The sequence below is a fragment of the Neovison vison genome, chromosome X (assembly GCF_020171115.1).
Source record: "Neovison vison isolate M4711 chromosome X, ASM_NN_V1, whole genome shotgun sequence".
Classification (NCBI taxonomy): Eukaryota; Metazoa; Chordata; class Mammalia; order Carnivora; family Mustelidae; genus Neogale; species Neogale vison.
The window spans coordinates 1,686,144-1,794,914 of record NC_058105.1 but is presented as its reverse complement, the minus strand read 5'-3'; the positions used below and the strand labels follow the sequence as shown (position 1 = coordinate 1,794,914).

At 56.6% G+C, this 108,771-nt stretch overlaps 5 protein-coding genes across 10 annotated transcripts in view; 3 read left to right on the top strand and 2 right to left on the bottom strand.

The window, feature by feature from the left end:
• DUSP9 (dual specificity phosphatase 9) overlaps positions 1-694 on the top strand; it is a 7,760-nt gene extending 7,066 nt beyond the window's left edge. For all 3 annotated transcript variants that reach the window (XM_044234363.1, XM_044234360.1, XM_044234362.1), the window contains exon 4: positions 287-694. In XM_044234363.1, the coding sequence (XP_044090298.1) occupies positions 287-612 (326 nt within the window). In that variant the 3' untranslated portion in view covers positions 613-694. The remainder of the gene's footprint in view (positions 1-286) is intronic.
• Positions 695-16,775: 16,081 nt separating this feature from the next.
• On the bottom strand, positions 16,776-20,620 carry PNCK (pregnancy up-regulated nonubiquitous CaM kinase). 2 transcript variants are annotated; one of them, XM_044234581.1, is made up of 12 exons: positions 20,568-20,620; positions 19,797-19,866; positions 19,488-19,619; positions 19,114-19,188; positions 18,882-19,020; positions 18,626-18,749; positions 18,372-18,447; positions 18,164-18,276; positions 17,998-18,076; positions 17,814-17,901; positions 17,515-17,659; positions 16,776-17,152 (listed from the first exon to the last, which is right to left on the bottom strand). In XM_044234581.1, exons 2-11 carry the CDS (start codon positions 19,862-19,864, stop codon positions 17,522-17,524), a joined length of 1,032 nt encoding a protein of 343 aa, XP_044090516.1. In that variant the 5' UTR covers positions 19,865-19,866; positions 20,568-20,620; the 3' UTR covers positions 16,776-17,152; positions 17,515-17,521. The 2 variants fall into 2 exon arrangements, with proteins under 2 accessions (XP_044090516.1, XP_044090517.1); XM_044234582.1 differs by lacking the exon at positions 20,568-20,620 and adding an exon at positions 20,277-20,291.
• A 7,335-nt stretch (positions 20,621-27,955) lies between these two features.
• SLC6A8 (solute carrier family 6 member 8) lies at positions 27,956-36,237 on the top strand. The gene is made up of 13 exons (XM_044234675.1): positions 27,956-28,270; positions 29,892-30,023; positions 30,957-31,206; positions 31,734-31,866; positions 32,852-32,986; positions 33,074-33,177; positions 33,256-33,380; positions 33,963-34,075; positions 34,185-34,322; positions 34,425-34,527; positions 34,624-34,724; positions 34,812-34,982; positions 35,404-36,237. The coding sequence occupies exons 1-13, from the start codon at positions 28,009-28,011 to the stop codon at positions 35,542-35,544; spliced, it is 1,908 nt and encodes a 635-aa protein (XP_044090610.1). The 5' UTR covers positions 27,956-28,008; the 3' UTR covers positions 35,545-36,237.
• A 4,293-nt stretch (positions 36,238-40,530) lies between these two features.
• On the bottom strand, positions 40,531-70,698 carry BCAP31 (B cell receptor associated protein 31). Of its 2 annotated transcripts, none has more exons than XM_044235868.1 (8): positions 70,675-70,698; positions 66,927-67,062; positions 64,854-64,954; positions 59,718-59,865; positions 43,842-43,977; positions 42,906-43,029; positions 42,040-42,140; positions 40,531-40,917 (listed from the first exon to the last, which is right to left on the bottom strand). In XM_044235868.1, the coding sequence occupies exons 2-8, from the start codon at positions 67,016-67,018 to the stop codon at positions 40,879-40,881; spliced, it is 741 nt and encodes a 246-aa protein (XP_044091803.1). In that variant the 5' UTR covers positions 67,019-67,062; positions 70,675-70,698; the 3' UTR covers positions 40,531-40,878. The 2 variants fall into 2 exon arrangements, with proteins under 2 accessions (XP_044091803.1, XP_044091804.1); XM_044235869.1 differs by lacking the exon at positions 70,675-70,698 and adding an exon at positions 68,069-68,138.
• On the top strand, positions 68,542-85,779 carry ABCD1 (ATP binding cassette subfamily D member 1). Of its 2 annotated transcripts, none has more exons than XM_044235867.1 (10): positions 68,542-69,862; positions 72,531-72,711; positions 77,711-77,853; positions 77,949-78,117; positions 78,491-78,585; positions 81,304-81,449; positions 81,852-81,997; positions 84,027-84,111; positions 84,330-84,455; positions 84,603-85,779. In XM_044235867.1, exons 1-10 carry the CDS (start codon positions 68,963-68,965, stop codon positions 84,811-84,813), a joined length of 2,202 nt encoding a protein of 733 aa, XP_044091802.1. In that variant the 5' UTR covers positions 68,542-68,962; the 3' UTR covers positions 84,814-85,779. The 2 variants fall into 2 exon arrangements, with proteins under 2 accessions (XP_044091802.1, XP_044091801.1); XM_044235866.1 differs by having other exon boundaries at positions 77,684-77,853.
• Positions 85,780-108,771: the final 22,992 nt, after the last annotated feature.

The following is a 108,771-nucleotide window of genomic DNA, read 5'->3' as shown; positions in this document are numbered from 1 at the left end:
TCCTCCCTCCCTGCCCCCCACCCCAGGCCTGGTTCTGGGGCCTCTGTCCTTCCTTCAGGACGGCTCCTCCTGGCCTTAGCCCCCATCCCCAGAGCCCAAGCCTGGACCAGCACTGCTGGGGTCTGGGCGGTGCTGGAACCAGCTCCCAGAGGCCACCATCGAGAGCCGAAGGGCTCCTCAGGCAGGACAGGGCTCCCAGGCCAAAGGTGGCCAGAGCCACCTGGTTCCATGAGCGGGGCTGGGCCAGGCCCGCCTGTCACCCCACCTCCCCCTCTGCCCCACCTAGATGAGGCCTTGTCCCAGAACTGCGGGGTGCTCGTTCACTGCCTGGCAGGCGTCAGCCGCTCTGTCACCGTCACCGTGGCCTACCTCATGCAGAAGCGCCACCTCTCCCTCAACGATGCCTACGACCTGGTCAAGCGGAAGAAGTCCAACATCTCCCCCAACTTCAACTTCATGGGGCAGCTGCTGGACTTCGAGCGGAGCCTTCGGCTGGAGGAGCGGCGCGCCCGGGAGCGCAGCAGCGGGGGGCACAAGGCCTCGGCCTCCGACCCGCCCTCCTTCTTCACCACCCCTACCAGCGATGGTGTCTTCGAGCTGGACCCCACATAGGGGCCCGCTCCACCCCCCAGTGGGTGCCCCTGACCACCCGCGGGCTGGGGCGGAGGTGGGAGGGGGCTCAGCCGGAAGCAAGGCGGGGGTGGGGGGGAGCGCAATACCTCAGGGGAGGGCTGTTGGGAAGAGGCCAGAGCCAGGAGCCCCTCCAGAGTGGCTGCGGGGGAGACCTGTCCTACCCACTTGAAACATCCACGGGAATCCTATTAAATGTGCCTATAAGCTGGGCCAGGGCCACGGGCCTGACCCGCGCCGCTTTCGGGCGGAACCACGCTCCAGAACCTGCCTCTTCTGCGACTGTTACTTTTTTGTTTAAGGGGGTGGGGGTGGGGGGAATTCCCATTCCAAGGGACAGATCCAGGTGGCTGCCCATTCCTGGGCCTCGAGCCTCCCTGGAGCTGTTCCCTGCAGAAGGGTGTGTGCCTGCTCTGGGGACCCGCTCACAGTCCCACCCCTGTCCCCAAATGGCCGCTTCTGGGGAGGGGCTCACCACCAGCTGGTCACCTCCCTGCTTTTCTGCCAAGGCCTTAGGCCCCTTTGGGCTGAGGGCCTCCCCGTGGACATGGGCTCGGAGGTGACCTGGCTGCAGGGCATCCACACGAGGCCCCTCTCCCGGCCCGCAGCTCCTTGCAGGGCAGCGCTGCAGGGGCGGGTGTGGCCCGGGGAGCAGCCGAGCCGTTCCAGGCCACACATCTGGCGCCCTGTTTATCCACTTGACGTTTGAAAAGATGCTTTTTTTTCCTCTTCCCCCAGATGTCTTAACAGGGATCACTGGGGCTCTTTGTGACCAAGGGCAGCCACACTGCCGCCAGAGGAGATGGGGGTCTCAGGGCAAGAGCTGGGGGTGGGGAAGGGGAAGGAGGAGGCCTGGGTTTGGCTGCTGCTGGTCCCGCAGAGCCACGGTTGGTTGATCTGGGGGGCGGGGAAGGGGCCAAGCTGCATACACAGAGTCATTCACTGCAGGGCACACCCCTGGTGGGTGGTGTGCATGCACACGTGTGTGCATGAGTCTGCGCTCACACACCCAGCCCAGGGCCCCCAGTCCTTGCTGCGGGACCATCTCACACTTGGGAATCCACACCATGGTTGCTTTCTTGAATTGTTCCTGAATAAACTCTTTCTGTAAGATAGCGAACGAACAGGAACCTGTTTCCGGAGCACCCTGGGGGACTCGGGGGAAGGTGGAGAGGGAGGCCTCCTGAGAGAGGCGGGGTGCGCAGAGCCGCCTGCCATGGGGCTGGTAGGGGACTCCCGCACTACCGGCCCTCACCATGGTTTCCCATCTGGGCCCCACGCAGCCTGCCAGCCCAGCCTCCCACAGAGCCGGGCATCGGCTCTTGAGCCATGGGCCCCTACCCTGGGCCACACAGCGAACAACAGACCCCAAGGATGCTGAGTGTCTGGTGCTGTGGAGACGTCATGGGAGCGGGGACCCAGCACTGACCCCAGGGTTTGGCAGCCGAGCCCCAAGACTTGGCCTGGCATCAGAGCCAAGCCTCAGGGTGGGCTGATGGGAGCCACAGGAGGACGGGAGCTGGGGAGAGAGAGGGGCAGACTTGCACGTCCAAGCTCATGGCTCTCCAGCTGACGGCGGCATGGAATTTGGTCCTTGGACTGCAAAGTGACAAATGAGGCTCCTCCTGGTAGTCGGTGAAGTGTCCAGCTCTTGGTTTCGGCGCCGCTCGAGATCTCAGGGTCCCGCCTGTGCCGGACTCCATGCTCAGCGGGGGTCTGCTTCCCCTCCCCCTCTGCCCCTCCACCCACTGGTGCGCGCACACTCTCTCTCAATTCTTTAAAACCATGATTTCCAACCACAGAGACGCGGCAAGAGGTGGAAGGGAAGCCGGAGGGTGGGTGGGAACAAGTGCTCTGCACTCATAGTGAGGGTCCTTGAGGCCAGAGGAGACGGCCCCTGGGCTAGCGTCTGTCCAGGGGGCATCCACACCTGGGAACCAGGAGCCCAGGCCACCCCTCCTCCTTGAACTCCTCCTTCCTACAGCTGTCCAGATGCCCCCATGGGAGCTGGGCGATGTTGCCTGGGCCCCCACATGAGGCCAGCATTCTTGACGGGCAATGCCCTCGATGGGCATGGTTGGCAGAATATCAGCCCCCCAGAGATGGCCACATCCTAAATCTTGGCCCTTGTGAACATGTTACCTTAAGTGGCAAAAAGCACACCACAGACATGATTAAGTCAAGGGTCTTGAGATGGGGAGACTGTCCTGGATTACCTGGGTGGGCCAGAACATCATCCCAGGCATCTTTACAAGGGAAAGGGGGATGCAGGAGAGAGAGAGGAGGAGACGTGGCAATGGAAACAAAGGTTCATTGCCAGAGAGAGATGGGAAGAGGCAGTAAGGAATGCAGGCGGCCGCTAGAAGCTGGGAAGGGCAGAACTACAGACTCGTCCATCGAGCCTCCTGGAGGAACACAGCCCTGCTGACCCCGGGAGTTCAGTGACACCTATGTTGGATTTCTGACCTCCAGAACTGTAAGAGAATCAACTGCTGCTGGGTTTTTTTTTTAAGATTGTATTTAGGGGCGCCTGGGTGGCTCAGTGGGTTAAAGCCTCTGCCTTCAGCTCAGGTCATGATCTCAGGGTTTTGGGATGGAGCCCCGCATCTGGCTCTCTGCTCAGCAGGGAGCCTGCTTCCTCCTCTCTCTCTGCCTGCCTCTCTGCCTACTTGTGATCTCTGTCAAATAAATAAATACAATCTTAAAAAAAAATAAAGATTGTATTTATTTATCTGAGACAGAGAAGAGAGCATGAGAAGGTCAGAGAAAGAAGCAGCCTCCCCATGGAGCCAGGAGCCCCATGCAGGACTCGATGCCAGGACTCCAGGATCATGACCTGGGCCGAAGGCAGTCGCGCAACCAACTGAGCCCTCCTGGAGGCCTATGCTGTTGCTGTTTTAAACCACTGACATTGTGGCAGCAGCAGCAAAAAACCAGTACAACTGGTGACCTAGAAAAAAAATGGCCCACCAAAAGAGGGGGGATACTTGCTTATTTTGATCTTGGATCTGGATAGAAGTGGGGGGGAGGGAAATTTGGCCCTCAAGAATTTATAGCCACAAGGTGAAATTTTTAATTGAAAAGATAAAGACATCGAGCCCTGGATGCTCCAGGATTTTCTTCTTGGAGGAACTAAGGGACAATGGTCCGACTGGGAGCACAGCTCCGGGATTTGTCTAGAAGCTTCCTTTGCTTAGCTTGCACACAGATTTTACTAGATTGGAACAGCCCAATAAAAATAGCAAAGTTTTTAAAATACGTTTTTTAAAAGTTTTAAATGAAGTGGTCCAGAGGGAGGATTGCCCAAGAGTGTGGCAGAAGCATGAATTCCCTGTGCAGACGTGTCCTTTCAATACAGGCCTGTAAGGTGGGCTAGGAAGACTAGAAGGGGCTATACCTGGGTATTTGCCCTCTGCTGGACTCTGATAAAACCCCAGTAGTTCAGGATCTGCTGCACTAACTTGCCCTGAGGGCAGGCCTTGTAAGACCAGACCGCTCTGGTGTATTTCAAAATGTCTACTTTCCCCCTCCCGCCACCGGAAGCGTGAGACCTTTCTCCAATCTTCACTGTGCAAACCTGGGAGGGCTCCTGGAGATAAAATTCTTAAAAATGTTGGGGCCTCCCTGAGATCAGCGCCACCCCTCCCCGGATTTTTTTTTTTTTTTTGAAATGCCAGACGTGTCCACCCTGAACTACAAGTAAAGTTCAGGTTTTCCCAACCCAGCTCTGTTCTGCTAAGCTGTGATTCTCCAACTCTGCCTGTCCAGTGTTTGGAGCAGGGGTTTGCCCTGTCACCTCACTTCTCTGATGGATCTAAGATTGTTGCCTGTTGATGGCGGCTGACCAGAAGCCGGAACTCGCCTGGGTCTGTTTTCATAGGCTGATTGTTTGGTTATCATTACGAGTTATGTTTTACGTTTCTTCTACTTGAGTCAGGAAGCCTGGATGGTGAAGCTTCACTTAATTTGTTCCAGGGTCTTCAGGGACTACCGTCCCCATCTGAAAATAATTGATTCATATATTTTGCCAAGTTTTCGAGTGATGTAGGGCATGAAGGTTAATTCTGGACCCTGCTACTCCCTCATGGCCGTTATCAGTATTGAATAGTTTTAAGCTTTGTTAAGATAAATATGCATGCTAAATTTTCTAGAGTGAATATCATAGAGTGTACTACTTCCAAAGAAGTACAGGAAAAATCCCAAATATTGAGGAAATATCTCAGTCCAAAAGAGGTCAAGGAGGAAAATAAAGAAACGAATATTGGAATAAGTAGAAAGTATAAAATAAGAGTTTAGAAATGAATCCAAACACCACTTAAGCAAAATAAATAGACTAAATTCTCTAGTTAAAGACGGGGTTTTTTGAAAATCCAGCTATAAGGCATTTATAAGAGACACACCTAAATAATAGGACCTCACCCCACCCCCAAAAAGTAGATTGAAAGGGCAGGACTTCCAGCTATGGCCAAGTGAGGATATAATAAATAATCCCCCAACAACAACAACAGCAAAAACAGCTACAAGGGGGCGCCTGACTGGCTCACTTGGTAGAGCATGCACTTTGTAATCTTGGGGTCATGAGTTTGAGGCCCACATTGGGAGTACAGTTTACTTAAGAAAAAATACTATAAAGTTGTACAAAATTGACAAAAACAATCTTGAAGATCTGGAAATCAACCAAAGGTATATAAATAAACCAAGAAGCAAAACGTCAGGAATCTGTGGCATCCTGGCTTAAGTTTGTTCCCATCCTTCCGGCTTGTTTCGGCATGGGCCAGGGCAAGGCAGGCCACGGAGACCAGCACCTTCTCCGCCTAGGTTTGAGGAAAGCTAACTCAGTTTGGAGTGGTGGATAATACCTACATCCAGCGACATTCTCAGTGGAAGTGACGTCGCAGAGGCAAACCAGCCAGGGAGCGCCAACAATGCAACTCTACTAGACTGACACTCGGAACGTGGTCAGGGCAAGCATATTCCTGGCTAACCGGAAAATGGAGAGGTTTCAAACTAGTCATGCTCTCCTGGACTATCTTGAGGCTACACGCCGTATATAGGAGACTCAAAAGGACCCAATGGAAACAAAAGATGTATATTGTAATGTAAATACAAGGCAGACCTGCAAATAGCCTGAGCACTCAAAGAGCTCCCTACCTGGGCACACGTCCATCGGCAGTGCACACGAGTCTTACTAGCTGGGTGGCCCAGTTGGTTAAGCATCTGACTTGATCTCAGCTCAGATCTTGATCTCAGGGTAGCTAAGTTCAAGCTCCATGTTAGGCTCCACACTGGTCATGGAGCCTACATAAAAAGGCAGTGGGGGTGGTGCCTGGGTAGCTCAGTCGGACAAGTCTCCGACTCTTGATTTCAACTCAAGTTAACAATCTCAGGGTCATGAGATCAAGCCCCACCTTGGCTCTGTGCTCAACCAGGAGTCTGCTTCTCTCCCTCTCCTTTGCCCTCTCCCTCTGCCCCTCCCTCTGCTCATGCTCGCTCTTTCTCTCTCTCTCTCAAATAAATAAATAAATACATAGTGACTGCACACTAGAGGGGACATATTCCACACAACAAAGAAGCAGACAAGTGACAATACACACACACACACACACACTCACACACAGAGCAAAGACAACCTCAGGAGGAAAAGGGAATATCAGAATTCAGCATTGTTGGAAAACATCATCCCAAATGCTCAGTTTTCAACAGAAAAATTTACAGACATGTGAAGAAATGGCAAAGTATGATCCACATTCAGGAAAACAGTCAGGCAATAGAAACTACCTATGAGTGTTCCCAGATGTTAGAACTAGCACATAAAAACTTCAAAGCAGGGGATCCTGGGTGGCTCAGTGGGCTAAAGCCTCTGCCTTCAGCTCAGGTCATGATCTCAGGGTCCTGGGATCGAGCCCACATCCATCTCTCTGCTCAGCAGGGAACCTGCTTCCCCCCCCTCCGCCTGAAAATCTTTAAAAAAAAACATTCAAAGCAGTTAATACAAATATATTCAAAGTACTAAAGAAAACCATTGTTTAAATAGTTAGAGGAAAGTAGGACAACAAAGAATCAACAAAAGACAATCTTGATTAGATTATAGAAATTAGTTTTTTAAATAACTAAATGGAGGGGTGTCTGGGTGGCTCAGTTGGTTAAGTGTCTGACTCTTGGTTTCAGCTCAGGTCATGATCTCAGCGTCATGGGATGGAGCCCTGCATTGGGCTCCATGCTCAGTGGAGAGTCTGCTTCAGGGTTCTCTCTCTCCCTCTGCCTCTGCTCTTCCCCCTGTTTGTGTGTATGCTCTCTCTCTTTCTCTAAAATAAATAAATCTTTTTTTTTAATTTAAATAAAGGGTCACCTGAGTGATTATTTGGTTAAGCGTCTCAGGGCCCTGGGATCCAGACCCACACTGGGATCCCTGCTCAGTAAGGAGTCTGCTTCTCTCTCTGCCACTCCCCCCTGCTTGTGCTCTCTCTCTCTCTCTCTCTCAAATAAAAAAAAAACTTTAAGGTGATAAAAAGTAATAATAAAAATACCTTAATGGAAATCATGGAGTTGAAGAGTATAATAACTGAAATGAAAACTTCTCTAAAGGTATTCAAGAGTAGGTTCAAGATGTTGGAAAAAAGAATTAGTGAACTTAAAAACAGATCAACATAAATTATCCTGGGCACCTGGGTGGTTCAGTTGGTTAGATGACCACCTTCAGCTCAGGTCATGATCCTGGAGTCCCAGGATTGAGTCCCGCATTGGGCTCCCTGTTTGGCAGGGAGTCTGCTTCTCCCTCTGACCCTCCCTCTTCTCATGCTCTCTCTCTTTCTCTCATTCTCTCTCTCAAATAAATACATAAAATCTTAATAAATAAATAATCCAATCTGAAAACCAGAGAGAAAAATGATTAAGCCTCAGAGACACATAGAACAACAATAAGCATGCTATAATGAGTGAGATGAGATGCTTTGAAGAAAAGAAGAGAAAGGGGCAGAATAAGCATTTGAAGAAATAATGACAGAAACGCCCAAAATTTTATGAGAAACATTAATCAGACCCAAGAAGTGCCAAGAATCCCAATATAAATGCAAATAGAGCTAGTCATAGACACTTCATAGTCAAAGGTACAAGCCAAAGATAATCTGTTTTGAAAGCAATAAGAAAAAAATGACTCATGCAGAAGGGAACCACAACAAAATTAGCAGTTAATTTCTGATCAGAAACAGTGGAGGCCAAAATATAGTGGAATGACATTACCAAAGAACTGGGGAAAAAACACTGTCAGTCAAAAATTCTATATCCAGCAAAACTGTCCTTTAAAAGTTGATGGTTAAATGGCGTGTCTGGCTGGCTCAGTCAGTAGAGCATACGACTCTTAACCTCAGAGTTGTGAGTTCAAGCCCCACTGGGTATAGAGATTGCTTCTGCCTACTTGTGATCTCTCTCTGTCAAATAAATAAATATGTAAAATCTTTAAAAAAATAATAAAAAAAATAAAGTCTTTTTTAAAAAAATTAAAAGTTGTGGTGACTGGGTGGCTCAGTCATTAAGCACCTGCCTTCGGCTCAGGTCGTGATCCCAAGGTCCTGGGATCAAGGCCCACACCAGGCTCCCTGCTCAGCAGGAAGCCTGTTTCTCCCTCTCTCACTTCCCTGGCTTGTGTTCCCTCTCTCACTGTCTCTGTCAAATAAATAAATAAATAATCTTTTAAAAAATTAAGAGTTGAAGATTTAAGAAAGAGAGAGAGAGAGATTCCCAGATAAAGACTGAGAAGACTCACTGCTAGTACAATTCTTTACAGGAAATGCTAAAAGAAATCTTAGGCTGACACCAGTTTGTAACTTGAATTCAAAGGAAGAAATGAAGAGCAGAAAAAAATGATTAATATGTGTGCTAATATAAAAGTCTCAATATATTTTTCCTCATTTCTTCTCTTATCTTCTTTAAAGGATATAAGATTGTATAAAGAAAGCAATAATTACAACAATGTACTGCCTCTCTACCTACTTGTGATCTCTGTCTGTCAAATAAATAAATAAAATCTTTTAAAAAAATCAGAGATTCGAAAAAGCAAGAGTCAAGTAACTATATATTGTTTCAAAAAGACAAATCTGGGGCACCTGGATGTCTCAGTAGGTTAAAGCCTCTGCCTTTGGCTCAGGTCATGATCCCAGGGTCCTGGGATCGAGCCCCGAATTGGGCTTTCTACTCAGCATGGAGGCTGCTTCTCCCTCTCTCTCTGCCTCCCTCTCTGCCTGCTTGTGATCTCTCTCTCTCTGTCAAATAAATAAATTAAATCTTTTAAAAAAAGAAGAAGAAGACAAATCTCAGATTCACAGACAAAAATAGATTTAAATTAAAAGGATAGAAAAAATATATCATGCAAACAGTAAGCATAAGAGAGCTGGAGTGGCTATATTAATATCAGATAAAGTGGACTTTCAGACCAAAGCTATTGTTAAAGACAAAAGGGACATTTCATAATAACAAAAAGTTCAGTTCATCAGGAAGACATAGATGATATAACAGTTACAAGCATATACATATCTAACAACACATAAAGTAAAAATGGACAGAAAGGAGAAAGAGACAATTCAACTATGACCGTTGGAGATTTCAAAACCCCCACTTTTCTATAGTTGATAAAACTAGAAAGAACATCAGCAAAATGTAGAAAACTTTTTATTTATTTATTTATTTAGAGAGAGAGCGAGCACAGGCAGACAGAGTGGCAGGCAGAGGCAGAGGGAGAAGCAGGCTCCCTGCTGAGCAAGGAGCCCGATGTGGGACTCGATCCCAGGACGCTGGGATCATGACCTGAGCCGAAGGCAGCTGCTTAACCAACTGAGCCACCCAGGCGTCCCTATAGAAAACTTTTTTAAAGATTTATTTATTTGTGCTCACCTCGGCAGCACATATACTAAAAAAAGATTTATTTATTTGAGAGAGAGAGAGAGAAACACAAGTAGGGAGGAGGGACAGAGGAAGAAGGAGAAGCAGATCCCCCACTGAGTGGGGATTCCCAGTGTGGGGTTTGATCCCGGGACCCTGGGACCATGACCTCAGCCAAAAGAAGATACTTAACCAACCGAGTCACCCAGGCACTCCATGATACAGAAATTTTAAACAACATTATCAACAAACCTGACCTAACTAAAATCTATGGAACATTCCACTCAACAAATGCATAGTACTCTTTTCAAATATGTATGGAACATTCTCTAGGACAGACTATAACTTAGACCATAAAACAAGTTTCAATACATATAAAAGGACTGAAATAATACAAAATATGTTCTCTGACCACAACAGAATTAAATTAGAAATTAAAAACAGAAAGACAACTAAGAAATTCAAAAATATTTGGAAATTGAACAAAACACTTCTAAATAACCCACAAGTCAAAGGAAAAAATTACAAGGGAAATTATAAAATATTTTGAACAGAATGAAAATGAAAATTCAACACATCAAAATTATGGGATGCAGCTAAAGCAGTATTTATGAGGAAATTTAAAGCTTTAAATGCCTCAACCAGCAAAAAAAGGAAGGTTCTCAAGTCAACAGCCTAGTAATCTACCTTAATAACCTAAAAAAAGAAAAGCAAACTAAATCTAAGCAAGCCAACATAAGATTGCTGTAGAAATGATTGACATAGAGAACAGAAGAAAAATAGAGAAAACTGATGAAAACAAAGTTTTTTTCTTTGAAAAGATCAACTAGGGGCGCCTGGGTGGCTCAGTGGGTTAAAGCCTCTGCCTTCGGCTCAGGTCATGATCCCAGGGTGCTGGGATCGAGCCCCGCATCAGGCTCTCTGCTCCTCGGGGAGCCTGCTTCCTCCTCTCTCTGCCTGCCTCTCTGCTTACTTGTGATTTCTCTCTGCCAAATAAATAAATAAAATCTTTAAAAAAAAAAAAAGAAAGAAAAGATCAACTAAACTGATCTTACCTAACTGATCAAGAAAAAAGATTACCAATATCAAGAATGAAAAGGGGGACATCACTACTGACTTACAGAAATTTGGAGAATTCTAAGGCAATGTTTTGAACAACTTTATGGCAACAAATTAGACAATTCAGATGAAATGGACAACTCTTATAAAGAAACAAATAACCAAAATTGACTTTAAAAGAAATAAAAATTCTGAATAGGCTTATAATAAGCAAATAAATTGAATTAGGAATTTAAATTGTTCCACAGCAGAAGAAATGAATAAACATTTCTCCAAAGAAGGCATCCAGATGGCCATTAGACACATAAAAAGATGCTCAACATTGCTAATCATCAGGGAAGTGCAAATCAAAACTACAATGAGATATCATCTCACACGTGTCAGAATGGCTAAAATCAACAATACAAGAAACAAGTGTTGGTGAGGATAAGGAGATAAAGGAACCCTCTTGCACTGTTGGTGGGAACGCAAGCTGGTGCAGCCACTGTGGAAAACAGCATGGAGGTCCCTCAAAAAGTCAAAAATAGAGCTACCCTGGGACCCAGCAATCATACTACTGGGTATTTACCCCAAAATACAAAAACACTAATTCAAAGGAGTACATACACCCCTATGTTTATAGCAGCATTATTTACAATAGCCAACTAATGGAAATGGTCAATATATGAATAGACAAAGAAAATGTGGTATATAGACAATGGAATATTACTCAGCCACGAAAAAGAATGAAATCTTGCCATTTGCAACCAGATGGATGGAGCTAGAGGGTATAGTGCTGAGTGAAATAAGTCAGAGAAAGACAAATACCCTATGATTTCACTCATACATGGAATTTAAGAAACAAAAACAAAACAAAATAGACAAACCAGGAAACAGACTTTTAGCTCTATCAACAAACTGACAGTTACCCGAGGGGAGGTGGGGGGGATTAAGAAGTGCACTTGTGATGAGCACTGGGTGGCCTACGGAACTGTTGAATCGCTATATTGTCCACCTGAAACTAATGTAACACTGTTAACTAAACTGGGATTAAAATAATAGGAACACCTGGGTGGCTCAATAGGCTAAGCACCTACCTTCAGCTCAGGTCATGATCCCGGAGTCCCCGGATTGAGCCCCGCCTCGGGTTCCTTGCTCAGTGTGGAGCCTTCTCCCTCACCCTCTACTCCTCCCCCACTGTTGCTCACTCTCTCTCTCTCTCTCTCAAATAAATAAATAAAATCTTTTTAAAGATAAAATAACAGGGGCGCCTGGGTGGCTCAGTGGGTTAAAGCCTCTGCTTTCGGCTCAGGTCATGATCCCAGGGTCCTGGGACTGAGCCCCACATCGGGCTCTCTGCTCAGCGGGGAGCCTGCTTCCTCCTCTCTCTGCCTGCCTCTGTGCCTGCTTGTGATCTCTGTCTGTCAAATAAATAAATAAAATCTTTTTAAAAAGATAAAATAACAAATTAATTAATTAATGTTCCCACAAAAAATTTCCAAGCCCAGAAGTCTTCACAGATGAATTCTACTAAATAACATAACTGAAAATATATGTCCATAGAAAAACCTGCATCAAAGTGATCATGGCAGCATCAGTCACAGTAGCCGAAAGGTGGAGACAACACAAATGTCCGTCATTGGACACATGGATTAACAGAATGTGGTCTACGCACACAGTGGAACATACTTCAGTCATAAAAAGGAAACGAAGTACTCTTACACGCTGTAACACAGATGACCTCAAAAACACTATGCTAGACCTAGGAAGCCAAACACAAAGGGTCACATGTTGTATGACTGCATTTATGTGAAAGACCAGACTAGCGAATCCATGGAGACAGAATGTAGATCAGTGGTGGCCAGGGCCTTGGAGGAGTAGGGGTGTTGGGGAAAATGGGGAGTGGCCACTAATGATTACAGGGTTTTGGGGGGTGGTGATGAAAATGTTTTTGAATTAGATCGCAGTGACGTATGCACACTTTTGTAAATATACTAAAAACCAATACATTGTACATTTTAAAGGATGAATTTTACAACATGTGAATTATATTTCCATAAAATAAAGCAAATTCTAAATCTGAAAGGAAAAGGATTAAACAATATATGCCAGAAAAAAATATTAACCAAAAGAGAGTTATCAGGCAAAGTAGACCGTAAGGCAAAAGCATTACAGTATTACTAATGCGTGCCGCCACATTTTGATCAAATATTCCACTTCCTGAAATATGTAGCAACTCCAAACTCATCTGTACTTAATAACCCAACTTAAAAATACATAAAGCCATCGTTAAAGGAACTATAAATTGAGAAAGAGCCATCAGGCCTCTTCTTGGGGCATGATGTGTGGCAGGCTTGGCTTCCTGGCACTGACAGAAACTATCAACAAGTCCATGGGGCCTAGGGGTGCCCGGGTGGCTCCGCCGGTTGAGCATCCAATTCTTGGTTTGGGCTTGGGTCATGATCCGGAGGTCGTGGGATCGAGCCCCGCATCAGTTCCCGAGCTGACGGTGTACCCTGCTGGCATTCTCTCCCTCTCCCTTTGCCCCTTCCCCCCAACCGTGCACGCAAGCAGGTGTACACTCTGTGTCTCCCTCTAAAAAAAAATTATTTTAAATCTCCATGGGGCCTGGAGATGAGATCTGGAGATGAGGTTTTTATATTTATCACAAAAGGCCAGATAGTGTTGAAAAATCCTGGAAACCTCTCAGGAAAAATCTAATCCTGTCATCACCCTCCAATGGCTCCCCAGCGCCCTCTTGAGAAAGTTCCCTTTACAGGCCAAGCTCTAGCCCCTGGTCACAACAGCCCCCCATCAACCAAAGTGGGTCGTTTGTTATTTCCCAAACACTTCACCCTTCATGGCTTGCGCACCTGAGGAGACAGGGATGGAGGCCGGGCTGCCTGGACTAAGCTGGAGGGTAGAGAACATGGTTGCCGTGGCCACGTGCCACCGAGTGGGGGGCAGGAAGGGCTGAGTCCTGTCTGGTCCGTCATCTCGTGAATGAACCCATTTCACTCCTGGGTTTGACTCCTTCCCACCTTCGCCCTCCGTTTAGCCCATGACAAGTGATCTCCACCTCCCCAGTCCCCCTTCAGCTCCCTGGGCACAGGCCCTCTCCCCTCCATGTGGCCCTCCCCAGACCTGTGTCCCTGCCACCAGCCCCTCCCCATCTGTCACACCAAACTCCAGAGAGGTCTTTCTAGGGCTCAGACCGCACGCTGCAGCTCTGGCCCTGCGGAAGACCTCCGGGTTCCCATTTCCCAGAGAATGTAAGGAAATGGAACCAAGGCCTGGGGCTCCCCCTTCTTCCTCACACTGACCGCAGGCACTTGCCCAGAGAAGGGTGAAGAACCCCCCGTCTTTTCCTCACGTCCCCACACACCCTCATGTTCCCAGTGAGCGCTCCTCATTTGTACAGAAGTAGTCAAGAAGGAGAAGGCTGGGGGCGCCTGGGTGGCTCAGTGGGTTAAGCCCCTGCCTTCGGCTCAGGTCATGGTCTCAGGGTCCTGGGATCGAGTCCCGCATCGGGCTCTCTGCTCAGCGGGGGGCCTGCTTCCTCCTCTCTCTCTGCCTGCCTCTCTGCCTGCTTGTGATCTCTCTCTGTCAAATAAATAAATAAAATCTTTAAAAAAAGAAATTTCGTTGAATTCTGAATCACTTTGGAGACTAACCCTCTAAAATAAAAGAAGGCTGTGGGGCCATTTGACTTCTTTGTGCCTTAGATTCCGCACATATAAAACGGAGAAGACAAGGAGAGGCTCGAGTTTACACATCCGATGCTCTGTGAAACAGGGTCTGGCACCCGGCACCCGGCAAGGCTCAACAGGAAGTTCGCTCCACGTCTGCAGAGAAGGTTCAGAAACAGTCTCTTTTGCTCTGTTTTGGTGCCCCTTCAGGCATCTCAAACTCCGCAACCCCCCAAACCGCCCTCATCTCTTTCCCAAACCCACCCCACTGAATCCTTCTTGGTAAATGGACCCAAACCCACCTCCTTGGTTGCCTGCCCCGCTCACCACGGGCTCCCGAAGAGCTCCCAGGACCTTCCCCGCAGCCCCTCTCAGGATCCCTGTCCCCATGTCCAGAAACCCTGCCACCCACAGCTTCGCTCCAAGACAGAGTATGGGACCCACCCTGCGCGGTCCCCAACCAGGGCACTCGCTTCCCGCTTCTTTTCGCTTCCGGACTGGTCCCTGGCAGCCGGGAAGAGGCCACTGGATCCCGCTCCCCACGCGCAGTGCCCAACTCTTCCAGCCGTCCAGGCTCAGCGCCAGCTACTGGCCAGTGGCTCACCGCGGCCCACAGACTCAAGTCCGGCTCTCACCCTTCTGGGCCTCTCACCCGCGGTCCCCTAAACCCGAAAAGCTCTCACAGAGCCCGCACTCCCCTACCAACAAGCTCCCTCGACATCCCCCCACGCTCTCCCCCTCTGAGGAGTGGAAGAAGGATGCCGCCCCTGCCTGCCCCGGCGGTCCCCCTATCTCCGGACTTTCAGACGGGAAGGGAAGGGCTTATGCCCCAAGCGAGGACTTCACCAGGGCCCGATTTCGGGGGGGGGGGGGGCAGTGAGGAGGAGGGCAGCGGGGGGCGGGGAGAGGAATGGTTTTGAGAAGCTGCCACAAGTAGTGAAGAACCGGGAGGCTTGACGGATGTTTGTAGATGTGATCGTGGCGCCGCCTTCTGGTCGGAGGCCAAATTGCACCCCAGTTGGGTCTGGCGAAGCTACGGTCTAGCGGTCTCGGACCCAGCGCGACTCCTGGGTCCTGAGTCGCTCTGGCGCTCGGGCTCGGGGCTCCCTGAGCAGCCCGCACACTACCTTCCCCTCGCAGGTCACTCCTATCATCCGAGTAAGCTCACCGCCTCCATTCCAGGGCCTCCTGCCCGAGGGCAGGCACCTGGCATGCTGGGCCCAGCAGCTGGCACAAAGCAGAGGCCCAGGTGTCCAGTGCGAAGACACTACGTGTTGGGACAGGAGATGACAAGGGGCCCATGGGAGCCATGCACAGGGCAGTAGAGCGCGGGAAGGGGGCAGGAAGAAGCTAGGAGAAGGAAGCTACAGACGGGTGTGCGTGCCTGGGAGGGAGCTGGCGTACCCACCCCAGGCTGTGTGCATTCCCCGCTCCCCGCAGGCATGCCGTGCCCCGGCTGTTCTTCTCAGTGGAAGCCAGGCCCCCTGGGTCCAACCCCAAACACTGCCTCAGCCCACCCCAGCCAGCCCTGCTTGGGCCTCACGGGCCTGAGTTCCCAAAGATCGACAAGGATCCGTCCCCCCTGCAGCAGGGGCTGACAGGGGGCAGTGGGGAAGAAGGGGAGGCGAGCATGCCCAGCACTCTGCTCTGGTCAGGACTACACAGTGGCCCTAGGGGTCTTCCCCAATAAGGGAGGAGGAAGGCCTGGCAGGGCCAGGAGAGGCTCAGGGTCCCAGAAGGCAGGACTCTGGAGCCCGGCCCAGCCAGAATGGGGTTCCCAGGCGCAAAGGCCATGCAGACCAGAGGACTAGCCACTGCTATTCCCACCAGAAGCCATCACCAACCCAGCCTGGGTGTCTGCGGCAGTGTCCCGTCCCAGGAGCATCGTGCCCTCCCCTCCCCCAACCTGGAGCACATGGGCTCCAAGCCACAGGACAGGACAGGTGTTGAGCCCTCGCTGGGGCCTTCCCCTGGCCACAGAGCTCACACTCCACCTTCTGGCGCCGGGGTGCCTTCCGCACAGGAGCTGCCAGCTGGAAATGCTCTCTGTTGGGCCAGGGCCATGGAAAGGTACGGGAAGGAAGGGAGAGTTTGGAGGAGACAGCCCAGGGCTCTGGTCACCCTCCAGGCTCCACTGGGCCTCCACTTCCCCGTGAGCCCTTCCCAGCCCGGCCCTGCAGCCCATTCCCAGGGGACCGGAGATGGCACTCCTCAGATCCCGGTTTGGCCGCCCACAAGGCTTGAGCCGCCTCCATTTTCTCCCAAGGAGCCAGAGCCGCATGGCGGGCTGACTGCTAGGGTGGCTGGCCGGCCAGGCCGCCTCCTGCTGGCACTTTGGAAAATCTTGAACCCCTGGGAGGTTGCATGCCATGGTGGAAGGGACCCGACACTCAGGTGGCTGTGGGTGAGGTCACGTGCTGGGGTCCTGTGGGCAGTGGGCCTGCCTCCTTGGCTTCCTTCCCAGAGGTGACATCACCCCCTCCACAAGCATCCCCCGTCCCTGTCCCTTACCCCTCCCTCCAGCTCACTACTGGCCCATTGCTCTGTCTGTCTTTATTGATTCGGGGGAAACTGGAGGGGGCTGGAGGGCCATGACACAAAGCGGGACCACCACAGTCAGCAAAGCACAGAGCGGCGTGCGGGAGGAACTGCCCCTGGAAGCCGCCTTGGCTCCTAGAGGGGGTGTGGTGGTGACAGTGGAGGGCATCCCCGTGTGTCCCCGTGCACGCAACCCATCAGCCCCTAGGCACAGAGGGCAGAGGGGAGTTCCACTCCTGCCCCAGTGCTGTGCACCACACCCACACATCTCGAACTTTCCAGCAGAGGCCAGCCCGGGGTCCTGGGGGTGAGGAAAGCGGTCTGGAAGGGGCCACCCATAGGAAGGGGATCCAGAAGTCAACGCACTTGGCCACAGCGTCTGCCTGGGGGGGGAGAGGGACAGAGAAGCACGGGGAAGAAGATGGTCAGGAGGGGTCCCCAGCCTGCCCCACACCTCCTGCTTCCAGGCAAGGCTCTTAGCAGCAGTGCCCACTGGGTCTCAGCAGCGAGCACCTCATAGGTCCTCACGGTCCCCTCGGTCCCCAGCCCCCACTGGCCTCTATCATCTGCTTCTCCTCCTTCATCTCCTTCCTATTGGCTCCTTCCCCTCTGCCTCCACCATCTGCACTGGCCCCTCTGCTCTGTGGGGTCTGCCCTGCTTGGTTCTTGGGCACACGGGGCCCACCCGCTTCCAAGTTCACTCAGGAGTCAGCTCCTAGCAGGTACAGGGCCCACACTCGCACACCTGGGCATCACCACTTGGGGGGCTGGCCAGACTGGAGGCCAGGGTGGCTGTGGCGGGCCACCCTCCGCTCCGACGCCTCCTCGCCCTCAGGGCTCTGGCCCAGCTTGCGGATGTGGCGCAGGAAGGAGGTGGCGTTGAACGCTCGCTGTGGGGACAGAGGGGTGTCAGGCCACGCCCCGGCCCTGGCCCCAAGAATTTGAGGACCACACGCGGCCATTGGCAGCCCAGGCTAGCCCCCTGAGGGGCGGGGATGGGGAGGCAGCCTCGAGCCGGGTCCACAGACCCGTCCCCACACTGACCTTCCAGTGGGTCCGGGCAAAATTCTTCTGGATCTGCTCACTGACTGAGCCCAGGATGTCCTTGTCAAAGGCCGCATCCCCGGAGATCCTAGGGCGAGGCCAAGGGTCAGCAGGGGGCGGGTGGGGGAGGCTCTGAGGGTGTGGTCCCTCTGGCCCGGGGACAGGTCGGCAGGGTCCCACTCACCAAAGATGCTGTAAAGCCTGCTGGCAGGTGAACCTCTTCTGGGGATCTCGCTCCAGAAGGTGCCGAATGAAGTCTTTGGCTGTAGTGGGGAGGTCGGATCAGCCCGGCCCGTCCGCACTCCCTCCGCCACCCCCACCCCTGAGCTCAGGGCCAGCTTCAAGTTCACCTGATTCTGAGATGTCATCCCAAAAGGGAGAGTCAAACTCGTAGCTGGCCCTCAGGATCTGGCTGAAGAGTTCAGGGTCGCTCTCGTCGTAGAAGGGGGGGTACCCACACAGCCTGGCGCCCACACATGGATCACCCGGCTGCCCAGCACCCCCCCAACCCAGCAGAGAGCAGGCAGGCAGAAGAGGAGCCTTCCCAGGGTCACTCACAGGATGTAGGAAATGACACCCAGGGCCCACACATCCACAGCCTTCCCGTAGGGTTTCTGCTCCAAGAGCTCCGGGGCTGGGGGTCAGAGACAGAGGGACGCGTGCCCGCACGCCCACACGCCATGCCTTCAGTGCTGCCGGGCTCGACCTGCCTAACCCTGGGAATGACCCAACACCGCCCCTGGGCCCGGTACGTGGCTCCCCGCGGTGACCCCTACCGCCCCCAGTAGCCTCAGAGTGCCCCGCTCACTGACCCACATATCCCGGGGTCCCACAGGCAGTGCCCAGCATGTTGCCAGCCTGGATTTTGGAGAGGCCGAAGTCGGAGACCATGATTTTGGAGTCCTCAAAGGGCGTGGCATAGAGGAGGTTTTCAGGCTGTGACATGCCAGAGAAAGTACCAGGTCAGCCCTGGCGCGGTCCCTGGTGCGGGGCACCGTCCAGTCCCCCAGACCCTTGGTGCACAGGGAGGCTGGGCAAGGCCCCGGCCGGCAGCCAGAGGGCAGGCACCTTGAGGTCTCGATGCACGATGCCCAGGCTGTGCAGGTAGGAGACGGCCCCGAGGACCTGGCCCACCAAGTGGCTGGCATCTTTCTCCGTGTAGGAGCCACGCTCCATGATGCGGTCAAACAGCTCACCCCCTGTCACCCTAGGGGGAGTGCGGGCTCAACGATTCCTGACCCATCGGGCCCCCACTCCCCACCCAGCCCCGGCCACCCCAGCCAGCCCCTGCCCTCCTCACAGCTCCATGGCCAGGTAGAGGTGGGAAGGGCTCTCGTGGACGTCCTCCAGAGCCACGATGTTGGGGTGGCTGACCCTGCAAGGGCAAGAGACAGGCCCTGATGGGCCCCGACGGCCCCCACTGGGCCCCTCAAGGTCCAGGAGGGCTTTGTCCTGCCCCTAGCCCCCTCTCTCTTCTCTTCCTCCCTCCTCTGCCCCCCTTCCCTACCACAGGCGACCCCTGTCCAGCAAGGCAGAGCCCCAGGCCAGGTGTTCCTGGGGCCGCAGAAAAGGCAGGGCGCTCTCCCCAGCCCGCCGGCCCCACCCGCACCCGCACCCGCAACCCTGGACGCTGGCCTTGAGCCACTGGCAACCTGGCCAGGTTCTGGCTCACACCTGCGGAGCACTGCGATCTCGTTCTCCACCAGGGCCTCCTTGCCTCGAAGGGCCTTCTTGGGGATGCACTTGAGGGCAACAAGGTGTGAAGAGCCCCGCTCCTGGGCCAGCATCACCTCAGAGAAGGCGCCCCTGAGGCGGAGAGGGGGAGGGGGGAGGCAAAGAGGAGGAAAGGAGGGGGAGGGGTGGGGAAGGTCCTTCCAGTCCCACGCCACACATCCGGCCCCCACTCAGTCACTGACACACACACAGCACATCCATTGACACACATTCGCTGACACACACACACACACACACACACACACTCACGAGCCGAGCTTCTCCCGGATCTCATAGACGCTGCTGATGTCTTCCGTCTGTTTCTTGAGCAGCAGCATGTCTGCGGGGGGTCGGGGAGAGATGGAGGGAGGCCCCCTGGGCGAAGCCACTCTCAGCTACCCGCTGAGAAACACGGAAACCACCCCCAGCCCGGATACATCTTTCCCCTCCCCCACCGCCCAGGTCCGCACTCCCAGGTGGGCGACTCCCAGCGAGGCCACCGCATACACTCCTCCCCTCCCAGACACGAGGCCGCCATCCGGTGCCCCCCACCCTGGCACCCCGACGGCGATCAGCACCCAGACACCCCCTCTGCCTCCGCACAAGCGAGTAGCCGCGATCGGCCTCCTTCCAGAAGGCTCCGAACACCCCCACCCCATTCCCTCCAGGCCCACCACCACCCACAGCGCCCACAGACACCTCCCGCCATACCCCCAGGCCTAGACCTGCCACCCACGGCCCGGGGCTCACAGGCACGCGCCACTCAGGCCACCAACCCTCCTGAGATGCACCTGCGACCCCCGTGCCCAGCCGCCTGCCACCGCCACGGCCACCCACGCGGCTGCCCAAGCGCAGCCTGGCCCTGGGCGCCTCGGGGCGGGAGGGATTCGGCAGCCTCGGCCTCCCACGTCCCGAGCTGCGTGGGCCGCGCCGGGCTTGACAGGTGTGCGCGGGGACGCGCGGGGGCTGCGGCGACCGTGTCCCGGAATCCCACGCACCCCCGCCCGCGCGCGTCCGTGCCGAGGAGCGCCGGGTGCGGACCTGGAGCCGAAACCGCAGCGTCGCCTCGCGCAGTGGCCGCCGCGCTGAGCCCCCCGCCCGCGCCCCGCCGGACCCGCCCCCTCCGCGCGCGCCCCCGCCGGCCGCCGGCGACCGAGCAGGCGATGGCCGAGCGCGGCCTCGGCGCTGCAGGGCGCCTTGTAAGGCAATCCGCCAGTGTGGGCGGGCACCGCCTCCCCTCCAACTCATTCATGCCAGTTCCTGCCGGCTCCGTTCCCTAGGGGGCCTGACTGGGTCGGCCCCAGGGCCTTTGCACCACCGGGGTGCTCCACCCGGATGTCTCTTCACCCACCTGTTGACTCGGCTCTCTGCCTGCCTTGAGGTCTCTTCCCTAGCTCCAACCCCGCTACTGGCATTTCCATCACCCTGGCCTGAGCTCCCCCATCAGCACTCAAATGGAGGACAGCAACAGCCTCCCCACTAGGCTCCTTCTGCCTCTAACCCCATCCTTCCCCACTCCTACCCACAGTCTCTTCCCCCTGAGCAGCTAGAGCATTTCCTATATTGAGACCACTTCCCCCGGCCTCCAGACCTTCCCACAGCTCTCCATGCCACCAGGAGTTGAAGCACAAGTCCTTACAGGGGCCTTCCCTATCATTGCCCTGGCCCCTTTTCACCCACTTTCCCCCTGGCTCAACTAGCTCTGACCAACTCCAACCACACTGGCTTCCTAACTGGCCCTCAAACACACCACACATGCACCTGCCCCAGGGCCTTTGCACCTACCCCCACAGCCTTTGCACTCACTGCCTCTCTGCCTGGAATGCTATTCACTCAGCTATCTGCTTGGCTTGCTCCCTCACTCTATCAAGTCTCAGCTCAGGTTCACCTCCTCAAATAGGCCTGCCCTGCCCACTCAGCCCCGTCTCTAATACATCACTGGGCCTGCCCCGGCTACAGAAGATCTGTCATTGCAAACCGACCTTCTCTGCCTTGTCTTCCCCATCAGTACCTCCACTCCCAGAAATTGTCTCTGCCCACCCAGCTCAGGGAAACACGTGGGATGAACTCAACCCTTCATCCCAACCGTGAGTGGATTCTTCCCATCCAATCCCATCTTGGTTCTGGCCCTCCTCCTAGGGGGTCTAGGCCCGCCAGGGATAGGGGAACAGGTGTCTTGGCTGTTGACAGGAGCACATCCATATGGGGCAGCGCTGCAGGGCCTTCATGGAGTCCCAGGGCCCAGGGACAGCCTGCCGAAGCTCTCTCCACAGGGGTCTGTGGGCCCTGGTGGGACGCAAGGTTTTGTAAGAGGATCCACAGAACAGGAAGAGGTTTTTCAAAATCATCTTTCCAGAACTCAGCCCCCAACGTGTCTCTGTTCAAAAGTTGGCAAGGCTGAGAGGGTCCCTCCACTTCCTGTTCCCATCCACCTTTCCCGGTTATCCGCCCAGGTCACTCAAGAAGGTTCCAAGGGCCCCACCTTACCTGCTTTTCTAATCATAAGAAATGGAATTTAAGGAGTGTCTGGGTGGCTCAGTCATTAAGCATCTCCCTTCCACTCAGGTCATGATCTCAGGGTCCTGGGTTCAGGCTCCCCGCTCAGCTGGGAGTCTGCTTGAGATTCTCTCTCCCCCTCTCCTTCTGCCCCTCCTTTCTCTCTCTCTCTTTCTCTCTCTCTCTCTCTCAAATAGATAAATAAATAAATAAACCTTAAAAACAACAACAACAACGAAACCGTGTGGCCCATCCAGACAGTGGAAGCGCTATGAAGCCAGAAGAAAAGGACGAATCTTGAATACATACAGTCACTCTGAAAATAGCTACATGGTGCGTGAGGCCCTTTGTACAACATTCTAGAAAAGGCAAAACTGTAGATGGAGTAATCAGATGCGCAGTGGCCGAGGGCTTGAGAGAGGGGGGTAATGTCTGACCCCGGAAGCCCAGGAGACGTTCAGGGCCGTGAGGCTACTCTGTGCAGAGCTGTGATGGGGGGGACCCTGGATAAGTCACAACCCAGAGAAGCAAACAGCAGGAAGAGCAGAGCCTAACATCTGCAAATGTAAAAATAATCCTTTAGGAAACTGGGGGATGTCAGGAAGGAAGGCCGACGGGGCACAAACAATCTAGGCGTATGGCAAATGTACGACAGCATTCCACTGAGGGGGGCCGGGGCAAAGGGCCGGTGATCGCGCAGGGTGGTCTCGGAATTGTTAACTCTAGTTGACGACGTAGTTCCCCACAAGGGGAAGAGTTAACAATTCCGAAACCACTCTGCATGCACACTGGAATTAAACAATTAAGTAAATGGAAGGCAGATGCTGGGAGCCCGCTTTCTCACTGTTTGAGTGGGATGATGCTAGAGGAGGGAGGTGCTGGAATGATCTGCGTGGCGATGGGTCAGAGCCGGAGACATCCGTTGGAACTGATGATGTTTACCTTAATATACAGATGCTTGTCTATATACAAAATGTGCATATGGAATGTGTGCTGGAGATGCACAGACTGTATCTAACTATATATTACATTGACCAATTTGTTATATATGTAGACATAATCTATAGGTATGTTTCTAGATACGTGTTAGGATACACATAAATTTCCTTGCTCCATCAGCAAAAAGAGCCTAGAAGCAATAACACACCAGCAACAATGAGCACAGGAGAGCCAAGACCATGGTTTCTAACAGCTTTCTCTTATAAAGGGCTCCTCGGAGAAATAAATGGCTCAGTCTAGCGCTGGGACACGAAATATGCAGCATGAGCCGGAAGCTGTTTATAATGCCAGAAAGTAAGAAAGGGAAGTGTGCCCTCGTGCTCTCTCTCTTGCTCTCAAACACAGAGTGATGGGGGCATGAAAAAGGAACACAGGAGCCCATGGGAAGAGCGCCCAGCTATCAAAGATGGGACAATTTGAGCAACATAATAAAGCAGTACTGGGTAGCAATCCAAAGTACAAAATAAATTTGGGGATGCCGGGGTGGCTCAGTGGGCTAAGCCTCTGCCTTCAGCTCAGGTCGTGATCTTAGGGTCCTGGGATCCAGCCCCGCATCTCATCGGGCTCTCTGCTCAGCAGGGAGCCTGCTCACCCCTCTCTGCACCCCCCTGCCTGCCTCTCTGCCTACTTGTAATCTTTCTCTGTCTAATGAATAAATAAAATCTTTAAAATAAATAAATAAAGTAAAATAAACGTCAGCTATTATAAATAAATGATCCAATAAATAAATGGGAGGGGGAGAAACAAACTGTGCAGAAAATTCTAAATAATTTCCTCTTCAAGCGTGGGCTGCACACAGTGATTTCCTTCCAAATAGGGTAGATTGGCAAGGCAGAGATTCAGTTGAAAGTGGTGATAACCCAAGACCAAACGTGACTCCAGCCAGGTGACCGAGGTTGACGTGGACAGTGGTGAGTCACGTTCAGAGCAGGCAGCCCGGCTAGGATGTCACGGGAAAGGACATTAGGGGTAAGCCGAGGAAACCCGACTTAAGACTATGGACTTTGGTTAATCACAAGGTGCAGTACCGGTTGATTATTGGAACAGAGTGTGCGGTCGGGGCACTGGGCTGCAGGGGCACCTAGGTCGGGAGTCCCAGAGGTCACAAACCCCAAGACAGAGAAACAGGTGTTGGTGAAAGAGGAAAGCAGTTTATTTTGGGGAGGCCAACACCAGGAAGAGAGCAGACTAGCATCTCAAAGACTCTTTCCAAAATGCCAAAAAATACTTCCAGGTCTATATAAGGAAAATGTGGGGCAAAGGTGAGTGGGTATGAGCCGGTGGGCAGTGAAGGGGATCATATCCTTGGAGTCACTTCTGAGCGGAGCCTCCCTGACTCCGGGCAGTCCCTCTGCCGGAGGGGATAATTTGCCCGCAGGGTCTTCCACCGGAGCCAAGAGAACTGCTGGAAAGAAGGACCCAGCCAGCCACCCTGAGGTCAGAATCGAAGCAGCCAGGTTGTCCCTCCCGGGCGCTGGGGACTCTCCCAAGCCTCCAGCCCCCAGCCCTGGGGGTGGCCTCAAGCCACTCTTCACGGTGTCCCGAGCTAATTCTAATGCCAAAGCTCCTTGGGCCCCCACCCTAGCTCCAGCTGCCAAGGTCCTCCAGGGGTAACAGGGATAACAGGCCACCCCAGGGTGGCGTGTCCTCCCCTCCATGCACCCACTCAGCCGCCCCCCCCCCTCAACCCGGGCCATGGAGACCCTGTGAGCCCCGCAGCCCCACTTACTGCAGGCACTGGGTCTGACCCCCAACTGGAACCCCCAGGCCTCCCTGCCCTTCCCCCAGCTCTCTCCTTCTCCCCTCCCCCTCGTCCAACCCCAGCCTAACCGGGCTCTGGGGGGAGCCCTCCATGCCTTCTGCTGGGGGGGTGGGATGGGAGGGGCAGGGAACACCAGACCCTGGCAGGCAGCCTCCTGGCCTTCACCACCCCACTTATCCCGGGGAGGGGAGGGTGGCAAGATGGACCTCTGCAAAGCCCGGAGAACCCACGGAGGGCTGAAGATGCCTCTGCTCTTGATCTCCTCTGGTGGTCAGCGTTTCATGGGAGCTGCCCCTGGCCCTCTTCATCAACTCAGACGCCGCCAGAGGCTGCTTGGGTCAGCACACCAGAGGCCAGAGTGCCGGCTCCCAGCTCCCACTTTGGACACCTCCTGCCAATTCATCCCAGCCAGAGGCGAAGCTGGGTCCGTGAACTTCGGGCCACGCAGAAGCCCAGCTCGCCTTGGTCGCCTGCGGGAGGCAGCGCGGCTCTGGTGAGGATGCCCCCCACCCACCCACCGCCGCTGCCTCACCTCCTGGGACAGGTGGCTTCATTACCTGCTGGAGGAAGACTGGAGTGGGGGAGGGGGGAAGGTGCAGCCCTGCCAAGTCTGGTCTGGGGGCCTATTGTACCCACCAGATATGGAGGCCTGTATGTGTCTAGAGACACTCGTGAAGGCCCCCCCTGGAGCGGTGGGGGCCTCGGTCCTAAGAGTCCTGGAGCTCACACAGGCCATTCCCAGCCTCCGGCCCAGCCACCCCCAGTCCCAGCAGCCTCTGACCCCACAGAGGCAGCAGCAGGCTCCCTGAAGGGGAAGCTCCTTCACAGTTCTGCCACCGGCCTTTGAACCTGCCTCTCCTCCCGGGGGAAAGAAGAGTCCCCACCCTTGGCTCCCGAAGGCCCTTTTCTCCCTGGGCGCTCCCTGCAATTCATCCACTTCCCTAAAGTGCCCCCGCCTGCCCACGTCCTTCTCCAGCCACCGCCTTCTCTCCCCACCGCCATCCTTGGCGAGCAAGATCTTAGTCTCAAAAGCGTCGCCGACACCGGCCACGTCCTCACTTTCCCCCTCCCCGCTCCTCAGGGCCCTGTGTGACCTCCGCCGATCCGCCCCACCTCGACTGGGGACCAGACCCTCAGCCTACTTCCTGAGGGGCTCCTCTTCCCTCGCGATGTGCAGAGGTTCCTCTCTGCGGTTTACTGCGGTTCCCCTTTGTCCTTGCTCCCCAGGTGCCCCCCTTCTCCTGGCCATCTAGGGGTCACGTACTTCTCTGTGAGTGAGTCACTCTGAGACTGGGCCAGAGAAATCTCTAGTTAGTCTTGTGAGGAACAGTGCAGCCCTGCCGCCCTGAGGGTCCCCAAGCCCCCTGCGTCCCTACACAACTTAAGCTCTGGCCACCCCGCGGGTCTCCCACAAAGGCCCCCAAGGCCTCTGTAACAGTCCGGGGTGGAGATGCTGCCCCTCCCTCACCCAGCAAGCTCAATCTGGCTCGAGCCAGAATTGCTTTTCTTCCTAAAGCCGCCGGATGGCTGAGGGTTTAGCTTAACGGGATGAGCCATCTGGGGACAAGAGCCCGGTGATCAAAGTCTGGGACCGGTTGGGGGTTGGGGGCTCACTTCACATCCACACCAGGACAGTGACCCCTTCCTTCCCCATGCCAAGGCTAGTCTTGGCTCTCCTGCGCTGCTGGTGGGGAAGCTGCTGAACACCGGTGCTAGGGAGGCGGGACTGGCCCTGGGGAGAGAAACTCTGCAGATGGGGAGCTGGGGCCTCCCTGCTGAGGCCTTAGGGGGAGGGTCTGTGCCCCCGGCCGGCACCAGGGGGCAGCCTTCCCCTGTTGGTGCCAGTATCTCCTGCTAGTGTGGCAGGAGGCTGGAGCCAGCAAGGGTCCCTACCACCCCTCCTTGGGGACCAAGTGTAGCTTTGCCAGGCAGGCTTGTCTCTGGCCACCAAGAAGATCCATTGAGCCCTGTCACCCCAAGGGCTGGGGCCCCGACCTCCAGCTTCCAGGGTTCCTTCGCGGAACGCCAGGAGGAGGCAGGCGGGTGCTTCTGGCAAAATTCCCCTCCCACCCTCAGCACACCTGGATGTTCAGCCTCTCCTTTGCCTGCCAGCTGAGCGCAGTCCCTGCCCCTTTGGCGCAGGGAGCCGGGAAGCTGTAGGCCTTGGTACCCAACACTGGCCCAGGACCTCGCTGGGAGTCAGGAGAAGGCTCAGGGAGACGGCAGGGACTGGAAGGACAGAGGAGAAGAGGCTGGGGGCCGACGCTGGCTGGAGGGCAGCCAGGGCAGTGGCTTTGCTAGAGCCATGAAGGGTAGGTCAGCAGGGGCGGTCTGGGCGGCGGCCAGGCCTAGGTGAAGCTGCGGTCAGGCGCGGCGCGGTCCCTGGGGAGGTGGTACCCGCCGGCGCCCCAGGTAGCAGCCATTCCGCTTCCCGCTGGAGTGGCGTCTTCTCCTCGGGAGGAGGGAAGGAGGAGGTGGGCGGAGTGAAGGGGAGGGCGGGACGAGGGGGAGGGGGACCAGCCTGGTCGTGGGGGTGGGGCGACAGTGACATCACCCTGGAGTCGGTTCTTAAGCAGCCGCCGAGCGGACCGGGGAAGAGAGGGACGGTCGGAGCGCGGTGGCGAGTCGCTGAGCCCGCTGGGGCCTTGAGAGCGGCTAGAGCCGCCGCCGCCGGGAAGGAGGGGCGAGCGCGCCCGGGCAATCCGTCGCCGCCGTCGCCCTCGTCGTTGTCGTCGCCGTCGCCGTCGCCGCCGTTGCCGCCGCCACCGCCGCCGGAGCAGCGGGCGAGCCGGGCCGGGGCGGGGGGCGCGGGCCGCAGGCCCCTGCTCCGGCCGCCGCTTGGAGACCGTGGGCGCCCGATGCCGCCCGCGCCCCGCTAGATTGAATCTCGGGCCCGGCGAGCCGCCGCCGCCGCCGCCCGAGCCGCGGGCAGGAGTCTCGGGAGCCGCCGCCGCCGCCGCCCGGCCGGGCCCCGCCGCCGCCCGCGCGCCCCCGGGCCCCCGACACACATGAGATTCTTCAGGCTCACTTTCAAGTGCTTCGTGGACTGCTTCTGACCGCGCCGCCCCGCCTCCCCGACCCCCGGCCCGGTCGCCCCCCGGCCCCCGGCGGGCCCGCGCCTTCGGGGCCCCCCCTCGCGCCACCGGCGCCCCCCCCCAGCCGCCCGTCCGCCCGCCCCCGCGAGCCGCCGCGCCCCCCGGCCCGGCCGTGCGGCCCGCCGGGGCCATGGCGAAGAAGAGCGCCGAGAACGGCATCTACAGCGTGTCCGGCGACGAGAAGAAGGGCCCCCTGATTGCGCCCGGGCCCGACGGGGCCCCGGCCAAGAGCGACGGCCCCGCGGGCCTGGGGGCTCCTGGCGGCCGCCTGGCCGTGCCACCGCGTGAGACCTGGACGCGCCAGATGGACTTCATCATGTCGTGCGTGGGCTTCGCCGTGGGCCTGGGCAACGTGTGGCGCTTCCCCTACCTGTGCTACAAGAACGGCGGAGGTGAGCGCCCCCGCCCCGTCCCCGCTCTGTCCGGACCGGGACCCCCGACCACCCCCCCCCGCCCGGCCGGCGGCCAGCCCCACTGGGGCGCAGGGCCGAAGTCCGGGGTACTAGGTGCCGGAGGCCGCCCCTCGCTCGACGCTGCCGCCCGGTGGCCCGGGCTGGCGGTCTCCACCCCCCTAGCCGGTCATGTGCCTGGCAGTGTGTTGGGGGAGGGGACCAGCGAGCCTGCCGCTGAAGCCCCAGCACGGCCTCCCCCCACCCGGGGCCCTCCGGGTGCAACGGCCCCAGAACTATTGGTCACTGAGGTGGGAAAGCGAGGCCTGCCCCCCCGGGGTGGCTCCCAGAGGTGAGGAGCCCAGGCTGCCCCCGCTGGTCAGGCACACAAGTGGCACATTGTGCGGGGCCCCCACGTGTGCACACACGAACACACACACACACAATGGGCTACTCTGTCCCTCCCCCTGCCCTCTCCTTTCCCCTCCCTTCCCCTCTCCTCCCCTCCCCTCCCCTCCTCTCCCCTCCCCCTCCTCCCCTCTCCTCCCCTCCCCTCCCCTCCCCTCCAGCCTGGGCCTGGAACACTGGGTGCCTGAGCCAGGCTTGGGTAGCCTGCGGCCTGGGCCGCCCGGCGCCGCCGCTGGACACACTGCGCGCACGCCCCATGCCCCGGCCCCAGCCCAGCCTAGCAACAGCCATAGGCACCCTTGTGTCCTGTGACTGCAAAGCACCACTGAGGTTGGGAGGAAGCCCTAGCGACTGGATGATGGGTGGGAAACTGAGGCCCAGAGCAAAGGCCTTGGCCCAAGGTCACACACAAGAAGGATGCTGGGACCAGGAGCCAGGCAGGCTGCAGCCGGACCCAACTTCGGAGCACTGCAAAGCTGGGCAGGGGCAGTGGCAGTGGGCCTGGAGGGGAAACGGGAGGAGATGGGGGCTGCCGTTGCCCTGCTCCCCTGACCCCTCCCCTCTGGCCTGCCGTCTCTTGCCCTGCCATGCCGGCCACCACCAGAGCTAGTTGTACTGCACTTCGTCTCCCCTGTCCTTGATCACTGACCTCTCCAGACACCCCCTGCACCCCCTGGGAAAGGACTGCCCCCCACCCTCTTCTGCAGACCTTCACACTTGCAGGCAGCTGGTGGGTGCTGGGGTGCAGAGAAAGCTTGGGGCTCCCTGTCCTTGCCCAAGCCAGACAGGTCCCCAGGCCTGAGTGCCAGCCACGGCACGCGCGCACACGTACATGAATGCACCGTTCTTCCCTGTGCTGCCTAGCAAACGGGGAAGTGCGACACGAGGGGGTATGTGTCCTCCATGCCTGCTAGGTCACCCCAGGGGACTGTGGGCCCAGAACCCTTGTGGGTATAGGGCCCCCCCAACCCAAGAAACGGAGCTCTAAGGACCCAGGGACCACCACAGCCCTCCTGACAACTCCAGCCCCCTTCTCAAGGCTGTTCACCTCACACCTCTGAGTCAGTGGCCACCCCTGCACTGATTCACCCAGTGGGAAGTTATGATGGGGCCAGGGTGGGGCCCAGAGTTGGCCCCACCTTGACCTCCCCAGGGGCCAACCAGGGGCTCCGGGGCTGCCCTGTGCGAGTGCCCACCCTGTGCTTCCCTCCCCCAGGTGTATTCCTTATCCCTTATGTCCTGATCGCTCTGGTTGGAGGAATCCCCATTTTCTTCTTGGAGATCTCGCTGGGCCAGTTCATGAAGGCCGGCAGCATCAACGTCTGGAACATCTGCCCCCTGTTCAAAGGTGAGCAGCCCCAGGCTGGTCACCCCTCCCCCCACAAGGGCAAAGCTGCCACCCTCTTGAGAAATACTGTCGTACCTTGGCACCAGGCCTGGGTCCCACTGGTGTCCCCCCAGTCCTGAGGGGAAAGTTGGAGGGCCTGCAGACCACTCAGTGACCTTGGGCAGATGCGGACTGGAGTCGGGGGTTGGCCTCTCCATTGAGGCCAGGACACGCAGGCCCAGCAGGACACCAGGGGCTGAGTGGAGGGTGTGAGAGGTGACAGCACGAGACACCGCCCAGCGCCTGTTCCCCGAAGGCCGGAGGGCCAGCCTCAGGAGGTGGGATGGGAGCCATGGAGTTAAGGGTTTGAAGGGAAGAACCATTGGCAAAGGTCACTTGAGAGCTCCTTCTGCATGTAGGTAGTGTACCCCCAGTCTCTCCAGGCCCTAGGAGGACCCTAAGGAAGCCGGGGCTCAGAGAAGCGGAGGGATTGGCCAAGGTTGCTTGCTGAGAGGGGGACTGTCTCCCATATGGCCCCAGGTCACCAGAAAGTCCCCAGCTGCTGAGTACTGGAGGCCACTGGGGACCCAGGTGGAGGCTTGGCCCTCCTTCAACCATCCATGGTGGCAGTGGGACCCAAGAGAAGGGGACAGGTGTGTGAGGCTAGGGAATATGCGGGATGTTCGTGCTTGGATTGGGGCAAGAGGGGAGGGCTGGAGGGAGGGTGCAGGTGAAGCCAGGAGCGGGGGGCAGATGAAGACTGGGGAGTGTCCCGGGGTCGGACGCTCACACAAGGGAGGGGCAGGGGGGGTGCTCTCTGCATCTGCTCTCCTCCCACTCCCGCCAGCCTCCCACCAGATCTTCTCAGCTGTGCTCTGGAGCCTTCTCTGAGCCTGGGAGGGTAGATGGGGGGAATGGCTAAAGAGCCCGTGCGGAAACCCCTCTCCTTCCCAGGCCTGGGCTACGCCTCCATGGTCATCGTCTTCTACTGCAACACCTACTACATCATGGTGCTGGCCTGGGGCTTCTACTACCTGGTCAAGTCCTTCACCACCACGCTGCCCTGGGCCACCTGCGGCCATACCTGGAACACCCCCGACTGTGTGGAGATCTTCCGCCATGAAGACTGTGCCAATGCCAGCCTGGCCAACCTCACATGTGACCAGCTTGCTGACCGCCGGTCCCCTGTCATCGAGTTCTGGGAGTGAGTCAGGTGCCTCTGGGCCAGGCTCTACCCGTCCCTGTCTCTGGGCGGCACACAGGGCCGGAGTCTGCGCCTCTCGGGGGGGGAGGGGGGCAGCACCAGGGACGCAGAGCAGGGGTCACCCCAGGCCTGCCTGTCTTCAGGGAGTCCCCAGCTCGGTCTCTAGAGGAGCTGGAACGGATGAGCCTTGCTCCTTCACCATTTCTCAGTCCCAGGCATCAGCTCCATTGTGTCTGCCAGTCAGGGAGGGAGGACCACCCCGCTGCAGGCTGAGGGTGCCCTGGGGCCCGGCTACCAGCCCTCCCACCTCTGGCCAGGGACTCCTGGGCTTCAGACTCAAAAACGGTAGTACCTCCAGGCCTCTAGGCTGGAGGCTTGGGTGGGGCCCAGGTGCCCAGGAGGGCCCCACCACCTGGGCCCCACCTGGACCCGAGGGCCGCAGGGCGGGCAGGGAAGCCACCCCTGGGGTAGCGCCCACTCCCTTCACCCTCTGCTGGCCCCGCGCTCACGGGCTCTCCCTCCCCCAGGAACAAAGTCTTGCGGCTCTCCGGGGGGCTGGAGGTGCCAGGGGCCCTCAACTGGGAGGTGACCCTGTGTCTGCTGGCCTGCTGGGTGCTGGTCTACTTCTGCGTCTGGAAGGGGGTCAAGTCCACGGGAAAGGTACGGCCGGAGGCCCCCGCGGGGCTCGAGGTGACGGCCGGGCTGGGGGCAGCACGGCCACGGTGGGGCCCAGGGGGAGAGAAGGGCGGGCTCTGCCAGGGGCCCCCGCGGCGACGGGAGGCCTGAGCCCGGAGCAGGTCCTTGAATGCAGACTGCTCCATTCCCGCCCTAGCCTGAGCCTGGACCGTCCTCCTTGCCCTCCAGACTCCCCCACCCAAGCCAGGATTGTCCTCCCCGCCCCTCCAAACTCCCCCGCCCAGGCCTGGATTGTGCCCCACCCCCACCTCGGAACTCCCTCCTCCACCCCTGCCTGGATGGACCTCCCCACCCTTCCACCCGCCCCCCCCCATGCCTGGAGCGTCCCCCCCACACCTTCTTCCTCCTGAGGTGGGGAGAAGCCCAGGCAGCCCCTGCCCCTTGCCTGTGTCGGAGCATCGCCGACTGCCCCTGCCCCGCTTTCTCTCTATTCCTCACTCCCTCGTGCTGGCCCTGGTCGGGGGCGGGGGGCTCCCAGGCTATAGCTCTCCCTTGCCCGCCTGTCCTGCTCTGCTCAGCGTGGACGGGAGGCAGCAGTCATGGGGGCCCGTGTCGCTCTCCGGCCGGCGGGGTCTAGCCCCGACTACCAGACTGGGCCTCTCTGCAGAGTGACCTACAGTCGGGGGCCAGGGGGCGCGAAATGTGCCCCCCCCCGGCTGCTCTCCTGCTCCCTGCCTCTCCCCTCCGTCTGCCGCTGGCCTGTGCCGGCCGTGGAGCTGGCCGTGGAGCTGCTCCCGCTCCAGCCCGGGTGCAGAGCTTCCCCGGGGAGGAGCCGAGGCTTTGAGGAGCAGAAGGGGGGCTGCTGGCCGACCCCTCCCCCCCCCACCCCGGCTTGGGAGCAGCCTGCCGTCGAGGGGGCGGTGTGGCCCGCTTGGCCATCCTGCCGAGCTGGGGGCCCCGAGGGGGAGGCGGGTGCCGCAGGGCCCCTCTGAGCCGCCCGGCCCCCCAGATCGTGTACTTCACCGCAACATTCCCCTACGTGGTCCTCGTCGTGCTCCTGGTGCGGGGGGTGCTGCTGCCCGGCGCCTTGGACGGCATCATCTACTATCTCAAGCCTGACTGGTCGAAGCTGGGGTCCCCTCAGGTGAGGGTGAGGTGTGGTGGAGTGGGGTGCGGGGGTCGGCCAGGCCGCAGGACCCCTCACATCCTCCCTTGGCCGGCCCCCGCGCAGGTGTGGATAGATGCCGGGACCCAGATTTTCTTCTCCTATGCCATCGGCCTGGGGGCCCTGACGGCGCTGGGCAGCTACAACCGTTTCAACAACAACTGTTACAAGTAGGTGCCCCCCCGCCCCGGCGCCCCCACCCCGCCCGTGGGCAGCAGGCAGCCTGACCACCGTTCCTCGGCCCCCAGGGACGCCATCATCCTGGCTCTCATCAACAGCGGGACCAGCTTCTTCGCTGGCTTCGTGGTCTTCTCCATCTTGGGCTTCATGGCCGCAGAGCAGGGCGTGCACATCTCCAAGGTGGCGGAGTCGGGTAAAGACCACCCCCCCACCTCCAAGGCCTGGCCCGGCCCGACCTCTGGGCCTTCCGGCACACCGCGCTCACAGACACGCGCCAGGGGACATCCTGGGAGCCGGAAGAAATGGTCCCCGAACTCGCCGTGTCCCTCTGGGCCAGAGGGAGGCCCGGCGGGCTCACAGCGGGAGCCTCATGGGCCAGGCCCCGCGGAGCCTTGAGCTCCTGTCCACCCGGCCCCAGGGCCTTGGCGCAGGCCCCTCCCCATCTGCGAGGCCAACGTGACCACGGAAGCCCACCGCCCCTCCCCTCTGCCAGAGGGCGCAGGGAGAGAGGAGGGCCTTTCCGGGCTTCACGCGGACCTGTGACCGCAGTAGCGGCTGGAATCAGAGGCCGGGAGGCCAAGTCAGACGACCCACCCTTAGGGGCTCCAGGGACACCCGGCAGCACCTTGACCCGAGAGGCAGGGCAGGGCCCTTGGCCAGGAGATGCTCTGGCGTTCTCCACCCCTTTGGGAAGGGGGGGGGACGAGGAAGGCAAGCGACGATGACCGACGACCGACCGATGACCGTGGTCTGAACCCTGCCCCTTCCCCTTCAGGGCCAGGCCTGGCCTTCATCGCCTACCCCCGGGCCGTCACGCTGATGCCTGTGGCCCCGCTCTGGGCTGCCCTGTTTTTCTTCATGCTGCTGCTGCTCGGCCTGGACAGCCAGGTTTGCCAGGGGTGACAGAACTGGGGGGGGGGGGAGTGGGTGGGCACTGGGGGAGGGGAGCTGGCCGGCAGGGAGGGGGCAGGGGCGTGGCCTCAGCGCCTGGCCACAGTTTGTAGGTGTGGAAGGCTTCATCACTGGCCTGCTCGACCTCCTCCCGGCCTCCTACTACTTCCGTTTCCAAAGGGAAATCTCTGTGGCCCTCTGCTGTGCCCTCTGCTTTGTCATCGACCTCTCCATGGTGACCGATGTGAGTGGGGGTGGGGCAAGGGCTCCCCCCTCCCCCCCCCGCCCCCCCTCCCCCGCAGCTTCCATCCAGCGGCCGCTTCCCCTGACCGGGCTCTGTCCCCAGGGCGGGATGTATGTCTTCCAGCTGTTTGACTACTACTCCGCCAGCGGCACGACCCTGCTCTGGCAGGCCTTTTGGGAGTGCGTGGTGGTCGCCTGGGTGTACGGTAGGTCTGCAGGGGGCCGGGGGGGGGGGGGAGGGGGCGTGGCCTGCAGGGGAGGTGGGGTCTCTAGCTCCAGCCCTCGTGCCCCACCCGCCCCAGGAGCAGACAGGTTCATGGATGACGTGGCCTGCATGATCGGGTACCGACCTTGCCCCTGGATGAAATGGTGCTGGTCCTTCTTCACCCCACTGGTCTGCATGGTAAGGGCCCGGGGAGGCTGGGCAGGGGGAGGGACGCCGAGGGCCGTCCGGCGGCTGAGAGCCGGGGTTCGGGGTTCTCACCCGCAGGGCATCTTCGCCTTCAACGTGGTGTACTACAAGCCGCTGGTCTACAACAACACCTACGTGTACCCGTGGTGGGGCGAGGCCATGGGCTGGGGCTTCGCGCTCTCCTCCATGCTGTGTGTGCCCCTGCACCTCCTGGGCTGCCTCCTCAGAGCCAAGGGGACCATGGCTGAGGTCAGTCGCCCGTCCCGCCTCTCCTTGACTCCGCTCCCTGCCTCGCACCCGCTCAAGGCATTCCGTCCCTGTCCCAAGCGCCCGTTCTCCGCCCGCTAGGACGGACCGGCGCTGGGAGTCTGCGGGGCCAGCTCAGGGGAGGGGGGGTGGAGGAAGGAAGGCAGACCCTCTGGGGCCTGAGGGCCCTGTCGGGGGGAAGACGGGTCTGTCCCTTCACCTCACCCCTTTCCCTGGTACAGAGAGGGGGGTGTGTGGTCAGTACCCACGGGAGGAGGGCCCTTGGTCCCCTACCAGTGGCCGGTGGTGGGAAGTGGACAGAGGCCGAGGGCTAGCATGGGCACCTCCCCCACCCTCCCCTCCCCTCCCCTCCCCTCCCGGGCCATCGCCCAGGGACTCAACAACGTGTCCCTCTCCCCTGCAGCGCTGGCAGCACCTGACGCAGCCTGTGTGGGGCCTCCACCACTTGGAGTATAGAGCTCAGGACTCGGATGTCAGGGGCCTGACCACCCTGACCCCAGTGTCCGAGAGCAGCAAGGTGGTGGTGGTGGAGAGCGTCATGTGACAGGCGCCCCGGCTCCCATCACCAGCTCACCCTCTTGTAGCCATAGCAGCCCCTGCTTTAGCCCCCCCACCCCTCCCGGGGGGGCTTGCCTTTCCCTGACACTTTTGGGGTCTGCCGGGGGGGGGGGAGTGGGAGGAAGCACCACGAGTGCTAACTAAAATAACTTTTTCCATTTTTAATAAAATGCCAAAAATACCACAACCCACCAAAAATAGATGCCTCCCGACCCACCCCGCAACGGAGCTGGTACGCACGCTGCTTCCCAGGCCCTGCCCACCGCGCCCCCGCCCCATGCCCGCTGCAGCTGTGTCTACCCCCCCCCCGCCCGCCCCAGCACGCCTGCCCCTCCGGGCTCTGCCCGACGCTCCCTCGGGTGGCCCATCCACCCCAGAGGTGGCAGTGGCAGCTGGGGGACCAGGGCGGGAGAGCCAAGGCGGCTACTTCAGCTGGGCCCCACCCCTCTCCCCGTCCCTCTTCTAGAAGCTTAGAGAGCCAGCCAGCAACGGGACCGTCCGGTTCCTGCGCCAGTTGCCACCAATATCAGTTGTGTGAGCTTGTGTACGAATGCATGTGTGCGTGAGTATGTAGGGTGAACCTCGATCTCTTAGCCAAGGTCACTACCAGGTGTAAACTGTGCCTGTGGGCAAACGAGGCTTGTATTTTGCACATTTTATAAAAACTTGAGGAAAGAGATTCCTGCTTGTATATTTCTAAAGAGAAAACAGCCCGATGTCCCGACTCTCCCTGCCACTCCCGTCCCTCGGAGCACCCTCTTAGTCCTCTGCCCCAGCCAAGGAGTGTGAATTTATAAATCTAATTTTCATAGGCAAAAGCTTCAAGCTGTTGAGCGTGCGAGTCTGTCGTGTGGGTGTGCACGTGCAGTCCCAGGCCCCGGACCGGGGTGGACAGAGAGTGCAAGGCGGGGGGGGGGGGGGGCCGTGCAGGAGCATCCCCCCACCCCCTCTGCCCGCAAGCCGGCAGGGTGAGGTGCGGCGTCGTGACCCCCGGGGGACCTGGGGCCCCTCCCTTGGGCGCTCAGGCTCGCCCACGCCCTGCCCACCCACCCACCCCCCCCCCCGGCCCGGGCTAGGCACGACTGCAGGGATCTGAGGTGGGCACCAGCCCGGGAAGGCCTGCGCCCCGGCGCGGCTCCCACCTGCAAGCTTAAAGCGGATGCACCTCCCGCGTCTCAAGTCTTCCATTAGCAGCTTTAATTAACCCACGTGTGTGTCACGTCCGATCCCGAGACGGCCGAGCGGACCCTAGAAGGGCTTCCCCCATGCCGCCCCGACGTGGGTCGGAGAGGTGGGCCTGGGTGAGGGCGGGGGTCCAGCGGGGACATTCTTACTGTGCTAAAAAGCCACTGCAAACATAGCAATAAAAACATGTCATTTTCCAAAGCTGGCTCCCGAGCCACCTGTGCTTGTTGTGAGGGGTTGGGGGGGGGGGGAGGCATGCCCACCTCGAGCTGCTTCCTCGGGCGTTTGTTCGGAGGATCCCTGCGCCCGGCGCTGTTCCAGGACCTGGGAGTGGAGCAGGTCCCGGAGCCCGCAGAGCCTCTTCCCCACGCACCCGGTACTCGGGGCGGCGGGGGGTGGGGGGCGAGACAGCAGGGCAGCTGGGTGGGAAGTCATGGGTGCTGAAACTCCTGAAGGGTGCCCAAACGCTGCAGAGAACAGGTCAACTCCGAGGCACGAGCCACACAGCAGGTGAGCAGGAGATGGAGACAGCCAGCAAGAAGGCCGCAGCAGGACCGGGGAGGCGGGCAGCAGTTGGACTGGGGCGCTGGCCACGCAGGGCCCAAGTGAAGCTTCAGATTAGGGACCTGTTTGCAAGGTGGAGCCCAAGACCTGTGCGTGGCTGGGATGTGAGTTTCAGAGAGGAGTCGGGGACCCTGAGCTCCTGGGCACCAACCAGGAAGGGCGGCACTGGCAGGCCCTGAGCCCAGGAAGACAAGAAGGTGTGAAGGGGGTATGTGGCAGCTGATTGAGGGCCTGCTGTACCAGAGAGATCACCTCGCCAGAAATGTGTAGGCAACAGGGTGGACAAGGGGTCTGCAGTTCCAGAAAAAGTCTGGATCGGAGAAAACCGGTTCCCAGCCATGAACATGGCTCTGAACGTCCAGAGCGTGCACGGAGCTCACCGGGGCGGCCCAGAGCCCGTGTAGAGGGAGATAGAGGGACAAGCGTCCCACACAGCAAGCCCTGGGGCTCCGGGACTCTGAGAGGAGAGAGGGAGCGGCCACGGAGACTGAGGTGGGGCGGCCAGAGGGCCGGGAGGGACCCCGAGAGGGCAGGTGCAGGGTGACCTCCCGGTTGGGGAAGGGCCGCCCGTACGCGGGCACCGGGGCAGGGGGAGGTCAGGGAGGAGGGAGCGAGGGGCTCCGCGGGGGCTGCTGCGGGTCAAGGGATAGGACGCCCCAGAAGGCTCGCTGCATTTGGCCATGAGCTTCCTGGAGACCTACACAGGAGAGGTTCCAGTGCAGGGATGCGTGCCAGAGCTTGACTGGGTGGCATTAAGAGAAAAGAGGTAGGCGCAACCCAAGCGTTCACTGAGGGAGGAAATGGGTAACAACGTGGCCTATCCCTGTGGTCTTTGTTAAAAAGGAAAGAAATGGGGAACCTGGCAGGCTCAGCTGGAAGAACATGTGACTTGATCTGGCTCTAGTGAGTTCAAGCCCCACTTTGGGTGCAGAAATTACTTAAATAAATAAAGGCTTTACAGAAAAGGAAACTCTGAGCCCTGCTACAATGTGGCAGAGCCTCAAAGCAGACACAGACACTGCAGAAGGCTGCTTCTGGGGGGCACAGAGTGGCCGCATCCAGAGAGCGGGACAGTGGGTCAAGGCGTGGGAGCCCGGCGCTCGCTCTGGATGCCAGCCTGGGGCGGGGCGGGGGGTGGTCCTGGCTCGCTGCCCCTTGCAGTCCCTCCCAGGCCAGTCCCTGCTCTCTATCAAGGCACAGCCCCCTTCCTGAGGAGGAGGGGCATTAGCCCTCAACCAGCCAAGGGTGGGCCATGCTCTGAGGGTCACCACTAACCAGGATAGGGGGCAGGTCCCCACAGAACTCAGAAAGGAGCACTGTCTGAGCAGGCCCAACTGCAGTGCAAGCCAGGCCTGCGTGGGCACGTGGAGGCACTTCTCCTGGCAGGACACGCGGGCCAGGTCCTGGGCCCCTCGCACCGTGCCCCGCCCTGTCGACTCCTCCAGCGAGAGTCCCTGCCTCTGCGCCCACAGAATGGAGTCTGCTGCCAAGGGTCACTCCCCACCCCGGAGGCCGGCTCTGCTCCGGCACCCTGGGCGCACAACAACTCCTTACCACCTCCACTCCCCCAGCTACCGCCACGCCTTGGCTCGGGTCCTTGGGACCTCTTGCCAAATAGCCTCCCGAGCCACCTGCCCCAATGCCACCAGACTCAAAACATCAACATTATAAAGAGATGTCAACAGAGGCTGGACTGCTTGGCTGGAGCCCTGAGGGCAGTGGGCAGTCACCACTTACTCTGGGATCTGCCTCTGGGGAAGGGGCTTAGGACATGGGGTCTGGCCACCTAGTAGAAGACAGGTAAGGAAAGCAGCCAGCCCAGGACTTGGTGTGCACAGGGCCACCGCAGCCATGGGCAGGGCGCAAGGGGTGGGGGGGACAGGCTTACTCAGGGCAGAGGGCTGCTAGGAACAGCACTTCGAACAACCCGCGTGCCAGTTTCCGTGAGCGGCCCTCTGGTCAGGGCTGACCTGTTGCCCCCTCCGCCCCAGCTAGATGGGGTACACCAGAAACAGTGCGCTGCGGCTTTCTTCTCTCTGCCTTGCCCAGGGCCCGACACTACAGGGGTGCAGGGAGCACCTGAAGCTGGCCAGGGAAGAACCCACAGCCTCACTGTTTGGACTCCGGCCTCTAGAGGTTCACAGAAGGGCGAGCTCAAGGGAGGGCAAGGGAGTCAGGGAACACTTCCTGGAAAAGTGGGACTATCCCTCAGCTTAGCACAGCACCCACAGAGCCTCACCCATCCATAGTCCCCCACCCCTACGCCCCATCAGATGCCAACTTGCGGCTCGTGAAAGCATGGGGAAGGGGAGGGGACGCCGGAGAAGGCAGCCACTGGCCCAGGCCCGGCAGGATTAGGAGGTGTGTGAGTACAAGCTAGCCACTAGCACGAACATCTTCAGGAGCCTCACAGTTGCAAAAGAAAACACCTCCAACCTGCTCCCTCTGCCCCGTTCTCCGGGCCAGCCAAGCACAAGTGCCGCATGGGAGACAGGCCACAGGAGCCCCAGCCACCCGGGCTCTCGCGCTGGTCCTGAACACTACGAGCCCCGCTCGGGAGAGGCCACCTACTGAAGCTAGCCGGCGGGGGCAACCACCAAGGGGGACACCACTGAGAAAGCAGGCGCTAAGCCAGGAGGCACGCTCGATGGTTCCCAGGGCTGCAGGTAGCAGAGAAGGCACCCTCCCCCACACCAAGCTGTACCTTGAGCCAGCCAGAGGTCACTGCCAAGGGCAGGCCTCCTCTCTTAGTAGACATGAGTCAGAGGTCATCCTGCAAACCTTCAGGAGGAAGTGAGGCAGGGAGTGACTCGTGGCGCCCTGCCACCTTCTACCTGTCCTAAAATGTGACGAACAGGACTCAGAGAGGCAACTCTGTCACCCGGAAGCCCCAGCACTTCACAGAGTCTCCCAAGAGTCCCTGGACCCAGTAGCCAACCCAACAGGTCAGACACACCCTAACCCAAGGAGTCCTAAAACATGGCCTGCCTGGGGAGCAGGAGGCAAAGGTACAGAAAGAGCAAGTGCAAGTGAGCCTGGGCCTAGCCTGAGATGACGGAACCTTCACGGGTTGGAATATTCCAGAAGAAAAAATAATCTGAAAGCCTCCAGGACCAAAGACTGGGGTTCTCTATCAGCTACCTGCCCCCACCTTCCTGGTCAATCCCACGATAGCAGAAAGAGGTGGCCTCCTGGTGGCCCCAATTACACACACAAACCACAGTCACGTGATAACAACCTTTATTCCCCCCAAGAGAAACTCTACTAGGCCTGCTCCATTGACCCTCCAGCAGGACCAGAGATAAGGGATCCTGGAGCCCCAAACAACACGCAACACAAAAACGGCTCAACTCAGTGGGAAGCAAAGCCTGCCTCATGCCTGGCTTGCCAGGACGGTCGTGAACTCATCCTGAGTGGGCGGCAACTGGGTCCCCTGCGGTACGCCGGCACAGCGCGAACTGCAAGGTGCGCTAGGGGGCAGGAAGCGGGAGGGGGTGAACCGAAGTACCCGGGAGGCCGGGCTGCAGGCAGCAGCGGGCACAGGCCAGGTAGCAGGCGGGGAGGAGCAGCCTCACTCCTCCTTCTTGTCCGTGGGGCCGTCTACTGCTGCCTGGAAGGGACAGAAACCACAAGGCAAGGGATCGACAGGATGCACCCCTCCCCTTCAGCCCCTGGCCCCTCCACCCTAAAGGCCCAGTTTACTGCCTTCTCCCCAAGTGACAGGTACCAGGGGAGCAAGGAGCCCTCCCACCCCCGCAGCAGCACCCGAAGGCCTGCCAGGGCCGGAGTGGCCCCATTCTAGCAAAGACTGTGACCCTAACACCAACCAGGGAGGTGCAGCTGGGAGCCTCCTCCATCACGCCTCCCTTCAACCCACACGGCCCCACATCAACCACCATCTTGGGCCCGCGGCAGGCCTGGAATTCCAATCCTTCCCAAGTCCCAGCTCAGGCCCTGCATTCTGCATGTACATCCTCTGTGGGTCCTGCCAGTGAGCCCCCCTCCGCTGAGGCCACCACCAGTCCTCCTCCGGGGCCGGGTCATGCCTCTTCACCCACTGTGGTGGCCACATCCAGGCCACCAAGCAACAAGGCCAATTGTCAGAACTTAGGGGTGTTTGCCAGGCCGTCACGCCTCATTTCTAGGCCACCTGAGTTTCCACATTCAGCCAGTCTGAGGACTCAGGTCCTGGGCAGGGACGGGATAGGAGGGTGGCCTGAGCCCAGCATCAGCCCCACAGCCCACGTACAGAAGGCCGGCTGCCCGCCACAGAGTCTCCCTGCAACAGATCTGGACTAGCGCAGGGGCCCCCGCACCACAGACCAGGTGCACATGTAAGGGAAAACGTTCTTCTCAAAGACACTGATGCCAGGGCTGAGGCCAGGCAGGCACAGCACAGAGGGCGCACCGCACTGCTGAGGCCACTTTAGTAAGTGGCTGCCATCTGCCAAGCCACACCCACCTGCCCGAGAAAGGGCTCTAGCTGTTGGGCCCAGACTGGCACTGCTCGGCAGGCTCTTCTCTAGACCCAGAGTCAGCAGCAAAGAAGGAAGAAAGGGGGAGCGGGAGAGAAAGCAGCCAGCCTGCCCCTGGGGCCTCTCGAAGGCTCTGCTGAGGCAGGCTAGTCTGGGGATGGGCCCGCTCTGGGCCTGTGCAGGTGTGGGGGTACGGGGGTGCAGGGGTGCGGGGGCTTTGATTCTCTCCAACAGAGCAGACTACTCGTGCAGCTGACCTGTAATTTCGCGTGCTCCTCCAACAGGCGGTCGTACTCCTTGGTCAGGCCCTCAGACTGCTTCCGCATGGCCAGAGCCTCGTTTTCAGCCTTCTCTAATTCTGGGGATGATGCAGATGAAGAGGAAAAGGAAACAGAAAGACGGGGTTAGGGAGGAAAAAAACCCAGCTGCCGGAGACACTAGATACAGGTCTGAATGGGTCCCCTCTAAGGCTGTCAAGAGAACATCCCCCCAGAAAGCTCCCCTGCCAGCTACCGTGAGGGCCCCCGAAGTGGGGGAGGGCTGGCCAACACAGCTGGGGAGGCGGGAAAATACCAAGGACACCCTGGCCCGTTTGACGGAGGGACTCCCAAGTGACCTTGGGCGCAGGAGACTTCAGGGAGGCTGAGAGCATGGGACAGTATGAGAAAGCTAAGGAGAGAGAAGACCGCATGGAGCAGACTCTCACCCGCAAAGTGGAGAGCAAAAAGCAAGTTGTGGGGGGTGCTTCAGGAAGGGAGATGGGGTCACAGCAGGTTCTTCGGGAACACTGCGAGCAGTTCTGGGATAGTGTCCCGAATTCTTTCTGTCCCCACCCCAAACACCCTGGTGACGCCGCCACCTGCAGAGAGCGCCGCTCCCCAGGCCTGGTGCCGGCCGAGATGCTCTGGGGTTCGTCTCGGCGCAGCTGGGGCCCTCCGGGCCCCGAGACAGACACTGCACCAGTGAGCCCAGCAGCTGTGCGAGCCGAGGGCTGTTTGCTGCCACCCAGCTCCTGAGCCCAAGGGCGAGTTTGTTAGTCATACTCTGGCACAAGTGGGGCGGCCACCACCGCGGGAGCGTCCAGACTTTCAGGGGCTGGGGGACAGCTGAAGTCAGTGCTCACTTTGCTTGTTGACGTCCAGCTCGTCCTTCAGCTTCTTCAGATCAGCCTTCAGGCTCCTGTTCTCTTCTTCCACCTTCTTCTCGGCATCCCTACCGTCCAACTTCACCCCGCCAACAGCAGCTTCCTAGGCAGAACGCCAAGGGCACGGGTTACTTGGGAGGGAGGGAGGGAGGGAGGCAGGCAGGCAGGCAAACAGGTGATCCAACTCTGTCTTCCCCAAGTGCAATTCCTCAAGTAGCCTCGGGCACTTGACCCTTGGGGAATGTCAGCACAGATGGGCTCCCAGGCCGCGTGCCCTGCCTCTTTCTCAGCAGCACTGCGGGATTTACCGGTCCAGCCAATGACTCAATCTGCTCTCTTCTGGAGATTTCTGCCAGTCACCCCCAACTGACCAATGACCTCCATTCCTCTCCCCAGACTCCACAGCTCACTCTGGCCAGGAGCCCCAAAGTCATCCCTGCCCGTGCAACTCTATCCCGTCCATGAATGAATCCGGTCTGTCGGCCCACCTTCTTCCCAGTTCAGCGCACACCTCACCTCCTCACACAAGCCTTCCGAGACTGGCCACCTCCCGCCCCTACTGTCTCCGGCTGATACAATCCTTAGGAGACCACAGGCCTCATCTTGCACTGTTCTGCGCTAACCAGCCCAGGGCTCACAGCACAGGGCTCGGCTCACTGGAGAGTCAGCTCTGTCAAGCACGAGTCTGGCCCAGAGGTAGCAACAGAGACAAGGGAGCACCAATGGTCCCCCCTTCCCTGTCGAGTCCCTGGATCGTTCCCCTACACACTCCCAAGAACCACCCCTTCACCTTCTACCCAACCCCTGAGCTTGGCCAACAGCCATAGTGTCACACACTCCCAGCCCAACAGGCCAACAGTGGCCCTGAGGCCCACAGGGAACGGCACGCAGCCGAGGCCCACAGGCAGGACTCACCTTCTTCAGCTGGTCATTCTCTTCCATGTACTTCTTGGCCGCCTCGCTAGCACTCTCCGCCTGCTTTTTAAAGGCTTCGTTGGACGCCAGCAGCGTGGCCTGCTGGGAGATGAGAGTCACCAGGCGTCTAAGCAGGCTACAATGGAGAAAGAAGGAAAACTGAGCAGCAGAAAGCAGGGAAAATGGCTGGCAGGAACTTCTCTTGATTGCTCCTGTCTCAACCCTGCCTCTAGCCTAGACCTGTCCTCTTAGATTGCCAGGGCAGCCAAGCAAGACGCCACCAGCCTGGGTCTGGCAACAGAAGGGAAAAGGTGGAGCCTAAGAGCTGTCCTCCTGCCACCAGAATGACTAGTTCTGGCCCAAAACAGCAGCCCAAAGCTCTGGAGCTGTCCTTCAGTCCCAAAGGCACAGGAAGCAACACACTGACGAGACACCCCCAGACCAGGCCTAGCTATAGCCAGAGGACCCCAAACCTAGTCCTTTCCAGCTGAGGGCCTGCACCCAGATTTCCAAAGAAGCCACAGCACCATCTTCCTAGCTGCGACATCAGGCTTGCCCTGGTAAAGAGGAGCAGCTAGCATCTGGGGACACTTCCGACCTCCGGGCCCAATCCTCACGCCTAGCTGAGAGGTGAGGCACGACTGCTGCCCATGTCAGAGAGGGGGAACTGGCCAAGGCAAGTGGTAGAGGTCAAGAGCCAAACACGGCCAAGGCAAATCCCCACTGCGGTCTGTATGAAGCCAGGATCCAAGCCTGCAACCACCACCCGTTCTCCACTTGGAGGGAAGCGCTCCCAAGCGCAATGAGAGACAGAAAAAAGGACTCTTCTCTCCCCGCCCCCTCCCTAAGCATGGTCTACAGGCAGCTGTTAGACAACATTGCCACGGTGAGCTCTTCCAACACTGGAGGAGCAGAAAAGGAAGAACCAGGGCCCAGGCGTACATCTCAGGTGCAGACCAGCCACGAGGGGCAAGCAGGTGGCAGCCAGGGGTAGGGGGGCACCTGCTGCTCCATCCCGACAGCCGGTCCTGTCCTTGAGCTGTTGCCAGATAGGAGGAGAGGGTAACGGACAAAGGTACAGCTCAAACAGTAAAAACTGGGGTGGGGGAGGAGGGCGGGCACTTTCCCTACACACCTGAGACAGAGGCTCAGGCTGGCCATAGATGAGGAAGGCACCCCCTGGGGAGCAGGGAAAGACGCTGCTTCGTGCTGAGTGTCTCCACAACAAAGTGCTTGCTCAGAGGAGACAAAGCAGCATTGGATGCCTGCTCCCAGGCCAGCCTTCCCAAGGTCTGCCAGCTTTCCCAGAGTTCTTGTGGACACCTGCCTTTCAGATGGCCCGAGGGCACGGGGCAAGAAACATGGTGTGCGCTGCCCGCCACCCCGCCCACCGTGTGGACCCTGGCGGAGTCCCTGTGAGGAACAAGTCCCTGGGGGTAGGGGTGGAGGAGGCGGGCACACAGGGGCCCTCAGATGCCCATCACACTTCCTGGTTTGCTTGCGGAGAGGATCCGGGGCCCCTGACAGTATGGGGAAAGCCAGGCTGCTGGTTCCTGGCAGGAAGGGAGAGTTTCCAATGACATGTGCTCTCTAAAATTAGCAGCCAGACCTCGTGGCCCAGGGCTCAGGTTTCCCTGTCTCAGCCCCTGACTAGACACCAGCCTGCCCCCCATTGGGCTGGAGCCCTGGAAGTGGAAGGAGCTCCCACGCACCCCAGGAGCCAGAGAGAAGCAACACACCTGCCTTAGGTCAGCAGGGCAGAAGTCACTGGAGGGACCCAGGAAGAAAGGCAAGTCTGACTAAGCCCCAACTTCCCAAACCTCCACGCTCTGAGTGCTCAAGTGCTTGGGCAGCCCCGCGTAGATCCCAGTAATGTGGAAGAGGCCCCTCCTCCCAGATGGTGACAGGCTGGGGGAGGGCACGTGTGCCACCTGCTGGACCCAGCAGGCAAAGATGGGGCAAGTAAGCCCAAGAGTGACCCCAGCACAACAGGGCCAGCCGGCTGGCTGGCGTGAGCAGGACCGCAGCAGAGCTGGAAGCCACCACAGCTGTCCCCCTGGTTACCCAGGGAGGCGATGGTGACAGCACTGCCCCCAAGCCAGCCCATCCCCAGCTATGGAGGGCCAGGGCTGCCACCACGAGCCCAGGCAGACACACGGACACTAGCACCAGAGCTGTGCGGGGAGCCTCCCAGAACCGCAGCCCACTCTGGCGCCCTGGCCCGGGCTCACAGCCCAAACTCACAATCTCTCCCTCAGTACGGGACAGGAGCCAGCACCACAGCCCGCACCCCCCACCCACCCCAGCCCCGAGTCCACGCCTTCCGCCTTCCTGTTAGACCTACTCCTCCAGTCCTTCCCTGGGCGACTCTGGTAATCCTTCCCTCCAGGAAACTTGTTCTCAAGGAGCTCTCCCTCCTGCTGGCCCGTCCTCCCTCCCTCCATCTGGCAACCAAGCTAGGGCCTGCCTGGCTAACTCACTAGCAGGACCACTGATGGCCCAACAGCCCACTCCAAGGAGGGCTCTGGAATCCTCGGGGCACACACTCGGCAGCCCCTGGCACAGCCGACAGGCCGCCCTCCTCGCGTGACTCCCCGCCCGACTCAAGGCGCCCTCACCGCCCGCCCATCTCATCACCGGCAGGGCCAGACCCGCACATCTAACTGCCTACTCAAGGCTGGCCCCTGGGGGTCCCCGAGCCCAGTCCAGCTCAGCCTGTCAGTGGACGGACCGTCCCCGCACCGCACCGCGCTGAAGGCTGTCGTTGGTCCATGCGCACTGCGTGTGCACGCCCCCTTGCCCCCCTTCCTCCTGCCCGCAGCCCCCACCCAGTTCTGTCCACATCACCTCCACACAGACCATCTCCCGGGCAGGTCATCCCCACTGCCAATGGGGATGGCCTCAGTACTTGTCTTCTAGCTGGGTAACAGCTCCCGGGAACCTCCTCCTGACCCCTGACCACACAGCTTCGCGATCCACATTCTGAAAGCAAACCAGAGCGACCTTCGTCTGAGACAGTCTGACCACATCACCCCTGAGCTTCAGCCCTCCGGTGCTGGTCCCGCCTCGGCCTCACCAGCCGTGCAACGCTCTGCTCCAGCAACACCGGACGGCTGGCCTTTCTTGGAACACACTGGGCTCTCGCTCGCCTGGTCTCCGTGTCACTGCACTCTGGTCTGCGATAGTCTCTCCTCTTCTAGTGACTCAGATCCAGTTCAATCAACACCTTCCCCAAAAACCCTTTCCTGACCCTCCCGGGTCCCCCCTTTCTTGGTTCTCCCATAGCACCTTGACACACCCCCACGTGGCCAGCTGCAATGCCCTCACTCCGCCGTGCTCCCCCCTTAACACCTCTCTCCAAGCTGTCACTTGTTCCCTGGGGCCCTGGCTCTCCCCGAGGACACAGACAGCAACAGGGTGACAGGAAACAGCAGTGGAGAAGGGCCACGTAAGACCGTGCTGACGAGTAAGTCAGGCTTGTGACCGCAGTGGCGGCCAAGAGGCAGGGGGAATCACTCACCACCTAAGCCAGGGGCCCGGGGCCAAGCCGAGAGCAGTGAGCCCAGGAGCCGGGCTTCTGGAGCCGCCCCTCACATATGGAGCCCCGAGTTCTTACACCTGCCCCCCAGATGTCAGCCTGGAGAAAAGGCTGAGGTACCGCCTTTCTTCTGTCTCCTGCCCTCTATTCTCCATCACACACCCTGCTCTACCGCCCGAGTACTAATATGCAGGTACTGTTTCCAGCCATCCGTTTCTGGACAACAGAGGAGAACCCGGGAGCCATAGGGGTTTCCCAAAGGCAACAGGCTGACAGAGAGGCCCAGGATCTGGGTCCAGTGATAATGGGAAAAGTCAACGCGCAAACCTTAAGATCTAGATGTGTCCTTGGCAGACAAAGGTCATCCCCAAATACCTGAATTCAACTCAGCTTTCTTGTAAGATGTTCTCGGACACTGAGTGGAGCTCTCGTGCTTCTGCAGAAGGCTGGGTAAACATCGGAAGGAAGGAGAAACAGACTGTCTCTGTGGACACTAAAGAAACAGTGCCAACCACAGCAAGTGGGGGAGACGGTTCCTGTGTGCTTCGCAGCAATTCCATCTCCCTCCTGCAGGCAAGCGGGGGGCAGACAATGGCTTAATAGGATGTGGGGCAAAAGCAAGGGGAGGGTCCTCCCAAGCGCCGACCTCGATTTCCTCTGGTTCTGGCAAGCCCTCACCCCAACACTGTTGCCCATCCTGCCCACTCAGCATTTGCCAGGCACCTCCTGGGTACCATGCCCTCAGGTGAGTGGGGTCACTAAGTCAGGAGGACCCCACACAAGGAAGCAGGCAGGCAAGTCCCCTTTAACCCACTGCCCCGCAAGCTAGTGCCACAGTGCCACCTGCTGACTCTCCAGGCTGGCCGCGGCCCTGCGCCAGACAACAGGTGTGCAGGGCTGCTGGCAGCTTCTGGGTGAGCCCTGCCCACCTGTCCAGGAGAAAACATGGCGGACGCGGAGAAAGCCGCCCTGACAAGGACCCAAAAGCCAGCTGATGCGCCAGGAAAGGCTTTGGGCAAAGTGGAATGATAATAACGGAAGAAGCGACCCCAGGAAGCATACACCCTTCGAGAGTCTGCAATCACAGAAAGTTTTACACAGGAAGATCCAGGGCAAGTCTCCAGAAAGGGCGGCCCTGAGAACAGCCCCACCCCCGCACCAAACACACACGGCCTGGCCCTCCTCTTAGCATAAAATAGGGAAGTGGGGGACTAGGATCAGGGTAAATGCCAAGGCCCCAGCAGCTACAGCTAATGGCCAGGCGTGCGCGCCCACCCTGAAGCCAGTGAGGGTAGCCAGAGGGGACCTGAGCGGAAGCACGCGGCCACCCGTCCCCTAGCACTAAAGAGAACCAGGGCACAGGAGCGGGCCATGTTTCCCGGGCTTTGTCTTGTTGCCTTCCTGAAACCAGCAGAGAGATCTTGTGTAATTTTGGGGACAGAGCGCAACAGAACGAGGGCAGACAAGCCAGACTCCAATATGCGGGTGGCCTGGTGACCGGAGCAGTTGAGGGAGCGGGAGAAAGGAGCCATCAGGCCTATGTGTGCCCAGCATGGTAGTAACTTGAGTCCAAAGGAAACAAGGCAGTGCCTCTGGCAGGCCACACGCCATGCTCAGAGCCTGGGAAACATGCCTGGACCCGGGTATCAAAGTGAAGGACGAAAGGGGGCTTCCTTCAGCTACTATCTGTCTGATGTGGAGGCCACCAGCCACATGTGTCCTTTTCAGTCTAAATGAATTAAAATGACATTAAATGGCAGGCCCAGCTCCTCAGCGACACCAGCGTGCTCCTTCGCAGGCTGGGAGCCCCAGAGGTCCCTTTCCATCTAGAACCCTGCTCCCCACTCCCCCCACACTCGGCCTCAGAAAGGGGCCCTCCTGGAACATCAGGCTTTCAGCGACCTTGGAGTCAGGAAGAAGGAATCTCTGCTTGCTTGGCACCCCTGCCCCAAAGGAGGAGGTCCTTCACCATCTGCTTCTAGAGCATGACAAAGACAGTTCTTCTGTCCAAATCAAACAGCTGAACGATCCATACTCTAGAAGTCAACACTTGCTCTGACGCACATCCGATGGTCCTTCCTGAACAGTGTGTAAAGAACTACCCCCACCCTGCTCTGGGGCCATCCCGTCATCAGAGCCCCTCCTGGCCCAGCACCCACAGGACCCCGTGGGCTGCGACCACTGCAGTGAGTGGACCTGGGGCAAGACGACTCCGTAAGGAACTTACCCAGGGCCGAGATCTGCTCTAGCCTGACTCTTAGAAACTAACGACAACAGCCAACAGAGCCACAGAGGGGGCGAAAAACCCAGTGGAACGGAAAGCCAAACCCACACCTGACCTCCACCCATATCGCTCTACCTTCCAACAGGCCCGAGCATCAGGAGTTTAAAAAGCCCTTAGGAGGGGCGCCTGGGTGGCTCAGTGAGTTAAAGCTTCTGCCTTCGGCTCGGGTCATGATCCCAGAGTCCTGGGGTCCAGCCCCACATCGGGGCGCAGCGGGGAGCCTGCTTCCCTTCCTCTCTCTCTGCCTGTCTCTCTGCCTACTTGAGATCTCTGTCAAATAAATAAATAAAATCTTTAAAAAAATAAATTAAAAAAATAAAAAAATAAAAAGCCCTTAGGTACCCTATCTCGATACCAATTTAAACAAACTATAAAACCCAAAACCTAGGGTGCCTGGGTGGCTCAGTGGGTTAAAGCCTCTGCCTTCAGCTCAGGTCATGGTCTCAGGGTCCTGGGATGGAGCACCGCATTGCATCGGGCTCTCTGCTCAGCGGGGAGCCTGCTTCCTCTTCTCTCTCTCTCTCTCTCTCTCTGCCTACTTGTGATCTCTGTCTGGCAAATAAATAAATAAAATCTTAAAAAAAAAAAAAAACAAAAAACCAAAACCTACACGGTAATCAGGGAATGCGAGTAGTCACAAGTTTATGTTCCTAAGTTGTTACCGGAGGGCGCCTGGGTGGCCCAATCATTGAGCATCTGCCTTCAGCTCGGGTCCTGATCCCAGAACTGGGATCAAGCCCTGAATTGGGCTCCTTGCTCACCAGGGAGCCTGCTTCTCCCTTTCCCACTCCCCCTGCTTGAGTCCCCTCTCTCACTATATTTCTATGAAATAAATAAATATAACCTTTTAAAAAAGCCTAACCTGTTACTGTAAAGTTCTTAAACATCAGATGTTACTGTTGCTTATGATTTTTTTTAAAAGTCCCTCTCTTTTCAAAGAGATAAACCAAAATTTCCTGTTGCCTGTAACCATGACCCTTTGAACATTCGAGACAGCATGGGAGGAGCTGCCATGTGGCCACACTCCCAGCAAGGACGACGGCCAGCTGCCAGTCTCCAAGCAGGGACGCAGAAACCAAGGAAACGGGGGCATAACAGTAATCTACTGGCCGGAGCCCACAGCTGCCCGAATCTGCACTTGGCAGCAGCCTGTCCCAAGCCCTGTCCCGGACCAGAGTCCCCCAGTGTGCACCTGCTGGGGGTTCAGACACTGTTTCTTCCCAACGCCCCTGGGATCCCTACGGTGGGAGCGCGGGAGACCTGAAGAGCTGGGCTTCCATGATGGGCTTCTATGATGCCCAGCAGGACGGTCTGCCAAGTACAAGCCAGACGCAGGCCTGATGCTGTCTCCATCTGCCTATATCCCCCTATTTAGTCTCCAAGGTTTAGGCAGCCCTCAGTGTGCCCAGAACCCTGGCAAAGAGCTCATCGGCCTACAGGGGAGAAGGCCAGGTTCCCAAGCCGTACCTCACAGGCTGCCTGGGGCCTCGGAGGACAGCCCTCTGGGCTGGTTAACAGCACAGCATGGGCCTCGTGGAGCATAATCGGGAGAGAAACCGCAGGGAAGCAGGAAGAGATGAAGTTAGCTGGGCCACTAGGGGAGGGGAGCGGGTTTCTAGGCAGAGGCCACAGAAATACTTGGGGAAGGGAACCCACATGGCCAGTTTGTGACATGGGGAGGCTGCAGCAGAGACAACAGAGGCCCGCAGGGAGGGATCACATCCCGAAGGACCTGGGTATCAAGCCTTCGTGTCAACGGTGCTAGGAAAGCACTGGAAGCAGGGGTAACGCCATCAGTTTTCCATGTCAGGAAGGTCACTTGTCTGAGGCGACGGGGACAGGCTGGGGGAGCCAAGACGGGATCAGGAAGCCCAGCTGGGACGATGGCAGCCCCACCATGGCAGTGATTCCAAGGACAAGGAGGAAGGCAGGCTCAGGAGGTCAGAGCCAAGGCTGGCAGCCGCGACAGTTTCAGTTTTGGAAGGTGCAAAGAGTTCTGGAGCTTGGGTGTACAAAAGAACCACGTGGACACTGAAAAATGCTTCAGATGGTTAATTTGATGTTATGCGTAATTTTTTTAGAAGATTTTTATTTATTTATTTGACAGAGAGAGACCACAAGTAGGCAGAGAGGCAGGCAGGGAGAGAGGAGGAAGCAGGCTCCCCGCTGAGCAGAGAGCCCGATGTGGGGCTCGATCCCAGGACCCTGAGATCATGACCTGAGCTGAAGGCAGAGGCTTACCCCATTGAGCCACCCAGGCGCCCCTGTTATGCGTAATTTTACTGTGATTTAAAAAAAATCCACAGGGGAAGATCACATGGGACAAGGAAGAAGGATAAAGCACTCCCAGGCTTCTGGGTTGGGAGAGCAGTTCTCAAAACTCGGTGGCCCAGCCTAAAGAGAAAGAAACACAAGGACCCAGGAAGGGAACAAACTGTCCACACCAGGGCTGCCACACCTACAGACAGGACAAAAGCCCAGACCCTGCTCCCACCCCCTGAAGCCAACCGGCAGAGGGAAGCGCAGGCTCGCCTCAGGCCGCCAGGCCTTCTTCAAGCCCAAGGCAACCTTCTCCAACTGGGGGGACCTGCTCAACTACACTCCGCCCAGCACACTCCTGACACAGGCCCCACCATGACCCGGTACTACCACCGGCCGCTCTTCCTCTGTGGTCCCCTCATCCGCTCACCTGCTGTGTCTAGGTCTCTACCCCAGTCTCACCTCTCCTGACACGCTTCCTTTCCCCTCCAACTCAAGGGAAGTGGAGCTGCCAGCACCTCCCTCTGCCCCATCCTTCCACAAAGCTGCCCACAGCCTGCCATCCCGCTGACCAGCCACCCTCTGGTGAGCTCTGCTGGCTCCCGTCCCTTCTACGCACAGTCCTTCCAGCACTGCCACTCCCCAAATGCCCCCAGCAGAACCATAGTACCGCAGCCTCCGAACCCTGGCGTTCCCGCGGGCAGCACCCCTCCGCCCTGCTCCTTGCCCCCCTGCCACCATGCCCTGGTTCGGGCCACCAGCAGCTCTCCCTCCAGCAAGCTCCGACTTGCCTCCCTCCGTCGGGGCTCTCCTGCTCCACCCCAGCCTCTGGCCACTGCCAAGCATCACACGCAACTCCCAGCCGGGCGCAGCGCCCCCGGGACAAGTCCGCGCTCTGCTGCGTGGCGGTCAGGCCGAACTCAGGAAGCAGCACTTGAAGCGCTCCACGCCAGCTCTCCCCTCTCCTGACCCAGCCACCCTGCCCCGACGGCCCCTCCCCACACTCAGCCAGAAGCTCCCGGTCCTCAGGGACCGTGCCAGTGCCCGCCGGTGCCATGTGTACCGGAGCGACAAAGGCAGATGCGTCAGACAGGATCGGGAGGTCCAAAGCACCAGGCCCAGCCGCCGTGCACACAAAATGGCAAATGAGGGAGGTTCTCCACTGTTTATGGCCAGAGAAACGGGAGGACAGGCTCGGCGCTCACGAGTGGGCGGCTGGCTGGGCACACAGGAATGCCGGAGGGGCAGACGGGTTGTCCCAGAAGGACACTCGAAGACAACTCAAAGAAAATGCAAGTTCCCACGTGGGAGCTACTGCTTAACCCTGTCTGTTTTGCTTTGTTTAAGTAGGTTCCATGCCCAGCGTGGAGCCCAGTGGGGGCTTTGAACTCACGACCCTGAGATCAAGATCTGAGCTGAGATCAAGAATCGGATGCTTAACCGACTGAGCCGCCCAGGCACCCCCAACCCTGTTTCTAAGCAGCAAGCAGACCATAGGGAAAGAATCCAGGCATGGAGCTTTCATCGCTCTCGGTCTGATTTCTCGGCTCTGCCAAGACGCAGCTCTGCGGACTCGGGAGGGGTTTCTGAGCTTCTCCGAACCCCCATTTCTTCTTTGCAAAACTACTACAAAAATTATTTTGTGCCTAACATATGGAACACCTAACAAGCGGTAGCTGTTATTAAATGTAGAAAGCTCTAGAAAGACACGCAGCAAAGGTACAGGTCAGCAGCAGTTAGTGTCTGCTAGCACACTGCAGCACAGGAGCCTTTCTCCCACAAGCCAGGCAGTAACTACTCCGAGAACACAAGAGCCCGCTCTCTGGTCTACAGTCGAAGGCCGCCTGAAAACCAAGCACCGCGCACTGCAGCTCCCGCCGACGCGGACCAGCTGCTGCGTGAGCCTGGGCACGGCCACACCATCTCTCTTCAGCTGCCCTCCTCCGTTCACGGCCCTCCAGAGCAGGTTATTCAAGTTCTTACTGGCTTTGAACAGAATTAGAACCCAAACCAACCACACAAACCGCTCACGAGCAGAGGTGAGGCCACAGGGCTGCAGCCCCGGAGCTAAGCCCTTACCAGGTGAGAACACTTAGTGCCAGAGGGGAGGAGCCTACCCAAAGCCACGCCCTGACGTGGTGGAGCCAGCCGCCCCCCAACCCCCTGGTCTCTGCTATCACCCCAACACGGGGCAGTGAGGGCTACTCGTGTGTGCACGTCTCCTCCCTCTCCGCCGACGACTGTCGTCTTTCTGCGGCAACAGCCCATGCTGAGTGGTACTCACACGTCCCTCGGGCTAGGACTACAAGTGGGACCCCACAGAGCAGCTATCAGAACATCAGCAAGCCTGAGCCAGCACACACAGACATCTCTCGCTCGTTCCTTTACAGGTCTGCACGCGGCTAACAAGAGTCATTGGCTCAGGGGCGCCTGGCTGGCTCCGTCCGTAGAGCACGTGACTTTTGATCTTGGCGTTGTGAGTTCAAGCCCAACGATGGGGATAGGGATCATTTCAATAAATAAACAAACTTTAAAAAACAAAAGCGAGAGGTGCCTGGGTGGCTCAGTGGGTTAAGCCTCTGCCTTCAGCTCAGGTCATGACCCCAGGTTCCAGGGATCGAGCCCCGCATCGGGCTCTCTGCTCAGCGGGGAACCTGCCCCCCACACCGCGCACCGCTTCTCTGCCTACTTGTGATCTCTGTCTCTCTGTCAAATAAATAAATAAATAAAATCTTAAAAAAAAAAAAAAAACAAAAAAAAACAAGGAACGCCCGAGTGGCTCTATCGGTTAAGCAGCTGCCTTCGGCTCGGGTCATGATCCCCACGTCCTGGGATGGAGTCCCGCACGGGCTCCTTGCTCGGCGGGGAGCCTGCTTCTCTCTCTCCCTCTGCCTGCCTACTGTGTGCCTACTTGGGTGCACACATGCTCTCCTCTGTCTCTCTCTCTGTCAAATAAATAAATAAAATCTTTAAAAGGGAAAAAAAAAAAGCAAGTGGCTCATTTGTTTCAAAGTTCAAAGAAGGACACCTGGCTGGCTCAGTCAGTAGAGCGTGTGACTCCGGATTTTGGGATTGTGAGTTTGAGGCCCACGAAGGGTGTAGAGGCTACTTAAGAAACAACAAAAAAAATTTTAAAAAAGCTCAGACAGTCCCGTAAGCAAAGACACGGAGAACAAAAGAAGGAAGGAAGGAGGCCTCCGCACAGGTCGGGAGTATTCGCTGACAGGTGAGAGAAGACGCTCTTCAGAGAGAATGTGCTTCCGATACGCCGGGGCAGACACACTTCCTGAACCAGGGAGGTAAATGAGGAGAGTGAGACAGTGCTCCCAGCCTCTGACATGTTCCTGACTCTACTCCATCCAGACCAAGCCAGGAATCCTGTGCTGGGCAGCAAGAGCCCGCAACACGCCTGAACGGCCACAACTGTCACCCTCGGCCGGCCTCCAGGGCAGATCGCAGGGGGCAGGCGGCAGAGCAGCACCCTCCAAGCACAACCGGGCAGGGGGCTCCCCTGCAGCCTGCTCGCCAGGGGGACAGGGGACGGTCTGCAGGACCGTGTTTCCGATAAGCCTCCAGCTCATCAGAGCAGCGGGCTCCCAGGGACCAGGACACCACTGATCCATTCCTAGTGACGAGAAAGAGTTAAGAGACAAAAAGGAACAGAATGCCTCAGAGTACTGAGGTGGGAAAGCGGCTTTTAATAGTAAAAATTTAAAGCCAGCTCACATATCTGAGAACAGGGCACCAGTTAAACACACAATGGTCCCCTCACCTGACAGACTACATGACCATTAAAAACAAGAGTGGTTTGGGCACTAGGGTGGCTCAGTTGGTTGAGCGACTGCCTTCGGCTCAGGCCATGATCCCAGAGTCCTGGGATCAAGTCCCGCATCGGGCTCCCTGCTCCATGGGGAGTCTACTTCTCCCTCTGCCATCCCCTCTCATGCGCGCGCGCGCGCGCTTTTTCTCTCTCTCTCTCTCAAATAAATAAATAATCTTAACAAAAAACAAAAAAAACAAAGAGCAGTCTGCATGAGTCATGGAAAAATCACCAAGACACATCGTTCCCTGAAGAGGGCAAGTCAAAGCAGAGCAAAAAACACCCCACGGCACTTGTGAAAGAAAAGTTACACGCTCCTTAAGACAGGTCTGGAAGAGTTGGGAAACATCCCAGTATTACCCATCTCTGGGGGTGAGACAAAGCACTTCCTCTTGTGCCCAACACTCCTGCATTATTTGAAGTCTAGGGGCCTTTATTTATTTTACAATGAGCAGGAATAACTTTGTAATCAGAGCAACAAAAATTACAGTTCTGTTTTTATTTGAACTATTTCCTGCAAGTCACGTACAGGTTGCGTAGCCATCCAGTCTGGACAAGAACTTTCCATGGCTAACATTGTGCAAAAAGAGAAGTTGCTCAAGAACCACAGCCACCATGTAAGATCTGAGCCCTGGAGTAGAGAGGAGTATGTATTTCTGGAAAATTCCAGAAACGATTCAACAGATCATTTGCAGGGCAACTGGTGAATCCACACTGACCCCTGGGGTCACCGTTTCCTTTCCTAAGAAACTGCACGAGACTAGCCTCACACGTTTTTGGATCAGCTACTGGACAGGGACACAGGAGGACGCGGCCAAGCATCTGGCTACAACAGAGGGAGAGCCGTGGCTACCGAAGCAAGCAGGGCCCAAAGCTACTCCACCCACTTACCGTGCCTGACTCGTCGGAAACGAAATTCAACCCAGTGCTTTATGTGCTTGTGAAAGGCACAGGTCAGAGCAAAGCGGGGAGGCAGCTATCAGGGCAAAGGACGGAGTGCAGCCGCAAGAACAGACTGGAAAGGCACGCCCAAATTTCACTCCCTTCTCCTAAATCTCACGCGTCCTTCGGGAACAGCATGGCGTCTGAACAAGGAAACCGCCAACTGCTCTGCACCCTCACGGTGACGGAGTTACCCGACTCTGCATTTGCCGAAACACTCCTAGAACCGGACACGACCGCACCGTCACCATTCGCAACTCACCCGCGGGAACGAGGCTGGAACACCCGGGCGCACAGTGTCACAGAAGCAGGCCTAAGTCGAGCACGCGCTCCGTGGCACGCCCGGCTACCCGGCACATCTGCCCCGGAGGCATCCCTCTGGGGGGAGACCAGGAAAGCAGAAGAGGCAGGAGAATGACTTCACAGACACAAGTGCAGAAGGCGCACAGCTCTGCCCACCACAGCCGCCTTGGACTCACGATCTACTGTCCCCCGGCGTCTCCCCAGAGGCAGGGTCCCTGCGGCAGCCCTCCAGGTGGCGCGCCACCGACACAGAGTTCGAAAGGGCGAGCTGTGCCCTCCTGGCAGCCCAGGCTCTACGCCAGGCGCCAGCAGCTGCTCCACTACCACGGACGCCGCTAGGGTACAGGAAGCCACGACCGCACGCGGTCCGTCTCTGCGGCCCTCTGTGACCCTACAGGCTCACGTGCACAGGCAGCCCCGCTCCAAAGGTGAGTCCCACGAGAGCCGGCCCCCACGAGCCGGCCCCCACGGTGAGCCCGCAGCAGCCGCACGCCCCCCGCAGGAGCTAACCCGCCCGCCTCTGACTCCTCCTCGGGACCGTCTTTCCCTGTGGCTGCTGCCCAGGCCAGGCCGCAGGTGTCCTCAGCAGAGGAGCACGGGCAGGGGGAGGGTGGAGCCGCCACCCGACCAGGGCAGCGCCCCCTGGCAGGCGCCCACGGGAACAGGGACCCCACCCACACACCCGGCGCCAGGCCGGCAGCCTGCCCTTGCCTCAGCAGCCGCTTCTGCAGAGCCGGCGGCAGCTGCATGCCCACCGCACAGACGGAGGCCGGCTTGGGACGGACAGAGCTCGTTCTCCCGGACTCCGCCGCCGCCGAGCCCTCTCTCTTCTCTGAAGCCACACAAGCTATTTGCACTCACTCGTTCCGGGGGGAGGCACAGCACCCCAGAGGTGGTGCTCCTGCTTGAGAACCCCTTTCCTGTCCCCAGAGGCCCTAGAGACCTGTCCGGTGCGATAGGAAACAGGCGGGGACAGATACTACACTCAGCCGAGAGGCCGAGAAGCGGTCCAGGGTATTCTTCCCAGAACACGGACCGAGATCAGAGTCAGAGCCTCCTCCCGCGCTAGTCCTACCTTTGCTGGCCTCCTCCCTCCTCTGGAACTCAGGGCGATCGCCGCCCGCAGCCCTCCGGCATCCACCCTCCAGAAGATGGCCAGAGCCCCTGGCCACGATGCGACCAAAAGCTACACCGCCTCCCTGGGGTTCCCGTTCTTTCACCCCAGGACTTTCTCCACCCTTGACTTCCTGGCCCTTTCCCTACCTCACGGAAACGCATCAGGGAAACTCCCTCTTCTCCAGGCTCTTACCGTGTTCCACGACGCAGAGCCCACAGCAGGCCGCTGCCTTCCTGACGCGGCTTTCCTCACGGGCTCCATGCACTCCCCTGCAGCCCCCAGTTTCCCTCCTACCTTTCAGATGAAACATAAGCTTGCCAGGAAGTCCCCTCCCAATGCACCCCCAAGCCTCTACAGGCTCTTTCTTGTTTCTAAAGATGAGAGCAAGCGAGCACGCATGCACACACACAGAGACAGAAGGAGAGAGAGAACCCAAAGCAGATTCTGCAATGAGCTTGGAGCCCGATGATCCCACAATCCCGAGATCACGACCTGAGCTGAAACCAAGAGTTGGACATCCAACTAACGGCCCCACGCAGGTGCCCCTCTGCAGGCTCTGTGGACACAGCGAGTTCTTCCTGCTCCCTGGGTTCAGCTGCAGTTGGGACTCAGTCCTCGGCGCGTGCCTCCCTTTCAGTCTCAGACCACAAAATCACACCGCATTCTGGAGCTTCCCGAAACCCTCCAACTCCAGGGTACCCAGCCTCCCGGCCTTCTCACTGCCTGCCTCTCCAGTTTAAAGACAGCTCGCTTGTGGACCCCATCGGTGACCCAAACCCCCCTCCCCCGCCCTGGGAAAGCTCTGCCCTTTGCAGCTCCAGCTCTGCTACACTCCAGCGCGGACTGGGAGTGGTCAAGGTCACCTGAACAGCTCATCTTTCCTTTGAAAACCTGAAACCCAGGGAGGCAGGCATTCTAATGCCTAGTGGAGAAAGACATCCTAGTGACTAGAGGCAGAAAAGCCCAGCTAGAAAATTCACGTGCCACCCTGCCAACCTCTGAGAGCCCTTGGCCTGAGCACGACGCTCACCGCTAGCCCATCGGCACACCCAGCGGCAGCCAGGCCCCACGGACGACAAGCCCCACGAGCAGAAGCAGCAAAGTGGCCTCCGGACTCCAACGGGCTTTGTTACCACTTCAGTCTCCGCTGACTAGCCACCCCCTTGCCCCAGATGGAGGCACTCAGTCTTACCAAAAAATCCACCAGAGACAGGCTGCTCCCGCAACAGGTCTACACTGTGGACAGACACGCCCTCAGCCCCTCTGTGCCACCGCTTCTGCCCACTCTTCTTCGTTCAGGTCCCCAAAGGCCCCTATTCAGCTGATCCCTTTAAGCCGGCCCCCAGAGACGCTCTCCTGGAGCGCACGGCCTCACCACTCACTCCAGCCTCCACCCAGGGAGCAAGCCAGGCCGCGCCTGCCCCCGAAGAGCAGGCGGCAGTTTCGGCGGAGCCAGGACCCAAGTCTTCCAGCGCCCCCGTCACCTGGCTGCCGCGCGCAGCGCCGGCCCCGGAGGCCGGGAGCCAGGTCCGAGGCCTCCGCACACATCGCGGCCTCCGATTCCAGGCCCCAGACAGAGCGAGTCAAAAGCACCAGGCACCGCCCTCACTCACAAGGACAGCAGCAAGGAGAAGCCGGCAATGTAGAGGTTCCGCTGGGCGCGGAAGAGCTTCATGTGGAAGTGCTCCACGGCGCCGGGGTTGTTCTGCAGGTTCACCTTCTCCGTCACGTCGTCGTACTTCCGGATCTCGCGCACGGCGTCTGCAGCGGGAGACACGCGGCCGTTAGCTCCGGCGCCGCCCCGACCCCGCGCCTGTCCGCGGCAGGCGGCCAGCCTGGGTCAGGCTGACCGCGCTTCCCTCAGGTCACCCCAGGTGTCTCCCCTGCTCCACACGCCTTGGGGGGGAACCCCTCGTCAGGAGCTCTGCCCTAAGACCTGCTCGCCTCTGGCTTTTTTCACGTCCCTCCCCCGCCCCTTCTATCCCGAGTCTGCGGTGCTGCTGGCAGGGGCCCCCGGTGTCCGCTGTGCACCCCCAGCCAGGCTGGCGCCGAGGCGGCGTGAGCGGCCCAGCAGCCGAGACGCCAAGGCAGCCTTCTGAAGACAAGCTTTTCCATTTCTAAGCTTCATAATGGGTTTCACTGTTTAAACTGCCTTATCGGGGCGCCTGGGTGGCTCAGTGGGTTAAGCGTCTGCCTTCAGCTGAGGGAATGGTCTCAGGGTCCTGGGATCAAGCCCCGCATCAGGCTCTCTGCTCAGCAGGAAGCTTGCATCCCCATCTCTCTCTGCCTGCCCCTCTTACTTGTGATCTCTCTCTCTATCAAATAAATAAAATCTTTAGAAAAGCAAAAAACATAAACTGCCTTAGTAAGAATAAAGATCATCAAAATGTCCCTACGACCCAAAGCAGTCTACAGATGCAATGCCATCCCTATCAAAATACCAAGAGCAGTTTTCACAGAGCTCAAACAATCCTCCAGTCTGGACGGAACCACAGAAAACCCCAAACAGAGCAATCTTGAAAAACAAAACAGGAGAGATCATGATTACAAATTTCAAATTATATTACAAAACAGTAATAATTAAAACAGTATGGTACTAGCATAAAATTAAGCACAGAGATCAACGGAATAGAACAGAAAACCCAAAAACAAACCCACAATTACACGGCCACATAACCTTCGACAAAGCAGAAAAGAATATCCGAGGGGAAAAAGACTGTCTCTTCAACAAATGGTGGGGGGAGAACTGGACAGCTGCACGCAGCACAATGAAACTGGGCCACCTCCTTACACCGCACACAAAAATAAACTCAAAATGGATGAAAAACCTCAACGTGAGACCTGAATCCATCAAAATCCTTCAAGAGAGAGCACAGGCAGTAATTTCTCTGACATCGGCTGTAGCAACATTTTTCTAGATTTGTGTCCTGAGGCGAGGGCACCAAACTACTAGGAGTGCATCAAAATACAAAGCTTCTGCAATGAGAGAAGCAATCAACAAAGCTAAAAAGCAACCTTCAGAACAGGGAAAAGATAAACAAAAATCAAAGACAAGGCCAAAGAACGGCCTTATTCGGATTATAAAACAAATGCATGCTCATCAAAAACTCAAATATACTAGAAATCTCTAAAGAGGAAGACTCCTATGACATAAGCACCTCCAGCAAACGCGGGACACTCAGTCTCTTACCTAAGGCGGCCACTTTGAGCCCTATTACCCCATTTTCTCCATAATACGCACCCTAAGCCGAAACTGCCCTAATTACAGGTTTACTGCCCATCCTCCCTGAATCAGACTACAAACCACAAGAGAAGGAATCTCTCCTGTCATGTCCCGGGCGCAGCACAGCTCCAGGCGCATGGGCTGTGCAGGTAAGTGCCTCGCGAGCAGCCTCTGCCCCCGAGAGGCACCAGTAAGGCACAGCTCTCTGGTTTACACGTATGTTTACATCTGTCTGTCTACAGTGTGCGAACGCAACCATCTACTGCTTTCCGCAGCCCCCCTTACCCAAGACCTCTTTTTACGTCAGTACATAAAGATCTACCTAGAAAGGTCTCTTAATTAAGAGACCCCGATGAGCGAGGAGCAAGGTGCCACTACACAGACATTGTCTGGCTAATTCTTAGTTTGAGACTGCTTGGTTTTTAAGCTGACCTCACATCATAAAAAAATCTGCCTCCCATTCCTGGCGTCCTCGTGTTAATCCATATCATGAAGCAAGCATCTCCACCACTCTTAGAAGTCTAAACCGGGCCAACAGGCCTACTTGTTACGAACGAAGTATTCCGGCCCCCCAACCCCCAAGATTCCTATACTGATAAGCTAACCCCCAGTGCAATGGTTATCATGAGGTGGGGCCTTTGGGAGGGTTAGGTCATGAAAGCAAGGCCCTCATGAATGGGGTTTGCACCCTTATAAAAGAGACCCCACAGAGCTCTCTCATCCCTTTCACTATGTGAGGACAAAGCAAGAAAGCTTTATGAGCAATGAACAGGGCCCTAACCAAACACCAAATCTGCCAGCATCTTGATCTTGGACTTCCAGCCTCCAGAAATGTGAAAAATGAAAGTCTGTTGTTAAAGCAACAGTCTATGATATTTTTGTTAGAGCAGCGCAGTATAAGACCTAAAATTTATAACGGTCATGCCTTTGGACGCATCAATCTCACCTCTATGAACTTATCCTACATAAAATATTTGCGTAAATGTACGATACCACTATGCCTATAAAGAAAATGGAATTACAGCAAAACCATGTGTTACAACGTCACACATTTTTTAAAAGATTTTATTTATTTGGGGGGGCACGCATGCATGCACATGAGTGGGGAGACGGGTGGAAAAAAGGGAGAAGCAGACTCCCCGCTGAACTCGGAGCACAACAGGGGCTCAAACCCAAGACCCTGAGATCATGACCTGAGCTGGAGGAGGTGCCCCAGGATACCACCCAATGTTTAAAAAGGATGAGACTTCTGTAAACAGAAAACATACAATCCAAAATGGTGTGTACTATACTCTGACTCCAATCCCAAACTGGAACTAGTATTTTAGTAAAGATGTCTGCATAGAAAAGTGCCCGTGGACACATACAACAAAGTAACAAGGACGGTTTTAGCAAGGACATGGGATTTGGGGGGGGACATTAACTTTCCGGGGTAAATTTCTGAATTTTTAAAAACGTGTTATTTTTGTGATTTGAAAAAAAAAAAACATGCCTGGAGCGCCTGGAAGGTGCAGTTAAGCGCCCAGTTCTTAAGTTTCAGCTCAGGTCGTGATCTCAGGGTTGTAAGATCGAGCCCCACATCGGGCTCCAAGCTCAGTGCAGTCAGCTTTAGACTCGCTCTCTCTCTCTTCCCTCCCCCCTCCACCAAGCTCAATGCTTGCTCTCACTAAAATAAACAAATCTATAAAAAATAAAATAAAAACATGTTTTTCTACACACTCACATCTGCATCCAGGAACCCCACCACCCTAAGGACCACCTTGGCCAATGGCGGGGGGCACACTTGGGACTAGGGGTGTTAGGCCGCACTAGCCCAAGTCACACAACACAGTGCTGCCCTCTGGATCTCCCGCCTCTGGACCAGGACCCAGACCCTGGATGCTCAAGCCCACCCTCCCAGAACCCCTTCAGACCTGCCCCAGACCCCTCCCAGTAAAGGCTGGGGGCAGGCCAGGGGGCTACAGCTCTAGCTACACCCACCACGTTTTACCTGGATCCCCTGCTAGCTCACATTTATGTCTGCAGAAGTCTCAAGAGACCTCTCTCGATTATGCTTCTTACTGTCACGGTAGGAAGCAGCCTGTCATCAAAGCCGGTGTCTCTCTAGAACCTCAAGAGCTTCCCTGACCTCAAAAAGAATGGCACCTTTGCCAACTCCTGGGTTCTGCAGAGGACCTCCCTGGCCCATCAGCTATGCTAGGAAATGGGGGCTGTACAGAGGAGCAAGGCCCTGAGGCAGCACCCCGGCACAGCCCCTCCCCACCCCAATTTTTGCCCCTACCCTACACCCAAAAACAAAAGCACACATACTCCATCCCAAAACTCTAAAGCCTAGTTTTTTAAGGCCCAAAGGATGACACATACATTCCCTATGCCCTCCTCACTCAGGGACCGCTCAGAGAAGGAACCCTAATTGGAAGGAGCTATTTCCTGGGGCCCTGCCAAGTAGTTCAAGAACAGCACAGCACACATACGTGAGCAGCTGGTACCCACCCTACACAGCTGGGGACGGGTAGGCTGCTCCTGGCCTGTTCAGAGAAGTCCTCCTTGAACATATCCCATCAGGTGCCAAGACATGAGGAAGGAAAAACGCCTAATGCTGCAGCTAGCGGATGGTGCCTTGCACATTCCCCCTGAACTATATAGCCCCCTCGCCCGCCCCCCCCCACGCAATGGCACATTTCCGCAGGAGACTCGGGCAGAAAGAAGCGCTCCGCACCTAAGCAGGCATCGACACCTCAGAGACAGGACCACAGACTGCAGCAGAACCAGCCACTACTTTGGAGTCCACACTGAGGGACACACTGACCACTTAGCACGGCAGATGTTCAACAGCCACAGGAAAGCTGCATTGCTTCCCCTGGTCTCCAATCACACCACCACCACATCACAAAATGCTTGCCTTCCATCTTAGTGCCATGAGGGCCCAGGCACAAAGCTCTGAGCATACCCTGCAACCAGCTTATCTTTCAAGCTTGGCTGGTGTGCACCTCAACCTAGTGTTTATAGAACGTCACAGCCAGAAGGACCCAGAAAGACCTGGAGCCTGACCCAATCCAGAGAGCTCTGGGATATGCTGCCAGGCCTCTTGGTCCCCCTATGCTACAGGACACAGCAGCTTCCTACTCAGCCCCGCTCCCTAATCATTTGGTCATTCAGTCCCTTATGCACAGACTGCTCACATGACTGAACAGCAGTACTGCTTCAACCGAGATCAACATGGACCCATCTTCTCTTGGTTTCAGTTCTGGAATGATGTGAGAAGCCAGCCCAGGAAAGGGAAGCGGTCATCACAGGGTGCATAAGGTCTGCTGGTCAAAGTAAAGGCCTGGGCCGGCAGCCAGCAGTACTCTGCTCGGGGATGAGGGACCCTCTTCCCAAGAAGACAAAGACACTGAAGGGGTCTGTCTCTGAGAAGTCCAATTCGTAGGTTACACGTGGAACACGGCACAGGGCTTTGCAGCAGAGGCCATGCTGTGGCAAAGGGTCTGGGGCACGTAGCTGCCCTCAGCCCCAGTTCACTCACCAATGACCAGCAGCACAAGGATGACAATGAGGACTACAAAGAAGGTGTTGCCATAAGTAACTACCAACTCCACCAGGCGGGACTTGAAAATCTTCTGCCATCTGTGAAGAAAACAAAAAGGCTGAAGAAACAAATATCCACTTCGGACCCAGGGCCCCAAGAACACAAAGCCAGTCTTGCACTCCTCTGCAACGGCTATCCTGAACAGACTCAGGTGCAAGTGCCTGCAGTTCTCCAATTTACATCGGTACAAGAGTGCGGGGAAAAAATGCTTGTTCGTGCAGAAAATGCAGAAATGCCTAAAACACAGACAGACAGACACACACACACACCCCAAAACCTACACTCTTAAAAACGCTTATAGTTTCTGGGGAGGGAAACAAAAATGTTCCTTCATGTTACCATTCAAGGATAATTCTCACACAGCGTACTACAGCTTCAGGGGCAGGGAGACGGAAAACTTTCCATTGCATTCCTCTACATAATGTTCAAAATGCTTGCCACATACACATTATTTCTTCAAACGGTTTCTCCACATGACACATGTGGGTTCATCTAGACCCCCACCGCCCTGGATTATTATGAAGCAAACCCAAGACTTTCCCTCATTTCCTTCCATAAATACTTCAGGATGTAACTGTCAGTAAAGAGCCTTTGGAAATGGTTAACACCATCACAATGTTATCACCAGACCTCAAGAAAATGAAAGCAAATCCCTGATTACCGGAGCCAGAGTCCCAAAGTCCAACTGTTGCAATTTTTTTTAAACACCTGGTTTGTCTGAATCAGAACCGTCAAGAGTTCTGACTGTGCATTTTCTTGATAAGCAGCCTCAATCTCTCCTCGCCCTCTCCTGTCTTCTTGCCGAATCTACTTTTTGCAGAAACCAGGTTTTGTCCTACAAAGCTGCCCAGATTGCAGCTCCTAAAGGGCCTCTTCCTCTACATTTCCTCTAAACTGTGTAAGGCTTGAAGAGGTTCAGATCTGGCTTTTGTCAAGTGTACTTCTTAGATAATTACATGTATTTCCTATTTTATTATATCAGAGATCTATATTTTTATTAAAACGGGGACACCTGGGTGGCTCAGTTGGTTGAGCCACTGCCTTCGGCTCAGGTCATGATCTCAAGGTTCTGGGATCGAGTCCCGCATCGGGCTCCTTGCTCGGCAAGGAGCCTGTTTTTCTCACTGCCTCTGTCTGCCTCTCTGCCTGCTTGTGTGTACTCTCTCTCTCTATCTCTGGCAAATAAATAAAAATCTTTATAAAAAATTTTTTAAAAAGTTTTTAGAACGATTGACAAAGGTTCAGCCTTATTTATAATTTTCTAATTAAAATCAGAATGTGTCCACATTTTAGGTGTAATTAAAAGTTAATTTCCAATTAACTTTGAACAGATTCTCTGTTCTTTAAAAGGAACATGGCTTCACCACTCACAGGCTGAGTAATGCTCATGAGGCCACTATGCAATGCCCGTGGGACTGGCTGAGAGGAGAGAAGTCACCAGTCCAGCTACAACATGACCCCACGGTGCAAGCCTTCCAGACACCAGACTGCCACCCCCTGAACCCTAGGGCGGAGGGCAGCATTCCCAGAAAAATAACTAGAGATAAGTCTTCTCCCTCTTGGAGCATCCTGGAGGCCAGAAGGCAGCACGCATGGGAAAGAAATTCAAAAAGATATGACAAAGCAGGGGCACCTGAGTGGCTCAGTGGGTTAAGCCTCTGCCTTCGGCTCAGGTCATGATCTCAGGGTCCTGGGATCGAGCCCCGCATCGGGATCTCTGCTCAGCAGGGAGGCTGTTCCCTCCCCTCTCTCTCTCTGCCTGCCTCTCTGCCTACTTGTGATCTCTGTCAAATAAATAAATAAAATCTTTAAAAAAAAAAAGATATGACAAAGCAAAACTGTGTGGAAGGTTGATAATAATAAACACAACCCCTGCCACCTCAAGCCCAGACAGGTTCTGCCAGTTTCCACCTGGCCCCAATTCCAGGGTCTTACCAACCCTGCATGCAGAAGTTACCGGGCTCGGCAACAGTCACCATTCTGCCTGCCTGCTTGCTCCACAGGCCATACCTTTTGGGAGAAATGAAGGGAATACAGAGAAGCAGCACAGCAAAGACCTCTGCATAGAGGAAGGTGGCGACCGCAGTCCACTGCAGACTCATCGTGTTGCTAGAAGGTTTCCAACAGTGAGATGCGAGCTTGTTTCCTGACACAACACAAAAGGGACAGAAGCTGTTGTGAGAGCCGGGCAGCCACCTTTTACCCTCTACCCCAGCACGCTACTCCAGTCTTTTCGAGCCACCGGCTGCAGCCGTGCTCAGCTCAGCAGGGAGACTTGGCCAACCGTGCTCAAAGGCCTGACAAACTCCCATTTGCCAGCACGGAGTTACTCGCTGCCCTCCGGAAGGGGCATTAAAAGCCACCTTTCGGCGAATTCCTTTCCGGATGGAGTTCAGCAAACTCCTTATGCTCAACTGGGAAAGCGTTAGGAGAGATTATAAAGACGGGAGAAAATTCTCAACATCCATTGGGCCCAGTCAGCCCCGGGGCGGCAGGGTTTCGGTAACGCACTTTCTCCGAGAGCCGCAGCGCCCCCACAGCCCCCCTCCCGGGGAAACCAGGAGGCCCTTCCCGCCCGGAGCCGAGAGAAAACCTGCAGCCTAAAAAAAAAGCCTTCCGACGCCGCCGCATCGGCCTCCGATGCGGTGGGAGAACTCGGGGTACCTCAGAAAGCCCACAAGAGCGACTCCTACCGGGAGGGAGTCAGGGCCAAGAGCAAATGCGGGTCTCGAGTAAGCACCTCATGACCCCATCCAGGGAAAGTTCTAGAAAAAGCGGTCTTTCCAGAAGCCAGAGGAGCCCCTCCCGACAGCCCGGGTCTGCCACAGCCGCCCACCCGGCTCGAGTCCCCCCAGCGCTCCACCAGCGCGGCCCTTCGACGCGGCCCCAGGCCGCCAAGCCCTCCCCGAGCCCCACCCCGGCGGCCCCTCCCGAGGGGCTTCGCCACCGCCAGTCGCCGGCCCTCACGCCCCCGGAGCCCAACTCCAGCCACCGCCCCGACTCCCCTCAGCCTAGCCCTGCCCCCGTAGTCCCGGCTCGGTCCTCGGCCCCGCGCCCCGGGCCCTCTCCGCACTACCCGCCGCTGCCCCCCGTCAAAGGCCCGGACGACCTGGGTGGCGGCAGAGCCCAGCCCGGCGCGCGAGCACGCTCACCGAGCTTCCCACAGCCAACGCACACGCCCCGCTGCCGCCGCCACCAAACGCTCCCACCGCAGCCCTGGCCCCGCCCCTTCCCCCCACGGCCGGAAACCGGAAGCACCTGCCGCGCCCCGACCCCGCTCCCAACACCCAACCGCACCCAGGCCCCGGCGACTCCGCCCACGGCCGTTTTCGCCCCGCCCCCCAGCCGAGGCTCCGAAGCCCAGGACTGGAGAAGAGGCTCCTGGAGGCTGGGCGGCGACGCCTCGGGCGCGCCGACAGGAGGGGCGGGGCCTTGGCGGGAAAGCCCGGGCCCGCTTCTCTGGCCCGCGCGGTCCTCCTACGTCTCAGTGGTCTGGGGAAGGGGCGGGGCCCAGCCGTGGGGCGAGAACGGGGTGGGGCTCGCCGCTCCTGGGCTCCGCCTCCCGCCCCTCCTCCGCCTCCTCCCCTTCCCCTCGACTCGCCCCTGGGAAGGGGTGGGTGGTGGAGTCACTGTCGGCTTCAGCCAGGCTGCGGAGCGGACGGACGCGCCCGGTGCCCCGGGGAGGGGCGCCACCCGGAGAGGAGGAGGAGGCGGAGGAGGAGGCGGTGGAGAGGAAGAGACTCCCTCTTTGCTGACACCCCCCCTCCCCCCCCCCCCGAGGCTCTGACCCCAGGGGCTAGGGACCTGCCAAGTTTCTCTCCACCTTGGCTGCCTGGAGAGGCCGCTACCCTGGAGGGTCCTGAGCCCACCGCACTGGGGGCCCCAGCACCGCCCCAGTGGCCTAACGCGACCATCTCAGGGACCACTGCAAGTTTTCCAGTTGCCTAGACCAGGAGCCGGGGGTCAGAGCAACAACCCTTCCAGCCACCTGCCTCGACTTCTGCCTCAGGCACCAGCCCCAGCCCTGTGAGTCCATCCCAGGTGACATGCCGGTCCTCTCCACCCCCCGGTCCTCGCGGGTGAGCACGCTGAAGCGCACAGCTCTGGTCCTGGCCCTCACGGCCTATGGAGCCCACAAAGTCTACCCTTTGGTGCGGCAGTACCTGGCAGCCACCAGGGGCCCTCAGGTACCAGCCGGGGAGTCCACGCAGGAGGTGTCCGGGGCCGCAGCGGCCAAGGCCAGCGTGAACCGGGTGTTCCTGCAGCGGCTCTTGGGACTCCTGCGGCTGCTCTTTCCCAGGACCCTGTGCCGGGAGACGGGGCTGTTGGCGCTGCACTCGGCCTCCCTGGTGAGCCGGACCTTCCTGTCCGTGTACGTGGCCCGCCTGGATGGCCGGCTGGCACGCGGCATCGTGCGCAAGGACCCCCGGGCCTTCGGCTGGCAGCTCCTGCAGTGGCTCCTCATCGCCCTCCCCGCCACCTTCATCAACAGTGCCATCCGGTTCCTAGAGGGCCAGCTGGCCCTGTCCTTCCGCAGCCGTCTAGTGGCCCATGCCTACAGCCTTTACTTCTCCCAGCAGACCTACTACAGAGTCAGCAACATGGACGGGCGGCTTCGCAACCCTGACCAGTCCCTGACAGAGGACGTGGTGGCCTTTGCCGCCTCCGTGGCCCACCTCTACTCCAACCTCACCAAGCCACTCCTGGACGTTGCCGTGACCGCCTACACCCTGCTTCGCGCGGCCCGTTCCCGTGGGGCTGGCACAGCCTGGCCCTCGGCCATTGCGGGCCTCGTCGTGTTCCTCACAGCCAACGTGCTGCGGGCCTTCTCACCCAAGTTTGGCGAGCTGGTGGCCGAGGAGGCGCGGAGGAAGGGAGAGCTGCGCTACATGCACTCTCGCGTGGTGGCCAACTCCGAGGAGATCGCCTTCTATGGGGGCCACGAGGTGGGGCAGGTCGGGGTACTGGGCCCGGGGGAGGGGGGAGGCACATAGCCATGCACAGCGGGCAAAGCCCAGGCCTGGCTGGGGCTCCTGCCAGATGTGCAGGGAGGTCACAGAAGACGAAGACTGGGGATGGCAGGTCCTGGGGTTGCCCAGATTTGGGCTCAGAAATGGAGAAGCAGGAAGGCTGGGTGGGGACTGCCCTGGGCCGGCTTGCGCCAGGCCACTTCTGCTTCCTCTCCGTCTCGGGGTGGTTGTCTGGGCCTCGGAGCTGCGGATCCTAGCGGTTTCCCATGCCGGAGCTCCCTGCCTGCTCCACTCCTGCCGCCAGCCGGGAGGAGGCTGCTGCCACCTGGGAGCAGGGACAGTGGGACCCAGCCTGCTGCCTGGCCCTGCGTGGGCCCCCCAGGGCTTTTGAAGGCCGGTATCTGGCCAAGCTGGTGGGCCAGGCAGGCTGGCATTATGGGCGTGACTCAGCCCAAGCGGGGCTTAACGAGCAGCGCCCAGCGCGGCGGCCACAACAGTGGCGGCCCCAAGCCTCCCCTGCCTGAGCCCGCAGGCCAGCCCAGCTACCTGCTCAGCCCCCTCCACAGGCCCCCGGCCAGGGATGCCTGGCCCCGGCCGCCACCGCGGCAGGACGCACTTCCTGCCGGCCCAGCAGCCACCCTGCCCCCACCCCCCGTGGCCGCCCTTCCGCCTGGGTTCCAGGCGCGCGGCTCCCCAGCAGGCCAGGCCTGCCGGGAGCCTGGCGCTGGAAAGGTTACTGCGGGCCACTGCTCCCTTTATCTTGCCTCAGCCCCTCCCCTTCCTCGTGCCTGGGGTTGCAGCTGCCTCCGGCCCTGCTCTCTGCGACTCCAGTTTCGGTTCCCGAGGGCTTCCCGAGGGAGGGGCATAATGGTATCCACCTCCTGAAGGCCTGTATGTCCTGTCTGTGTCAAGTGGCCTTTGTGCCCGGACCTGGTCTCACTGGCTGCTCATTGGGCAGAGGCCATGATTTTTTTTTTTTTTTAAAGGCTTGTCCCTAAACTCTGCAGAGGGGTCATCCCGCGTGTAGGCCAGGCTCCAGATTAGGAGAAAACGCCTGGTGTGTAGCTACAGCCCATCTCCTCTCCCACACGTCGGACTGCAGGGCTTTGGCGGACTGCCACGGCCTTGGGTGAGGCGCCCGCAGCTACATCATCATCCCCGGCTGGCACCCCTGCCAGCTCCCAGCACGAGCCGGGATTGCCAGGGTGCTCAGAGGAGGTGTGCTCGATTCAGGAACCAGGATTGGCTTCAGTGCAAAGCCAATCAATGGGCCAGACCCGGACAGTGGGGGCAGGACGGCCCCGGTGTATGTCCACAGCCTGTCTCTTTTGACCTCGGCTTAAGGGCTAGAAAGTGGTGTGGGGGGACGGGCCCTCGTGATTGCCTTTACTGTGCAGGCGTGTGGCTCCCCCCACTTCCACCAGCTGATGTCTCTAGGGACACTAGCCCAGGCTCCATTCGACCGGTTAGGGCGGAGGTGACTGGCTAGAGGGCAGACATCAGTGCTCTGTTCTCATTGAGATCTCGCGGAGGAGGCTCGTTCAGATTTTACTCGCATGCGCACGCGCGCGCACACATGGGTACAAACTCTTGCTGGTTCGAGAACAAGTAGGTCAAAGCATCATTTATGAGAATCTGGTTCTCTCCTAATGACTCTTCCAGCATGGTCCAAATTGCACACGTCTGGCTACCCCCAAGCTATCTGAGCTTGGGCAGGTCCCTTTGCCTCTTGGGCTTTGGTGTCCCCAGTACAGTGGACATGAGAGTACACATAACTGTTGTAGGTGATGAAAGTCAAGTGGAAAGTCAGGTGTGAAAGTACTTGGCAGAGGAGATGGTGCCATGCTGGGCAGCTGTGCTCAGCTGGGGATTGGAGGCAGGGCTGGGGCATGCCCCCCCTGCCGCAAGTAACAAGCCAAGAAACCCCCAACCTAATGGCCACCTTGCCATGACCCAGTTCCTGGCTCCTCCGGTGTGCCTTCCATTCCCTTTGGCGCCCCCTCATCCAGACCCCATGGGCGCCCCTTTGCCCAGCCGTGGGTAGCCTGAGGTCACGGGTGGTGTGGCCAGTGCAGGAATGGGGAGGCAAGGGCAGGGCCGGCTTGGGAGCCTGCCCACCAGGTTTCTGTGGGAGATTGCGGCATATGGTCCTCATCCAGGGGAACCTTGAGCAGGTTGGGGAGGCGAGGTCAAAGTAGACACTGTGGAACCGACTTCCTCAAAACCAAGTACTGCCTTTGCTTTCCTGTGCTGCCCTTTGCTTAGTTCAAGCTAGTACCTGCCCCCCCCCCCCAGCATTTGCCCAAGGATGTCCCGGAGCTCTGCAGGGCAAAGAGAGGGGCACGGTAAGTGTCCCAACTAGAGAGGTGTGGTGGAAGGAAGGGATGGGAGTGGATCTCGGGAGGTGGGGGTGGTGAGTCCCTTCTGCGTCGCGATGGTCCCCTGGTACTATGATGTCAGGCAGTCCCGAACTTTGACAGCCGGCCTCCGTGTATATGGCCTGGTCGTAACCCTCAGCCCTTGACCTTGTCCTGGCCGTCCAATAGCTTGGCATGTATGAGTGGTGCTTCGAGCTTCTCGTGGCCTCCATGGGAGCTACCACGAAGCCCCGTGGTCTCTCACTGTGCCCCCCGGGCCCCCACAGGTGGAGCTAGCCCTCCTTCAGCAGTCCTACCAGGGCCTGGCTTCGCAGATTCACCTCATCCTGCTGGAGCGCCTGTGGTACATCACGCTGGAGCAGTTCCTCATGAAGTACGTGTGGAGCGCCTCGGGCCTGCTCATGGTGGCCGTGCCTATCATCACGGCCACCGGCTACGCGGAGTCAGGTGAGAGCCGCGACGGCCATGGGGGCGGAGCCCTCTCCTGTCCCCTCCCCCCGCCCCCGCCCTGGGTCACTAACTGCTGGGCTTGGGGAGCCCCAGAGCCCGGCCGACCCACCTGCCCCTTCCGCTGGGGCCCTGAGGCCCAGCCAGTATCCCGAGCTCAGCAAAGGTCACGCTCCCTTGCTTGTCACTTTGGCTGGTGGGTCATGGGGCTTCCCGTCTCGTCCTCCTGCTGGCAGTCTTCCCGTGGCCGCCCTCTGAAAGGTTAACACATGTCCTCGGGCAGAGTCGCTGTTAATACGGAGCTCCTCCCCCACCTAGCCCTGAGAACATTCTAGGGACCAGCCCTGCTGGTGTCTGGTGGAGCTCACGTCAAATTTGCTTTCCTGTTGTTTATATTGCCTGGCTGTTGCTTTATCGGGTCCATGGGTGCCTAAATTCACCCCTCTGGTTACCGATTTCTTGGCTCACCAGTCCTTTTCCACAGCCCAGTTAGTTACCTTCTTACAGATAGAGATCTTCTGGAAGTTCTTTCTGCAAGACTTTTCGTCATGGGAACTTGGAGACTGTTTTGTTGTCTGAACCATCTTTATTTTACTCTTTTCTCAGTGTAAAGTGTAGTTGGGTGTGGAAGCTGAGGCAGGCAGTTACCTTCTCTCAGCCCCTCGACAATAATTGTCTCTGTTGGACAATCTGTCATTAGCATCTGTGTCCCTCTGGTCACTTTTCGACTTTTCTTCTCTGGCATCCTGCGGTTAACCTACGAAGTGTTTGCCAGTCAGTTTCTGTTTTTCCTGCTTGAGATTTGTTGTATGGCCTTCATATGTTCAGATTTTCCAACATTCTGGAAAATTCTCCACTGATCTTTTATGCTCGCTCATCCATGAGTTTTCTTTTCAGCTGCATCTGATTTGTTGTTATTTTAATTTTTATTTTTATTTTTTTTTTAATTTTTAAATCTCAGTGACTATTTCTATAACTTCCATTTGCTTCCCTTTCACACAGAAATGTGAAAACAGACATTTTTCTTTTCAGATAGAAACTTTAAACTGTTTTTGTGTCTGATTTTCCCATCATTTGGACTGCTCCTTTTTACGCTCCTTGGTCTCTGTCTATATCCAACTATTTGATTATCAGAATTCTTGGGAATCTAGGCTTTATCTTCTGTCCGCTGCTCTTCGCCCACAGTGAACTGGTTCCCTGTGGGTTTTGCAGCCAGACTCCCATGGGAACCCTGAGTGGCCTAACCCGAGGGGTCATTCCCCAGCGCGGTCTGTATTTGCTTTTGTTGGGGGCCACATATGCCCGCGCAGGTAATTAACCACTTGGAGGCCATTTTACCTTAGCTTCTCAGCTTGGGGAAAAGGGGTTCCTGAACTTGGAGGCGGTATTAATTTGAACTCCAGACACATAATTATAGATTCTTAGAGAAGACCTTTTGTTTCGAGCACCTAGAGGGCCGGCAGCATAAGAGAAACTTCCGTCTTCTCCCATCTCTGGAGACTTCACGGGAGTACCTAATGGCTGCCTTCTCTCTGTGTTCCTGAAATTTCCCTTCCTTTCCTTGGAGCACAGCTCTGCTTGAAAAGGTGTTACACTTCGGGGTACCTGGTTAGCTCAGTTTGTGGAGCGTGCGACTCTTGATCTCCAGGTTGTGAGTTGGGAGCCCCATGTTGGGTATAAAGCTTACTTTAAAAAAAATTTTTTTTTAATAAAAAAACTAAAGGTGTTATATTCTATGCAATTTGGTAGTAAGAGGGTTTTCTTTTATTTAAGACTTATTTGAGAGAGAGAGAGAGTGCACACACACGCGCACACAAGTGGGGAGCAGCAGAGGGAGAGGGGGAAGCAGGCTCCCCGCTGAGCAAAGAGCCCAGTGTGGGACTCCATCCCAGGCCCCCAGGATCATGACCCGAGCCAAAGGCAGACGCTTAACTGACTGAGCCACCCAGGTGCTCAAGCAAGAGGGTTTTCGACCGCATACGAGAGAGAGCCTGACCTGTTTCAGAGCCAAAGTCTTTGATTCTCTCCCTATTTGTGTCTCTACCTTGGGGCTTCTGTACCGTCGGCTGTCCTTCTCTGGGTGACCCCAAGGGGAAGGATCTCATTGGAGGGGGCTTATTACTTTCCACCACAAAAGCCTTTCAGAAAGGGTGGCCTGGACTTAGGTCCAGGTACCAGACCCAGTCGGCACCCCCGGCCTGGAGCGTGTGCAGATCCACCCACGACAAAGCTGACCTGCCACTACTTTCCTCCATAGCTGGCGTTGGAGCCCGTCTCATCCCCAAGGCCCCTCCCTCCCGTGAAAGCCTAGGACTTTCTGGACCCTCTGCTCCACCAGACTTTGTGGGCAATTCAAAGAAGCGTGCGTTCTTGTCCCTGGCCTTGTGACCCTTTATAGTTCGTTACTGTGAAAATGTGAAACACTCCAGCCTGCCTTGCTCACTCCACTGTCTTACTGGCCTCCTTGCTCTTCCCCTGAAGCAAGGCTTCTGCCCCCGGGCCTTAGCAAGTGCTGCTCGCTTTGCTGGGAATGCTCTTTCCTCGGATGAGACCACCGCCCCCGCCATCCTCTTCCCCGTCCCCGCCTTGCTGCTCTCCCAACGCCCAACACCCCATCTGGTCCACTTCCCCATTTCGTCCCTTGTCGCTCTGCCACTTTAGGCCGCTGTGCTCAATGGAGGCAGGGATTTTTGTTTGTTTTGTCCTTGCTATATCCCTGGTACCTGGAGGCTAGTGAGGGCTCTGGGTGCTTCGAGGAAGCTGAGAGCCCTGGGGACCTATGGGAGCAGGCAGACATTTACCAACTGGGGAAAATGTAGTCCCTTTGCCCTTCTGGCCTGCTAGAGCTGCAAGGCTGGAAGGCCCAGAGGAAGGACGGCCTTGCTGTGACCAGCTGCCTGGTGTCCTGCCTCCAGGCGCTGGTCCTGGCTGCCCGAGTCTCCGAGGGAACCTACAGAGGGTGATCAGTTCTGTCTCCAGGGGGTGCCAGCTGGTGCCAGCATGCCCCCCAGCAACTGCAAACCCTTTCCCTTTGTGCATATCTGCTGTCAGGCTTTTAGGACATTCAGGGAGGATAGCTTATGCCTCCCCTGCCTGTTGGGGGCTCTGTCCCTGGGGGCATGGTGGAAGGGCAGGCCCAAGACCATAGACTGCCAGGATTAGTCACCACCCCCCACCCCCGCCGCCCTGTCCTCTTGCGGGGATTCCTGGGCCAGGCCCAAGAAAAGGCAGTGCGGGGCAGTCAAGCCATCCATCCCATGCCTTTTCCACCGGCTACTGCCCTGGAAGCCATATGCCCCGAGCTGGCTCCCTGCCCCTTCCCACCCCACCCCTGCCGTCATATCCCTAAGGCTTCCACCTCGAAGTGACATAGGCCCCTGGAGAGAGTCCTTGGGCCTTTCACGGGACCTTCCTTCCTACCAGTTTGGCCCCAGGAGGCTCAGCTTCCCCCGAGTACCCGAGTGGGCACTGCTCACTCTCCCACACTTCAGGACCCTCAGAGTCCGCCGCCCCCTTGCTCCCCATCACCTTTTCCAGAACATTCCTTGTTTAAAAGCCTTGCCTTCCTGGGAACTCTAAGGGTCATGGGGGTTAAAACCACTGACAGAAGATGACTGAAGTGAGCAGCCACAGGGTCTAGACTGAAACAGAAAAGGAGGTCGGGAGAGAGAAAAAGGCTCCCAACGAGAAACAGGGGCATCGGGGATGGCCGATCTCAGAAAGGCCACGGAACACAGTGTCAAGGGATGAGATGAGGGAGAAATGGGGGTCCAAAAGGGACATTCATGTTGGAATGCGTCAGGGGTCCAACAGCTCTGGGCGTTGCACGGTGAGGTGCAGGTGTGGCCCGAGAGGTGCTGCCGTCGTTAGTGGAGGGCACCAAGCGAGGGCAGTTTAGGGGAAAGGAGCTGGTCGCGCCGACAAAGAAAGCCCGCTGCCTCGTGGGTCATTTTCTCATCCAGATCATTGAGATATAATTAACATCCCATACAATTGAGACTTTTAAAGTGTATGATTAAGTGGTTTTTAACGTATCAGTGAAATTGTACGACCATCACCACTAAGTCCAAAACATCGTCATCACCCCAAAAAGAAGCCCTGGACTCCATAGCGGTCACTCTCCCCGCAGCACTCCCCGGCCCCCAGCCCCCACTCTTCTTTCTATTGCTTCGGATCAGCCCCTTGTGGGCCCTTCCCGTGAATGGAGTCGCCCAATCTTCAGCCTTCGGTGCCGGCCTTCTCTCACTTAGCATCACGTTTTCAAGGGTCATCCACATACCCAGGAACAGAATGGCTGGGGCCCATGGTAACTCTTTGTGGAACTTTCTGAGGAACCAGCAGACTGGTGTCCACATGGGCTACGCCATCCTGCAACACCAGCCATCCTCGTGGGCAGGAAGAAGTCGTAGCTCATTGTGGTTTTGATTTATGTTTCCCTGATGACCAAAAACGTTGAGCGCCTTTTCATGTGCTTGCTGGCCACTTGGTGATCTAGGAAATACCATAGAATTTTCTCTTCACATCCTTTGCCCATGGTTTCCTTGGGTTTTCTTTGTTGTTAAGCGGGAAAAGTTTTTTTTTTTTTTTTTACATATTCTGGATATGAGACCCTTATTGGACACATGATTTGCAGGTGTTTTCTCCCAACCTGTAGGTTGTCTTTTTGCTTTTTGCATGGTTCCCTTGGGTGCCTGAAAAGTTGTAATTTTGGTGAAGCTCATTTACTGTTTTTCTTTTGTTGCCTGTGCCTTCAATGTCGTATCTAAGGAGCCATACCTAATCCCGGCTCAGAAAGACTTACAGCTGCTCTTTTTCCAGAGTTTTCCAGTCTAAGCTCTCACGAGAGTTAGTTTTCGTAGGGGGTGTGAGGTAGGGTGTCTTCTGCAAGCGGATGCCCAGCTGTCCCAGCACCGTCTGCCGAAGAGACTCTCCCTTCCCCTCGTGAGTCCGAGTCCGTTTTGATCTTCCACAGCCCCCTCCTTCCCACTGTGCTCCGCAGACCCCGAGGCAGTGAAGAAGGCGGCCTTGCAGATGAAGGAGGAGGAGCTCGTGAGCGAGCGCACAGAAGCCTTCACCATCGCCCGCAACCTCCTCACAGCTGCTGCAGATGCCATCGAGCGGATCATGTCATCCTACAAGGAGGCAAGCCCCCCCCAGCTCAGCGCCACCCCTTCCCACCGTGCCTGTCCCCTGTCCCCCAGCTGGCGGCATCTGAGCCAGGGTCACCCTGCCCGCAGGTGACGGAGCTGGCCGGCTACACAGCCCGAGTACACGAGATGTTCCAGGTGTTTGAAGATGTCCAGCACTGCCGTTTCAAGAGGCCCGGGGAGCTGGAGGACACTCAGGCGGGGCCCGGGGCTGTGGCGAGGCCTGGAGTCCGCGTAGAGGGGCCCCTGCAGATCCGAGGTAAGGGCACAAAAGAAAGAGATGCAGTCCCTGAGTAGAGGGACTCAGTGTCCGTTGTGGGCAGCAACGGAAACTTCCAGACCACAGCAGGGGCCGGGGTGCTGTGGAAGAAGGGCCCAGGCATCCAAGCCTCCATTACAAGAGTGCCGGGAACAGAGGGTTTTACAGAGCAAGGGCGGACATTGACATTGCACCCCCCCCCCAACCCGAGCACGGCACCAGACACTGTTCGGGGATAGTCTCATGGAAGCCCCACCATATTCCCCGGGGAGCCCCTGGACCCGTGCGCAGGCGGGGTGGGGGCGCATGGAACCCACAAGAAGGCAGGGGTTGCTGCTGCTCCCTCCATTCGTCCATTGCATTCTCTCTCCAGGCCAAGTGGTAGACGTGGAACAAGGAATTATTTGTGAGAACATCCCCATCATCACGCCCACGGGAGAGGTGGTGGTGGCCAGCCTCAACATCAGGGTAGGTCAAGGGGGCGGGGCAGGGCGTGGTTTGCCTGACCCAGGAGTGCTGGCAGCCCCGGGCTGACCTCCAGGGCTTGGGGCTTGGCCTTCTGCATCTGTGAGCGCCCCCCGCTCCGCCCGCCTTTGGTGTCCAGCCTCCTGGGCCTGCATATGTTGTCATTCCCAAGATCCCCTTGGCAGGTAGGCTAAGGTCCAGGCGAAACACCTAGAAGGCTCTGACTGTGGGTTCTGTCGCGGTGCAGTCATGAAAGTGGCAATTACCAGGAGTGGCCAAAGGTCGCCCAAGGGCTCCAGGCCCTGGCCCCATCATTGCCACCTCCCACCCCAATCCCTGAGAAGCCCAGGACCTGGGGACTCGGTTTCAACTCCAGTGACCTGAGCTTAAGGTCCCACCCATCTGCTTCAAGAAGCCCCCAGTGTAGGTGTGCGCTGGGTATGCCTGGCCCCTGGGAGGGCTCTCAGCCTCTACAGAGGCCGTCTGTGAAAAGCAAGTCCTAGTGGCCAACCCCAGCAGTCACCTGGGTCCCTAGCCAGAGCTTCAGACAGGGTCAGGGAGTGGTAGAATGAAGGCGAGACCTGTGGGGGTGGGGTCAGTGCCAGAAACGAGATGGAGTCATTCATTCATCCCCAGGCCGGGCCCTGGAAACCAGGATAAGCTGGAGGGGCACTGCTCTCAGGAAGGCCCCACACTGGGTCGCCTCAAGTATTGCAGATGTCCCCAGTTAGCTGCCCAGGATCCTGTAGGGGCCACAGGAAGGGTGGTCCTGTGTGTGAGGTGAGTAGAGGTCACCTGAAGCTTACCCCAGGAGCCTCGGGGTGGATGGGCCGCAGGAGGAAGAGGGCCTCTCCCAGGGGACAGGCAGACGACAGGCACTGAAGGGGCAGGAGCGCAGAGCTGGGGGACTTTGGGGCGTCATGTTCCTGGCTGCAGAGCCCGGTCACTTGGAGTCACAGCTGGGCAGGGAGTTACGGAGAAGAGGCAGGTTGGGGGTCTGGGCCTGGTAGTGCTAGTGGAGGCTCCTTTCCTTGATCTGCTGAGAGGGGCCCTGAGACCCAGTTGGAGGCCGGGCACATTTCATTATCCCAAGCAGCACGGGACAGTGGTATCATCCCTGTTGTCCCCGGCCGTGGTCACTTCTGGGGTGTGGCAGGGAGCCACAAAAGCCTGGCTTTTCCAAGGCAAACAACTGCCCCTGCAGGCCCAGTGACAGCCAAGTAGGCAAAGGGCAGGGGCCCTGGCTTGGCAGGGCGCAGCTGGCAAGGGAGCAAGACCAGGTGAGGAGGGGTGACTGGGACAAGAGTGGGGATGGGAGGCAACGCGGAAGCCAGGCTCTGGGGCTGGGAGGAGCGGTTCCCAGGCAGTGGGGCAAGAAGGATGGCAGAAGAGGGAGAGGCACAGGGAAGGGGCCCAGGGAGACTGCCAGGGTGCTGACCAGGGGAGAGCCAGGCCTGACACACTGGCCCTTGCACATGGATCGTGGAGGAGGGAGGCCCAGCCTCTGACCCCCAGACCTGTGGGGGCATTTACGGTCTAACAGGACCACAGAGGGAGGGGCTGGGGCAGCAGGAGTGGCTTCCCTCCGGGTTCTGGAGACCAGAGGCCAGATCGGGGGGCTGTGGAAGGGTCTGCTCCAGGCCTCCCCCAGTTTGGGTGCTTTACTGGCCATCAGTGGGGTTCTGGGCTTCCAGAAGCCTCATGTCGAGCTCTGCCCTCCTCTTCACATGGCCTTCCCCACCATGTGCATGTCTCTGGGTCCAAATGATCCCTTTTACTAAGGATGCCAGTCACACTGGATTAAGGGCCCCTCACTCCAGGCTGACCCCATCTAAATTTAACTAATTATATTTGCAAAGTGTCTTTTTCTAAATAAGATCACATTCTCAGGTCTTGGGGGTTAGGACTCCAGTGTGCGTCCCGGGGGGCACCACTCCATCCATAACACAGTCTCACTCAGATCTTGGGGACTGCACAGCAGTGTCCCTGCTAGGTCACACTGTGAGAGAGCAAAGCTTAACATGGCGATGGGGGGGGCAGGGGTTGCGCCCCAGGGGTCCTGCCATCTGACCCCCTCCTTTCTGCACACTCCCTGCCCCCAGCTCAGCTGGCCTCTTTCCCCCAGCAGGCATGTCCTTAGGACCAGCAGGCACCCCATAATGGGCTAACTGGGCAGCCTGAGCTGCTTGTTGCTGAACCCCGGGGCCCCAGAGGCATCTGCCCAGTGCCCTAGCACCCGCAGGGACAGTGAGGCCTACAGGGGCAGCAGGTTTGGCAGGGCATTAGGGACAGAGTTGGAGGTTTCTTCTGTCCCCCTAGAACTCGAAAGGAAGCACCTTTCCCGGGACAGTTCCTCAAGGGAAAGCAGCTCTGCTGGGGAAGCGAAGACACGGACACTGTCCCGGTTAGTCCAAGAGAGGCAGGACGGCAGGGAAAGAGGGTGACAGTGGCTCTCTGGGGCCTTCTCGTGCTGGCCCCACGCTCTGTGGTGCATGTCCGGGGCTGGGGGGCCAGGCCAGGACCCAGAACAGGTGTGTGGTTAGGGCCCTGGCTCCTGGAGCTCGTCCTTCAGGCCCCACTGCCCCTCACTGAGGGGCTGAGAGCAGCCCACCCGGCAGCCCGGGCGGGGACCCCAGCATGGGGCCCAGCGGAGAGGGGGGAGGTGGGCGTGCCCCCCCCCCCCCCCCCCCCCCGTACCAGCGCGGCTGCCGCTCCCCGCAGGTGGAAGAGGGCATGCACCTGCTCATCACCGGCCCCAACGGCTGCGGCAAGAGCTCTCTCTTCCGGATCCTTGGCGGCCTCTGGCCCACGTACGGCGGCGTGCTCTACAAGCCCCCGCCGCAACGCATGTTCTACATCCCCCAGAGGTGAGGGGAGGAGGGGAGCCCAGCCTCTACCCCTTCCCACCTGGGGCACCTGCCCCCGCCAGAGCCCGAGGGGCCGTGGCCCTACTCGTCCGTGTGGCGCGTGTGCGCGCAGAAAGGCGGTGTGGTGCGCATGCGCCCCCGGTGGAGCGGTGTGGGTGTGGGTGTGTGTTGGTGCATGTGCGTGAGCGTGTCTGAGGTGCGCACGCGCCCATACGCACGGGGGGTGGGGGGCATAGCGTGTGTGCAGTGCGTGGTGTGTGTGCAGGGGGGCCGGTGGCGGGGATCCGCGGGCCTTGAGCGCACCCCATGCCCGGCTCCTGGCCCGTAACCGAGCCCGCCCAGGGGCAAGGGGTCGGGAGGCAGGGCCAGGCCTGCCCGTCCTGACAGGCGGCGCACCCGCAGGCCCTACATGCCGGTGGGCTCCTTGAGGGACCAGGTCATCTACCCAGACTCGGTGGAGGACATGCGAAGGAAAGGCTATTCAGAGCGGCACCTGGAAGCCATCCTGCACATCGTGCACCTGAACCACATCCTGCAGCGGGAAGGAGGTAGGGGAGGACGTGACACGTGTCACTGGTCAGCGCCGGAGAGGGAGCTGCCCATCGGTTGCCTTCTGTTCCGAGATTCAGCTGGGGAGCTGCTGCCACCCCCACCCTCGACTCCCTCTTGGTCCCTGAGGGATGAAGAGAACTCCGACATCCAGGAGTCCAGAGAGCTAGGCGCCCTGGAAAGCGACACCCATTAGGGTGCCCCAGAGCTCACTGGGCAAGGCAGGCCAGGCACAGCAGGAGGCATCCAGCGGGGGATGGGGTAGGCACTCACTTTCCGCTCTGGACGCCCTCTCCAGACTCTGGGGCTCAGTGGCCGGGAGGGCCCTGTGGGCCAGGCGGAGAGCCCTGGCTTTCCCTGACTGTGAAGGAAGCTTCTGGAAGGCTCTAGGCAGGGAAGTGACGGGTTGGTGTCTCATTTTAACAAGAGGACAGACCCAGGCGTGAGCCAGTCAGCTACAGAGAAGGTGAGCCCAGGGTGTGTGTGCAGAGGGCCTCTAACACAGGAAGCAGGAGAGAGCCGGAGGGGGCACGTGGGTTTCTGGCTTGAGCCTGGGAGGTGCCATCCCCTGGGAAGGAGACTGCAGGACTGGAGGGACAGGCCGGTAGCAAGAGAAGGCATTGGTCAGGGCTTGTCAGCTGTGTCCACAAATGCTCGCTGTGCCCAGAATGGGGGAGGAGGGGAGGGCAGCCCGGGTGCAGGGGGGAACCAAGGTGGGGCTGCACTCAATTTTTTTAGTGAGATCTGAAAAGCAGGGTTCAGCTTCCTGCCTCCATCACTAGGGGACGCTTGACCAGGCACCCTGTGCCCAGGAGCGCACCCCCACCCCCGCCACGCCTGTCTTCACGGGCACCCTGAGTGCCTATTAGCATTGAGTTCAGCTGGGAGTAACAGAACCCCTTTCCCCCAACACTGGCTCAAATCATTCACGAGTTTATCTTCCTGTGACATCGAAGTCGTGAGGAAAGCAGGCGACAATCGACGGAGGAGGCAGCCTAGCTCTGTGAAGGCCCCTCAGGTTGCTCAGCTCTCTGTGGCCTCCTTTCCCGAAGTCACCTCATGATCTAAGACGGCTCCTCGGGCTGTCACATCGCACTCCAGGCCATGGGATGGAGAAAGGGGGAAAGACCAAGGGTACCTGCCATCTCTCTTTTGAAGAAAGTTCCAGAAGCTGGCGCATGTGTAACATACTGAAATCGTATTGGCCAGAATTCGGTTCCATGGTGATACCTCACCTCAAGACAAGCTACAGAGTAGAGCCTTTTTTGCAGGGAACTTCCAATCCCGTGGGAAGACAGAGTGGAGGTAGGATGCAAGAAGTCATCTCTGCTCAGACCAGGCAGTGACACAAACACCTGGTCCCTGCGGGCGAGAAGCCTTCTGGGGAGACCCCATCGGCCATCCCTGGGGCTCTGCCACCCCCACCACTGCCCGTGGATGGACGCGCTGGCTGGCTCTCGGGTGTGACGAGTATCTTGGGGCTGCTGCAGCTCAGCCATCCCAGCTGAGCCGCTCAGCCACCTGAAGTGTGCCGCGTCCCCATGCGAGGAGTCAGCAGGGTCGGTCCCCTCTGAGGGCCGTGGGGCGTGGAGCCACCCCAGGCCTGGCTGTCTTCTCCCTGTGTCTTCCCGTGGCCTTCCCTCTGTGCGTGTCTGTTTCCAGTTTTCCCCTTTACGTGGAGACGTGGTCCTGGGGGACGGGGCCCCCCTCATGACCTCGTGACAACTGTCCCTTCTGTAAAGCCCGTGTCTGCAAGTAAGGCCATGTTCTGTGGTCCCAGGCCTCAGGATGCCCATGTGTCTTTTGTTGGAGGGGCCACAATTCTGCTCGCAAGTCAAGATCAAGATCACCTCCAGATAGATAAGCGTCCAGGGTGCATGGAACCAGCTTTCTCCAGGGTCCAATAGGTCCCCGTGTCCCACTCTCACTGGTCTCTTCAGGCCCTCCTGCTGGGCCTGGGTCTGGGCCCCCTGCAGGTGCAGCCCCAGCCCTTGCTGAAGCACACTGAAGCCCTTTGCCCCTGCCTAGGTTGGGAGGCTGTGTGCGACTGGAAGGATGTGCTGTCAGGGGGGGAGAAGCAGAGAATCGGCATGGCCCGCATGTTCTACCACAGGTGAGCTGGGGGCCCCCAGGAGGCCAAGTGGGACAGCCAGGTGCCCTATGGCCCTTAGGGGGCCTCACCCCGGCTTGGGCCCAGCCAGCACTGGGCAGAAAAAGCAGAATCAGTGCGCAGGTAGGGGTTCCCACAGTGGGCGGTTGGGGGGGGCAGGCCAAGGCTTCTGTGAAGGAGAGTACACAACGCTAGCACCTTTGCCCCCCACATGCGCCCAGGCCCAAGTACGCCCTCCTGGACGAGTGCACCAGCGCTGTGAGCATTGACGTAGAAGGCAAGATCTTCCAGGCGGCCAAGGACGCCGGCATCGCCCTGCTCTCCATCACCCACCGGCCCTCCCTATGGTAGGTGCCCTCCCTTCCCACCCGGCGTTGAGAGGAGGGAGCACCCCACCTGCTGGGCGGCTGGGGCGTGGCGGGAGTAGGGGGGAGGCTGGGCTGAGGCTCCCGGTCTCCATCTGAGCAGCCTCTGCTCCTCCACCCCCGGCCCAGGAAGTACCACACGCACTTGCTACAGTTTGACGGGGAGGGGGGCTGGAAGTTCGAGAAGCTGGACTCTGCTGCCCGCCTGAGCCTGACCGAGGAGAAGCAGCGACTTGAGCAGCAGCTGGCGGGCGTTCCCAAGATGCAGCGGCGCCTCCAGGAGCTCTGTCAGATCCTGGGCCAAGGCCCCGGGGTCCTCCAGGGTGCTCCTCTCCCTTGAGCCCTGGGATCACATGAAGGAAACAGCCTCACTCGCCCACCCACCCCTGCGCCTGGCACGGCACTGCCGCAGGCCTACCCTGCATGCCTTTCCCTCACAGGCCTCTTGGCGGTGGGCCTGCCCTGCCCAGAGGACTGCCAGCAAAACCACGTGCCTCTGGGGGGGGGGCGGGGGGGGCTTCCCTGGGTGGGACAGGTGGTCCTTTCTTCTCTTCCAGGAGGGGTGAGGGGTGGAGTGGAGCCCCCAGCTCGCACCACCAGCGCAGTCTGCGCGGAGCCTTGCATGGGGGGCTCTGCTGTCCTGACGCCGTAGTCCCCCTTATTCCCTTCAGTCCCTGGAGACCCCACGTGGCTACCACCCAAACGGCCCACCAAGGCTCCCACCCGTGCGACCCCCCTTCCCACTGTAGAAACGACCAGGCAGGACCCGCGGGCAGGTCACTTGCGTGCCCCTCCTCTTCCCGCGGGAGAAAGGGCTGCACAGCATTTCTTAGCGAGCCATGGTAAGAATGTAGCCCCTGCCCGTCTTGGCCCCCAGCCTTCTCTCCTTCCACAAGCTAATTTATTCGGTTCCTGTTTGGAGCCATCTCGATTGCCAATAGGAGCACCCTGCCGGCAAGGGAGAGGCGGCCGGGGCCCTGGTCCTCCCACGGGCGGCCTTGCCCTTGAGCCAATCCCTGGCAGCCTGTGGCCCTGCCAGCCTACACTGCCAGCCACCTCCGTGGGGTGAGGGGAGGTACAGGTCCACCAAAGGGGGAAGCGAGCGCTAGGGCTGCCGGGCATGAGGGCACCTGTGTGCCCAGCTCAGTGCCAAAGAGGGGTCAGCCAGGGGAGCTGTGTCTGCAAAGCCAGCCCCCACCCACGAGGGAGACCCCACCACAGCCACCGCATGTGCCTTTCCAGGTCCTCAGCCCTCTGGCCGGGGAGCACCCCTCGACCCCTCAGTAAAAGCCTCCTGTGGAAAGTGCGGTCCTGCCTCCAGCCTCTCTGTCTGGCAGGGCTGGGTGGTGGGGGGGAGATGGGGAGGGGCAGCAGGTAGCCTGGGGTGGAAGGAGTAACCTCAGCCCCTGCCCCCACCCAAAGACAACTCAGCATATTTTCCAGCCCACGGTGGGGAGGCAGATTTAACAACATCTCATGAAGACATTGGCTGAGTGCAATTAGGACTCGGGACCAATTCTGGGCCCTGTCCCTGCTGCGGAGAGCCACCGTGGGGCGAGCAGCAGAGTGGGCTGGGGGACAGGCCCAGAGAAGCAGGAGTCCCGACCCCATGGGGCAAAGGGAAGCAGGAAAGAAGGAGTTCTAGACCTTCTTGGAAGAGGGACCGCTGGCACAAAAGCCCAGGGGCCCATCAGGAGCGAGACACAAGTCATCAGTGTGGTGCAGAAGGCAGAGGAAGGGAAGGGCTGGGGCTGTGCCAGGGAGCCGGGACTGACTTCAGAGGCAAGGAGAAGCTGCCGAAGGGTGTTGGGCAGGATGGAAACAGCACGCAGTCACGCCTGTGGCCGCCGGTGTGGAGGACGGTTTGCAGGGAGGCAAGAGCGCACAGCTCGGTCCTCACTCGTCTGCTGGTGGGAAGGGAGATGGAGCAGCCTCTGTGAAAGCTACGTGTGCGGTCCCCACAGGAGCGAGCACTCCACTCCTAGGCTTAAACCCAAAACTGAAAACAGGTGTTCAACCAAAAACTTAGATGTGAATGTACACAGCGGGGCTATTGGTGGTAATCAAAAAGCAAGAACAACCCAGAAGTCCGTCAGATCTCTATACAACGGAATGCCATTTGGCTAAAAAAAGAGTGAGGTTCTGACCCCTGCTGCAAAGCTGGAGGAACTGTAAGAACGTGACACTGAGTGAAGGAACCCAGACAGGGAAGGAAGGCAACACACACCAACTTCCCTGGGAGGAAACATCCAGAATAGGCAAATCTGTACAGACGCAAAGCAGAGCACTTGTTGCCATGGCTGGAACTGTAGAGGTGATGGTCACAGAACACCGGGAATGTAGTAAATGTCACCGAATTGTGCCCTTTAAAAGGGTTAATTTCATGTTATGTGAATTTCACTTCAAAAAAATAGAGCTATGGATAATCGATGACAGGTACATTGATTGACTGATTGATGATAGCTAGACGACACGTGATTGCTAGATAATAGCGAGATGATACACACAGAGAGGATAGGCCATAGAGGTGCAGATGACAGAACAGCCACTTAAAGCAGCTCAGGCAAGGTGTGCTGAGGCTTGAAATCCCAGGCATATTGGAGACAAAAAGAAAGGAGGTGTGGGAAGGGGATCAGACTCGGGGGGAGTGGAGAGGGATAGTCAAGGTGACCCTCGGGCTCTGGCTTAGGTGGCCAGGTGGGCAATGGCAGCATCAGCTGGAGGAGGGTCAGGTGGTGGTTGAAGTCACAGGGAGACACCCTGGGGAGGACGTGCCCGGGGTGCCATGCGAGGGGAAGGACAGTAGCCTACATTTTACTTGAATTCGGGGGTTGGATTTGTTTTTGATTCCAGGAGAGGTGGCGAATTCAGAGGGCTAGGAGCTGTCCCTTTTTTTCTTCCCCAGATTGTTGACGTTGTTCTTACCTGATAATAAATCCTTTTTTTTTTAACTTACATAGTTAGAAGGGTTCTGTGGTCTGCTACCAAACTATATGTGATACAGATGGAAAGACACAGCTGGCAGATACTGTCCACAAGGAAGTTAGTGGAGAGAAATTAACCTCGGACAAAGTAGACCTCAGGGCACAAATCATTATTAGGAATAAAAGAGGTCACTGCGTAATGATTAAAGAAATAATTCATTCGAAAGCATTAACCATTAACATGTGTGCACCTGCCTAATGGTAGCAACTTAAATGTGTGTCAAACAAAAAAGTTGCAGTGAAAAGAAAAATTAATTAATTAGTACATTTGCCGCAATGAGTGGCACCACTTCTCGCTACAGGAAAAACTGAACAAGCTTGATCGCCGGACACCCCCACACTAGAGCCCACACGTTCTTCTCAAGTTTACCTTGAGCATTTAGTAAAACTCACCGTGTCCCAGGCCATGGAACAAATCTCAACAAATACTAAAAGAATGGGTATTGTACAAAACATGTTCTCAAACTGTGATAGAAAAAAATCCTAATTTTAACTAAAATTAAGTCGTCTTGTGTGTTTGGAAGGTTTTTTTTTTTTAAAGATTTTATTTTATTTATTTGACAGAAAGAGATCACAAGTAGGCAGAGAGGCAGGCAGAGAGAGAGGAGGAAGCAGGCTCCCTGCTGAGCAGAGAGCCCGATGCAGGACTCGATCCCAGGACCCTGGGACCATGACCTGAGCCGAAGGCAGCAGCTCAACCCACTGAGCCACCCAAGCGCCCTGGAAGTTTTAACATACAAATGTAAATTTTAAAATACACTTCCAAATAAGTGACTGGTGCAAGAGGAATTCTAATGAAAATCTAACAACAGAGCTGAACAGTAATGAAAACACCCCATATGAAAATGAATAGGGATACCTAGGGGGCTCAGTCAGTGAAGCTCTGCCTTTGGCTCAGGTCATGATCCCAGGGTCTTGGGATTGAGCCCCACATCAGACTCCTTGCTCAGCAGGGAGCCTGCTTCTCCCTCTCTCTCTGTGCCCCTCCCCCCCACTCGTGCTCTCCCCCTCATTCTTCTCTCTCTCTCTCAAATAAATAAAATCTTTTTTTAAAAAAAACCATATAGGATGTAGCTCAAGCAGTGCTTAGGAGGAAATGTATAGCTTTGAAAAGAATAAGACAAGCACCAACTCAGGAAGTTTGAAAACCCACAGCAGAATAAACAGAGAAAGTAGAAAAAAAGGAAATCACAGAGCAGGAAATTAATGAAATGGAAAAAAAAAAAGATCAATAAAGCCAAATGTTTGTTCTCTGAAATTAACAAAATAAACCAGTTTCTGGTGGGAATGAAAGGAGAGAATGTGCAACTAAGCGATGCTAGGAAGAAGAGGGGGTAGCCACAGAGGTAGCCGCCGAGTCAAGTACAATGGGAGGCTCTGTGTGAGGGAGGGGAGCTCGAACACCCATGTAGTCTGTGCTTCTAGGAGAATGTTTTACAAGCTGGAAAACGGGTGGAAGAGTAACAAGGGATGTAGGAGACCAGAGCAGGGAGGAAGCAGCCGGGACCTGGGGCTGGCTTGCACCAGAGCTGGAAGCACCAGGTACCTCAGAAGAAAGTATGTATGTCTGGCAGTGGTGGGCGGACAGGAGAATTAATTGAAAATCTGATCGAGAAGCTGCTAGATTACACACACACACACACACACACACACACAAGCTGCTAGATGTTCACATCTTGTCCCACGTCTTGCAGAAGACCAGACTGTACTCTCCATCAAGTGAGAACAGAAAGGCCTGTGGAAATGCAGGGACACCCGGGCAGCACAGTCGGTCAACCGTCCGACTCTTGATTCTGGCTCAGGTTGTGATATCAGGATCGTGGGATTGAGCCCCATGTCGGGTTCCACGCTTAGTGCAGAGTCTGCTTAAGCTGCTCCCTCTCCCTCTGCCCCTTTCTCTCTGTCTCTTTCTATATGTAACAAAGAAATCTTCAAAGAAAAAAAAAAGGTCTAAGGAAATGTAAATCAAGTCATGGTGAAAAGTCCTTTTATTCCCACTGATTGGCAGAAAGGAAAAAGTCTGACAATCCCAAGTATCAGCAGTGATACGGAGTCGCAGAAACCAGTACATTGTGGGGGAGGGGGGCAGTGCTCTGGAAAGTGGTATCACCACTTTGGAAAACAATTTGGCATTATCTAGTAGAGTCGAAGTTGTACATGTTTATGACCTAACAGTGTCACTCCTGGGCACATCCTAGAGAAGGTCTTTTACAAATAAACCAGATCACGAGCACAAATAGTTCAGGGAAGCATTACTTACAATACACCAAACCTAGAAACAGGCCATCTCCCCTGTATCATTCCGATTTTCATACCCTGGCTGCCGAAGCAAGCTCTCCGCAGTAAGAGTGGGTCAAGTACGCAATGTGAAATTAAAGCAGCAAGTTACAGAAACACATGTCTGGTATGAGTCTAGACGAAGTTCAAAAGATGCAAAACTAATGTTGTTTGGGACGCCTGGGTGGCGCAGTTGGTTGGACGACTGCCTTCGGCTCAGGGCGTGATCCTGGAGTCCCAGGATCGAGTCCCACATCAGGCTCCCAGCTCCATGGGGAGTCTGCTTCGCTCTCTGACCTTCTCCTCGCTCATGCTCTCTCTCACTGTCTCTCTCAAATAAATAAATAAAATCTTTAAAAAACAAAACAAACAAACAAAAAAAACTAATGTTGTTTAGGGACAACGCCTATTTGGTAAAAGTATAAAGAAGAACAAGGAAAGGGTAGAGTTGGCCTCTGTTGACGGGGGAGGAGGGAACACAGAGGTCCCGGAGGCTCTGGAGTGCAGCCGCCCTGCCTATGGCGGGGACACAGGTACAGTGCACCCAACCCTAGACAATTTGTGGGACTGTTGTGTGCTCTCGTGGATGCGTGTGGTTGAATAAAATGAACCTGCCATTTTTCTAGCTCAAAATAACTGACTATTAAGCAGTTTCACCCACCTTTTGACCTACCAAATTTCGTAATAATCAAATAAGACCAAAAGACTGTAGGCTAATAAATGTAAACTGTGATGAAATGCGCATGCTCCTAAGAAAATACTGTTTATCGGGGCGCCTGGGGCGCTCAGTGGGTTAAGCCGCTGCCTTCGGCTCAGGTCATGATCTCAGGGTCCTGGGATCGAGTCCCGCATCGGGCTCTCTGCTCGGCAGGGAGCCTGCTTCCCTCTCTCTCTCTCTCTGCCTGCCTCTCCGTCTGCTTGTGATTTCTCTCTGTCAAATAAATAAATAAAAATCTAAAAAAAAAAAAAAGAAAATACTGTTTATCAAAACTAACTCAACGGACGTCTGGGGCACTCAGTGGGTTAAGCGTCTGCTTTTGGTTCAGGTCATGATCCCTGGGTCCTGGGATCGAATCCTGCACTGGGCTCTCTGCTCAGCGGGGAGTCTGCTTCTCCCTCTCCCTCTTACTGCCGCTCTCCCTGCTATTGCTCCCTCCTCTCTCTATCTAACAAATAAATGAAATCTTTTAAAAAAAACTACTCAAAATAGAAAAACTCATCCAAAAATTCATATGGAATCTCAAGGGACCCCAAATAGCCAAAACAATTCTGAACAGGAAGCACAAAGTTGGAGGAGTCACACTTCCGATTTCCAAACATGTTCCAAAGTTTCAGGAACCAAGACCGTGCAGTACTTGCATGAAGACAGACAAACAGGCCTGTGGGACTGAGTAGAGACCCAGGAATAAATCCCAATGTGTACGGTCAAATGACATTTGACCAGGATGCTGAGACCATTCAATGGTCACATACAAAAGTCAACTCAACACCATTTAAAGGCCTAAACATAAGACTTAAAACTCTAGGGCCTGGGTGGCCCAGTGTTGCAGATCTGCCTTCGGCTCCGATCATGATCCCCAGGCCCTGGGATCAAGCCCCGCATTGGGCTCCCTGTTCAGCGGGGAGCCTGCTTCTCCCTCCCCCACTCCCCCTGTTGTGTTCCCTCTCTCGCTGTGTCTCTCTCTTTCTCTGTCAAATAAATAAATAATTTTTTAAAAAAAGACTTAAAACTATAAAACTCCTAGAAGAAAATATGGGGGAAAGCATGACATTGAACTTGGCAATGACTTCCAGGAAAAGACATCAAAAGCCCAGGCAACAACAGCAAAAACTAAACAAATGGGACCACACCAAACTGAGAAACTTTAGTGCAACCAAGAACTGTGTAACCAACAGAGTGCAAGGCCCCGTGGAATGGGAGAAGACATCTGCGAATCATACACCTGAGAAGGGCTTAATATCCAGAATACGTAAAGGACTCCTACAACTCAACAACTAAAAAAATGAAATCACCCAATTAAAAAATGGGCAAAGGACTTGAATGGGTATTATTACTCAGAGATGACTTACAAATGGCCAACAACTATATGAAAAGATGCTCAATATCACTAATCATCAAGAAATGTACATCAAAACCACAATAAAATACCACCTCACACCCATTAAAATGATTACTATTAAAAAAAAAAAACAGGGGCACCTGGGTGGCTCAGTGGGTTAAGCTTCTGCCTTTGGCTCAGGTCATGATTCCAGGGTCCTGGGTTCAAGCCCTGCATCAGGCTCTCTGCTCAGCGGGGAGCCTGCTTCCCCAACCCCCTGCCTGCCTCTCTGCCTACGTGTGAACTCTCTCTGTCAAATAAATAAAAATCTTAAAAAACAAAACAGAACAGAACAAAACAAAACAAAACAGAACGGGGGGTGGGGGAGGCGCCTAGGGGGCACAGTCGGTTAAGCGTCCGACTCTTGCTTTCAGCTCAGGTCATGGTCTCAGGGTCGTGAGGGAGCCTGCTGGAGGATTTTCTCTCTCTCTCTCTGCCCCATGCCTGCTCACTTGCTCTCAAATAAATCAATCTTTTTTCAAAATTATTTATTTATTTATTTGACAGACAGAGACCACAAGTAGCCAGAGAGGCAGGCAGAGAGAGAGGGAGGGAAGCAGGCTCCCCGCCGAACAGAAAGCCGGATGCAGGGCTCGATCCCAAGACCCTGAGATCCTGACCCGAGCCGAAGGCAGAGGCTTTAACTCACTGAGCCACCCAGGCACCCCTCAAATAAATAAATCTTAAAAAAAAAACCACAGAAAATATCAGGTGTAGGCAAGGATGTAAAGAAGCTGGAAACCTGGGCAGCGCTGGGAATGATAAAAAATGGTATGGGTGCCACAGAAACAGTGTGAAGGTTCCTGAAAAGATTTAAAATAGAACTACCATCTGATCCAGCAATCCTACTTATGGAGATATATTTATCCTAAAGAATTGAAAGCAGAGAGATTTGTGGGGTTTTTGGTTTTTAGATTTTTATTTAAATTCAATTAATTTAACATATAGTGTATTATTAGTTTCAGGGGTAGAATTTAGTGACTCACTCATTGCGTATAGAACCAGCGACCATTTCACCAACTACCCTCCTTAATGCCCATCACCCAGCTGTCACTCCTCCCACCCACCTCCCCTCCAGCAACCCTCAGTTTGCTTCCTAGAGTTCAGAGGCTCTTATGGGGGATGCCTGGGTGGTTCCCTCAGTTAAGTGTCTGCCTTCAGCTCAAGTCATGATCCCAGGGTCCTGGGAGGCAGCACCATATTGAAATCCTTGCTCAGTGGGAGCCTGCTTCCCCCTCTCCCTCTGCCTGCCATTCCCCCTGCTTGTGTTCTCTCTCTCTATGACAAACAAAATCTTACCCAAAAAAAGTTATCTTATGGTTTGTCTCCCTCTCTTATTTCATCTTGTTTTATTTTCCCCTCCCTTCCCTTATGATCCTCTGTCATGTTTCTTGAATTCCACATATGAGTGAGATCATATGATAATTGTCCTTCTCTGATTAACTTATTTCCCTTAGCGTGACACCTTCTAGTTCTAATCACGTTGTTGCAAATGGAAAGATTTCATTTTTCGATGGCTGAGTATCATATCCTCTTTATCCATTCATCTGTTGAAGGGCATCTTGGCTCTTCCCATGGTTTGGCTATTGTGGACATTGCTGCTATGAACATTGAGGTGCACATGCCCCTTCGGATCACTACATTTGTATCTTTAGGGTAAATACCCAGTAGTCCAATTGCTGGGTCATAGTGTAGCTCTGTTTTCAACTTTTTGAGGAACCCCCATTCTGTTTTCCGGAGTGGCTGCACCAACTTGCATTCCCACCAACAGTGTAGGAGGGTTCCCCTTTCTCCGCATCCTCACCAACATGTCATTTCCTGGCTTTTTAATTTTAGCCATTCTGACTGGTGTGAGGTGGTAGCTCATTGTGGTTTTGATTTGTATTTCCCTGATGCCAAGTGATGTGGAGCACTTTTTCATGTGTCTGTTGGCCATCTGGACGTCTTCTTTAGAGAAGTGTCTGTTCCTGTATTCTGCCCATTTCTTGATTGGATTATTTGTTCCTTGGGTGTTGAGTTTGTTAAGTTCTTTGTAGATTTTGGATACTAGCTCTTTAACTGATAAGACGTTTGCAAATATCTTCTCCTATTTCTGTAGGTTGTGTTTTTGGTTTTATCAACTGCTTTCTTTGTTGTGCAAAAGTTTTTATCTTGAAGTCCCAGTAGTTCCTTTTTGCTTTTGTTTCCCTTGCCTTTGAAGACTAGACCAGCCAGAAGTTGCTGGGGCCAAGGTCAAAGACTTTGCTGCCTGTGTTCTAGAACCTCTAGGATTTTGATGGATTCCTGTCTCACATTGAGGTCTTTCACCTCGTTGGGCTTGTTTCTGTGTGCAGTGTAAGGAAATGGTCCAGTTTCATTCTTCTGCATGTGCCTGTCCAATTTTCCCAACACCATTTGTTGAAGAGACTGTCGTTTTTCCATTAGCTACTCTTTCCTGCTTTGTTGAAGATTAGTTGACCATAGAGTTGAGGGTCCATTTCTAGACTCTCTATTCTGTTCCATTGATCTATGTGTCTGTTTTTGTGTAGGTACCATACTGTCTTGATGATTTACAGCTTTGTAATAGAGCTTGAAATCTGGCATGCGATGCCTCCAGATTCTGTTTTTTGTTTTGTTTTGTTTTGTTTCAACATTCCTTTGGCTATTCGGGGTCTTTTCTAGTACCATACAAATTTTAGGATTGTTTCAGCTCTGTGCAACATGTTGATGGTATTTCGTTTGGGATGGCATTGAATGTGCAGTTTGAAAGCAGAAACACTTATATATCCAAGTTCACAGCAGCAATATTCACAAGAGCCAACTTGAGCATCCATCAGTTGATGAACGGTGGAACAAAATGTGGTCTAGCCACACAACAGGATGTTATTCTTTCTGAAAAAGGAAGGAAATCCTGCCATATGCCCCTATGACATGGAAGAACCCCGAGGACATTATGCCAAGTGAAAAAAGCCAGTCACAAATTACAAATACTGTATGATTCCACTTCTCTGAGGTATCTAAAGTAGTCAAATTCATAAAGATGGAAAAAAAATAAGAGGTGCCAAGGGCTGGAGAGAAGGCGCAAAGGAGAGTTGTTTGATGGGTATAGAGTTTCAGGTTTGCAAAATGAAAGTTCTGGAGATCTGTTTCATAACAGTATAGGCATACTTAACACTACTGAACTGTACACTGAAAATGGTCAGGATGGGAAATTTTATGTGATGAATTTCTTACCACAAAAAAAATTGACTCAAGAAAAAATTTTAAAAACCTGCACGGTCCTATAATTATTAAAGGAATTGGATTGTTAGCTTAAAATGTATGGATAGAGGGGCAAGAGACTGCAAAACCAGAGTCTGTAGATGTGTAGTCTAGCACATCTTCAAGAATAACCCCTGTCAGATAAATTGTTCCAGGAACAGAAAGGGAAAAGAACACTCTCCCAACGCATTTATGATGTCTCTATACCAAAACTCAGCAAGTGTAATACAAGGCAGAGAGAAAAGGGGGTGGGGGGAGGAAGAAAGGAGGGAAGGAAGGAAGGAAAGGAAAGGAAGGACGGAAGGAGGGAGGAGGGAGAAAGAAAGAAAGAAAGCCAACCCAGAACTATATATGAAAAAAATACACCATGACAAGGTTAAGTTTAGCCCAGAAAATGCAAAGGTGGTTTAACATTAGAAAATCAATTAATGTAATTTGCCATATTAATGAATGAAAGGAAGAAATCCCTGTCACCATCTCAATGCACTGGGAAAATGCATTTGATAAAATTCCACACATAGTAAATTGGGACTGACAGGAAAAGTCCTTACTCTCATAAAGGTATCTACCAAATACCACCCCCCAACAAACACTGTGCTTAATGGTTAAACATTGAGAAGATTCCCTTTGCTTTTTTTAAAAAGATTTTATTTATTATTTAACAGAGAGAGTGAGATACAAGTAGGCAGAGCAGCAGGCAGAGAGAGGGGTAACAGGCTCCCTGCTGAGCAGAGAGCCTGATGCGGGGCTCGATCCCAGGACTCTGGGATCATGACCTGAGCCGAAGACACAGGCTTAACCACTGAGCCACCCAGGTGCCCCACCTTTGCTTCTTTTTGAAGATTATTTCTGTATTTATTTGATAGAGAGGAGAGAGAGCGCACATGGGGGAAGGGGCAGTGGGAGAGGAAGAAGCAGACTTGCCACTGAGCAGGCCTCCATCCGACGCAGGACTCAAGCTCAGGACCCTGGGGTCATGACCTGAGCTGAAAGAAGACACTTAACCCCCTGAGCCACCCTGGCTCCCTCGCTTTGTTTTAATTCAGTGTTGCACTATCCAGGAAAGCAAAGTGAAAAAAAGAAACTCTAGCTAAGTTCATCAGGGATAATGGTCTGTAATTCTCCCTTTTTATGGGGTCTTTATCTGGTTTTGGGATCAGGGTAATGCTGGCCTCATAGAATGCATTTGGAAGCTTTCCTTCTATTTCTATTTTTTGGAATAGCTTCAGTAGAATAAGTTTGATTTCTTCTTTAAATGTTTGGTAGAATTCCCCTGGGAAGCCGTCTGGTCCTGGATTCCTGTTTTTTGGGAGATTTATGAATACTGCTTCAATTTCCTTGCTAGCTTGGTCTGTTCAGATTGTCTATTTCTTCCTGTTTCAGTCTTGGTAGTTTATAAGTTTCCAGGAATGTGTCCATTTCTTCCAGATTGCCTAGTTTGTTGGCATATAGCGGTTGGTAATAAGTTCTAGTAATTGCTGCTATTTCCTTGATATTGGTCATGATTTCTCCCCTTTCATTCATGGTTTTATTAATTTGGGCCATTTCTCTTTTCTTTTGGATAAGTCTGGTCAGAGGTTTATTGATCTTATTAATTGTTTCAAAGAACCAGCTTCTAGTTTCATTGATCTGTTTTACTGTTTTTCTAGTTTCTATTTCATTGATTTCTGCTCTAGCCTTTATTATTTCTCTTCTCCTTCTTGGTTTAGGCTTTATTTGCTGTTCTTTCTCCAGATCCTTTAGGTGTAAGGTTAGCTTGTGCATTTGGGATTTTTCTAGTTTTTTGAGAGACGCTCGAATGGCTAAGTACTTCCCTCTACGGACCAACTTGGCAGCATCCCATAAGTTCTGAACAGCTGGGTTTTCATTTTCATAGTTTGTATGAACTCTTTAAGTTCCTCTTTAATTTCCTGGGTGACCCATTCATTCTTTAGCAGGATGCTTTTTAACCTCCAAGTGTGCGCATTCCTTCCAAATTTTTCCTTGTTGTTGAGTTCCAGTTTCAATGCATTGTGGTCTGAAAATATGCAGGGAATAATCTCAGTATTTTGGTATCAGTTGAGCCCTGATTTGTGACCCAGTATGTGGTCTATTCTGGAGAATGTTCTATGTATACTCAAGAAGAATAAGTATTCTGTTGTTTCAGGATGGAATGTTTTGTTTTTATCTACAAAGTCTATCTTGTCCAATGTGTACTTCAAAGCTCTTGTTTCTTTGTTGATCTTCTGCTTAGATAATCTGTCTATTGCTGTTAGTGGAGTGTTGAAGTCTCCTGCTATTAATGTTCTTTATCAAATGATTCTTTTTATTTTTTTCAAGATTTTGTTTATTTATTTGACAGACAGAGATCACAAGTAGGCAGAGAGAGACAGGAAGGGAAGCAGGCTCCCTGCTGAGCAGAGAGCCCGATGTGGGGCTCAATCCCAGGACCCTGAGACCATGACCTGAGCCGAAGGCAGAGGCTTAACCCACTGAGCCACCCAGGCACCCCTCAGTATGATTTTTTATTTTGGCTAATCGTTGGTTTATGTAGTTGGCTACTCCCTTGTTGGGAGCATGGACGTTTACAATTGTTAGATTTTTCTTGTTGGATAGACTCTTTAAGTATGATATAGTGTCCCTTTGCATCTCTTACTACAATCTTTGGTTTTAAATCTAATTTGTCGGGGCACCTCAGCGACTCAGTGGGTTAAAGCCTCTGCCTTTGGCTCAGGTCATGATCCCAGGGTCCTGGGATCGAGCCCCGCATCGGACTCCCTGCTCAGCAAGGAGCCTGCTTCCCTTCCTCTCTCTCTGCCTCTCTGCCTGCTTATGATCTCTGTCAAATAAATAATAAAATAAAAATCTTAAAAAAAATAAAATCTGTCTGATATGAGAGGTGCCACCCCAGCTTTCTTTTGAGGTCCATTGGTATGATAAATGGTTCTCCATCCCCTCACTTTCAATCTTGAGGTGACTTTAGGTTCAGAATGAGTCTCTTGTAGACAGCATATGGATGGGTCCTGCTTTTTTATCCAATCTGCAACCCTCTGCCTTTTGATGGGAGCATTTGGCCTATTCACATTGAGAGTAACTATACACAAAGATAAACTTAAAATGGATGAAAGACCTCAATGTGAGGCCGGAATCCATCAGAATCCTAGAGGAGAACATAGGCAGTAACCTCTTTAACATCGGCCACAGCGACTTCTTTCAAGATATGTCTCTAAAGGCAAGGGAAACAAAAGCAAAACGAACTCCTGAGACTTCATCAAGATAAAAAACTTCTGCACAGCAAAGGAAAAAGTCAACAAAACACTGAGACAATCCATGGAATAGGAGAAGATATTTGCAAATGACACTATGGATAAAGAGCTAGTATCCAAGATCTATAAAGAACTTCTCAAACTCAACACCTAAAAAACAAATAATCCAGTCAAGAAATGGGCAGAAGACATGAACAGACACTTCTCCAAAGAAGATATCCAAATGGCCAACAGACACGTGAAAAAATGTTCAACATCACTGAGCATCAGGGAAATACAAATGAAAGCCACAGTGAGATACTACCTCACACCAGTTAGAATGACCAAAATGAACAAGACAGAAAGTAACATGTATTATTGGCAAGGATGTGGAGAAAGGGGAACCCTCCTGCACTGTTGGTGGGAATGCAAACTGGTGCAGCCGCTATGGAAAACAGTGTGGGGATTCCTTCAGAAATTACAAATAGAGCTTCCCTATGACCCTGCAATTGCACTCCTGGGTATTTACCCCAAAGATACAGATGTAGTGAAAAGAGGGACCATCCGTACCCCAATGTTCATAGCAACAAGGTCCACAATAGCCAAACCGTGGAAAGAGCCAAGATGCCCTTCAACAGATGAATGGATAAGGAAGATGTGGTCCATATACACTATGGGGTATTATGCCTCCATCAGAAAGGACGAATACCCAACTTTTGGGTCAACATGGACAGGACCGGAAGAGATTATGCTGAGTGAAATAAGTCAAGCAGAGAAAGACAATTATCAAACGGTTTCACTCATATATGGAACATAAGGAATAGAGCAGAGGACCACAGGGAACGGCAGGGAAAACTGAATGGGAAGAAATCAGAGACGGAGATGAAGTATGAAAGACTCTGGACTCCAGGAAACAAACTGAGGGTTACAGAAGGGCGGGGCGTGGGGGGACGGGATAGCTGGGTGATGGGTATTAAAGAGGGCACACGTGGTGATGAGCACTGGTTGTTATCTGCAACTAATGAATCGTTGAAAACTACATCAAAAATCAGTAATGTACACTATGGTGGACAACTGAACACAATAACAAAAGAAACTAGCTGAAAGGACTGGAAATGAAGAAGCAAAATAGCCATTAGTGGTAGATGAGATGATTGTGTAAGCAGAAAAAGGAACAGAGGGGCGCCCAGGTGGCTCCGTCAGCTAAGCGTCTGCCTTCGGCTCAGGTCATGATCCAGGGGTCTTGGGATCGAGCCCCGCATCGGGCTCTCTGCTCAGCGGGGAGCCTGCCTCTCCTTCTCTCTCTGCCTGCTGCTCTGCCTACTTGTGATCTCTCTCTCTCCGTCAAACAAATAAATACAAAATCTTTAAAAAGAAAGAAAGAGGAACAGAATCCACAAAAGGAATTCCAAAAGAATCATTAGACTTCATACCAGTGACACAGTCAGAAGGTCACTGAGAAAGAAGACAGTCAGCATTTAGCATGGCATCATAAGTCTAACAAATGAGGTGCCCATCCTCTAGGGAAACAATATATTTAAAGGATCTTAAAAAAAGAAAGAGAGATACTATGTTCATAGATCGGGAAACAATATTTTAAGATTTTATTTATTTATTTGGCAGAGACACAGAGATCACAAGTAGGCAGAGAGGCAGGCAGAGAGAGAGGAGGAAGCAAGCTCCCTGCTGAGCAGGGAGCCCAACGCGGGGCTCGATCCCAGCACCCTGGGATCATGACCCGAGCCGAAGGCAGAGGCTTTAACCCACTGAGCCACCCAGGCGCCCCTTCAACAAAATTTCTATCTACCCCTTCAAAGAAATCCCAACAGACTTTTCCCCAGAAGCTGACAAGCTGTTTCTTACACTTTTAAGGAAAACTAAAGGACCTAGAGTAGGCAAGATAATTTAGAAAGATGATGAGAAGGAGCAGCAAACCAAGGGGAAAGCAAGGAGAAGGAAGAGGGGAAAGAGAAGAAAATGAAGCTTTAAAGCTTTTGTAAGTGTGCCAGGGGCAAAGACACCAAAGGGACAGAGGAGAGAGCCACCTGGCCGCCTAGGCCCGGGACAGGGCGCGGGACCAAAGGCTCAGAGCACCTCAGTGGCTGGATAGGACCACAGCCCCCCACGCGGAAAAGGAGAAAATGTGAGCCCTACCTCACACCGCCTGCACCAAACCCACTCCAGATGGATTGAAGAATGCGTGAATATGGAAATTTTTTGAAAAAATATTTAGAAAAGAGACCCAGGAGACAATTTCTATGATCTTGGGTAGGGGAGGGTTTCTTAACCAAGTCAGAAAGGACAAAGCATAAAGGAGAAGATTGATCAACGCCGTTACGTCGCGACTTAGACTTGTTTACCAAACGGCTCCAGAAGCAAAGCGAGAAGACACCGCAGACCGAACCCTGGAAGCCGGAACATATTAAGAGTCCTACATCAAAAAATGGGCCAAGACCTGCTCAGGTCATTTTGCCAAAAAAGGAACGTAAAGAAGCCCCACCCGCTGGGGCGCCTTCGTGGCTCAGTGGGTTAAAGCCTCTGCCTTTGGCTCCGGTCATGATCCCAGAATCCTGGAATCAGTCCTGGGATTGAGCCCCGCATCAGACTCTCTGCTCAGCGGGGAACCTGCTTCCCCCTCTCTGTCTGCCTTCCTCTCTGCCTACTTGTGATTTCTGTCTGTCAAATAAATACATAAAATATATTTTTTTAAGATTTTATTTATTTATTTGACAGAGAGAGATCACAAGTAGGCAGAGAGGCAGACAGAGAGAGAGGAAGGGAAGCAGGCCCCCTGCTGAGCAGAGAGCCCGATGCGGGACTCGATCCCAGGACCCTGAGATCATGACCTGAGCCGAAGGCAGCGGCTTAACCCACTGAGCCACCCAGGCGCCCAATACATAAAATATTTAAAAAAAAAAAAAAGAAGAAGAAGAAGCCCCAACCACTGGTAGCCCCGGGGACACCCATGAAACGCCCAGTGGGACGTCACCATCCCACACCCACAGAACTGATGGGAAGGACTAAGGAAAAGCCCGAAGCACGCATGGCGGCCAAGATGGGGTGAACAGAAGTAAGTGTCTGTGCGCTGGCTGCTGTGGGACACCAGTTTGGAACACGAGCCCCCTCCAGGCCCAGCGGACTCCGAGTGCACATGGCCTGGGGACCCCCTGAGCCTCCTTCCAGCGTCTAGGACCCTTGCGCTCGGCAAGCAGTCAGCATCAGCGCAGCACCCCGGGGGCTCAGACCAGCAGAGGCTGCCTCCCCGCCCTTCCCAAAGACCCTGATAAATGCGAGATCTGTGGGGATCGACGCAAATACATCTCCACAGGGCCGTGGGGAGGAGAAGGATTTCTTTTATTCAAGGTAGGAAAAATGTTCTCACTGCTGAGCTTGAAGATGTGTCTTTCCTAAGGTCACCAGGGACACGTGCGTGTTAGGTGTAGAGGACAGATGGGGTTGGGGAAAGAGGGCCAGATGCCTATGGGGCTGCTGAGGGATGGTCCTTCCGGTCCTATGGTCCAGAGTCCCTCCCCCCACCCCCCCACAGCGGAAGAGTCCTCCCCCTCCTCAACAGTCTGTCCCTCCAGGAGCTTCTAGATCCCTCCTGTGCCGCTTCTTGGCCCCTTGGAGGGTGCATGGATGGAGGCAGTCACATCTATGTCCACATTTCCTGGGTCTTCAGGATCTGGGTCATTCACCCTCCCGGACACCCTTGGTCTCCCTTCCAGGTCCCCTCTAGTGACCCAGTCACTTCGGGTTGTGCTTTTTATGCTAAGAACCCAACGACTCCATTGGCCATCTCCTCTTGCCTTATGGACCCCTCAGTCCTCCTGACCTTCCCTGCGCCACCCACCCCCACCGGCACCCCCGCCCCCGCTGCCTCCACCCCACCCAACACTAGGTCTCCAGGATCCGGCCCCCTCCACCCAGGGCCACCAGCTTACACTTGTCCAAATTCAAAGCTATTTACAATGTCATGGTGACATGAGTCCAGGTTCTCCCTCATTTGCTCACCTCCACACCCACCTTGACCAAGGCTGTGCTCCAGGCAGGGCACACACCCATGGGCCCATCACCTGCAAGCCCTCTCCTCTCCTGCCCAGCGCCCGCCTTGGTTCACGGTTCAGGGCCACACCACCTGGTGGTTAAGTGCAGGGGCCCTGCAGTCGACTCTTAGCCTGGCCACTAATAGGCCGTGCAACTTTGCGCAGGTTTCCTCCAACCTCCCGTGCCTCAGTGTCCCCACCTGTGAACTGGAGGAAATAACTGTACCCCCTCTGGGGTCATCAGAAGGAGTGAATGAGTTCACGTACACAAAACACTTAGACCAGCCCTCGTTGCCAGGAAGACATCAGTAGGAGCAGAACTGTGTGGTTCAAGGTCAGCTTAAATCTCACTTCCTCTGTGAAGCTCTCCCTGAGACTTGGCTCCCCTCCTTGGGGCCCCCCTGTGTCCTCCCTCCACAGGTGGGCCCTTCTGGCCATGGAGCCTCATCTGTTGGCAAGCAGTTCTGCCGCTGAGGCCCCGGAGACTCTTGAATCAGGTGGCGGTGGGCTGCATCTCTTTGCCACCGAAAGGCACTTAGTGGAAGGCTAGGGAGCGCCCTGCTACCCTACCTGCCCAGCTGGGGGGCGCGACCCCGCTCTCACCTGTCCCAGCCAGGTGTGCATGGCCGGCCCTGCGTCGTGCCCACCATGGCCGGCAGAGGGCAGCAGCGCCCTGCCCTGCACCGTCAGGCAAATGGGCGGGCGGGGAGGGGCTGGGCCGCCCGGCAGGCCCCGCCAGGATAAGTCGGCTTGGGCGCGATTGCATTGTGGGGACGGAGGCTGGGGCTCTGCGGGGACGCACTTCTGGCACTGCCAGCTGCTCTTCAGCCCCTGCCAGCGGCCCACCCAGGTAGGCAGGAGCTGGGGTCGGCGAGGGTGCGGGGTGCGAGGGCCGCTGGATCTTGGGGTGCTGCCTCGGGGCGTGCTGGGACCTGGGAGAAGCCCAGGGTCTGCAGAGCCCACTTGCCCGACAGAGCAAAGGCCCTCAGGCACCAGTCCAAGCCCTGAGACCCCAGCTCCTGATGCCTTAGGGACGTGCTCCCCCTTGAGGCTGTGGCCCTGGAGGTGGGAGGGAGGACCCCCAGGCTTTTAACCCCAAATGGGAAAGCTGGCAGGGCTGGGGGCCAGGGGCCCGGCCCAGGGTAGGGAGGAGGCCCGCCTGGCTCCCCACCCCCACAGCCACCCAACCGGCCCAGCCAGGTGGCAGTGAGCCCCACGGCTGCCACCACCTCACCCTGGAGCCCAGAGCCTGCTGCTGGAGCCTGCTACAGCCATGCACCATGGAGAAAGCACGACCCCAACCCGAGTGCACCTGCCCCAGCACCCCAGGCCAGGGCCCCTAGCTGTGCCTGCATCACGTGCAGATGGTGCCCTGGGGGGTGGGCAGGACAGCCAGCTGCCACTCGCCACTCCCTTCCCCACCCCCTTCAGCACCCCAGGCAGGGAGGGGAGCCTGAGGCCCATCCTGGGATGGTGTTTCCCGGGTGGGGGGGGGGGACAGCTGGCAGCCAGTTGCCATGCCTGAGCCAAGCGCAGGGTTCCTGGGGGCCACGCCCCTCACCCCGTCCAGTGCCTCGTCCAGCAGCACCTCCGGAGCAGGGCCGTACCTGGCACGACTTTCTAAGTCCGCTGAGGCGGGACTGGATGGAGACAGGTCGCCTGCTCTCTGGCCAGTCATATTCCGGGCCAAGGATGTGGGATGGGGGGAAGAAGTTCTCCTGGACTGGCTGCCTTTGTCAGCGCCTCCCCGCCCCCAGCGTGGACAAAGGCAGGCATTGAGGGCCAGGACTGGCACTTCAACCGGGCACCAAGGCTACCAAGGCTGAGGCTGGCGTTGCAGGGGCTCAGCATCCTGACCTTCCCGGCGGGGGGGCCTCAGTGGCCTACCCTGTGCCCTTCACAGGGACGGGGTGGGGGGGGGGGGGGGGGGAGGGACACAGAGAGGAGCCCGCTGGCTGGCACGGGTTGGGAGTGGGGTGGGGCTGGCTGTGTGGGTCTCATTTTTCTGGCTGGAAGAAACCATGTCCTTTGTCCCCAGGTCCCAGAGGGTGTCTCTCTGGGGGTGGGGAGAGGCAAATAGCCCCCTGGCCAGAAGAGCCTGGGTGGGGTTAAGAGCACCAGATAGTGAGTCCGGCCCCAGCCTGCGGACAGAGAGGACATTGTCGGGGTGGAGGCAGGGCTGCCTTGGCTCAGCCACCACGGACAAAGCTGCCAGCTGTGGGGGAGCCCAGCCACCCGGCCCTTGGCCCCCTTGGCCTCCCTCCTCCCCCGGGGCCAAGCCTCAGCAGTCTCCCTCCCACTCTGGACAATGCCCCCCACAGCCGTCCTGTGCCTGTCACCAGTGCCCTGGGCCCGCTGAACGGAGAAGCGCCTCTCTTGGTGCCACACCTCCCAGGAGACCGCTCCATTGCTCCCCTCCGAGGCGGTAAGTGCCCGGGGCCCCTATCTGCAGAGATGCCCCTGGGAGGGGCCAGGCCAGGCCGGCCAGGCAGTCCCAGGGAGCCTGGGGCCCCTGGTGCTGTGTACTTCTACCCCCTCAGCCACAACCCCCAGAAACTGCTGCCGCCGATATCCCGGGTTGAGAGGAAATGCCCCCGTCCCCAAGCTGGGCCTGACCTTCCTGTCTGTGTTCCCAAGATAAGGGGCCTTGGGGCCTCCGTCTGGGCCTCCGTCAGGGCTCTGCCTCCAGCCTGCCAAGCTGCGGGGCCCTGAGTGACAGCACACCTAACCCTAACCCTAACCCTAGCTCTACCGAGGGCCTGGCTTCTGTCCCCTTCTCTGTGGTCCTGTACCCAGGGGCCCTGCCTGGTGTGGTGTGTCTTTCTGTGCTGGTCACCTCTGCAGCCAGCTGGGGCCCAAGGGTGCCGAGCAGGTGCCGCGGCTAATGGCTCCTGGCTGGGATGTGGCCCGCAGGGGCCCCGCTCAAGCCTTCTCAGGAGGTTTGGGGCCCCCACTTGGCCCTCTGCAGATACCTTTAGTCTGAGCTCCGAATGGCTCCACGTGGAGAGGCGGGGGTGCCCATGCCTGGCTCCCTCCCCCTGACCGTCCTCTCCTTAGTCAGGTTTCCCCCTCTGTTCTCTCCTGCCACCCCATCAACACCCTCAGGGGCTGGGGCCCTGGCTTGCCCCTCGTCCTGCACTTTGTGTTGCTTTTCCATGCCCCCCCATTGCCTCCCCTGTCCCCACTCCGCCTGGCCCTCAGGTGTCCTCCAGCCCCTGCTCTGACCGCCTCCCAGCCCTCTAGCCTACCGTTCTCTGGCTGCCTCAGTTTCTCCCTGGCTCTCTCTCCCCCTCCCCGGCACTCATTCTCTCCTGTGGCATTGGTCCCTCCTTACAGCTGGCCCTGCCTGCCCAGGGCAAGTTTTCTCTCCCTGCCCTTCACGTCCCTTGTGCTGTGGGCGTCCCCCTCCCCTTGTACGGTGGCCTTGCGCCTCTTCATGGTTGTCCTGGTCCTTGTCCTGCCCCCCCCCCGGCCCCCTCGCCTGGGGGCTACCCACCTCTCTGTCTCCCCCGTCTCCCCCCATCAGAGCCTCCTGCTTCTCCTCTGTGCTGTGTTCCTCTCCTGCCCTTTCCCGTCTCTGGCACTGCCCTTCTGTCCCTCGGAGTCCTTCTGTTCGTGTTCCCACCGCTCTTCAGGGTCTGCCCCCTCCAACAATCTAGACGTAGAAAAAGGAGATGGAAGCAATTCTTTCCCTGGGCACCCGTGCGCCCCCCCATCCCTTGGACTCTCTCTGCTCCTTTTCTGTCTCCCTCGGTCTCTTTCTCCGTCCACTCCCTTCCCTCCGGATCTGTTGCTCTTCCCGATCGTTCCCTCCCTCCCTCGTGCTCTCTCCACCCGCTCTTCCCTTGGCTCCGCTCTCCCCCGCAGGTGCCCGCACGCGATGACTCCCTGGTGTCCCTTGGGGCCCCGCCTCCTGCGGGTGCTTCTGCTGTGCCTGCCGCTGCCGCCCCCGCCGCGGGCGCACCGCTTCTCGGCCCCCAACACCACGTTCAACCACCTGGCGCTGGCGCCGGGCCGCGGCACGCTCTACGTGGGCGCCGTGAACCGCCTCTTCCAGCTCAGCCCCGAGCTGCGGCTCCAGGCGGTGGCGGTCACCGGGCCGGTCTTCGACAGCCCCGACTGCGTGCCGTTCCGCGACCCGGCCGACTGCCCGCAGGCGCGGCTCACGGACAACACGAACCAGCTGCTGCTGGTGAGCGGCCGCGCGCAGGAGCTGGTGGCCTGCGGCCAGGCGCGCCAGGGCGTGTGCGAGAAGCGCGGCCTGGAGGACGTGGCGCGGGTGCTGTACCAGGCGGAGGACCCCGGCGACGGGCAGTTCGTGGCCGCCAACGCCCCGGGCGTCGCCACGGTGGGCCTGGTGGTGGCCGCGCCGGGCCGGGACCTCCTGCTGGTGGCCAGGGGCCTGGCGGGCAAGCTGTCGGGCGGGGTGCCGCCGCTGACCGTGCGCCAGCTGGCCGGGCCGCAGCCCTTCTCTAGCGAGGGCCTGGGCCGCCTCGTGGTGGGCGACTTCTCCGACTACAACAACAGCTACGTGGCGGCCTTCGCCGACGCCCGCTCGGCCTACTTCGTCTTCCGCCGCCGCGGGGCCCGGGCGCAGGCCGAGTACCGCTCGTACGTGGCCCGGGTCTGCCTGGGGGACGCCAACCTCTACTCCTACGTGGAGGTGCCCCTCGCCTGCCGGGGCCAGGGCCTCATCCAGGCCGCCTCCCTCACGCCCAGCGCGCTGCTGGCGGCCTTCGCCGCGGGCCCTGGCGGGGCCCGGCCCGCGCTGTGCGCCTTCCCGCTGGCCGAGCTGGACGGCAGCATGGAGCGCGCGCGGCGCCTGTGCTACACGGCCGGCGGCCGGGGCCCCAGCGGCCTGGAGGAGGCCGCCGTGGAGTACGGGGTCACGTCCCGCTGCGTGGCCCTGCCCGCCGTGAGTGCTCACCCCGCTCACCCTGTGCTCGGCTCCTGCTATCTCTTTCGGCCTCGTCCGGCCTGGCTTGCCTCTCGGTCCCCATCTCTCTGCACCATGTCTCGGCCGGAGGCAGGGACTGCTATCTGTTAGCCCGGGCTGCGGGGGGCTGGGCAAGGTCGGGTGACAATCCTAGTCAGAGGATGTCAAGGAGGAGCAGGTTCTTAGCGGCTCTTTTAGTCTTTCTGCCTCTGCAGCGTCTGCTTGTTCTGCCCTGAGGCTGGGACCCTGATCAATCTGCCCTGCCCCCCTGCAAGGCTCACCGGCCCTACCCTCTGGCCTGGGCTTGCTCTCTGCCCCGGGGAAAGTACCTCCTGCCTCTTGCCGGGACTGAGCCTCCCCTCCCTGCCCATCCAGGACTCCCCAGAGTCGTACCCCTGCGGAGATGAGCACACCCCTAGCCCCATCGCTGGCCGCCAGCCCCTGGAGGCCAAGCCTGTGCTGCAGCTCGAGCAGCCCATCAGCGCCGTGGCAGGCCTCCAGACAGACGGGCACACGATTGCTTTCCTGGGGGACACCCAGGGTCAGCTGCATAAGGTAAGGTAAGGGGCCTGCCCTGGTCCCAGACCCCAACACCAAGGCCTCTAGGCTGCTGGGCAGGGCCCACCCTTGCTGCTTTAACCGGGTATGGCCCGGCCCTGCGGCGGCTCGGGGAAGCCCCAGGTACCTTGACCTCTCAGGCTGTGTCACGCCAGCTGGTCGAAAGGCCATGCCGCACATGGGTGGCTGGCCGGGTGCCACCTCCCGGGAGTCCTAGTTGCAGAACTTAGGAGGGCTGCCCGGGCTCCAGCCGATGGTGGGAGCCGACGGTCAAGTCGGGCAGGGATGCCACAGGGTGGGAGTGGACAGTGCCTGGTCCCAGAGCCAGTCTGGCCCCAGAAGCCTCTCCGAGGCCAAGCCTTGCCCCCTCCTGCCCTGCTTAGCTCCCTGCAGCTGCCCTCCTGCCCTGGCACTGAGGTCCTTACCCAGAGTGGCTGGGTGATGGCAAATGGGGGAGGGGAGGGTAGCCATGCAGGAGGCTTGGGGCCTGCCCCACCCTCTGTGGCCCAGCCTGGCCTCCCTGGTATAGCAGGAAGGAAAGCTGGCCCTATGGCACAGGAGGCTCCCCGCGAGCCCCAACCAAGAGCAGGGCACATACCCCAAATCTTGAGAGCAGGCCTTGTCGTCCCTCCAGGTCTTTCTCAATGGCTCCCAAGGCCAAGTGTACCACTCCCAGCAAGTGGGGCCTCCGGGCTCAGCCATCAGCCCAGACCTGCTGGTGGACAGCAGTGGCCACCACCTGTATGTTCTGACAGCCCAGCAGGTGAGGCTTGTCCCTGGGGGTGGGGGTGGTGGGCACAGGAGGCCCGAGGCCCACTGCCTACTACCTCTGCCCCTTGCTGCCCATCCAGGTGGACCGGGTGCCTGTGGCTGCCTGCCCCCAGTTCCCTGACTGCGCCAGCTGCTTGCAGGCTCGAGACCCGCTGTGCGGCTG

Bases quoted from the DNA above. Each gene is read 5' to 3' on its own strand.
- SLC6A8 (XM_044234675.1), top strand. From the start codon at position 28,009: ATGGCGAAGAAGAGCGCCGAGAACGGCATCTACAGCGTGTCCGGCGAC. The intron at 34,528-34,623 runs GTAGGTCTGCAG...CACCCGCCCCAG, and splicing joins GGTGGTCGCCTGGGTGTACG to GAGCAGACAGGTTCATGGAT. The intron at 34,725-34,811 runs GTAAGGGCCCGG...TCTCACCCGCAG, and splicing joins TCACCCCACTGGTCTGCATG to GGCATCTTCGCCTTCAACGT.
- PNCK (XM_044234581.1), bottom strand. From the start codon at position 19,864: ATGCTGCTGCTCAAGAAACAGACGGAAGACATCAGCAGCGTCTATGAG. The intron at 18,750-18,881 runs GTGCCTGCCCTC...GGCATGTCACAG, and splicing joins TCGTGCATCGAGACCTCAAG to CCTGAAAACCTCCTCTATGC. The intron at 17,902-17,997 runs GTGAGTGGGACC...GCCTCGCCCTAG, and splicing joins CAGGCTTTACAGCATCTTTG to GATCTCCGGGGATGCGGCCT.
- ABCD1 (XM_044235866.1), top strand. From the start codon at position 68,963: ATGCCGGTCCTCTCCACCCCCCGGTCCTCGCGGGTGAGCACGCTGAAG. The intron at 69,863-72,530 runs GTGGGGCAGGTC...GGGCCCCCACAG, and splicing joins CCTTCTATGGGGGCCACGAG to GTGGAGCTAGCCCTCCTTCA. The intron at 84,112-84,329 runs GTGAGCTGGGGG...ACATGCGCCCAG, and splicing joins GCCCGCATGTTCTACCACAG to GCCCAAGTACGCCCTCCTGG.
- BCAP31 (XM_044235868.1), bottom strand. From the start codon at position 67,018: ATGAGTCTGCAGTGGACTGCGGTCGCCACCTTCCTCTATGCAGAGGTC. The intron at 43,030-43,841 runs GTGAGTCCTGCC...CGTTCTGCCTAG, and splicing joins AGAATGACCAGCTGAAGAAG to GAAGCTGCTGTTGGCGGGGT. The intron at 42,141-42,905 runs GTGAGCACTGAC...CATCATCCCCAG, and splicing joins GCTGGACGTCAACAAGCAAA to AATTAGAGAAGGCTGAAAAC.